At 40.7% G+C, this 144,179-nt stretch overlaps 1 protein-coding gene across 1 annotated transcript; it reads right to left on the bottom strand.

The window, feature by feature from the left end:
* Positions 1-132,478: 132,478 nt before the first annotated feature.
* Positions 132,479-134,463, bottom strand: LOC142169654 (uncharacterized). The gene is made up of 4 exons (XM_075231549.1): positions 134,045-134,463; positions 133,744-133,864; positions 133,282-133,686; positions 132,479-132,913 (listed from the first exon to the last, which is right to left on the bottom strand). Exons 1-4 carry the CDS (start codon positions 134,461-134,463, stop codon positions 132,479-132,481), a joined length of 1,380 nt encoding a protein of 459 aa, XP_075087650.1.
* Positions 134,464-144,179: the final 9,716 nt, after the last annotated feature.

The following is a 144,179-nucleotide window of genomic DNA, read 5'->3' as shown; positions in this document are numbered from 1 at the left end:
AAGTTTTTTCTTGTTCATGATTTAACTTTGATTGTGCTTACTCAAACACTTGTATGGCATTTTGATTCTTAATAATATACTAACATTTTTATTTTGTGTTTTAATTTTTTTAATCTCCAACACTCTTTTTATGGAATAAATTTATGCACCCTAAGATGTTTTATTAACTTGAAAAATAATTTTACTCATATGATGAATTTACAAAAATATTTGAATTGGATTCTACTGCTAATTAATTAATTAAAAGATTTAATTATTTAATTTAAACATAAAAAATAATTTATTTTATGTCGATTCAGATCTTAATATTAGTTCATCTCTTGTTTTGAATATTTAATCTTAATTATAATGTTATCCACCATAAATTTTATTTTCAATGAGTAAAAGATTGTTCTAACATTTCACTTTTAGATCTTTATGTTTGTAGAATCATTAGTGGTATTGACTCTTACCTATTGTTTTTCTTTCTCTTTCTCACACATTTATATTCGTAAATATTTTCTTAGTTGTTGTTTAATAATTGGGTATTTTTCAATATTCCGAAAAATTGATTAAAAATATTATTTGAGTAGGAAAACAGTTCAAATATAATATAAAAGTATATTATCATGGGGATATTTATTTCGTCAATTTCAATGCTTTATGCAGTCCATTTGATATTACTTTTATTTGTTCTTGGTATTGGATATTATGGTGTGGTAATGTATTTCCAATACGGAAGATTCTTATGAAATTAATTTTATTAAACCTACCTACATATTTTAATTTATATCTATTTCTATCTAATACATGAATATAATGTCGGTTTACAAAAATAATCATATAACATTAAACATAATAACTCACAATAAAAGGACATAACCGGTAGTTTTTTCGTACGTATGTCGGTTTACAAAAATAACTTTATAACATTAAGCATACATAACCGGTTGAAACTTAAATCTTCTGTTAACTATTTTCAAGTAAAACATAATACCCACAATGTTGAAACTTAATTGTGTCCTTGAAAAAGAGAGAAAAATGAAGCTTATTTCGCACTTTCTCAGTGAATATGAGTTAAATTCTTTTTCCTCTTAAAACCATTTTCCAGTAGGAATGGACCCTTTGAATAGCAAGAGAGGGTGAAAATGAAGAAGAAGATCTTTTTATGGGACTGAAAAACGACAACTAAACCATTAACGTACAACCTTAAGGAACTAATATAGAAACGCACCCCCATCTACCTATATATGAGGTCTGGAATGGGAAAGAAGCAAAGTTGTTTTCCACATGCATGCCACGGGCTAATTAACTTGCCTCGTTTTTGTTTATTTTATGTTTTTCGCCTCGTTAAAAACTATGTAATATATATGTGATTGAAGGAAAGCAAATATTATCTTTCGGTTTTTGGAGCCTAAGATTTTAGGTGCCATCATTCTGATACATTCATCCATATTCAAGTTAGCGTACTCTTTAGGGAAGATAAGCTCAGTTTTAGGAATCACGTAGGATTCCTGATGTGTAGTATTATGTCCTAAAATTAATTTGATTATAGGATTCCTGACGTATAGTATTATGTCCTAAAATTAATTTGATTATAAGGCTACTATTTATAATTCCGGTCATGTATTTTTATTGTGAGTTATTGTGCTTATTGTTATAACGTTATTTTTATAAACCGAAATTGTATTCATTATTTTATAATAACTAGTTTCTATGTACGTGCGTTGCACGTAAATCTCCATTAGCTTATTTTGTACATAGACCAACAAATTCAATTTGTCAAAAGATTACATACAAAAATAAAGAACTAATATAACACAATTTACGAGGATAAAATGCAATAATTTTTCAAATGCTATAAATCAATGTTATTTCATTGACATGTAATTGAATTCAAAATGATTGAATACCAGTTGAATCTACAAACCTGATCGATTTAGTTCAATCATATAGTATTTATATTTAAGCGTAGATATATGTGCAATGTTTTCATATAGGTATATTTTGTAAACGGTATTTTTAATGTGGGTTTTTTTGTTTCGTTTTAATTGATATGTAATGACCAGAACTTTTGTAGTCGACGTTGATATCCCTCTTGAAAGTATAACATATAGTTTCACATGAGAAAATAAGTTGTTAAAAATATAGCTCAACATTAGGGATTGGTGGGATCTTCTTATAATTATTGCAAAGCATATTGAAAATGTATCTTGACGAATTTAAAAGGATATCCTTCACTTTCTGAAGATAGAAGTTGAATTGTGAAAGCATCTGTTGAAAGTATATACCTATCATGAGTTATTCATGATCAACGTCTCATTCAGGTGTTTGATATATTTATTTATGCTAGCCTAAATAGCTCATTCCATCGTGTATTTTGCATAACTTGTATATTCATTTAACGATAAAAATATTTTCCTTTGTAAGCAATCTTCTTCCTAAGAATGACATCATCACTTGTATGATTTTTTTTCATTTTTAATACGAAGCAAGAAATCATTGAATGATTAATATATTCTTGATAATTTCATATTTTTTGTTAGCTTAATTATTTTCATTTGATGTCATAAGTATGATGTTATCAAACTTGCATTTACAGTCTTCAGTTCTGTCGATTTTAGAATGTGATGACCCGATAGGTCATTTATAGTTTCAACCTTCATTTCTGTATTTCGAATCTGAAACCTCGACTAGCTCCGTTTATCCTTTCCCGATTTGCGTGCGCATTCAGTGTCTTTTTCCGGAAGGTTTTATGTGAAAAATTGATGAAAATGTGAAATCGTGTCTTAAAACTCATTTGACTTGACTTCGGTCAGCGTTTTGAGCAAACGGACCTGGATCAGTATTTTCACGGTCCTGGTGGGTCTGTATCGTGATTTGGAACTTGGGCATATGCCCGAAATCGAATTCGGAAGTCCCTAGCTTGAATTATCGCCATTTATTGAAAACTAAAAGTTTGACCGTAGTTTGACTTTGTTGCTACCGGGTCCGGAGTCTGGTTCCAGAAGTTGGTACAAGTTCATTATAGTATTTATGACTTGTCTGCAAAATTTGGTGTAAACCGGAGTTGATTCTACGTGATTCGGACGTTCGGTTGAAAAGTTGCATGTTCTTATGTTTCATTAAAAATTTCATTCGTTTTGATGTCCGATTCGTAGTTCTAGGTGTTATTTTGGTGTTTTGATTGCTCGAGCGAGTTTATATGATGTTTTTGGACTTGTGTGCATGTTTGGTTTGGAGCCCCGAGGACTCGGGTGAGTTTCAGATAGGCTTCGGAGTGATTTTTGACTTAGAATCATAGCTGGTGCAAGTTTTCATCTCGTGCTAGACTGTAGATCTCGCATTTGCAAACTCTGACTCGCAAATGCGAGCCTCGCTTTTGCGAAGGACACTTCTCATTTGCGAGCATGTGATGGCTGGGCAGGACTCGCAATTGCGAGGAAAAGTTCGCATTTGCGGACTATATAGTGATCGCATTTGCGATCCAAAAGTCTCAATTGCGATTCGGCAGTGTTAGAGCATGCTTCGTATTTGCGAAGTAAAATTATGCAATTGCGGAGGCTGGGCATTCGCAATTGCAAACATATTTTTGCATTTGCGATGACAATAGGTGTAATGACCCGGCCGGTCGTTTTGAGAGTTATAGCCCCATCTCCCTCATTTTCTGCTTCTTTTGTGCTCTACAGTTGTTATATGTTTTACCGGGTTGGTTTGTTCGGGTCCAGAGTGATTTCAGAGTGAATTGAGACACTTAGTCTCTTAATTGGAAGTTTAGGTTGGAAAATTTGTCCGGATGTCGACTTATGTGTAAACAGCCTCGGATTTGAATTTTGATGGTTCTGTTAGCTCCGTTAGGTGATTTTAGATTTAGGAGCGCGTCCGGAATGTAATTTGAAAGTCTGTAGTAGAATTAGGCTTGAATTGGCGAAAGTTAAAATTTTGGCAATTTTGGCCAGCAATAAAAATTTTGATATCGGGGTCGGATTTGATTTTCAGGATTTGGAGTTGGTTCGTGGGATTATTTAGGACTTGTGTGCAAAATTTGAGGTCAATCGGACATGGATTCGTAGGTTTCGGTGTTGTTTGCGAAATTCAAAAGTTTAGAAGTTCTTCAGGCTTGAATCCGGGTGTAATCGGTGTTTTGATGTTGTTTTGAGTGATTCGAAAATTCGAGTAAGTTCGTATTGGGTTATATGACTTGTTGGCATGCTTGGTTAAGGTTCCGGGGGCCTCGGGTGGAATTTGAGAGGTTTCGGACTTGGTTTTGGATTTGAAAGGTGAAACTGAAGTGTTGTTGTTGCTGGTGTAATCGCACCTGTGGAATGGGAACCGCAGGCGTGAGCTCGCAGAAGCGAGGATGGGACCGCAGAAGCGGCCAAGGTTGAGTTGAGCAGAAGCCGTAGGTGCGAAGATTTTTCCGCACCTGCTATGGTCACAAAAGTGGGTAGCTGGGTGTAGATGCGAATTTTAGCCGCAGGTGCGATTGGTTTCCGCACCTGCGATAGGCGCAGATGCGGTCTTATAGCCGCAGGAGAGGAATCTGGAATTTTAAGTGGAATCCGCACCTGTGATTGATTTTTCGCAAGTGCGGCGTCGCAGACAGTGGGTCCGCAGATGCAAAAAGTCTGGGCAGAAGGTTTAAAAGCAAGGGTTCGCAATTTTAGTCTTATTGCACCATTTGAGACTCGGACTTAGGCGATTTTGGAGAAGTGTTTCGAGGGGATTATTGAGGTAAGCTTCTTGTACTTATTTTTTATCATAAATCTTGATTCCTCACTGATTTCCCACCTAATAAGCGACCTTTTGAAGTGAAATTTGGGAGTTTAGGGCTTGAGAATTAGAGAGTGGATTTTGGGGATTTGGAGGACCAAATGATGTCGGATTTTGATGAATTTAATATGGTTAGACTCGTGAGTGAGTGGGGTTTCGGGTTTTGTGACTTTTATCGGATTTCGAGACGTGGAATTTATCCCTTTAGCCTATATTGATTATCTCGTACTGTTTGTGGCTATATTCGGGGCATTTGGAGACTGATTCGGGGGGTAAAGGCATTTCGGAGTAGAATTTTGCGCAGTTGAGGTAAGTAACGCTTTCAAACTTGGTTCTGAAGGTTCGAAACCCCGAACTATGTGCTTTACGATTGGTATTGAGGTGACGCACATGCCAAGTGACGGGCGTGCGAGCGTGCACCATGAGAATTGTGGCCTGGATGATTCCATGGCACTGTATAGTGACTCTATTTTTTTTTGATATCCATGTTTTCATCTTGTGAGAAAGTAATTGAGCTTTCAATCATGCTAGATATCATGTTTAGGCTTTATGCCGGTAATGTTGGGACCCCTAGTTGTGATGACCCAAAAGGTCATCTTTAAATTTAATAAGTAATTCTGTGTTCTAAGACCTCGAAAAGTACTATTTATCATTCCTCAACTTGCGTGTGCAGTCTGTAAAATTTTTCGAAAAGTTTTTATGTGAAAAATAGATTAAAATGTGAAATAGAGCTTTAAAACTCAACTAAGTTGACTTTGGTCAATATTTTGAGCAAGCGGACTCGAATCAGTGTTTTGACAATTTCGATAGGTCCGTATCATGATTTGGGACTTGAGCGTATGCCCGGAATCGAATTCCGAGGTCCCTAGCCCGAGATATGAAATTTTGATGAAAAATTAAAACATTGAAAGCTTAATGATTTTTAAAAAATTACTGATGTTGGATTTATTGACCTCGGGTCCGTATTTTGGTTTAGGAGCCCGGTATAGGTCCACCATAATATTTATGACTTATATGCCGAATATGGAGAGAATCGGAATTGATTTGACGTGATTCGGACGTCCGGTTATGAAAATATAAGTTTTAAAGTTTTCTTGAAAACTTCCTTTGAGTTGGTGTCCGATTCGTAGTTCTAGGTGTTATTTTGGCGATTTGATCGCGCGAGCAAGTTCGTATGATGTTTTAGAACTTGGGTGCATGTTTGGTTTGGAGCCCCGAGGGCTCGGGTTGATTTCGGGTGGTTAACAGATCGTTGTTGGACTTGAGAAAACTGCAGAAATCTGCTTCTGGTTTCCTTCTTCGCGTTCGCGAGGGGAGTCTCGCATTCGCGAAGAGGAAATTTGGACTGGCACTTTTTGTGCTTCGTGTTCGTTACTAAGGGAACGCGTTCGCAAAGGGTCGGGGTGCAAAGCTTCGCGTTCGCGATCGAATCTCCGTATTCGCGAAGGAAAAGAGGCTGGCCAGGAAAATTAGCCTTCGCGTTCGCGAAGGGCATCTCGCATTCGCGTAGGCCAAGCCAGGCAAGTATCGCATTCGCGAGTCAACTCTCGCATTCGCGAAGAGTAAAAACTGGACAGCACAAATTTTTGCTTCGGGAATGCGAGGCACTGACCACGTTCGCGAAGGGTAAAAATCCTAGAAACAGAACTTAAGTTCTGGAAATGGGGTTTCGACCCATTTTCAACTCTTTTTCATTTTTGACCTCGGGTAAGGCAATTTTTTGGCAATTTTATTTCATAATTCTATATTGATTATATTTCATAATTCCATACTCATTTACATCATGAATCCGTGATTTAGGGAAGAAAAATCATATTTTTCGAAAATCTTTCAAAAATGAAAAATTTAGATTTGAAGGTCCATTTGACATCGAAATTGGATAATTTTTGTATGGTTGGACTAGTCTCAGAATGGGTGTTCGAATTTCGTAAGTTTTTCCTAGATTTGAGACGTGGGTCCCACTGCCGAATATTTTAATGAATTTCATATTTTTATCCGGAAAATTTGGAAATTCATATGGAATTAATTCCTATGATTCGTATTGAGTATATCGAATTGTTTGTGAATAGATTTGAAGCTTTAGGAGACAAATTTAAAAGAAAAAGTTGTGGTTGAGTAATTGATTGGAATTTACAAAGCGACGTAAGTGTCTTGATTAGCCTTGACTTCAGAGAATAGAACCCTTAAATTATTTGTTATGTGAATTGCATGTGAACGACATATAGGCGAGGTAACGAGTGTCTATACGTCGCCAAATTAATTGTTTGCCTGCTTACTTGAAAAATCATAAATTATTTTAAATCATGAATTAATTATTATAATAATTATTTCTCTCATATTCTTTGTCAAATATTAATTCTTGAATTCCTGCATTAATTGTTACATGCTATTTGAATTATGTACCTTAATTGTTATTTGACATTTAGCATATTAAATATTAAACTGCATATTTTCTCTCTGATTTCCATAATAATTTGTTATTTGCCTTTGTTTGTTTCATAATTAAATCATAATTATTGTATGCTTGTTGTCTTGTAATTATATATTAATTGTTGTGTTTATTGGGGAAATTTCTTCTATAAGAATTGGTAAATGAATATGTTGGAGGAGCGGGTTGCACGCCGTAACAGAATTGATTATAATGAATATATTGGAGGATCGGGTTGCACGCCGCAACAGAATTAATTATAATGAATATATTGGAGGATCGGGTTGCACGCCGCAACAGACTTATTAAAAAATCTATATTGGAGGATCGGGTTGCATGCCATAACAGACTTATTAAAAGTCCATATTGGAGAATGGGGTTGCACGCCACAGCAGACTTATTAAAAGTCCATTTTGGAGGATCGGGTTGCACGCCGCAACAGACTTGATTAAAATGAATATTTTTTAAGAGCGGGTTGTACGCTGCAACAGAATTGAATATGAATATAATGTGAGAGCGGGTTGCACGCTGCAACAGAATTGATGGAAATGATAATTAGTTATGACTGCTGAGTTGGCTTCAATTATTATAAATGAATTACCTGATTTATTTTTATTATTGTTGTTGTTACTAATATTGCGTACAGGTAATGTAAGTGACCCGCCTTAGCCTCGTCACTACTTCGTCGAGGTTAGGCTCAGCACTTACCAGTACATGAGGTCGGTTGTACTGATACTACACTCTGCACTTCTTGTGCAGATTTCGGAGTTGGTCCCAGCGGCGTACCATAGACTTGCTCGGATTTCAGCTACTCAGAGGAGACTTGAGGTATAACTGCACGGCGTTCGCAGTTCTGAAGTCCCCGTCTACTGTACCTTAGCTGTGTGTTTATTTCCAGACAGCTTTATTTTATTCAGACCTTTATTTTTATTATTCTAGAAGCTCGTGCACTTGTGACACCAATTCTGAGATGGTATTTAGACACCATTATTTTTATGGATTATTCACTATATTTTAGACTTTACTTCGGCATTTGTTCTTTGTTATTAACAAATTTAAAAATTATTTTAAAAATTGATCATATTATTCTAACGTTGGCTTGCCTAGCAAGTAAAATATTAGGCACCATCACGGTCCGAAGGTGGGAATTTGGGGTCGTGGCACTAGTGGTCATTTCTTGCTGTCATTTCACTGATTTCATTGATATTATGTACTCAGTCATGTTCATCATTTCATATCATATCTCAGTCTCAGTTGTTATTTACTGATACATCATATCATTGTTTCGGGCTAGTTTTCATGTTATTGTGAGCCCGTGAGTGAGACTGGAGAGATTGATGACTGAGTGAGGCTGAGAGCCTGATTATGAGTGACAGTTATGGGATCGGGCTGCACGCCATACCAGTTATACAGATTTTATGATAGCGCTTGGGTTGTAGGAGTCCCTCCGGAGTCTGTAACCCCCCCAGTGAGCGCGATTGATATTATTGAGGGATGGATCTTCCCTGGACATGGATCTTGTCTGAAGTACTTGATACCTGGAGATGGATCTTCTCTACAGGGCTGGATTGGCTTTCCTCGGTACTGGGTGACTTATAGTCAATGATGTATATGTTCAGGGATGGATCTTCCCTAGGCAGTGTGGGCCATATACAGTACCGAGTGGTTGAGATATTGAAAGTGTGAGCACTTGAGGCTGTCAACATTTAACATACCTTATACACCTTACTATCATGGTCATGTGGTACCTTGTATGACACTAGTCCATAAATACGGGGCATTATCCCAAATTGTCAAACTTAGACAAAATTCATTTTCTTTGATTCGCTCACCCTCTCACCTTCACGAATTTACTTATCTCTTTATTTGAACTAGCATAATACTTATAACCTCAAAATAATTTCATTCCCGAGCTTACGTCGAGTAGCTTATGACGAAAATTTAACGTATGGAAATGCGGGATGCAATATCTCATTTCCGAGCTTATAACAATTTACTTATGGCGTACTTCCACGTACGAAAACATGGGGTGTAATATCATTCACCCATTTGGAGCATTCGTCCTCGAGTGTTGATTGATGTATTTATCATTTTTATAACCTATGTCTTCTGAATACTTTAGTACTCTCCTTGCCATCTAGGCATTTGTTCTGTGAATAAATCCATAGGCCAAGGCATCCCCCCCACGGTCTGTGGTCAGATATTTTTCCAATCTCGTAACTCTTGCTACCTTCTGTCATGCAGCCTGTATGACTTTTTCCTTGTATGTGCGCCTATGCGACTCTTCTCTTCAGCTTTTAGCCAATCTCTAGGCCTCACTTTTGGGAACATATACAGAACTTGACAAGATGTCCCTCTGGGCATCTATAGGTGTACTAAAGTTCTTTGCTCAGTACTTTGTCGAACTTACGAATATTGCTTTATCTTATTTCATAGACCTGGCTATCCATCCGCATGATTTTACTGCATCTAGGTAGGTCATATGGTACCATAACTCTTACTTCTATTTATCGTTACTGAGGTCTGCTACCAAACTCCAGGTTATTCTCGTTGCTTATCCTATATGTATAAATCTAAGTCCTATAATGTTTCCTCATTACTGTTCATCTTAAGAATGACGGCCTAATCTCATCTCATACTTTGTGACTTTTGTCCATCCATTGTTTATTCCCCTCAATATTGATCTACAATTTACCACTGATAATTTGAAACTTCTTATGTAATCACTAGGGCCCACGTTGCATCGAGGAACATTTGAAATGATTTTCTTGATCCACCTGGGGCGATACCATACTTCCATAACCATATTTCATAGCATCCCAATGTGATTCACCTCATGTGGGTATTTTAATCTTGTGCCATCTGTGAAATCCCTCTTTTCTTTTCTTTTTTTCAAATCATTACTCTATCGAAGGCCCAAACGTCATCCTTTATCTATCACAATTTCACCCTTATTCTACTATCAGGGCAGCATTCCATCTTTTCTAAATGCTATTAGTCTTAGACTCCTTTGAGTTCATTCAGGCTATATTGAGCTTTCTATAACTTAGAGAAACCATCAGCTCTCTTGTTTTCACTGGATTAATCTCGAGGACTTATCCATTCTCGTGACCTTCTCACTTTCCCTTTCTATTCCATACTCCTGTCTTCCTAAAATCTTGTCGCTTTACCATACTTTAGCTTGCGACCTACACATATCTATTTATACTTCTCACAACTTTCCTTCAACTTGCTTGCATCATAGATTTCCTTGTGTTATTCTGGAACATCAAGCGAGACATCACATCGTCTCTAACTCTACTTTACCCTCTTACTTAGACTTCTCGATACCTAGAGGTGCCTATGTTAACCATAGGCTGGAAGATATGGCACTTACGACGCCACTATCATTCCTGGATACTGAATCTCAGCGCTTCTAGCCCTCTATCTAAAGTATAGATTATACACAACTTTATGCACCTGAGTATCTCATACGTTGTTCACCTTTACCTTACTTACCTTAAAATCTCGCATCACATCTTCTATCTCTTTCATGACCTCCCTTCCACATAGGTATGATTCACATCCACAACTTGAAGTTCTATTATAATACTCGCACCTCTGGCGCACACACAATCCGGAAGGAGATTCATACTAACTTCTTATGAGGCCGGTACTCTTCTAAATGGCTTTATCGTAGAGCCGTTATAGAATATGGTTGCTGTACTATCTCCCTTGTACCTCTGATATTAAGAGTGATTCTGCAATGTTCTCAATCACGATGTTTATAATTTTCTGGGTCTAATAATCATACTCCTGACTTACTTAGTTGATGTAACTCTTTAGTTTCCTCTTCCCTCTGATCAACCTTTATGTAGGCGTAAGCTATCTTCCGATCTGCGGCTCATGGTATTACTTTATCCTTTCATGGACGCTATGGAATATCAAGGATATAATCTTTTAACAATTCAATCCTTTGTCTATGACCTGGACTCAGTTCTTTCTTTTAAATTATACCGGAGTCTTCTATGGCTGTATGATTGGCAACATATATGCTGCATGGATAATACTCCAAAATCTTAAGTGTGTTCATATTGTAACTAACTCTGGATTATTGATCGAATAATTCCTTCCGTTCCTTCTCAGCTTTCTTTAAATGTAAGCAATTACTTTTCCTAGTTGTTCTACCGGTTATTACATGAATACTTGGCTTATCTTAGTGCCCACACATATTGGAATTCCGTACAACCCATATGATCTTGAATATTACCTTTTGATTTTTTTTCTTCCCGTTCATAGCCACGATAGGGGCCACTTTCTTATGGAGTACATACAATGTCGTTATGAGACTGTTGTTACAAGACCATTTCTTCTTCAAGTTACTATGCTTAGGTTGAAGCCTTCTTCCTTATTTCCATAGCTAGTCTTTCATTGTAGTACTTAGGGAGGACCTTCTGACTCTTGTAATGCCCCGAGCATATCACATCGCATTCCCGATAGAATTTTTGATGTCCTTCCTCGCCTATAATTATCTGTAGTTACTTACCTCCACGCCCTTGTGCTTGTAGGATTGCTTCTAAACTTGATATTTTGACAGTCTTCCCGATGGCATTCTCTTTTATTTCCGTAATACTCATACGGTACCTTTAACTACCCAAACTCCTATCTAAATATTTCTCAAGGATTCATGATGACATATCTACGAGACTGAATTCCCCATGTTGGGGTTCACTCTTGTTTATCTTGCACGATCTATTGATTTGTTTGTATCCTCTTATCTAGCCATAACTAGGCTCTTTCTGAATCAATTACTAACTAATCGTTGGCCCACTCTCATATCAATATTCCGCGTAATCTTTCTTGGGTTATTTCCTTTGTCTTAACTTACATCTCGTACCGGCTCCTTATTTATCAATAGCATCTCGGGCAGGAACCCTCACTTCCTCTCCTTGATGTTGTCTTTGCATAATGTTCTGGAATCGTAGCCTATCTGTAGGCTTTGAATAAGTGCAATCTCGTCCCTTTTTAATTTTTGTCGCATTCTTCCTTTATCATTCCATAATTACTAGAACCACCTAATTCTGACTTAGTCCCACATCACTCCATATTCCCCCCTTTTAGGAAGGTGCTAAGATTTAGTGCTATGATGATCTACGTATAGATGCTTTACCTTTTTATCTTTGGCTTCTTTTCACATCATCGATAACCCTTACTCTCCTTGCGGAAATCCTTCAATACCAAGGATAACGAAATTCCTTATTCACGAGGGGTGACTCCTAGTGTAACTGGCACATATAGTCACTTAAGCTTAACCTTACTCCCATTGCTTGCTTCAGAGAAGCTTCCTCCTGAATGACCTTTAAGGGTTATTCTTCTATTTTCCATTCTATTATTGTCAGAACGTAATCTCTGAAATTCTCATGATGCCGACCAATATTAAATAACTCAGTCCCTAATTCACGTTTAGCTTACCTTGTTCACCAGCCCATACTGATTTCTAGTACTTTGGGGTCTAACTTTTCCTTATGGTAGTCATGTTGGAGTCAAGAACTTATTTCTCGAAATGAGGATACAACTTTATGGCCTATACTCTTTTGTTGTCTCCTGGCCTGTCATCTCTCATCTTTTCCTTCCCTTGACTATAGACTATGTAATACTATCATTTCATTTTTTTCTACCGTTGTCATCTAGGTATCACATCTTACTCATAATGCTTCATTAACTCTCTTCTTATTTCCCGCTAACATTTATGTCTATCACTTTATTCTGAAAACTCGAACAAGATATTCTTTTGCTCTTAGCTCCCCTTGCTCCATCCATTGGCTCTTCGAGTTGCCTAACATTCTCTCTCTACTAGGGATTGGAGCCATACTAAGATAATATTTATCCCTTCCAGGCTTCCAGTGCCCATCTTTGTGGTACTCATATCTAGCTGTACTATTTTAGAGTGCACCATCTAGGTGTCTCAGAAGGAGATCTAGTAGCACATTTGCAATATCCTTCAGAAGTGTCAACTAACACAAACAATTCATCCACCATTTTGGGTCACTCTAACCCCAGCCAGATTCTGGTATCCGTCCTTCTCTTATACTACTTCTGTTAGCTTCCATAGGGCATAAATGAGATGGGTGTGACCAATTGTACATACCTCTGTTGCAATTGAAGGTAACTCAAAAAACTTATTTTTTTCTGCTTGAATTGTAAATACTGTTAATCTTCATTAACTGGGTACCCAGTACCCTTCTTCACCTTGCTTCTTTTACTTGCTGAAACTTGTGTCTACCTTCTGATTCTTTTATTCCTTTTTACCGTAAGAGTGGATAGGCATTATTGCCTTAGGGATCCTTATCAAGAGGCTTACATGTCTTATTACACACATGATCTACTGAAGACCTTACATTTACTCATCATAAACATCATGAAAAATTGAGTTCCTCTGACTCAACTCTTCCATAGCCACATTCAATCTCTTACCAACTGTAGGTATCGTCTTGTTACAAATGAAATAGAAGCTACAAGTTTGAATTCTTATAAGTGAGCTCTACCACACAATCTAGAGTAAGAAGAAATAGTGACAATCCTAAATGCCCTGTAGCCTCCTACTTATAAGTGTGGTGCACAACACACCCATAAACAAGACTCTAGTAGACACGGCTTGTAGACTCCCTAGGACAGAACTGCTCTAATACCACTTTTAACATACCTTATACACTTTACTATCATGGTCATGTGATACCTTGTATGGCATTAGTCCATAAATACGGGGTAGTATTACTCGGACCGTATTTTATCTCAAATTGTCAAACTTCGACAAAATTCATTTTCTTTGATTCACTTACCCTCTCACCTTCACGAATTTACTTATCATATGCTTGAAATAGTATAATACTTATAACCTCAAAATAATCTCATTCCCGAGCTTACGTCGATTAGCTTATGACGAAACCTTAACGTACGAAAATGCTGGATGTAACATCTCATTTCCGAGCTTATAACTATTTACTTATGGCATACTTCCACGTACAAAATATGGGGTGTAATACAACATGGTGCATTACATACAGTATGTGCATTGGCATGTAGAGATAACATAGTTATATTCATTACACTATTCAGATATGTTTTACTTTACTGTTTGAGTTGCCTATCTAATTTGAGAGCATGCCTACATTTCTGCACAATTATTTCCATTTTATCTGTACCAGTTGAGTTCGTCACTATCTTTCAGTCCAATGTTTGGTCTTGTTACTTACTGATTTGGATGTACTCACATTATTCCCTACACCTTGTGTGCAGGTCCAGGCATTCCTGGTCCCGGCGGCGGCTACCGATTGAGGCATATGAGTTCGGGAACTATCGAGGTAGTTGCATGGCATTCGCGGACCTTGATTTCCCTTCCTTATTCTATCTGCACTTTCAGTTTTATTCTCCACAAACTATTTTGGACTGTATACTAGTTTTAGACGCTCATGTACTCAGTCCCGTAGAGCGTAGGCCGATTGGCGCATCACCCTTTTACTTGGCAGCAGTTCTCCGTTCTCTTTCTGGAGAAGTTCACACTTCAGTCCCGCAGAGAGGAGTTGCACAGCAGTTCAAGCAGCATCGTCAGGGTGAAATATCTATGACGCAGTATGAGATGAGATTTTGAGAGTTAGCCCATCATGCTATCTGGTTGGTTCCCACAGACAGGGAGAGGATTAGGAGGTTCATAGATGGCTTCACTTTTCAGTTGCGATTTCTTATGACTAGGGAGAAAGTGTCTGGTGCTACTTTTGACGAGGTTGTCGACATTGCTCACCAGATTGAGATGGTTTGCAGCCAGGAGCAGGTTGAGAGGGAGGCCAAGAGGCATCGTGGCTAGGGTGGACTTGGCGGTGTTTCTTCTAGGGGTTAGTTCCAGCACGGTAGGGGTCGTCCATTCAGACATGCTCAGACATCTCGCCCAGTTCACTGTGGTGCATCATCTGGCCATGGGTCACACCGTTATAAGCAGGGCCAGTCATTATTCAGTGCACTACCAGCTCAAAGTTTGTCTCATGCACCATCAGCTCAGGGTTCATTGGTGTCAGGACCTTCTAGCAGCTATTCCGGTACTTGGGGTTCCCTTCAGTCCCCACTACCATTCGCAGTGAGAGGTTGCTTTGAGTGTGGAGATTTGGGTCATATCAAGAGGTATTGTCCCCGCCTTTTAGAAAGTTCATCTCAATAGAGGAGTCAGCCTTTGACTTCAGCACCAGTTGCTTCACCACCCGCCCAGCCAGCTAGGGGTGGATCCTAGTCAGCTAGGGGTCGTCCGAGAGGGGGAGGCCTGGCCCATTTCTATGCTCTTCCTGCCAGACCAGATTCCATTGCTTCGGATTCTTTTATTACAGGTATTGTCTCAGTTTTCCATAGAGATGCCTCTGTGTTATTTGACCCTGGATCCACTTATTCATATGTGTCCTCGTAGTTCATTTTCTGGATATGCCCTGTGAGTCTCTAGTTTCATCTGTTTATGTATCTACTCCAGTGGACGATACTATTATTGTGGACCATGTATATCGGTTATGTGTGGTGACTATTGGGGGTCTGGGAACAAGAGTAGATGATTTGCTGCTTAGTATGGTTGATTTTGATATGATATTGGGTATGGATTGGTTGTCTCCATGTCATTCTGTTTTAGACTATCACGCGAAGACCGAGACGTTAGCGATGCCAGGGTTGCTGAGAGTTGAGTGGAGCGGTTCTATAGACTATGTGTCCAGTAGAGTGATTTCATACTTGAAGGCTCAGCGGATGGTTGAGAAGGATTGTCTATCTTATCTGGCCTTTGTAAGGTAGATACCCCTGCTATTGATTCTGTTCTGGTGGTGCGAGATTTTCCGGATATGTTTCCTGCAGACCTGCCGGGCATACCGCCTGACAGGGATATTGATTTTGGTATTGACTTGGTGCCGGGCACTAAGCCCATATCTATTCCACTGTATCGTATGGCATCGGCAGAGTTGAAGGAATTGAAGGAGCAGCTTCAGGAACTCCTTGATAAGGGGTTTATTCGGCCTAGCGTGTCACCTTGGGGTGCACCAGTTCTATTTGTAAAGAAGAAGGATGGTACTATGAGGATATGCATTGATTACAGGTAGTTGAACAAGGTCACAATCAAGAACAAGTATCATTTGCCACATATTGATGATCTATTCGACCAGCTTCAGGGAGCGAGGGTGTTCTCCAAGATTGATTTGAGGTCAGGGTATCACCACTAAAGATTCGGAATTCGAATATTCTTAAGACAACTTTCAGGACCCGATATGGCCATTATGAGTTCCTTGTGATGTCTTTTGGACAGACCAACGCCCCAACAACATTCATGCATTTGATGAACAATGTGTTTTAGCCTTATGTTGACTCGTTCATTATTGTAATCATTGATGACATCCTGGTGTACTCTCATAGCCAGGAGGAGCATGCTCAGCCTTTGAGGATTATGTTACAGCGATTGAGGGAGGAGAAGCTTTATGCAAAGTTCTCCAAGTGTGAGTTTTGGCTCAGTTCAGTGGCGTTCTTGGGGCATGTGGTGTCTAGGGAGGGTATTCAGGTGGATCCGAAGAAGATAGAAGCGGTGCAGAGTTGGCCCAAACCGTCCTCAACCACGGAGATTCGGAGCTTTCTTAGGTTGGCGGGCTATTACCGTCATTTTGTGGAGGGTTTCTCATCTATTGCATAGCCCTTGACTAAATTGACCCAAAAGGGTGCTCCATTCAGGTGGTCGGATGAGTGCGAGTAGAGCTTTCGAAAGCTCAAGACCACGGCTCCAGTTCTAATTCTACCATCGGCTTCTGGTTCTTACACAGCGTATTGTGATGCCTCGCGGATCGGTATTGGGTGTGTTCTGATGTAGGAGGGTAGAGTGATTGCTTATGCTTCGCGCTAGTTGAAGACCCATGAGAAGAACTATCATGTCCATGATCTTGAGTTAGCAGCTATTGTTCACGCCTTGAAGATTTGGCGGCACTATTTGTACGGTGTTCATTGTTAGATTTACACTGATCACCGGAGTTTGCAACATCTGTTCAAGCAGAAGGATCTTAACTTGCATCAGCGGAGGTGGTTGGAGCTTCTTAAGGACTATGATATCACCATTCTATACAACCACGGGAAGGCCAATGTGGTGGCCGATGCCTTGATTTGCCGGGCAGAGAGTTTGGGGAGCTTAGCATATCTTCCTGCATCAGAGAGGCCATTGGCGTTGGATGTTCAGGCCTTACCTAGCCAGTTTGTTATATTGGATATTTCTGAGTCGAGCCGAGTATTGGCTTATATGATCTCTCGGTCTTCTCTTTATGATCGTATCAGGGAGCGTCAGTATGATGACCCCCATCTGCTCATCCTCCAGGATAGGGTTCAGGGAGGTGATGCCAGGGATGTGGCTATTGGTGATGATAGGGTGTTGCGGATGCAGGGCCGGATATGTGTGCCCAATGTAGATGGGCTACAGGAGTTGATTCTTGAGGAGCCCCACAGATCGCGATATTCCATCCATCCGGGTGCCGCGAAGATGTACCAGGATTTGAGACAGCACTATTGGTGGAGGAGGATGAACAAAGATATAGTTGGGTTTGTAGCTCGGTGTCTCAACTGTTAGCAGTTAAACTATGAGCATCAGAGACTGCGTAGCTAGCTCCAGAGGTTTGAGATCCTGAAGTGGAAGTGGGAGCGGATCACCATGGATTGCGTAGTTGGACTCCCACGGACTTCGAGGAAGTTCGATGCTATTTGGGTGATTGTGGACCGGCTGACCAAGTCTGCGCACTTCAGTCGAGTTGGTACTACTTATTCTTTAGAGCGGTTGGCTGATATTTACATCCGAGAGAATGTTCGCCTTCTTGGTGTTCCAATTTCCATCATTTCAGGCAGAGGCACGCAGTTTACATCGCAGTTTTGGAGAGCCGTGCAGTGAGAGTTGGGTACTTAGGTGGAGTTGAGCATAGCATTTCACCCTCAGATGGACGGACAGTCCGAGCGCACTATCCAGATATTGGAGGACATGCTACGCGCTTGTGTCATTGATTTTGGGGGTTCATGGGACAAGTTTCTGCCGCTCAAGGAGTCTGCATACAACAGTTATCAGTCGATCATTTAGATGGCTCCGTACGAGGCTTTGTACTGGAGGCAGTGTAGATCTCAGGTGGGATGGTTTGAGCCGGGTGAGGCTAGGCGTTTGAGTACAGACTTGGTCTAGGATGCATTAGACAAGGTGAAATTGATTCAAGAGCAGCTTCGCACGGCGCAGTCAAGGCAGAAGAGTTATGCTGACAGGAATGTTCGTGATGTGTCTTACATGGTCGGGGAGAAGGTTCTACTGAAGGTATCACCCATGAAGGGTGTTATGAGGTTTAGGAAGAGGGGCAAGTTGAGCCCTCGGTTCATTTGGCCTTTTGAGGTAATTTAGAGGATCGGGGAGGTGGCTTACAAGCTTGCCCTTCCACCTAGCTTGTCGAGTGTGCACCCAGTATTTCATGTTTCTATGCTACGTAAGTACGTCGGCGATCCATCTCATATTTTGGATTTCAGCACGGTTCAGTTAAATGGTGATGACTTATGATGTGGAGCCGGTGGCCATCTTAGAGCGGCGGGTTCGAAAGTTGAGGTCAAAGGACATCGCTTCAGTGAAGGTGCAGTGGAAAGGTCAGCCCGTGGAGGAGGCCACTTGGGAGACTAAGCGGGAGATGCGGAGAAGATATACACACCGATTTGAGTCTCCAGATATATTACTAGACCCTTTCGAGAATGAATGTTTGTTTAAGAGGGGGAGGATGTAACGACCCGGCTGGTCATTTTGAGAGTTATAGCCACGTTTCCCCCATTTTCTACTTCTTTTGTGCTCTATAGCTGTTATATTTTTTACCAGGTTGGTTGGTTCGGGTTCGAAGTGATTTCAGAGTGAATTGAGACACTTAGTCTCTTAATTGAAAGTTTAGGTTGGAAACGTTGACTGGATGTCGACTTATGTGTAAACATCCTCAAATTTGAATTTTGATGGTTCTGTTAGATCCGTTAGGTGATTTTGGACTTAGGAGAGCGTCCGGAATGTGATTTGGAAGTCTGTAGTAGAATTAGGCTTGAATTGGCGAAAGTTGGAATTTTGGCGATTTTGGTCGGCAGTGAAAAATTTGATATCGAGGTCAGATTTGATATACGGGAATTGGAGTAGGTTCGTGGGGTCATTTAGGACTTGTGTGCAAAATTTGAGGTCAATCGGACGTGGTTTGGTAGGTTTCGGTGTTGTTTGCAGAATTCAGAAGTTTAGAAGTTCTTTATAATTGAATCTGGGTGTAATCAGTGTTTTGATGTTGTTTTGAGTGATTCGAAGGTTCGACTAAGTTTGTATTGGGTAATATGACTTGTTGGCATGTTTGGTTGAGGTCCCAGGGGCCTCGGGTGGAATTCGGGAGGTTTTGACTTAGTTTTGGATTTGAAAGGGGCAGCTGAAGTGTTGCTATTACTGGTGTAATCGCACCTGCAGAGTGGGAACCGTAGGTGCGAGCTCGTAGAAGTGGGGATGGGAACGCGAAAGAAGCCAAGGTTGAGTTGAGCAAAAGCCGCAGGTGAGAAGATTTTTCCGCACCTGCGATGGTCGCAAAAGCGGGCAGCTGGGCGCAGGTGCGAGTTTTAGCCGCAGGTGCGATGGGTTTCCGCACCTGCGATAGGCGCATATGCGGTCTTGTAGCCGCAGGAGCGGAATCTGGGATTTTAAGTGGAATCCGCACCTGCGATAGATTTTCCATAGGTGCTGCAACGCAGATGCGAAAAGTCTGGGCAGAAGGGTTAAAAGCAATCGTTTGTGGTTTTAGTCTTATTACACCATTTGAGACTCGAACTTAGGCGATTTTGGATAATATTTTCGAGGGGATTATTGAGATAAGCTTCTTGTACTCGTTTTTTTTCATAAATCTTGATTCCCCACTGATTTCCCCACCTAATTAGCAAGATTTTGAAGTGAAATTTGGGATTTAGGTCTTGAAAAATGGAGAGTGGATTTTTGGGATTGGGAGGACCAAATGATGTCAGATTTTGATGAATTTAGTATTGTTAGACTCGTGAGTGAACGGACTTTCGGTTTTGTGACTTTTATCGAATTTCGAAACGTGGGCCGGGGGGCCGAGTTTGAGCCGATTTCGGATTTAGGTGATAATTTAGTAGTTTTCTGGTGGAATTGATTCCTTTAGCCTATATTGATTATCTCGTACAGTTTGTGGCTAGATTCGGGGTATTTGGAGACTGATTCGAGGGGCAAAGGTATTTCGGATTAGGATTTTGCGCAGTTGAGGTAAGTAACACTTTCAAACTTGGTTCTGAGGGATCGAAATCCCAAACTATGTGCTTTACGATGGGCATTGAGGTGAGGCACATGCCAAGTGATGGGCGTGCGAGCGTGCACCGTGAGAATTGTGGTCTAGATGATTCCATGGCACTGTATAGTGACTCTATTTTGTTGATATCCGTGTTTTCATCTTGCGATAAAGTAATTAAGCTGTCAATCATGCTAGATATCATGTTTAGGCTTTATGCTTGTACCGTGGGGGGCCCCTAGTGGTCGTTTCTTGCTGTCATCTCACTGATTTCATTGATATTATGTACTCAGTCATGTTCATGCATTTCATATCATATCTCAGTCTCGGTTGTTATTTACTGATACATCATATCATTGTTTCAGGCTAGTTTTCATGTTATTGTAAGCCCGTGAGTGAGACTGGAGAGACTGATGACTGAGTGAGGTTGACAGCCTGATTATGAGTGACAGTTATGGGATCGGGCTGCACGCCGCAGCGGTTATACTAATTTTATGATAGCGCTTGGGCTGTAAGAGCACCTCCGGAGTCTGTAAGACACCCCATAGTGGGCGCGAATGATATTATTGAGGGATAGATCTTCCATGGACATGGATCTTGTCCGAAGTACATGATACCTGGAGATGGATCTTCTCCACAGGGCTGGATTGGCCTTTTCTCGGTACTGGGTGACCTATGGTCAGTGTTGTATATGTTCTGGGATGGATCTTCCCTGGGCCGTGTGGACCATATACAGTACCGAGTGGTTTATATATTGAGAGTGTGAGCACTTGAGGCTGTCAGCATGGTGCATCACTTACAGTATGTGCATTGGCATATACAGAAATTAGAGTTATATTCATTACATTATTCGTATCTGCTTTACTTAACTATTTGAGTTGCCTATGTGATTTAAGAGCATGCCTACATTTCTACACAGTTATTTCTATTTTATTTGTACCAGTTGAGTTTGTCACTACCTTTTAGTCCAAAGTTTGGACTTGTTACTTACTGAGTTGGATGTACTCACGTTACTCCCTACACCTTGTGTGCAGATCCAGGCGTTCCTGGTCATGGCGGTGGCTGCCGATCAAGGCATCAGAGTTCGGGAACTATCGAGGTAGATGCATGGTGTTCGCGGGCCTTGATTTCCCTTCCTTATTCTATTTGCACTTTCAGTTTTATTCTCTAGATATTGTTGTGGACTGTATACTGGTTTTAGACACTCATGTACTCAGTGTCACTCCGGTTTTGGGATGGATTGTGCCGTATCTTGGTTAAATTCTGTTTTAAAATGGCTTTTCTTTAATATAAATTGTTCCGCTGTTATTTCTAAAAGAGTGTTTTACTCTGTTGAAATTATCGAGTTGTGGCTTGCCTAGTTCCACGATAGGCGCCATCACGACGGCCCTTTTTGGGTTGTGACAAGTTGGTATCAGAGCCTAGGTTACATAGGTCTCACGAGTCATGAGCAGGGTTAGCAGAGTCTTGCGGATCGGTACGGAGACGTCTCTACTTATCTTCGAGAGGCTGCAGAACCCTTAGGAAAACTTCACATTCTTGAATTCTAGTCGTGCTAGTCTATTGATTCTGGTGACTACATATCTGTTATTTCATTCTCTCACAGATGGTGAGGACTCGTACTATAAGGCAGGACAGATAGCTACCAGTACCACCAGCTAGGGCCGCGAGAGGCCGAGGTCGCGATAGAGGCCACGGTAGGGGCAGAGGTGCAGCCCGCACAACAGCTGAGGCAGTCAATACAGATCCACCAGTTGCCCCAGTTCAGGGGCAGGCTCCAGTTGTGGACGAGAAGAAAAACTTTTCTTTTACAAACGAAACTTACTACAATCTTAAAAGAAAAAAAATTATTATAGTTTATGGTCTATCCACAAGAATGATTGAGAAAAAATTAACGCCTTTCTAATAAACCTCATAGCACAATTTTGTGCAATCTTAACTGACCATTTAAGTAAAACTAGGCAAACATTTATAAAAGCACCATCGCCATATTAGCCTTAAGCTCTTATGAATTTTTTTTTAAGTCTTTCACTAAATAAACTAAATGATAATAATGATTTAGAAGCATATGCCCAAAAGGAAAATAACAGATTAAGGAAATTAAATACTAATAAAAGGAACCAAATCCTAATGCTCTGAATTTATTTAAAGATTATCTAAAAAATAATAGTGAAGAAGGATAGAATCAAAACCTTAGAAAAAGAGTTCCAGTAATACAAGAAAGAGAACCAGTACAACTCTAATCCAATGCCGAAACTCAGGCCGGACAAAGTAGTAACAATGTCGAACCCGAAGCCACGAATGGAAACTCGACCTCCTTATCACATGAGAATCTCTCAAACTTTTATCTAGAAAAACTCTCTTTCCTTTTGTTTTTGAATCTTCTTTGTTTTTTTTTCTTCACTTTTCCCGTTAATTTCTTCTTCAAAATCTCCCTTTAGTCTTGATTTGTGAAGTGCATTATATAGATGTGTATGTGTGCTACCTCTATTGCCTTCATGTTTTGGAAGTGTGGATATGGGGGAGGACTGTATGAGGGGAGACGTGAGAGAGAGTGGAAGTGAGTGTGTGCTAGTGTAAAGTGACGTGAGGGAGTTGGGGAAAATGGGGTAAAGTGAGTGCTAGTGTAAAGTGACGTGAGGGAGTTGGGGGAAAAGAGGTAAAGTGAGGTATTTGTGAGATGAGTGGGATATAATTTTCTTAAGTAACACCTATAAAATGTGAAATAAGAGCTAAAATATGTATATTAATTTTAAAATATATTTACATATTAAAAAGTGGTGAAAAATTCAAACATGATTAAAAATTAGGTGCTCACAGCATGCCCCTCTTTGCTTGGAAACATGAAGTGTTTTTAGGCAAGAAAAGATGAGTGATGTGACTAATTTTTGGTCATTCCATTATTCAAAAGGGAAGAGATAAGAGAAAAGAGTGCAACAGAGTCTTGGTTTTGGACAGCCTACATATCCCGGGTTATAAGGGAATCAAGTTGCGTGTAGTTCAAGGACGAAGAATGGAATGATAGAATGATGAGTTGAAGAGTTGAGTGAGGTTCCGTCGAGGCTCCGGTCCGTGGTCCTGTTATTACATCAAGATCAAAGAAACTAAACAAGCCTATCAACTATCAATTATAATATTCCTATCTATAAGTCTTCTAAAACGTGATCTTGAGTCTTGACTGGTTCTTCATGCAGACTCTGATCTGAACCTTGATGATATCTAGCTGCAGCTGCTAGTTCATTCTTCTACGGCTTCTTCTGATCAAAATGGGAAATGTGAATCTCGTAACTTCAGTCGTCGTGAGCTATCCATATCCTTTCCATCCGCTTCTGCATTGGGATTCACTTCTCTTCGTTTTTTCTTTTTTTTGGATTGAGACTTCTTCTTTTGGTCATCTCAAACCCTGTGCCTCGAGGTAAAACCTGCTCAGACACCAAACAAACAAACGAACAAAATTTTTCTGCCCCAATTTTCACTAGGAATATTTCATGAGTTATTGTAACAAAATTCTAAACTACTTCTTTATTGAAAGCAAATAAAAGATCGAGAATGGTATACTCTGAAAAGATCATGATAATTTTTTTTAATCTCAAAAAGATGTCTCAACTAAGGATTGGTGTACCTTATGTTGGAAAAATGTGGCCAGGTAATGGTCTACCCTATATTGGCATTAAGATTAAATCAACTAGGGAGTGGAGAATCCATATTGGAAAAGTAGACTAGGGAGTGGAGACCCTATGTCTAAAATAAAATCAACAAGGGAGTGAAGACCTTATGTCTAAAATAAAATCAACTAGGGAGTAGAGACCCTATGTCTAAAATAAAATCAACTAGGGAGTGGAGACCCTATGTTGAAAAAGAGACTAGGGAGTGGAGAACCTATGTCTCAAAATAAAAATCAACTAGGGAGTGGAGACCCTATGTTTGAAAAGAGACTAGGGAATTGAGACCCTATGTCTAAAATAACTTCAACTAGGGAGTGGAGACCCTATGTCTAAAATAAATTCAACTAGGGAGTGGAGACCGTATGTTGGAGAAGAGACTAGGGAGTAGAGACCCTATGTCTAAAAATAAAACTCAACTAGGGAGTGGAGACACTATGTTGGAAAAGAGATTAGGGAGTGGAGACCCTATGTATAAAATAACTTCAACTATGGAGTGGAGACCCCATGTTAGAAAAGAGACTAGGGAGTGGAGACCCTATGTCTAAAATAAAAACCAACTAAGGAGTGAAGACCCGATGTTGGAAAAGAGACTAGGGAGATGAGACCCTATGTCTAAAATAATATCAACTAGGGAGTGGAGACTCTATGTTGGAAAAGGAGACTAGGGAGTGGAGACCCTATGTCTAAAATAAAATCAACTAGGGAGTGGAGACCCTATGTTGAAAAAGGAGACTAGGGAGTGGAGACCCTATGTCTAAAATAAAATCAACTTGGGAGTGGAGACCCTATGTTGAAAAAGAAAACTAGGGAGTGGAGAGTCTATGCCAAAAATAAAATCAACTAGGAAGTGGAGACCTTATGTTGGAAAAGGAAAACTATGGAGTGAAGACCCTATGTCCAAAATAACATCAACTAGGGAGTGGAGACCCTGTGTTTGAAAATAGACTAGGGAGTGGAGACCCTATGTCTAAAATAACTTCAACTAGGGAGTAGAGACCATATGTTGGAAAAGAGACTAGGGAGTGGAAACCCTATGTCTAAAATAAGATCAACTAGGGAGCGGAGACCCTATGTTAGAAATGAGACTAGGTAGTGGAGACCCTATGTCTAAAATAACTTCAACTAGGGAGTGTAGACCCTATGATGGAAAAGAGACTAGGGAGTGGAGACCCTATGTCTAAAATAACTTCAACTAGGGAGTGGAAAACCTATGTTGGAAAGAGACTAGGGAGTGGAGACCCTGTCTAAAATAACTTCAACTAGGGAGTGGAGACCCTATGTTGGAAAAGAGACTAGGGAGTGGAGACCTTATGTCTAAAATAACTTCAACTAGGGAGTGGAGACCCTATGTTAGAAAAGAGACTAGGGAGTGGAGACCCTATGTCTAAAAATAAAAATCAACTAGGGAGTGGAGACACTATGTTGGAAAAGAGACTAGGGAGTTAAGACCCTATGTCTAAAATAACTTCAACTAGGGAGTGGAGACCCCAAGTTGAAAAAGAGATTAGGGAGTGGAGACCCTATAACGACCCGACCGGTCGTTTTGAGAGTAATATCCCTGATCCCCAATTAACTGCTTTCCCCAACTTTATTTCTGCTATTGTGACTTGCCGGGATGGTTGATTTTGAGTTTTGGAGTGTTTTGGGACACTTAGTCCCTAAATGAGAGCTTAAGCCTTAGGATTCGGACCGTAGTCGGAACTATGTGAAGACGACTCCGAAATGGAATTCCATCAGTTCTGTTAGCTTCGTTAGGTGATTTTGGGTTTAGGAGCATGTCCGGATTGTGTTTTGGAGGTTCGTAGCTCATTTAGGCTTGAAATGGCGAAAGTCGAATTTTTGGAGTTTTGGGCCGGTACTGAAATTTTTGATATCGGGGTCATTTTCCGATTCTAGAAGTTGGAGTAGGTCCATAATGTTGATTATGACTTCTGCACAAAATTTGAGGTCAATCAGACGTGATTTGATAGGTTTTGGCATCGGTTGTAGAATTTTGAAGTTTCAAGTTCTTTAATTTTGAATTGATGGGTGATTCATGATTTTAGCATTCTTTGATGTTATTTGAGAGCTCGACTAAGTTCGTATGGTGTTTTAGGATTGGTTGGTATGCTTGGTCAAGGTCCCGGGGGCCTCGGGTGTGTTTCGGATGCTCAACGAGTCATCTTAGGACTTGGAGAAGTGGCAGATTTCTGGTGTTTTATTGCAGATAAATCCTTCATCGCGTTCGCGAGAGGTGCCTCGCGATCGTGTAGAGCATCTGGGTAAGGCAGTGAAGTTGTTCTTCGCGTTCGCGAAGGTGTGGGACCTTAAGCCTACGCGTTCGCGATATGGTCCTCCCGTTCGCGTAGAGGAACGGGGCAGAGGAAGCTTCGGGCATTAAGCCTACGCGTTCGTGAAGAGGTTCCCGCGTTGGCGAAGGGTCCGTCAGTGAAAGGTATGCGTTCGTGAGAGTCCCCTCCCGTTTACGAAGGAGGAATTTTGGGCCAGTGGAAGATTGTTCATCGCATTCGCGATCGTGATGTCGCGTTCACGAAGAAGAACGCACCTGGGCAGAATTTAAGGTTCAAAAATGAGGGTTGAGTTCATAACGCAAAAATTTGATTGAGAGCTCGGTAAAAGGCGAAATTTGGAGAGATTTTCGGAGGAAGTTTTTGGGTAATGATTCCTAACTCCTTTATGGTTATATTCCACTAATCTATGATTGATTTCATCATTTAATTTCGGATTTGGGGTGAAAATTGAGAAACATTCTTAGGCCGAATTTTGGGGGTTTTGATCGAGATTTTGGTATCAGATTTGAGCAATTTTGGTACAGTTAAACTTGTGAGTGAATGGGTGTTCGTATTTTGTGACATTTACCCGATTCCAAGACGTGGGCCGGGGGTTACTTTTTGGGCTTTTTTCCTAATTTCATGCTTTAGCTTAGAATTAATTAGCTAAATTAGTTACTCGTAGTTATACTTATATTATGCAATTTATTTGAATATATTCGGGCCATCTAATGTCGGATACTCGTGGCAAGAACGTGTTATCGAGGCGATTTGAGCGGTTCGAGGTAAGTGGCTTGCCTAACCTTGTGTTGGGGACTTTCCCCTTAGGATGTCTTTATATTATTTGGTGTGTGGGCACCGTGTACTTGAGGTGACGAGTACGTACACGGGCTGTTATTGCAAAAATACTGTTTATCCTTTTTTAAATCATAAATTGCTTCCCTTATTAATTTGCACTAATATGCTTAATTGTTTAGTTTAGACTAGAAAAGCATGCTTACGTGTTTTAACTGCCTATTTGACATTCTGTGCGCCATGCTTAGTTAAATCCCTATTCCCTTATCTGTGTTCAGTATAAACTGTATAACTAGATGCCATACCTGCCATTTCATCTTGCGTTGCATATTTCAATTGGGACTACGGACGTATTCCGGGAGATCCCCCCTCTCTTGCATATTTACTTTGGGACTACGGACGTATTCTGGGAGATCCCCCTGTACTGCATATTCATTCGAAACTACGGAACGGTATCCCGGGAGATTTCCCACTGTGTTTACATTGTTTTGAGCCGAGGGCTCCCTTAACAGTTAAGTTTTCGAGAATTTCTTTAACTATGTTACTGTAAATAGTTTAATTTATTATATTTACTCCGGTAGGGCCTTGACCTGATCTCGTCACTACTCGACCAAAGTTAGGCTTGGCACTTACTGGGTACCATTGTGGTGTACTCATGCCCTTCCTGCACATATTTTCATGTGCAGATCCAGGTACGAGCTATCAGCCTTGGGGTTAGTGCGTGCTGCTGATTCTAGGAGACTTCAAGGTACTTCTGCTTGCGTCCACAGATCTTCGGAGTCCCCTACTCCCTCGCCTAGAGACTTTCTTTATTATCTTTAGACTTTTTTATAAAGCTACATAGATTATAGCAGCTTGTGACTTAGTGATATTCCGGGTCTTGGGAAATTATTTTGTATATGCCGAGTGGTACTACTCTTGGCTATTTATAATATGTTGTTTATCTTTAAAATGTTGTGTTTTCTTTATATTTTTTGCAATATTAGACTTACCTAGTCGTAAAGACTAGGTGACATCACGATGCTTTACGGAGGGTTAATTTGGGTCGTGACAAGTTGGTATCAGATCACTAGGTTCATAGGAGTCGCGAGTCACAAGCCAGTTTATTAGAGTCTCGCGGATCAGTGTGGAGACGTCCGTACTTATCTTTAGGAGGCTATGTAACTGTTAAGAACAATCATATTTCTTTGATTTCCTTGTTGTGCGAGTTATTGACATAAAAAATTCTAAGATTCTATTCTTTTCTTTCTCATAGATGGTGAGGACCCATACTGGGAGGACCGACGATCAGGCACCCGAGCCCCCTGTCAAAGTCGCCAGAGGCCGGGGTCGGGGTAGAGGACGACCACACGGTGCAGCCCGAGCACCTACGAGAGCTGCGTCAGAGGAGCCCCAGCAGCTCCAGTTGGATAGCCAGCACCGAAGATCCCTATTGCTACTCCAGCCTTCCAGAAGACTTTAGCTCAATTCTTGAGCATGTTCAGCACTCTGCCTCAGGCTGGACTATTTTCGATAGCTCCCGCTACATCTCAGGCTGGGGGAGGGGCACAGACTCCCGCAGCCCGCACTACTGAGCAGAGGGTCCAGGTTGATCAGGCCCCAGAGTATATTCCTATGCCCCCAATGGCTCCGGTTCAGCATGAGATCAGGGTAGCTGCTTCTGAGGCAGAGCAACTCAGACTTGAGAGGTACAAGAAGTACCACCCACCTACTTTCAGCGGACTAGCTTCAGATGATGCTCTAGGTTTTCTTGAGGAGTGTCATCGTATTCTCCACATTATGGGCATTATGGAGATGAGTGGGGTTTCTTTCACCGCTTTCCAGCTGAGGGGAGCAGCATATATGTGGTGGCATGCCTATGAGCTTAGTAGTCCGGACGAGGCAGCCTCACTCACTTGGACTCAGTTTTCACAATTATTCTTGTGTGAATATGTTCCTCAGAGCCTCAGGGATTCTTGGCGTGCAGAGTTTGAGCAGTTGCGTCTGGGTACTATGACTGTGTCGGAGTATGCAGTCCATTTCAGTAACTTAGCTCGCCATGCACCGGCTCTGGTTGCTACAGTCAGAGAGAGTGTTCGTCGCTTCATTGAGGGACTCCACCCCAGTATTCGGACCAGTATGGCCAGGGAGTTGGAGATGGACATCACTTATCAGCAGGCAGTGAGCATTGCCAGTAGAGTGGAGGGCATGTTTGCCCGGGACAGAGAGGAGATAGAGGCCAAGAGGTCTCGAGAGACTGGTCATTATTCAGGAGCTCGTGCACCAGCAACACGCTATGGTATGGGTTTTGTGAGTCGCCTTGTTCATTTAGCTCTTCCAGTAGCCAGCGGTGTTCCAGCTCCTCCTAGACCTCAGGAGCCCTATTATGCACTGCCAGCATCCAGTATACCTCCTAGATTAGGTGCTATTACCGGCTAGTCTAGCAGGCCAGGTCCGAGTCAGTCTCAGTCGTTGCTCCCTCCGGGAGGTTGTTTTGAGTGTGGTGATACTTGTTACCTAGTTAGAGATTGCCCCAGAGTCAAGAGGGGTGCACCTCCACAGACTTATCAGCCTCCACGTGCTCCACCGGGTCCTCTGGCCATTCTTCCAGCACCAGCTACCACCCCACCTCCTCAGCCAACTCGAGGTGGAGGTCGGGGAGGTTGATGTTGCCCTAGAGGGGGAGGCCAGGCCACGTACTATGCCCTTCCAGCCCGATCAGAGGTCGTTGATTCAGATTCAGTCATCACAGGTATCGTCCCCGTCTGTCATAGGGATGCATCGGTATTATTTAACCCAGGCTCTACGTACTCATATGTGTCTTCTTATTTTGCTCCACACTTGGGGATATCTCGGGATTCTTTGAGTTCCCCTGTTTATGTATCAACTCCCGTAGGAGATTCTTTCATTGTGGACCGCGTATATCGGTCTTGTTTGATTGCTCTTAGTGGTTTTGAGACCAGAGCCGATTTATTATTACTCAGTATGGTAGATTTTGATGTTATCTTGGGCATGGACTGGTTGTTGCCCCATTATGCTATTCTTGATTTTCATGCTAAGACCGTGACGCTAGCTATGCCAGGTTTGCCGAGATTAGAGTGGAGAGGTACCTTAGAATATACTCCCCGCAGGGTCATTTCATTTTTTAAGGCTCAACGAATGGTTGAGAAGAGGTGTGATGTGTATTTGGCCTATGTGAGAGATGTCAGTATTGATACCCCTACAGTCGAGTTAGTTCCAGTAGTGAGGGACTTTCCAGATGTGTTTCCAGCTGATCTTTCGGGTATGCTGCCCGATAGAGATATTGATTTTGGCTTTGATTTGTTGCCGGGCACTCAACTCATTTCTATTCCTCCCTATCGTATGGCTCCTCCTAAGTTGAAGGAGTTAAAGGAACAGTTGCAGGAGTTGCTTGATAAGGGCTTCATCAGGCCCAGTTTATCACCTTGGGGTGCTCCGGTCTTATTTGTGAAGAAGAAGGATGGTTCTATGCATATATGTATTGATTATCGGTAATTGAATAAGGTTACAGTGAAGAACATGTATCCTTTGCCTCGCACTGATGATTTATTTGATCAGTTACAGGGTTCCTGGGTATTTTCCAAGATTGACTTGTGTTCTGGCTATCATCAGTTGAAGATTCGGGAGCCAGATATCCCGAAGACTGCTTTCAGGACCAGATATGGTCACTATGAGTTTCTTCTCATGTCATTTGGGCTGACCAATGCCCCAACATCCTTTATGCATTTGATGTACAATGTATTCTGGTCTTATCTTGATTCATTCATCATTGTGTTTATTGACGACATCCTGGTATATTCCCGGTCTCGGGAAGATCATGAGCATCACCTGAGGACCGTGCTTCATACTTTGAGGGAACAGAGGTTGTATGCAAAATTTTCTAAGTGTGAATTCTGGCTTGATTCAGTGGCATTCATAGGCCACATAGTGTCTTGTGATGGGATCAAGGTAGATCCGAAGAAGGTGGAGGCAGTGCAGAGTTGGCCTAGACTGTCATCAGCTACGGAGATCCGTAGTTTCCTTGGTTTGGCGGGGTATTACCGTCACTTTATTGAGGGATTTTCATCCATTTCAGCACCTATGACCAGGCTGACCCAGAAGGGTGCTCCGTTCAGGTGGACCGAGGAGTGTGAGCAGAGCTTTCATAAGCTCAAGACAGCTTTGACTACAGCCCCAACATTAGTATTACCTACAGGTTTGGGGTCCTACACTGTCTATTGTGATTCCTCGAGGATTGGCCTTGGAGCGGTATTGATGCAGGACGGTAGAGTGATTGCCTACGCGTCTAGACAGTTGAAGGTTCATGAGAAGAATTATCCGGTTCATGATCTCGAGTAAGCAGCTATTGTTCACGCCCTGAAGATCTGCTGTCATTATTTGTACGGTGTTCCCTGTGAGATTTACACTGACCACCAGAGTTTGTAGTACTTGTCCAGGCAGAAGGACCTTAATTTGCATCAGTGGAGGTGGTTGGAGCTACTTAAAGACTATGATATCACTATATTGTACCACCCGGGGAATGCCAATGTAGTGGCCGACACCTTGAGTCGCCGGGCAAAAAATTTGGGGAGTTTGGCATATCTTCCGGCAGTTGAGAGACCCCTAGCCTTGGATGTTCAGGCCTTAGCCAGCCAGTTGGTGAGATTGGATATTTCAGAGCCTAGCTGGGTATTAGCTTGTGTGGTTGCTCGGTCTTCTCTTTATGACCGTATCAGTGAGCGCGAGTATGATGATCCTCATCTTCTAGTTCTTTAGGACAGGGTTCGGTGAGGTGATGCCAGAGATGTGACTATTGGTGATGATGGTGTGATGAGGATGCAGGGCCGGATCTGTGTGCCCAATGTAGATGGGCTTCGGGAGTTGATTCTCGAGGAGGCCCAAAGCTCGCGGTACTCCATTCATCCCGGTGCCGCGAAGATGTACCAGGATTTGAGACATCACTACTGGTGGAGGAGGATGAAGAAGGATATAGTTGGGTTTGTGGCCAAGTGTCTCAACTGTCAGCAGGTTAAATATGAGCACCAGAGGCCGGGTGGATTACTTCAGAGGTTAGAGATCCCAGAGTGGAAGTGGGAGCAGATCACCATGGACTTTGTAGTTGAACTTCCATGGACTTTGAGAAGGTTCGATGCTATTTGGGTGATCGTGGATCGACTGATCAAGTCAGCTCATTTTATTCCAGTGTTGACCACTTATTCTTCTAAGAGGTTGGCTGAGATTTATATCAGAGAGATTATCTGCCTTCATGGTATTCCAGTATCCATCATTTCAGACAGAGGTACACAGTTCACATCCCGATTTTGGAGAGCTGTACAGCAGGAGTTGGGTACTAGGGTGGAGTTGAGCACAACCTTTCACCCTTAGAAGGACGGGCAGTCCGAGCGCACGATTCAGATTCTTGAGGATATGCTCCGTGCCTGTGTGATGGAGTTCGGAGGGTCATGGGACCAATACTTGCCACTTGTAGAGTTCGCTTACAATAACAGTTATCAGTCCAGCATTCAAATGGCACCATATGAGGCTTTGTATGGTAGGCGGTGCCGGTCCTCAGTGGGATGGTTTGAGCCGGGCGAGGACCGATTGTTGGGTATAGATTTGGTCCAGGATGCCCTGGATAAGGTGAAGGTGATTCAGAAGAGACTTCGCATAGCCCAGTCCAGGCAGAAAAGTTATGCAGACCGAAAGGTTCGTGATTTGGCATTTATGGTTAGTGAGCGGGTCTTGCTTCGGGTATCGCCTATGAAGGGTGTCATGAGGTTCGGGAAGAAGGGCAAGCTGAGCCCGAGGTTCATTGGTCCTTTTGAGATATTGCGGCAAGTTGGGGAGGTTGCTTATGAGTTTGCCTTGCCTCCCAGCCTAGCAGGAGTTCACCTGGTATTCCACGTGTCTATGCTCCGGAAGTATCACGGTGATCTGACTCATGTATTGGATTTCAGCTCAGTCCAGCTGGACAAAGATCTATCTTATGTTGAGGAGCCAGTAGCCATTTTGGACAGGCAGATCAAGAAAGCTCCGGTCAAAGAATATTCCTTCAGTAACGGTCCAGTGGAGGGGTCAGCCGGTCGAGGAGGCGACTTGGGAGACCGAGAAGGATATGCACAAACAGTACCCTCATCTTTTCATAGTTTCATGTATGTCATTAAACTCGTTCGAGGATGAATGATTGTTTTAATAGGGGGAGGATGTAATGACCCGACTGGTCGTTTTGAGAGTAATAGCCCCGATCCCCTATTAATTGCTTTCCCCAACTCTATTTCTACTATTGTGACTTTCCGGGATGATTGGTTTTGAGTTTCGGAGTGTTTTGAGACACTTAGTCCCTAAATGAGAGCTTAAGCCTTAGGATTTGGACCGTAGTCGAAACTGTGTGAAGACGACTCCGGAATGGAATTCCGTCAGTTCTGTTAGCTCCGTTAGGTGACTTTGGGTTTAGGAGATTGTCCGGATTATATTTTGGAGGTTCGTAGCTCATTTAGGCTTGAAATGGTGAAAGTTGAATTTTTAGAGTTTTGGGCCGGTAGTGGAATTTTTGATATCGGGGTCATTTTCTGATTCCGAAAGTTGGAGTAGGTCTGTAATGTTGATTATGTCTTGTGCGTAAAATTTGAGGTCAATCGGACGTGATTTGATAGGTTTCGGCATCGGTTGTAGAAGTTTGAAGTTTGAAGTTCTTTAAGTTTGAATTGGAGGGTGATTCGTGATTTTAGCGTTGTTTGATGTGATTTGAGAGCTTGAATAAGTTCGTATGGTGTTTTAGGATTGGTTGGTATGTTTGGTCGAGGTCCCCGAGGCCTCGGGTGTGTTTCGGATGCTCAACTAGTCATCTTTGGACTTACAGAAATGGTAGATTTCTGGTGTTTTATTGCAGAAAAATCCTTCATCGCATTCACGAGAGGTGTGGGACCTTAAGCCTACGCATTCGCGATCTGGTCCTCGCGTTCGCGTAGAGGAACGGGGCAGAGGAAGCTTCGGGCATTAAGCCTACGCGTTCGCGAAGAGGTTCCCACATTCGCGAAGGGTCCGTCAGTGGAAGGTACGCGTTCGCGAGAGTCCCCTCGCGTTCACGAAGGAGGAATTTTGGGCCAGTGGAAGATTGTTCATCGTGTTCGCGATCGTGATGTCGCGTTCACGAAGATTAACGCACCTGTGCAGAATTTAGGGTTCAAAAATGAGGGTTGAGTTCATAATACAAAAATTTGATTGAGAGCTCGGTAGAAGGCAAAATTTGGAGAGATTTTCGGAGGAAGTTTTTGGGTAATGATTCCTAACTCCTTTATGGTTATATTCCACTAATCTATGGTTGATTTCATCATTTAATTTCGGATTTGGGGTGAAAAATTGAGAAAGATTCTTAGGCCGAATTTTAGGGTTTTGATCGAGATTTTGGTATCGGATTTGAGCAATTTTGGTACGAGTAAACTCGTTAGTGAATGGTTGTTTGTATTTTGTGACTTTTACCCGATTCCGAGACGTGGGCCCTGGGTGACTTTTTGGGCGTTTTCCCTAATTTCACACTTTAGCTTCGAATTAATTAACTAAATTAGTTACTCGTAGTTATACTTACATTATGCAATTTATTTGAATCTTTAAAATGTTGTGTTTTCTTTATATTCTTCGCAATATTAGGCTTACCTAGTCGTAAACACTAGGTGCTATCACGACACCTTACAGAGGGTTAATTTGGGCCGTGACAGACCCTATGTCTAAAATAAAAATCAACTAGGGAGTGAAGACCCTATGTTGGAAAAGAGACTAGGGAAAGGAGACCCTATGTCTAAAATAACATCAACTAGGGAGTGGAGACCCTATGTTGGAAAAGGAGACTAGGGAGTAGAGACCCTATGTCTAAAATAAAATCAACTAGGGAGTGGAGACCCTATGTTGAAAAAGGAGACTAGGGAGTGGAGACCCTATGTCTAAAATAAAATCAACTAGGGAGTGGAGACCCTATGTTGAAAAAGGAGACTAGGGAGTGGAGACCCTATGTCTAAAATAAAATAAACTAGGGAGTGGAGACCCTATGTGTAAAATAAAAACTAGGGAGTGGAGACCCTATGTCCAAAATAACATCAACTAGGGAGTGGAGACCCTATGTTGGAAAATAGACTAGGGAGTGGAGACCCTATGTCTAAAAAACTTCAACTAGGGAGTAGAGACCCTATGTTGGAAAAGAGACTAGGGAGTGGAGACCCTATGTCTAAAATAAGATCAACTAGGGAGTGGAGACCCTATGTTGGAAAAGAGACTAAGGAGTGGAGACCCTATGTCTAAAATAACTTCAACTAGGGAGTGGAGACCCTATATTGGAAAATAGACTAGGGAGTGGTGACCCTATGTCTAAAATAACTTCAACTAGGGAGTGGAAACCCTATGTTGGAAAAGAGACTAGGGAGTGGAGACCCTGTCTAAAATAACTTCAACTAGGGAGTGGAGACCGTATGTTGGAAAAGAGACTAGGGAGTGGAGACTCTATGTCTAAAATAACTTCAACTAGGGAGTAGAGACCCTATGTTGGAAAAGAGACTAAGGAGTGGAGACCCTATGTCTAAAATAAAATCAACTAGGGAGTGGAGACTCTATGTTGGAAAACGCAGCTAGGGATTGGAGACCCTATACTACCATGATTTTGGACTTTTTTTTTTAAGAGTATGAGTAAAATGCGGGAAAGAATTTGAAGAAGACTTCCCTTTTGAAGGTATTGCTACTGCGGAGCTATTTTAGTCTCCACGTGGTTTCTTTTTAGCTGCACCTGCTTCTTGTAAGGTTGCTTTTGATTGCACCTGTTTCCTGTTTCTTTTTTTCATACAAAGAATAATTTGTCAGTTTGAAATGGTGGTTGGTTTTGCGGCCTTGAGTGTTTCAGTCATTTGATCTTGGCCGGCTTCTTTGATGATAATTTAACTTGCAACTGGTTGTTTTCTGAGTACCGGTTGCACTTCTGGCCCAGAGAACGTTTGGCTTTTCCAAACTTTGCCATGACAGTTGGTCGCGTGGGACTTAACCTTTTTCAACTTTATTTTGCCTTTGTAAGGCTTTCATTTTTGACTTATTTTTTCCAATTTTAATTTTAGAGCATTGGGGAATCTTTGGCTTTTCAAACTTTGCCAAGACGGTTAACCACTTGGAACTTAACATTTTCAACTTAATTTTGCCTTTGTAGGCTTTTCACTTCAATTGATTTCCTCCTTTCAAGAGTTTTCGAACTCGAAGCATCGGCCGCCATGTCCAGTCAAGGTCGACTTGATGCCCCCTATCGAGGCTGGGTGCCTCTTGAATATCAGCTTGCAGCAAACGAAAGTCCTGTAAATTAGTCTTTCCATCTCTTCTTTGTCTCAGTTTTCGGAACCAAAATTAGACCGAAAGGGATTCAAAGAAAAACAAACAATGGAATGAAGAATGAGTTTAAAACAAAAGGTATCCCTTTCGGGGAAAGGAAAAGAAGGACTTATCTGAAGTACATGCAGACTTCAATGAACATGACATGCCTTTTGGACTGGATGCCTGATTTGTGCCAACTGTCCGACTCTCAGAAATCATCATAACTTCTTCCTTGAAACCGAGAAACCTTGCCTAGGAATGTGTCAATGCCAATGGCTGTGAAGATCCTCTTTTCGACCAGTGGCGCCATTTGCGGGTTTTCACCAACTTACCTCTCTCATTTCTCTTCTCACCATCGCCTTATAGTGCTCTTTGCGAGTTTTCACTAACAAGACTCTCATTTTGGTTTCTTTACTCACCGTTGCCTTGCAGTGCCCGTGAGGGTTTTCGCCAGTAAGACTCTCATTTTATTTCTCTCATTTTGTTGTATTAGATCCAAGTAACTGTATCCTCCAATTCTTAAACCATTCAAACATAGTTCAATGAATATGAACTTGTTTTAATTTTTGTTTTGTCTTTCTTTTCCTTTGTTTCTTTTTCTTTTTCATTTTTTTTTCATTTTTTTTCTTCTCCTTCTTTTTCCTTTGTTTTGTTTTTCTTTTCTTTTGCCTTTCTTTTTTTTTTAATAACATCTTCAGGTTCTAAATAGGGTAATCGAAGAAAGGTAACCGTCTCAAAAGGGATAGCAAAATGGTTAATAATGTTTGGATAGCGAGAATGAAAGCCTTCGTCAACCCGATAAGAGAACATTAATGCTACATAGAGGGTCATGTATGGACCTTTCCAATTTTGAACCCATTTTCCTTTAGCTTCTTCATGAGGTGGGATGATACGTCTCAGAATGAGTTGTCCCACTTCAAATTTCCTAGGCCGCACTTTCTTGTTGTAGGCACGGGCTATTCTTTGTTGGTACAACTGCCCGTGATAAACTGCAGCCAATCATTTTTCATCAATCAGTGTCAATTATTCCAATCAGTTCTTGACCCAATCTTTATGCTCAATCTCGGGTTCAATAATGATCCGAAGAGAGGGAATTTCAACTTCTTCCGATTTCATTCGGACTTGGCCTAGGCCTACTGTTCCAATTCTTTATTTATTTTCTCACAAGCCTTATCTGCAACACATTCTGCTTCTTGATTCATTATTTCGATGTCTGACAATGTTTTAGGATCTGAGCATGAAGTCTACGAGCATGTCATGTTATTAAAATCTGCATTAACAGAAATGAAAAAAGAATAAAAAAAGGTGACAAGATTAAGAAAAGAGACATTCCTTAACGATGAAATATTAATTTCATTTATTTGAAACTTTTTTTTGTTTTTTAAGATAGAAGGGTTAACATTAGAAAGCAAAGTCGTGAAGTAAAACATCCGGATTACGCATTAAAATAATCCGGACGGAGAAGAGATAGCAAGACCAACTACCGAGACTCCCATCTGACAGAGAACTTTTCAGGTTTGGCGCCGTTTTTAGGTTTCTCTTATGTCGCGACAATGGCTATTGTGGCTTTCAATGTTGGGTCATCAATTCTTCAACTTCCTTTTTTAGGGTCCAACAGTCCTCTGTATCATGCCCCACTACTCCAGAGTGGTATTCACATCTAGCATCAGCTTAGTGTGAGGGGGACTCGGGGTTTGGCCGGTTTGGGACCACTGGAAGGTGAATGTTGAAAGCTCAAAGCATGGCCTGGGCACGGTTGGTTGTGCCATGGTGAAAACCGGTGCTGCAGAGAACAACATTGATGGTGCTTTGGAGAACGGTGTCTGGGGGCGTGCCACATAAGGGATACCAATGAAGGATGATATAGAAGGGTACCCAAATGGGACAAATGGGTTAGTCATGGGGATGTTGGTGGTTCCAACTGTTCTCGGGACCAGCTCAGGGAACCCGTGAATTGTGTTTGGTGGTTCCCTACTATTGGACCAGGCGTCCCACATTTCCAACATTCGAAGACGCAACTTCTTGTTCTCTTTGGCAGTTGCCGATTCGGGTTGTGAAATAGGAAGCTCAGGGCTATCCTCTGTGCTAACAAGGCGGAGATTGCTTTCTGAAGCCATTGGGACTCTTCTTTTTGATCTTGTAAAGTAGGGGTGAAAAGCCAGATTACCGTCAAAACCAACCACCTGAACAGAACCTGGCTAATTTTCACAGACAATAACCTTGTTAGTTTTGAGACATTTAACATATAAGAAATCGCATGTTGGGATGCAATGCACCTAACAGTTAAACGCTTCTACCATGTATTTGAACGGTTGCGTGTTTCATCCTGGCCATTAAATGTCCCTTTTCACTCTGTACCTCTTTTCTTTCATTTCCACTATTTTTTTTAATCTCTCACATCTTGACTTTTTCTCTTTTTTTATTTTCGCTCTTTGTTTTTCTCTGTTATTTTTGTCACTCTTTTCTTTCTTTTTCACTCAATCTTTCTTTTCTTTCGGTTTATTTTTTCACTCAATTTGTTTATGGCTATGATCGAATCCAATGGGGATTGCCTACGTATCATGACGCCGCATGAATCAGATCATTACGTAGTTCAAGAAGATCGGGAAAAAAGTACATAAGCAAGCTCTCTTTTGTTTCTTTGGGTATTGATTGAATTTTGTTTTCTCTTTTTTATTTTTCGAATGAAAGACTTCGTAAAAGAAGGAAAATATTTTTGGATTTAATAACAATTATTTTTTTTGGATTTTCTATGAAAAGAATTCTAAGAAGGAAATAAGGAAAGGGAAAATATTTTGGATTTATTTTTTGAAAATTAGGGGCTGGAACCAATGAGGTTTGCCTACGTATCTCACATCCGGTGAGAATCAGACCCGCGTAGTTCGGTCAAAATAAATAAAAAATATTTTGAAAATTGTGATTTTACACAACAGAACCCTTCAAAACGTTTTTTTTTAAAAAAAATGGGAACTTTATTAAAACGTGGAGAAAAGTTTCTCTTTCTCTCTCCTCTGTTCAATCAATCTATCCTAAAGCCGGTCAACATTTAAGTAAAGCCTACCAAATAATGTTACATATAGCACAAAAAAATGAACATGTTGGTCTAAAAAATTGGTACCTGTCCTAGACGTGCCCGACCCCGGTGCCGAGTCCCGCTAAGTCCAATGCACATGATGCAAATAAAGCGTAGCCTTCTAGGGATATTCATTGCTTGCGGCTTGTTCTTCTAAGTTTTCAAATCCTAAAGGAGATGGTATCTAGACTTGGCTTATCCGGGCGGACAACCCGAGCCGATGAGCGTCAAGCGTCACTGGTAGTAGAACAGCACTGGCTAGCTAACGGCTCTCCCACCTAAACATGTGTGACTAAATCCTTCACCAAAAGCTAGTAGGCTAACTGGCTTTATCTCAAGATAGAAATTTTGTGATGCTGGTAGGCAAACACAACATAACTAACTATCAGAAGACTCAGAGGGGTGCGAGAGAGGATACAATTTATATCACATTTCAAATAAATATTAAAGCGGTAAATAAGCAACAAATAGAACATTAGGCTTCCAAACACAATAATATCCAAAACATGATAAAAGCCAAACAAGAATCAATATACAAAGCTCGAATTCTTATTAGTCATCCCCAGTAGAGTCGCCAGAGCTGTCACACCTCTTTTTTTCCACACAACCCTATTACGAGGTTGAGTTAGAAGAGTTTTTTTAATTAAAGTGACGTTTTGAGAATGGATTATTTATTACTTAGAGTCGCCACTTGGAATTGAGTTTTGGTGCTCCAAGCCACCTTTTATCTTGAATCCCCTATCAAAAGAAAGGTTTGACTCCTAATTTATGGTCTACGAAAATAGAAGACTGAGTAAGGAATTCTGTTGACCGAGGGGAAGGTGTAAGGCGTCCCTCGAGTCCCATGGTTCTAGCACGGTCACTTTTATTGACTAATGTAAGTCTTAAATCAATATTTTGGCTATTCTTTTATTTTATTGGTTATGATTTGCCTATTATCATTTAATTAATTATTGTATTTTATTAATTATATTGACCTAGATGCGGTACACATACAAGGTATTCCTTTGAAGGTAGATGTTAAACCAAGGTACGGAATGTACACATGGTTAAACATAATTAATTTAAATTGAAAGGTATCGAGACGCGGGAATGCGCACATGACCCTTTTATTACTTAAGGGTATGAACACATGGGCTAATATTTAAAGTACATCTAAAGTTTTTCTAGCGTTTTAAAGTATTTTAATTATTTTGTCTTATTTAGATTCGAGATATATATTTGTGTAATGACCCGACTTATCATTTTAAGAATTTATGCCCCGTTCAACGACTTAATATCCTGAGCAACTTCGTAATACGTATTATGACTTGCATGTGCGATCGAGTTTGATTTTTGGAAGGTTCAGAATTAAATTGGAAGAACAATCCTTATTTCTGAGGCTTAAATGAAAAGAGTTGACCGGAGTTGGACTTTTGAGTAAACGATCCCGGAATAGAGTTTTGATGATTCCAATAGCTTCGTATGGTGATTTTGGACTTAGAAGTGTGTCCGAAAAATTATTTGGAAGCCCGTAGTTAAATTAGGCTTGAAATGGCGAAAATAGGAAGTTTAAGTTGGAAGTTTGACCGAGCAGTTGACTTTTTGATATCGGGGTCGGAATCTAGTTCTGAAAATTTTTATAGGTCCGTTATGTCATTTATGACTTGTGTGCAAAATTTGAGATCAATCGGACTTCATTTTATAGGTTTCGGCTTCGAATGTAGAAGTTGAAATTTCTTAGTTTCATTAAGCTTGAATTGGGGTATGATTCATGGTTTTAGCTTTGTTTAATGTGATTTGAGGTTTTTACTAAGTCCATTATATGTTTCGAGACTTGTTGGTATGCTCGGACGGGGTCCCGAGTGGCTCGGGTGAGTTTTAAGGTGGTTTCGGACCATTTCTAGGCAATTTGTAGGTGCTGATTTTTGGCTACAGCAGTGTGCTATGCGATCGCGTGGAATTGGCCGCGATCACGAAGCACAAAATGGGGAAAAATGTCTAGTGAATGGCGATCGCGTAGAGGAAATTTTCTACTGCACCTACCCGACTTTGGAAGCTTATATCTCGCAATCTATAAGGATTATGGAGATGATCCAAAAACAAAAGTTGTAACTCTTTATGTCTAGTTTTTAGAAAATCAAACCAATTTTTATTTGGAGTTGTGTACCAAATGTTATGGTTGATAAATTACAAGCTGTCCGGTAAGAGTTTGGAAATCATGAAGAAGAAATTTGTGCTGCATAGGGTCGACTTTGGAAGCTTATATATCAAAATTTATAAGGAATTGGGAGATGACCAAAATATGAAAGTTGTTGTTCTTGCCTCTTGGTGTCTAGTTTTCAGAAAGCTAGACCATTCATTATTTGGAGTTTTGTACAAAAGGTAATGACCGTTATCCTAGAGGCTGTCCGGAAGAAGTTGGACAAGGCTGTTGGGGAATTTGTTCTTCGCGATCGCGGGAGAATGGCCGCGATCGCATAGATAAAAAAAGGCTGGCAAAATTTTGTGCTTCGCGATCGCGGGTGTTTTGCTGCGATCGCATAGAGGAAATGAATGGGCAGCAGATTTATGTTCTGTCCCATTTTCCATCTTTTGACGATTTGGAGCTCAGGGAGAAGTGATTTTTCGGAGATTTTCAAGGGAAACATCGGGATTTGAGCTGTCCGGAGAATTTATTCAAGCAAGACGGCTATTTTGGAATATCGGCATAACTTCAAAAAGGTAAGTATCTTGCCTATCCTTGAGTGGGAGAATTACCCCTTAGGCATTGAGTCTTATATAAAAATTATGTAGTTGAATATCATGTACGCGAGGGGACGAGTACGTACATGGTTTATATGTACAAATTATATCGGTTAAAATTGTAGATGTCCTTATGTATTAAATTAGAAATTGTTGGCACTTATTAAATCCTTTAAAAGTCATGCCTCGTTCCTTGTTTGTTGAAATTGTATCTTATATGATAATTTGATGTTATTGTCACTTGGATTTTTATGTGTGTTGGGATATTGTCTGGGCTGAGTGATAAGGGTGGCTATTATACGAAGCGATAAGGGTGGCTATAGGAGCGATAAGGGTGGCTATTGATATTGTCAGGGCGGAGGGATAAGGGAGACTATTATAGCAGTGATAAGGGTGGCTATAGGAGAGATAAGGGTGGCTATTATTAGGGATGATATGTGATGATGTGGGGTTATTGTGTTGGTAATTTTTATATGATGATGAGGGGTTATTACGTTGGTCGTTTTCATGTGATGTTGTGATTTTTCTTGTGTTTATTTTTATATCTTGTGCAATTTGTCTTGTTGTTGGTAAATTGATAATAGTCTGATCTATGTTGAAATTGGGAGCCTGTGGCTATTGACCGGCAGATTATGAAATGAAATGTGGGCACGAGGTACCGTGAGTAAATAATGATGATATTGGCACGTGAATTGTCCGTGCATTTGTGATATGAAATGTGGGCATGAGGTGCCGTGAGTAAATGATGATGATATTGGCACGTGAGTTGTCCGTGCGGTTGTGATAGAGAAATTGGCACAAGGTTCCGTGGAAATATGAAAGTGGGTTGAGACCCGTATTTTATGATTTTGAAATGAGGTGTCACTGGGTGACTTTTATTCGAAAGATATTTATTTGAAAAAAATATATTTGAAAGAGATTTATTTGAAAGAATTATATCTGAAAGATATTTATTTGAAGGAATTATATTTGAAAGAGATTTATTTGAAAGAATTATATTTGAAAGATATTTATTTGACGGGAGTATATTCGAAATATATTTATTGAAAAGTATTATATCCTGAAGTTTATTATTTGAAAAACATATAGGCGAAAGATTTATATTTGAAGTACTTGATTAATTGGTTGTACTTGTATTCATTATTTGTTGAGCAATATTTATGGTGTTCTTGTTGCCCTGTTGTGTATCTCACTAATTAATTATTGTTGCCATCATTGTTATTTATTTCCTATTATTTTTGTATACTATATTGCACAGGTTATTAGACTAGTGAGTATCTTGACTGTATCTCGTCACTACTCCACTGAGATTAGTCTTGATACTTACTGGGTACCGACTGTGGAGTACTCATACTATTCTTCTGTACATTTTTGTGCAGAGCTAGGTATTAGAGATATCATACTCGAACAGAGTTAGAGTGTGATCGCAAGGATTCAAGGTAGAGCTGCTTGGTCGTCGCAGTCCCTTGGAGTCTTTCTATTTTATTGTACTGTTAATTATTAATCAAACAGTATTGCGTATTCTATCCTTGAGATCATTTCATGTATTCAGTTAGAGTTCGTGACTCAGTATTACCAGTCTTGGGAGGTTGTTTGTAATTATTTCCGTTGTTGGTTTCGATTATCTATTTAAAAAAAACAATTTGGCTTGAATTGTAATTATAATCGGCTTACTTAGTCTTAGAGACTAAGTGCCATCACGACGCCTGTGGTGGGATTTTGGGTCGTGAAAAGTTGGTATCAGAGTTGTAGGTTCATAGGTTCTATGAGTCACGAACGAGTCTTGCAGATCGGTATGAATATGTCTATACTTATCTTCGAGAGGCTACAGAACTGTTAGGAAATTTCCACTTCTTTCATTCCTGTCGTGCGGATTTGTTGATTGTGGAATTTGAGCCTTTATATCTCTATTCTCTCACAGATGGTGAGGGAACGTGCTACCGGGTTAGCTGAGTAGGCATCCACATATACTGCTAGGGCTGCAAGAGGTCGGGGCTGTGGTAGTGGCCGAGGAAGGGCATGTGCCACGACTAGAGCACCTGTCATAGCAGTAGTTGAGGAGCCGCCAGTAGCTCCAGTTGGGAGACATGTACCAGAAGCACCTGTTGTTACCCCCAGACTTCAGGAAACTTTAGCACAGTTCTTGAATATGTTTTGTACATTAACTGAGGTGGGATTGATCTCTGTTGCACCAAATATTTCACAGATAGGGGGAGTAACTCAGACTCCTACCACCCATACTCTAGAGCAGCGAGTTCATATTGGTCAGGTTCCGGTTGTAGTACCGGTACAACCTGTTATTCCGGTTCAGCCTGAGGTCATGCCAGAGGAATCAGAAGATGAGCAAAAGTGACTTGATAGGTTTAAGAGGTATAGTACACCTACTTTCAATGGCACAGCTACAGAGGATGCCCAAGGATTTCTAGAAAAGTGTCACCGTATTCTCCGCACCATGGGTCTTATGGAAGTGAGCGGAGTTGCCTTTACTACATTTCAGCTATAAGGCGCAGCGTATCAGTGGTGGAAAATCTATGAAGTAGGTAGACCAGTCGATGCAACACCACCAACTTGGGCTCAATTTTCGGAAATATTTTTGAAAGAGTTTGTTCCCCAGACTCTACACGATGCGTGGCGCATAGAGTTTGAACGGTTGCGTCAGGGCACTATGACAGTGTCAGAATATGCTATCAGGTTTAGTGAGTTATCTCATCATGAACCTATCTTGATTCCGATAGTCAGAGAGCGGGTCCACAGATTCATTGTTGGGCTCGATTATGATCTTAAAATATGCATGGCTCGAGAGTTGCAAACTGCTTGTCACGACCCACACCGATGGGCCGCGATGGGCACCTGGTACCTTACTCAACCGAGTACCAACATAACGTATCTTTCTTATTACTTCATCATAGGTAAGTGGGCCAGAAGGGGCATCATGAGATAAACAGAGTAAACATGAGGGAATACCCGACATAGAACGACCCAACCTGATATAAAAACTTATACACGTGACATACGGGCCTATAAGGCCAACATGATCATTTATAAACTCAAAACATAGGCCGACAAGGCCATACAAGTATCCGTACACATGACATCTGTCTACAAGCCTCTAAGAATACATAATTGTCTTAAAGGTTGGGACAGAGCCCCGCCATACCAATCAATACGTGTCCTAATCATACTGACCAAATAGCAACTCCGGAGCAAATGGAGCACACCAACACCTTCCGCTGATCTAATAGCCTACTTGGAGGTCTCTCAACCTTTCTAACGGGACCTGCGGGCATGCAATGCAGTGTCCCCAAGCAAAAGGGATGTCAATACAAATAATGTACCGAGTATGTAAGAAAAAAATTAGTAAATAATAGATATGAGAGAAACATGGAGTAAAAGACTCGACATGTAAATCTGAATAGCTCTGTGAATCATTTAATATTTAAAATGTCATACATATGCGAATAAATGTCATTCCATGCATAGGTATATGCGTTCATAACATCATCAAGCCTCTGAGAGCATCCCACCATATCATCTCGGCCACTGTGGGCAAATTAACAACGTATACCAGCTGATCAGGTGGTGGTGCGTATATATAACCTTTTCCCATATCCCATATACATATAATATACACATATAAAACGCCATCTGGTCAAGGGTCAATGTACATATATAAATACATGAAATGCATAAGAAATACGTTAATAAGATTTCTCAGTATATCATAAGACCATTATGCCTTTCGGATAAACTTCATCAAACACGTATTTTTCTGAGACCCATGAACAGAAGATATAATAATAATACACATGGGGATTTAAGAATATAGATACCCCTAGTAATTCTATGAATAGAGTCATTTATAAAAGTTGCGTATTTTGCTCGTTTCATTTGTATCATTTGCATTATGCCAAAAGGAAAGAGGGATAACCTTAACATACCTAAGCCAGTTCTCTAGACAATCACTCTAACACACGACAATCGTGACAAAACACGTGATGGCAAGACCGGAGTAGGAAAAATTCATATGATATTCTTGACAAAGATTGCACTGTATTCCTTAAAATTGCAAAATCTCACGCTATATTGTGTTATGAAATTTCAAACGAAATATTTTGAGGCTCCATCGTTAGCAAGCTTAGCATAACGTTGCTGGTCTAATTCTAAGCATGCCATAACATTTCCTATTTTCTAAGTTACATTACCAAATAAGGAACCAAACCAAGGTAGTTATCCAAAGGACTCTTACGTGTAAACAAGGCAACTTGTGTCTTATAACTCATCATCCACATTGGTGACACTTTGGCTTGGCTTAATGCCATGTGGCAGCCCCAAAAAAGATCCTTATCCATTTAATCCTACCTAATACCACAATTATCCTAACAATTAAGAATTATCCCAAATTAGTTAAAATACTACTCACTTTTAACAAGCTTTATACACCTTATTATCATGGTCATGTGGTACCTTGTATGGTACTAGTCCATAAATATCGGGTATTATAGCGCGGACCGTATTTTATCTCAAAATGACAAACTTCGTCGAAACTCATTTTTTTTTATTCGTTTACCCCTTCACCTTCACAAATTTACTCATCATTTGTTTGAAATATCATAATACTTATAATCTCCAAATAATATTGTCCTTGAACTGATGTCAATTATCTTATGACAAATTCAACGTACCATACTACAGGGTGTAACATCATCATAATAAAATACTGCGGAGCGTAACATCATCGTAATATAATAATGTGAAGCGTAACATCATTCCACCCTTTGGAACATTCGTCCTCAAATATTGACTGATGCACTTATCATTTTCAAAACCTATGGTTCTTGCGAATACTTTAGTACTCTTCTCGCCATCTAGGCAACTGTTCTGTGAATAAATCCAAGGGCTAGGGCATTCCACCCTCTGCACCTATGCGACTCTTCTCTACTTTTTCCTATAGTTTTTAGCCAATCTGTAGGCCTCACTTTGTGAACATATATAGAATTATGACAAGTTGTCCCTCTGGGCGTCATTAGCTTTACTACATCTAAGTAGGCCATACTATACCATAACTCTTACTTCGATTTATCGTTACTGAGGTCTGCTACCAAACTTCAGGTTACTCTCGTTGCTTATCCTATATGCATAAAGCTAAGTCTTTTAACGCTTCTTTATTATTGTTCATCTTAAGACTGATGGCCTAATCTCATCTCATACTTTGTAACTTTTATCCATCCATTGATGATTTACAATCTACCACTGATAACTTCATAATTCTTACGTAATCACTAGGGCTCACGTTGCATCGAGGAACATTTGAAGTGTTTTTCCTGATCTACCTGGGGGCGATACGATACTATACTTCCATAATCGTATTTCATAGCATCCCAATATGATTTACCTTACGTGGTATTTTAATCCTGTACAATTCATGAAATCATTACTCAAATCGATTGCCCAAACATCATCCTTTTCACTTGCCCTTTCTTATCCTTACTCCTGTCTTCCTAAAACCTTGTTGCTTTACCATACTTTAGATTGCGACCTACACATATCTATTTATATTATTCGCGACCTTCCTTCAACTTGCTTGAACCATAGATTTCCTTGCGTTATTATGGAATATCAAGCGAGACATCACATTGTCTCTAGCTCTTCTTTACTCTCTTGATTAGACCTCTCGATACGTAGAAACCATAGGCTGGAAGATATGCCACTGACGATGCCGCTATCATTCTTGGATATTGAATCCTCACGCTTCTAGCCTTCTATCCGAAGTATGGACTATTCATAACCTTTTGCATTTGAGTATCTCATACGTTGTTCACCTTTACCTTACTTACCTTTAAGTCTCGCATCACATCTTCTATTTCTTTCATGACCTCCCTTCCATATAGGTATGATTCACATCCACAACTTGAAGCTCTATAATAATACTTGTACCTTTGGTGCATACACAATACGATGGGAGCTTCATATTGACTTCCTATGAGGCTGGTACTCTTTCTAATTGGCTCTATCATAGGGACATTATAGAATATGGTTGTTGTACTATCTCTCTTGTGCCTATGATATTAAGGATGATCCTCCAATGTTCTCAATCACCATTTCTATAATTGTCTGGGGCCAATAATCAGACTCCTGATTTACTTGGTTGACGTAACTCTTTAGTTTCCTCTTCCCTCTAATCAGCCTGTATGTAGGCTTAAGCTATCTTCCAATCTGTGGCTCGTGGTATTAGTTATTACTTTAGCCTTTCATGGGCATTATGGAATATCAATGATACAATCTTCTACTGATTCAATCCTTTGTCTATGACCTGGACTCAATTCTTTCTTTTAACTTATACCGGAGTCTTCTACATCTGTATGAATGTCAATATATATGCTGCATGGATAATATTCCGAAATCTTAAGTGCGTTCATAACGTAACTAACTTTGGATCATTGATCGAATAATTCCTTTCGTTCCTTATTAGCTTTCTTTAAATGTAAGCTATTACCTTTCCTGGTCTTTCTGCCTCCTTGTTGCGTGCATACTTAGCTTATCTTAGTTCCCACGCATGCCGGAGTTTTCGTGCAACTCATATGATCTCAAATATTACTTTTGAGTTTTCTTCCCGTTCACTAGCCACGATAATGTGCCACTTTCTCATGGAGTGCATACAATGTTGTAGTGAGACAGTTTTTACATGGCCATTTCTTCTTCAAGTTACTATGCTTAGGTTGAAGTCCTCTTCCTTATTTTCTCAACTAGTCTTTCGTTGTAGTACTTAGGGAAGATCCTCTAACTCTTGTAAAGCTGCGAGCTTATTACATCGTATACTCGACGGAATTTTTGATGTCCTTCCTCGCCTATAATTATCCGTAGTTACTTACCTCCGCACTCATGTGCTCGTACAGTTTCTTCTGAACTGAAATTTTGACTGTCTTCCCAGTGGCACTCTCCTTTATTTCTGTAACACTCATACGGTACCTTTAATTACCCTAACTCCTATCTAAATATTTCTCAAGGATCACGATGTCGTATCTGCGAGACTGAATTTCCCATGTTAGGGTTCACTATGTTTATCTCACACGATCTGTTGATTTGTTTGTATCCTCTTGTCTAGCCATAACTAGGCTCTTCCTGAATCAACTACTCATTGGCCCATTCACATATCAATATTTTGTGCAATATTTCTTGGGTTATTTCCTTTGTCTTAACTTACCCCTCGCACTGGTTCCTTATTTATCCATAATATCCCGGGAAGGAACCCTTACTTCCTTTCTTTGACGTCAAGCTTGCATAATGTTCTGGAATCATAGCATATCTGTAGGATTCAGATAAGTGCAATCTCATTCCTTTCTTATTTTTATCGCATTCTTCCTTTACCATTCCATAGTTACTAGAACCACTTAATTCTGTCTTAATGCCACATCACTCCATATTCCCCCTTTTAGGGGAGTACTAAGATTTAGTGCTATGATGATCTACGTATAGATGTTTTACCTCTTCATTTTTGGCATCTTTTCACAACATCGATGACCCTTACTCGCCTTGCGATAATCCTTCTATCGCGAGGGTGACACTTAGTATAACTGGCACATACGTCCCTTAAGCTTAACATTGCTCACATTGCTTCCTTTAGGGAAGCGTCTTCCTGAATGACCATTCTCTGAATTTCTCATGAATCTTTTTCTGTTGTCCATTCTATTATCACCGGAACGAAATATGAAATTCTCATGATGTTGACCATTATCAAATCACTCAGTCCCTGATTTATGTTTAGTTTATGTTTTCACCAGCCCGTACTGATTTCTATTACTCTGGGGTCTAACTTTTCCTTCTGGTAATCACGTTAGAGTCACGAACGTATTTCTCAAAATGAGGATACGACTTTATGGCCTATACGCTTTTGTTGTATCAAGGCATGTCACCTCTCGTCCCTTCCTTTACTTGACTATAGACTCTGTAATACTGTCATTTCATTTTTTTTTATCTCCTGTTGTCATCCATGTATCACATCTTACTCATAATGCTTCATTATCTCTCTTCTTATTTCCCTGCTAACATTTATGTCTATCACTTTATTCTGAAAACTTTAACAAGACATTCTTTTGCTTTTAGCTTCCCTTGCTCCATCTGCTGGCTCTTCGAGTTGGCTAATATTCTCTCTCTACTAGGGATAGGAGCCACACTAAGGCAATATTTATCCCTTCCAGGATTCCAGTACCTATCCTTGTAGTACTCATATCTAGCTGTATTATTTTAGAGTGCACCATCTATTAGCACGTTTGCAATATCCTTCAGAAATGTCAATTGACGCAAACAATCCATTCACTATTTTGGGTTACTCTAACCCCAGCCGGATCTTGATATCCCGTCCTTCTTCTTAAACTACACTTGTTAGCCCTCATAGGGTATAACTGAAATGGGTGTGACCAATTGTACATACCTCTGTTACTGTTGAAGGTAACTCAAAATGCTTATATCTCTCTTCTTGAATTGTAGATAATGTTCATCTTTACTAACTGGGTACCTTGTACCCTTCTCCACCTTGTTTCTTTTACTTGTTGAAACTTGTACCTTCTGATTCTCTCATTGTGGATAGATATTCTTGCCTTAAGGCTCCTTATCAAGAGGCTTACACGTATTAGTACACACATGATTTGCTGAAGACCTCACATTTACTCATCATAAGCATGATGCAAAATCCAGTTCCTCTAACTCAACTCTTCCACAGCCACATTGAATCTCTTACCAACTGTCTTTCTAAATGTAGGTATCGTTGTATTATGAATAAGATAGAGTTTAGGAAATTGAGTTCTTACAACTGAGCTCTACAACACGATCTAGAGTAAGAACCTGCTTATAAGTGTGGTGCACAGCACACCCATAAACAAGACTCTACTAGACATGGCTTGTAGACTCCGTAGGACAAAACTGCTCTGATACCACTTTTGTCACGACCCAAACCAATGGGCCGCGACGGGCACCCGGTACCTTACTCAACCGAGTACCAACATAATGTATCTTTCTTATTACATCATCATAGGTAAGTGGGCCAGAAGGGGCGTCATGAGATAAACAATGTAAACATGAGGGAATACCCGACATGGAACGATCCAACCTGATACAAAAACTTATACACGTGACATACGGGCCTATAAGGCCAACATGATCATTTATAAACTCAAAACAAAGGCCGACAAGGCCATACAAGTATCCGTACACATGACATCTGTCTACAAGCCTCTAAGAATACATAATTGTCATAAAGGTCGGGACAGAGCCCCGCCATACCAAACAATACACGTCTAAATCATACTGACCAAATAGCAACTCCGGAGCAAATAGAGCACACCAACACCTTTCACAGATCTAATATCCTACTTGGAGGACTCTCAACCTGTCTAACGGGATCTGCGGACATGAAATGTAGGTCCCCAAGCAAAAGGGATGTCGGTACAAATAATGTACCGAGTATGTAAGGAATGAAAATCAGTAAATAATAGACATCAGAGAAACATGGAGTAAAAGACTCGACATGTAAATCTGATTAGCTCTATGAATCATTTAATATTTAAAATGTCATACATATGCGTATGAATGTCATACCATGCATAGGTATATGCGTTCATAACATCATCAAGCCTCTGAGGGCATCCCATCATATCATCTCGTCCACTGTGGGCAAATCATCAACGTATACCAGCTGATCAGGTGGTAGTGCGTATATATCACCGTAACCTTTTCCCATATCCCATATACATATAATATACGTGTATATAATGCCATCTGGTCATGGACATGCATAAGAAATACGTTAATAAGATTTTTCAAAATGTCATAAGACCATTATGCCTTTCGGATAAACTTTATCAAATACATATTTTTCTGAGACCCATGAACAGAAGATATAATAATAATACACATAGGAAATCAAGAATATAGACACCCCTAGTAATTCTATGAATAGAGTCATTTATGAAAGTTGCGTATTTTTCTCGTTTCGTTTGTATAATTTGGATCATGCCAAAAGGAAAGAAAGGGTACCCTTAACATACCTGAGTCGGTTCTCTGGACAATCCCTCTAACACACGACAATCGCGACAAAATACGTGATGGCAAGACCGGAGTAGAAAAAAATTCGGATGATATTCTTCACAAAGATTGCACTGTATTCCTTAAAATTACAAAATCTCACGCTATATTGTGTTATGAAATTTCAAACGAAATATTTTGAGGCTCCATCGTTAGCAAGCTTAGCATAATGTTGCTGGTCTAATTCTAAGCATGCCATAACTTTTCCTATTTTCTAAGTTCCATTACCAAATAAGGAATCAAACCAAGGTAGTTATCCAAAGGAGTCTTACGTGTAAACAGGGCAACTTGTGTCTTATAACTCATCATCCACATTGGTGACACTTTGGCTTGGCTTCATTCCACGTGGCAACCCCAAAAAAGATCCTTATCCATTTAATCCCACCTAATACCACAATTATCCCCACAATTAAGAATTATCCCAAATTACTTAAAATACTACTCACTTTTAACACACTTTATACACCTTACTATCATGGTCATGTGGTACCTTGTATGGTACTAGTCCATAAATGTCGGGTATTATAGCTCGAACCGTATTTTATCTCAAAATGACAAACTTCGACGAAACTCATTTTCTTTGATTCGTTTACCTGTTCAACTTCACCAATTTACTCATCATTTGTTTGAAATAGCATAATACTTATAATCTCCAAATAATCTTTTCCTTGAACTGATGTCAATTATCTTACGACAAATTCAACGTACCATAGTACAGGGTGTAACATCGTCGTAATAAAATTTTGCAGAGCATAACATCATCATAATATAATACTATGGAGTGTAACACTGATATTCCATTTCAGCAAGTAGTGGAGATTATGAGGAGGATTGAGGGTGTTCTAGGTGAGGAAAGAGAGTCTAAGGAGGCCAAAAGGTCTCGAAGCTCTGGAGGGTTCAGTTGATTTTACTCTTCAGCTATGACCCATTATGGCGGAGGCTCGAGCAGTCGGCCAGCTCAGTTCGCACATCAGATTACTCGGGGTGCTCCAGTAAGTTCTTATAGTACACCACCGACACGAAATTCTTACAATGGTTATTCCGGTTATCCGGCACAGACTCAGTACCAGCAACCGCAACCTCAGAGTGGTTGTTATGAGTGTGGTGATACTAGGAACATCACGAAAGATTATCCCAGACTTGGGAGGGGTGGATTTTATCAGAACACTCAAGCTATGGACCCCAATGCAGCTACTACCCCACGTGCACAGCCAGTTAGGGGTGAAGGACAGGCGGGAAGAGGGCACGCTAGAGGGGGAGGCCCAGCCCATTGATATATTTGCTATGGTGTGGCTGAGGCCACTACACCAGATGGTGTCATTACAGGTACGATCCTGAATTGTTAGAAAAGGATATTTTTTCTTAATTTGATTCGGTCTTGAATATTGAGGCGACCTCCTATTATGCTCCGCTTATGGGTGAGCTTCCTAATTTTGTGACCCACGTATATGTTTATCCCTATTGGGAGATTCGATGATGTTAACCTGTGTCTATCATTTTTATTTTGTACACTATTGAGGACTATAAGTCCAGAAGTGACTTTTTATTACTCTCTACAGTGAGTTTTGATGTGATTTTGGAATAATTGATTTCAATATTACGAATTATATGCCCTATTGGTATGGGGGTTCATTATGTGTTGTGAAAATTATTTAGGAAATTTATTGAAAAGAAGAAAGAAAGGAAATTTAAAATTTCAGTTGGTACAATGTGAAAAATACTTGTGATTCGGAGTTGAGGACGAGATCCTCGCATTTTTATATGATGTGAAATATTTAAACTGGACTATAAGCCACAGTGGAAGTTATATAAGGACGAGGTCCTTGTGGTGAAAAATTTATGAGTTTAAATTCTCCCTCTGTGAAATTAAATTTGTACTATAGTATTAATAGGGAGTCATGCCTATTAGGCTTATTTGATAATTCTTTTATATGTTTCTATGCATATTTAGCCATATTCGTGCTATAAATATTGTGTTTTAGCCTATAAGGTGAGTGCCCAAGTGGAATTAAATCCGACTCGTTAATTCGGATAAATAATTATGAGGACTTCATGCCTCGCGTGTTGTTGTCAGTGTTGCGAAAAAATTTGATGTGAGATTTTGGTTAATATGAGATTAATTGAGGATGCTGAAATTAATTATAAACAGCTATTATGACCAGAGATGTGGTTATGGACATACGTATGATGTGTGCGTAGGCATGAGTTGCTACAGCCGGTTGAGATTAATACCGTGTGTTGATGTGAAAAATCAAGCATTTGAAATTGATTGGAGTGTAAAGAATTGGCTTTAAAGCTTATAAGTCTGGATAAAAGAAATAACCTACACTAAGATGGTGTTGTCGGCCCCCTGTTAAATTTACAGTGACGTAGAATCACCCGCGAGTATGTGTGTAAGAATACACTCAGTAATTTAATGTCCTCAGAATAATTCTTGGCACGTTCGAGGACGAACGTATATTTAAGAGGGGGAGAATGTAACGACCCGACTTGTCGTTTTAAGAATTTATGCCCCGTTCAGCGACTTAATATCCCGAGCAACTTCGTAATACGTATTATGAGTTGCATGTGCGATCGAGTTTGGTTTTGGAAGGTTCGAAATTAAATTGGAAGAACAATCCTTATTTCTGAGGCTTAAATGAAAAGAGTTGACCGGAGTTGGACTTTTGAATAAACGACCCCAGAATAGAGTTTTGATGATTCCAATAGCTTCGTATGGTGATTTCGGACGTAGGAGTGTGTCTGAAAAATTATTTGGAAGCCCGTAGTTAAATTAGGCTTGAAATGGTAAAAATAGGAAGTTTAAGTTGGAAGTTTGACTGGGGAAGTTGACTTTTTGATATCGGGGGCGGAATCCAGTTCTGAAAATTTTCATAGGTCCGTTATGTCATTTATGACGTATGTGCAAAATTAAGGTCAATCGGACTTGATTTGATAGGTTTCAGCGTCGAATATAGAAGTTGAAATTTCTTAATTTCATTAAGCTTGAATTGGGGTACGATTCGTGGGTTTAGCGTTGTTTGATGTGATTTGAGGTTTCGACTAAGTCCGTAATATGTTTTGAGACTTGTTGGTATGTTCGGACGGGGTCCCGAGTGGCTCAGGTGAGTTTCGGATCATTTCTAGGCCATTTGTAGCAGTTGGTTTTTGGCTACAGCAGTGTGCTATGCGATCACGTGGAATTGGCCGCGATCGCAAAGCACAAAATGGGGAAAAATGGCCAGTGAATCGCGATCGCGAAAGGTCTTTCGCGATCGCGTAGAGGAAATTTTCTGCTGCACTGACCCGACTTTGGAAGCTTATATATCGCAATCTATAAGGAATTTGAAGATGATCCAAAAATGAATGTTATACCCCTTTGTGTCTAGATTTTCAAAAGTAAACCAATTATTATTTGGAGTTGTGTACCAAAAGTTATGGTTGATATACTACAGGCTATCCGGGAAGAATTTGGTAATCGCGAAGAAGAAATCTTTGCTGTATAGCGCTTATTTTGGAAGCTTATATCTCGCGATCTATAAGGAATTGGAGATGACCAAAACATGAAAGTTGTAGCTCTTGGTGTCTAGTTTTCAGAAAGTTAAACCATTAATTATTTTGAGTTATGTACAAAAGGTTATGACCATTATACTAGAGGCTATGCAAAAGAAGTTGGACAAGGCTGTTGGGGAATTTGTTTTTCGTGATCACGGGAGAATGGCTACGATCGCATAGAGTAAAAAAGGGTTGGAAAAAAGGAAATGACTGGGCATCAGATTTAAGTTCTGATAATGGGACTCCATCTTTGACGATTTGGAGCTCGGGGAGGCGATTTTCGGGAGATTTTCAAGGGAAACATCGGGATTTGAGCTCTCCGGAGGATTTAATCAAGCAAGACGGCTATTTTGAAATATCGGCCTAACTTCAAAAAGGTAAGTATCTTGCCTAACCTTGAGTGGGGGAATTACCCCTTAGGTATTGAGTCTTATGTAAAAATTATGTAATTGAAACTATGTACGCGAGGTGACGAGTACGTACTTGGTTTATATATGCAAATTACATTGGTTGAAATTCATAGACGCGCTTATGTATTAAATTGGAAAATTATTGGCACTTATTAAATCCTTTAAAAATCACGCCTCATTCCTTGTTTGTCGAAATTGTATCTTATATGATAATTTGATGTTATTGTCACTTGAATTTTTATATGTGTTGGGATATTGTCTGGGCGAAGTAATAAGGGTGGCTATTATACGGAGCGATAAGGGTGGCTATAGGAGCGATAAGGGTGGCTATTGATTTTATCAGGGAGGAGGGATAAGGGACGCTATTATAGGAGTGATAAGGGTGGCTATAGGGGAGATAAATGTGGCTATTGTCAGGGATGATACGTGATGATGATGAGTTATTGTATTGTTAATTTTTATGTGATGATGTGGGGTTATTGCGTTGGTAATTTTCATGTGATGTTGTGATTTTCCTTGTGTTTATTTTTATATCCTGTGCAATGTGTCTTGTTGTTGGTAAATTAATAATAGTCTGATCTATGTTGAAATTGGGAGCCTGTGGCTATTGCCCGGCGGATTATGAAATAAAATGTGGGCACGAGGTACCGTGAGTAAATAATGATGATATTGGAACGTGAATTGTCCGTGCATTTGTGATATGAAATGTGGGCACGAGGTACCGTGAGTAAATGATGATAATATTGGCACGTGAGTTGTCCGTGCAGTTGTGATAGAGAAATTTGCACGAGGTACCGTGAAAATTTGAAAGTGGGTTGAGACCCGTATTTTATGATTTTGAAATGAGGTGTCACATGGTGACTTTTATTCAAAAGATATTTATTTGAAAGAAATATATTTGAATGAGATTTATTTGAAAGAATTATATTTAAAAGATATTTATTTGAAGGAATTATATTTGAAAGAGATTTATTTGAAAGAATTATATTTCAAAGGTATTTATTTGAAGGGAGTATATTCGAAATATATTTATTGGAAAGTATTATATCCTGAAGATTATTATTTGAAAAACATATAGGCGGAAGATTTATATTTGAAGGACTTGATTAATTGGTTGTACTTGTATTCATTATTTGTTGAGAAATATTTATGGTGTTCTTGTTGCCCTGCTGTGTATATCACTGGTTGATTATTGTTGCCATCATTGTTATTTGTTTCCTATTATTTTTGTATACTATATTGCACATGTTATTAGACTAGTGAGTATCTTGAGTGTACCTCGTCACTACTCCACTGAGATTAGTTTTAATACTTATTGGGTACCGACTGTGGTGTACTCATACTACACTTCTGCATATTTTTGTGCACAGCCAGGTATTGGAGATATCGGACTCGGACAAAGTTAGAGTGTGATCGCAAGGATTTAAGGTAGAGCTACTTGGTCGTCGCAGTCTCTTGGAGTCTTTCCATTTTATTGTATTGTTAATTATTAATCACACAGTATTGAGTATTCAATCCTTGAGATCATTTCATATATTTAGTTAGAGTTCGTAACTCAGTATTACAAGTCTTGAGAGATTGTTTGTAATTATTTCTGCTGTTGGTTTAGATTATCTATTTAAATTTTTTTTTTTGGCTTGAATTGTAATTATAATCGGCTAACTTAGTCTTAGAGACTAAGTGCCATCACGACGCCTGTGGTGAAATTTTGGGTCGTGACAATTTGTATATTTTTATTATTACTATTATTATTATAATTAATATTATTATTATTTTTTACTTATTGGAACGAGTCTTAAATTAGTTCATGGCTCATGTCGCTCCCTCACAATTATTCCTTTATTCTAATATTTTTTAATATAGCGAGTTTTGAATTAATTTGTAACTCATTTATCTATTAATAGGTCTTACAATGTGTCTAGGCCCAATTAGTTATATTTTCCCTTGAATCTATTTTCGGTAGGAATATTAAAGAAATATACTCCACAGTTTAATGTGAAACATCCGATTAATTTACAAAGGAAAATACTTATGATAATAAAACAAACAAAAACAAATTATTCAAATGAAATTCATAAAATGAAGATAAAACTCATGAAAATTCCAATTTACTCTTCAACAGTGAAACAAAGAAGAAGTTTATATCCATAGATTAACTTAAGATAGCTAATCATAATACTAAAATAACATACAGTGAGGTTAAAGGCATAGAGACATTAATACAATTAACAAGATTTTTTTATTTTTAAGGTATTCCTACTAATATTAATACCTGAATTCTTTTTTATAGTTTTTATGGCTAAGTAGTTAATAGTTGTAAACATATACTCAAAGAAGAAAAACTTTTCTTTTATAAAAGAAACTTACTACAATCTTATAAGAAAAAAAAATTATTATAGTTTATGGTCTATTCACAAGAATGATTGGAAAAAAATTAACTCATTTCTAATAAACCTCATAGCACAATTTTGTGCAATCTTAACTGACCATTTAAGTAAAACTAGGCAAACATTTAAAAAATCACCATCGCCATATTAGCCTTAAGCTCTTATGATTTTTTTAAGTCTTTCACTATATAAACTAAATGATAATAATGATTCAGAAGCATATGCCCAAAAGGAAAATAACAGATTAAGGAAATAAAGTACTAATAAAAGGAACCAAATCCTAATGCTCTGAATTTATTCAAAGAATATCTAAAAAATAATAGTGAAGAAGGATAAAATCAAAACCTTAGCAAAAGAGTTCCAGTAATACAAGAAAGAGAACCAGTACAACTCAAATCCAATGCCGAAACTCAGGCCGGACAAAGTAGCAACAACGTCAAACCCGAAGCCACGAACGAAAACTCGACCTCCTAATCACAAGAGAATCTCTCAAATTTTTATCTAGAAAACTCTCTTTCTATTTGTTTTTGAATCTTATTTGTTTTTTTTTTCACTTTTCACGTTACTTTCTTCTTCAAAATCACCCTTAGTCTTGATTTGTGAAGTATATTATATAGATGTGTATGTGTGTAACGTCTTTTGCCTTCATGTTCAGGAAGTGGGGATGTGGGGGAGGACTTTATGAGGGGAGACGTGAGGGAGAGTGGAAGTGAGTGTGCTCTAGTGTAAAGTGACGTGAGGGAGTTGAGGGAAAAGGGGTAAAGTGAGTGCTAGTGTAAAGTGACCAGAGATAGTTGGGGGAAAGGGGGTAAAGTGAGTGCTAGTATAAAGTGACGTGAGGGAGTTAGGAAAAAAGGGATAAAGTGAGGTATTTTTGAGATGAGTGGGATATAATTTTCTTAAGTAACACTTATAAAAGGTGAAATAAGAGATAAAATATATAGATTAAATTTAAAATATATTTACATACTAAAAGGTGGTAAAAAATTCAAACATGGTCAAAAATTAGGTGCTCACAGTAACTTTGTTCAACTAGCGGTAATCAATGCACATCCTCATAGTCCCATCTATCTTCTTCACGAATAACACTGGTGCACCCCAAGGCGACACACCGGTCTGACGAACCCCTTGGCTAGCAACTCCTCAAGCTGTTCTTTCAACTCCTTCAACTCCTTCAGAGCCATACTGTACGGTGGAATGGAGATAGGCTGGGTACCTGGATCCAAATCAATACAAAAATCGAAATCACGATCCGGTGGCATGTCTGGATGATCAGAAGAAAACACATCGGAGAACTCCCGGACCACGGGCACTGAATTAATTACCGGAGTCTCTGCAGTAATATCCCGAACATAAGCTAGATAAGCCAAATAACCCTTCTCGACAATGTGTCGAGACTTCAGAAAGGAGATAACATGACTAGATATACTGACAGGCGAACCCTTCCACTTCAATCTAGGAAGCTCTGGCATCTCCAAGTTAACAGTCTTGGCATGGCAATCAAGGATGGCGTGATATGGAAACAACCAATCCATGCCCAGAATGACCTCAAAGTCAGTCATATCAAGCAACAGAAGATCGACCTAGTCTCATAACCACAGAAAGTCACGATTCGGGACCGCTAGATCCGATCCACAACAACAAAATCGCCCACTGGTGTGGAAACAAATAAAGGAGTACCCAAGGACTCACGAGGAATACCCAGGAAATAAGCAAACAGAGATGAAACATATGAATATTTATACCCTGGATCAAATAGTACTGAAGCATCCCTACTGCACACAGAAATAATACCTGTGATCACGACACCTGGTCTGGCCAGAAAAGCATAGAACCTAGCTGGAGCGCCACCTGACTGGCCTCCATATCACTGGCCTCCACCTCCAGGACGGCCCCTAATCATCTGCTCTCCGCCTCTAGGCGGCTGGATGGTTGGTGTAGCAGCTGGTGCCGAAGTCATAGGCTGCTGACCCTGCTGCATTGCCTTGCCCCGAAGCCTGGGGCAGAACCTCCTCACATGGCCAAGATTCCCGCACTAGAAACAACCTCTTGGTACGGTGGACTACTTACCTGAAGTCTGACCCTGATGGCCTATTGGAGGAACCTTGAATAGCTAGTGGACGTTAGGAGCTCTCTGGAATGGCACTGAGATAAGGCCGCACTGGAGCACCCCGAGTAGGCGGCGGTGCTGGATATGTGGGCCTGCTAGACTTACCCCTCACAAACTGACCCCTGCCCCAGCCGGGGCACCACTGAACTCTCCAGAATATCGAAACCGCTTATCCCTCATCGCCTGCTCTCGGCTTCACTGACGGACTCCCTCGATCATCCAGACAATCTCCACAACTAGCTCGTAAGAAGTCCCCATATCAACCTCTCGGGCCATAGTGGCCTAGATATTAGAGTGCAAACCGGCAACAAACATCTGCACTCTCTCTGTATTGGTAGGAAGTATCATAAGTGCATGGCGAGATAACTCAGAGAATCTCGCCTCATAGTCGGTCACCGACATCTAGCCCTGCTGGAGTTGCTCGAACTAAAATCGCAACTCTTCCCTCTGAGAGGGTGGAATATATCTGTCCAAGAAGAGGCGTGTGAACTGGTCCCAAGTCATGGGAGGAGAACTTGCTGGTCTTCCATGAAGATAGGATTGCCACCATCTACGGGCCCTGCCCTCCAGCTGAAAGGTGGTAAAGTCCACCCTGTAGGACTCAAATATCCTCATGTTTTGCAGTCTGTCCCTGTACCGATCAATAAAGTCCTTGGGGTCCTCATGCCGCTCACCTCCAAAGACTGGAGGATGTAGCCTGGTCCATCTGTCTAATAGCTTCTGCGGCTCGCCGGCCGCAGCTGGTCTAGGCTCAGGTATGGCTGCTGCAACTGGATGGGCTCCACCCACGGGTAGTGCGCCCGGAGTTTGATATATGGCAGCTGCATGCCCTGGAGCCTGAGCGGTAGCGGTCTGTGCCCCCTTCCTGCCTGAGATATGGCTGGGTCTGCTGGAAATAAATGAGCCTGAGTCATAGAATCCATGAACCGCAGTATACGACCTATGACCTCCTGGAATCCCAGCGCGGACATGAAATGCACTGGGGCTGGCTCTGCTGCAGGCACTTCGCCCTGCTCCTCAATAATAGGATCCTCTACTGGATCCACTGGTGGCACAAACTGGGGCAACTTTAAGACGTCCTCGTCCTCTACCACGAGCTGGAGCCCTCCTTCGGCCTCTAGCAACAGGGGCAACAGCTCCTCCATGATCGGGTACATCTGCCGTGCGCGTTCTCACCATATGTAAGAGAATAAGAGAAACATACTTAGCACAACATTAACTGCATGATAGGAGATGAAGAAAGAGCAGTTTCCAAACACCCTATAGCCTCTCGAAGATAAGTACGAACGTCTCCGCACCGATCCGCAAGACTTTATCAAGCCTGCTCATAACTTGTGAGACCTACGTGAACCTAGTGCTCTGATACCACGTTGTCACAACCTAGCTTCTCCTATAGGCCGTGATGGCGCCTAACGTCGCCACTAGGCAAGCCAGCAGTGAACTAATCATGTAATTACTCTTTTTAATGAAATTTCCAAGTAGTTGAATTCCATTTATTAAGAAAATGAGGAGTAGAAAAATTTAATAAAGTAAAACGAAGGCTAATGAGTAAGCAAAAGTAGACAGAAAATATATGCAAAAGAGAAACTCTAGGTTCTGCAGAACGGCTCAGGAAGCAGCTCACCACTAGTTCTCGGAGTAACGGGGGTGCACACTAATATGATCGCCAGATGCACCTGCCTCAGATCCTGCACGATTAGTGCAGAAGTGTAGCGTGAGTACATAAATAACATGTACCCAGTAAGTATCTAGTCTAACCTCAAAGAAGTAGTGACGAGGTATCGACATCGACACTTACTATGGGCTAACAATAAAATACAGAAATTCTAAATAAGCATAGGTTATGTAAATAATAATAATAAGTAAACAACAAGCAGTGAATAAATAATTCTTTCACTAATAGTAAATCCCAAGTCAATTTCTGTCATTAAATAATTAAAACCTCTCAAGCCATAAAATAATATCAAGTATAATTAGGCTCCGAGTATTATCACGCATGATTTATGCCGAGGTCGTACGGCCCGATCCATAATAATGTGTACACTGTCGAGGGTTGAGCGACACAAACCATAGATGCATCCATTCAACTGCCGAGGTGTTCGGCCCGCTCCATAAGAAGAGATGATACTTTATGAACATCCGATTTAAAAGCTATTAAAAGGTTAATACACAATGAAGCACAATTTCTATTAATGGTCAAGTAACCCGCCAAAACTCGAGTAAGTGAAATTCGGTCTTTTACAATTCCTCTATCAAGTTCCAATATAATTTAGGCACTTTAATTAACAAGTAGGGTACAAACATTATAACTATTTTATGATTTGGGTCCTAAATTGTCCGTACATAAGCAAATTTAGTAGCTACGCACGGACTCTCGTCACCTCGTGCGTACGTAGGCCCCACAATTAGAAGAAAATAGTAATTTAAATCACCTATGCAGTAAATTCCCTCTTACAAGATTAGGCAAGAGACTTACCATGTCTCAAAGCTCACTTTTCGGCCCACAATTCGTTCTAAAGCCTCAACTCGGTGCCGAACAATCCGAAACTAGTCAAATATTATATAAATTAATCAATACATGTTCAAAAGTTCGTAATTTAGCTATTAGAGTAATTACCTAACCCAAATTGAGAGATTTCTAAAATTCACCCTCCGGGTCCACGTGCTCGGATTTCGAAAACTTTTGAAGATAAATGTTATCCATAACCTCACAAACTCAAATATATAGTTTTTACCAAATTTTATAATCATTTTAGTGCTTAAATCCCATTTTTATCAAAACCTAGGTTTTTTAACTAAACCCATAATTTTTATAATTTTTCATGTTAAACTCTACTCATAATCAATGTATTTAACTTACATTGGATAGAAATTACTTGCCTTCAATAGTTAGGTGAAAACCCCTCTCTAAGAAGCTCCAAAAATGGCCCAAGAAGTGAAATAAATGAGCCAAAATGGCCAAAGTCCCGTCTTAAATGAACCTCACTGCCCCAATGATTTTCGCTTCTATGGAACATCGGCCGCTTTTGCGGCTCCGCTTATGCGGACAAAGCCTCGCAGATGTGGACCATTCCCAGGTCTGCCATTCCCGCTTCTGCGGGCAAAGTCTCGCTTCTGCGAGCCCGCTCCTGTGGCACAAGCGCCGCACCTGCGCACCCTCCCACTTCTGCGATCAACTTCCTCGCATCTGCGCCCTCGCAAATGTGGTCCCTTCCTCGCTTCTGTGACCACTGGATAGTCCAATCGATTTCGCTTCTGCGGTCGTTGGCTCGCTTCTCCGAGCTCGTACCTGCGGCTAGTTCCTCGCAGGTGCAATTGCACCAGAAGCTCTGCTGCTTCATCTATTTTCTCCAAGTCCAAACGAGTTTCGTGCATCGTCCGAATGACATCCGGGGCCCCCGAGGCCTTGCCCAAACATATCAACAAGTTCGTAACCACAAGACGGACCTGCTCGACCTCTTGGAACACGGAAAACATTACAAAAACTAAGAATCACACTCCAAACCAATTCGAATCAACTTATGAACTTCAAGTTCTTCCAACTTACTACGAACGCGCCGAATCATACTTAAACTACTCGGAATGACATCAAATTTTACGTGGAAGTCTTAAATCACTATACGGAACTATTCCCCAGATCGAAATCCCAAACAGACTTCGAGAACATTAAAACCTTCAATGCGCTAACTTTTAACTTTAGGCACCGAAACGCTCTCGGGTCATCCAAAACCCGATCCGAATATGCGCCCAAGTCCACAATCATCATACGAACCTATTGGGATCATCAAATCTCGGTTACGAGGTCGTTTACTAAAAATGTTGACCCAAGTCAAATTTAACCCTTTTAAGCCAATATTAAGGAACCAACTGTTCCGATTTCAACCCGAACCCTTCCAAACCCGAACTAACCATCCCCGTAAGTCATAAAATAATAAAAGCACATACGGGGAGTCTTATTTAGGGGAACGGGGATCTAGAAAGTAAAACGACCGGTCGGGTCGTTATATTTTCAGTATTTTAATGATTGTTGTATTATTATACATAATATTTCCCTCATTAATTAAATTTTGTTGTTTCTTCGTATAAATAAATGCTTAAATTATCATGTGTCATTATTAACGTGCAACGCACGTTCATAGATATTAGTTATTATAAAAACACGAATGTTAAAACGCTAAATGTTGAACGGCAAAAATATCCCCGAAATATAGACATACTTTAATACCCTTTAAAAGATAAATTAGTTTAAAAAGAAATTGTAATTTTAGTAATGATGTCCTACTAATTTTACTTGGACAATAAAATCGGACAAAGAATTTGCGCGTCCTTCTAATTCTGACTAATTAGAAGAAAACGCACAAGCGATATAAACCTAATCAATCACAAAATCTATATGACATTCAATAACTGTTTCGTTATGTTCATTAGTACTCCAATGTTATTTATATTTTATTACATCTACCAAAGATGTGCTAAAAAGTAATTAAAAATTGATGGGATATGCAGATTCTAGAAATTAATTTTGTTGTTCACAAAAGAGCATAAGAAGTAAATCTACGTTTTTGAATTAAATTTTTTTATATATTGTTGGAATAACGATTTTTTTAAAGAAATATAAACAAAATAATCAATCCTTTACTATTACAAATATATGTTAGGTTTTGAAGTTATTATTAAATTCTGAATTAAAATTTGAAAGAGTATCAAGAAAAATAATCCAAGCCTCTGTAATTTTCACCGGAGGTTAAGAAAAATAGATTTATATAATCATTACCTCCGTAATTGCTATCTTTTAAGGCATTTAATATGCACATCAAAATTTTCATGCATCTTTTTAATTATGTAACTAACTCTTGAGAAGGTGAACAATATTATTTGAGATTATTGTTGAATCATGTCACGTGACCTTTTTTCATTGCTAAAATAGTGATAAATCATTGAACTTTTACTTACTATTAATGGAAAACGTTGGGAACATTTAAAAAAGCTGCAAAGAAAGAGTGTTATTAATACCGGATAATATCATTCGGAATATCTATGTGAGCCATTCCTCTTCAAAATGTTATCACTTTATTGAATTTTATTTGCTAATATTTTGGTGCATTGTAATTCGATTGATATTAGAAACCCATGGAAAACATATTATAAAGATGTGTCACGTAACTTTAGAAGAATATATGATAGTTCATAGAATATATGATAGTTCATATAATATATGATACACCTAAATGTGATTGGAGGCTATATGATAATTTTTTATTGTAATGCAGAGAATTTAGCGAAGAAAAGTTTATAAAAGTTCATGTATGCATTATAAAAGCTAACTCTTGAACAAGAACAAATTTTCAAGATTATATTCCAAAGAATCAATTCGTATAGAGAATTTAGCACATAGACTTGGAGGAACCTATAAAATATTTCTATATCGTGAATTACTTGCAAATGTAAAATAAAAAGGTATAATAGTATTAGCAATAACAACAAGTTGTGTAACAATAATAATTTTATCATTAGGTTAACTCACTCTAGATTTGATACACCTCTGCAAACTATTGAGATAACAGTGACAAATATGCCGAAGTAGAATAGTTAGTCTTTATCGATTAGAAAAAAATTGATAATCTGGAATAACACGCCTATGTCCAAGTTTCACCAATCAAAATAAACTGATTGACATGAACTTTAGAGATATAATGGATGTCGATGAACTATTTGATAGAAATGTAACTAATTTGGAAGGTGATTTCTATCAAGAACGACTAGAGTTTCTATGTCACGACCCGAAAATCCCATCATGGGGACTGTGATGGCGCCTAACATTTCACTTGTTAGGCAAGTCAACGTTAGAATAGTTTATCCATTTTTAACAGTTCAGATTCAATAATAATAAAGAAACTAAAATAACTGAAATAAATCTGAAGTAAAGTGCGAAAAGTCATAACAACTAAAATATCTAAATACAAACCCGAATCTGGTGTAACAAGTGCACGAGCTACTAGAATAATATAGATAAAGATCTGAATAAAAGTAAAGACGTCTGAAAAAAATACACAACTAAGATAAAGTAGAAAGGGAGTTCAGGGTTACGAACGCCGAGCAGCCGTACCTCAAGTCTCCATACCGATAGTCAACCCGAGCAATCTACTGACCGCCGCTGGGACCGACTCCAAAATCTGCATAAGAAATGCAGAGTGTAGTATGAGTACAACCGACCCTATGTACTCTGTATGTGGCGAGCGTAATGTCACGACCCAAAAATCACTAGTCGTGATGGCACCTAACTCGACCCGCTAGGTAAGCCAACTAACAGTCAATACATTCCAAATAAAATTATAGAAAAATAATAAAGAATTATCAGAACTTTTACAAAGTAACCTAAGAACCGGTAGTACAAATCATGAGCTTCTAAGACTTAGAATTTACAAAGCTAATACGAATAATTATACGATCTGTTCGAAAGCTACATAAACAGATTAACAAAATCTTAAGCTATCAAGGACAAGTGGCAGCTATATCCGGAATGCACGAACATCTTTAGGGTCAGCTCCCAACATCACAGTAGCTCCGCTCTAAAAGTCTGCACGCAAGGTGCAGAAGTGTAGTATAAGTACAACCGACCCTATGTACCAAGTAAGTATTTTGTCTAACCTCGTCGAAGTAGTTACGAGGCTTTTTAGTTAAAAGATGCTCACTGATAAAATTTGTAATGTAACTAACAATAGCACTATACTACAGTATAACAGAATAGAGCACACGAACGAATGTACAAGGCAATAATTGAGTACTAGAAGAGATCACAATCCAACAGTTTCCAATATCTCGACCAATCCTTTCCTTAGAGCGAAACCCAATGAACCACAATAATCACCTCAAAACTTTCATAGTGTGAGAGAAACACTCAAGACATCAAATTCAATGGCACGACAACACCCTTCGTGCCTTTATCTCATCCTCTCCAAATATGCATAAAAGAGTACTACCGAAGGGCAGAAATACCGATAAAAGAAATGACAAAGTAGGAAATACGCAAGTAGTAATACTGAACGAGAATGTACATAATGACATCAGTAAAAGACTAGGCAGAAAGCATAAAGGTAATGAAAACCATTAGGAAAAGGAATGTAACTTCAACTAACTAGCATGGTGGAGGCAGGAAGATAGATATAACAAATAAGAAAGGGGACACATGATCTTTATAAGTTAACAAGTAGAGACATGAATGACTAACATAGAAGAAGACTTGTACCTAAGTGCAACAAAACAGATATGACATGGATGCAATTATAACAGCAGGAAGTAGGCATGATATTTACAAGTTAAGCAAGTAGAAGGCATGGGCAACAAAACAACAATTAAGATAGAGAATAAAGACAAAACAGTGATGACAAGTAACACAAGAACCGTAAGTTCGACAGTAACAATTCAAGGTAAAGACATGAAGATATCTGCAAGAAAAGGATATCACAACATAATGCATGACCCTCGTCCTCACTTGCATGGAAACACCCTTCGTTCCATGAACTCGCAATAACACAAAAGCATGATAATATAAATGCAATGGTACGGCATCATCCTTCGTGCTTTTACTCACATAACATGGCACCACCCTTCGTGCTTTTACTCACATAACATGGCACGGCATCACCCTTCGTGCTTTTACTCACAAATGATATGGCACGGCATTACCCTTCGTGCTTTTACTCTCAATAATATGGCACGACATCACCCTTCGTGCTTTTACTCTCAATATTATGGCACGGCATCACCCTTCATGCTATTACTCTCAATAATATGGCACGACATCACCCTTCGTGCTTTTACTCTCAGATAATATAGAATGGCATCACCTTTCGTGCTTTACACTCTCCCTCACATGATAATGTATAAACAATGGCAGGACATCACCCTTCGTGCTTTACACTCTTCCTTACCAGGCATATGTATATCAATGACAAACAAGGCAGGAATCATAAATAACATCAAGGAGAGTGTTTAAACGAATATTACAATTGAATCCCAATCACAACTTTCCAAGCCAATAATAGTTCAATAAACCCGCAAGAACCTTATGATTCATGTATTTCAACAAATCTCACAAATGATCTACAACACAAGTATAGAATCTAGTATCTCAAGGATATCGGCCATAGCAATGTATTAATGAGTACGCATAGTAATAACCGAATTTGACACATCAATGTATTCTCAGAATCTCATCAAATTTGATCAAGTTATAATGAGCTAAGTCTTAGTTTCTAATGTCTAATACTACGTTCTTAGTATCTAAGAGTCAAGTAAGGCATGAAGCAAGAAGATCACGTGAATCTATAAGACACAATTTATAACATAATTTAGCCCTGAGCATGGTTAACCCTAGCACATGCATATATGCTCGTCACCTCATATATGTATCACCCGTGCATGTAGCAAATAATGTCAAATAGTAGGAAAAATTCCCTCAACAAAGTTAGGCAAGACACTTACCTCAATTCGGCTAACTCAATACTCAATTTAGCTTTTTCCTTTACAAATTCACCTCCGCTCGGCTCAATCTAGCCAAAGACGACTTAAATACATCACACAATGCAAGGGAAAATAATTTTAATTAAAAAAGCTGTGATTTTTATACAATTTCTAAAAAGTCAACAAAAGTCAACCCTCGGGCCCGCCTGGTCGAAACCTAGGTCCAAGGATAGGTCTTGACTACCCATAGCCTCACGAGTCCAAATACGTATTTCGTTTTCAAATCCGAGTTCTATTCAACTCTCAAATCCCAAATTTTCATTTTTCAAAGTTTTGACAAAATCCCCAAATTTTTCCCTAGATTCTCATGCATTTGATGTTAAATCTTATGTAAAATCATGAAATGTAGTTCAGAATTGATTAGAGGTACTTACCCAATAATTTGGTATGAAAATCCCTTCACAAAATCGCCTCCCATCGAAGCTAGGATTCAAAATATTACAAAAATGAAGCTAAGACTCGGAATTCTCAGCATTTAGCAGGCTGCAGATGTCGCATTTGCGACAGGGGGTTCGCAAATACGACCCCCGCAAATGCAAATAACATATCGCAAATGCAAACCAGAAGGTTTCCTATCAAGGTCGCATTTGCGACCATATACTTCGCAAATGCGAAAACCAACATTTCGCCAAGCGGCAGGGTCCATCGCAAATGCGAATAACCCCACATCGCAAATGCGAATCCTCCCCAGCAGCCCAATTTTCGCAAATGCGATGGCTGCTTCGCAATTGCAACTGTCACATTTGCGACAAAAACATCGCAAATGCGATGATACCAGTACCAGCACTCAAATATTATGGAAAATCATTCCGAAACCAAGCCGAAACTTCAAAACATCAAAATAACCTCTGGAATCACGAATCGGATACCAAAACGCATGAAGATCAAAGGAAACTTCAAGAACTTCTAGAATCACAACCAAGCATCCGAACCATATCAAATCGACTCCAAATGGCGCCAAATTTTGCATACAAGTTCCATATGACGAAACAGACCTACTCGAAGCTTCGAATCATGCATGGAAACCTCGAAATGATGAATCGCACCTCAAGTCAAAATCAATGAACTTTGAAATTTCAACTTCTACAACCGATGCCAAAACCTATCAAATCACGTCTAATTGACCTCGAATTTTGCACACAAGTCACACTTGGCATTACGGACCTACTCCATCTTCCGGAATCAAAATATGACCCTGATATCAAAAAGTCCACTCCCAGTAAAACTTTCCAAAAATTCAACTTTTGCCATTTCAAGACTAATTCGACTACGGACCTCCAAATTACAACTCGGATGCACTTCTAAGTCCAAAATCACCCAACGCAGCTAACGGAACTGACGAAACCCCATTCTGAGGCCTCAAACTACCGAGCAAAGTGCAGATGATTAAAACGACCAGTCGGGTCGTTATACCTAACCTCGACGAAGTAGTGACGAGGCTAAGGTGGGTCACTTACAATAACTTGTACGCAGTATAAAATAATGATAGGAAAGGAAAATATGAAAACGGAATAAGGCAGTTAACTCATGAAAATAACTCAATCCCCAAAGAAAACTAGTATATACAAGATATACCAATCCTTAGAGTCTCGTACGAAAGTACCGACGCCAACACAATACAATAAGGAATAGAAAACACATAAACTGTTGCGGCGCGCAACCCGATCCCACCGTACAACACTATCCTCCCTTATTCCACCATATAAATATCAATAATAATAAGTAAATATATGTTGCGGTGTGCAACCTGATCCCACCATATAATCAGAGTCAATTTTATAATTTACCCTTATTTCACCATATCAATCCACCCTTATTTCACTTGTCGCGGCGTGCAACCCGATCCCACCGTATCAATATAAATCCTCCCTTATTTCACCTTATCAATCCACCCTTATTACATCTGTTGCGGCGCGCTACCCGATCCCACCGTACCAATATAAGTAAATCAATAAGTGCAATCAATTTAATCATTGTTTTAAAAGGCATGGGTGTAAGGCGAGGAGTTTTACATATGCCTCAGCGAGGTGTAAGCCCCGGGGTACGGGGCGTAAGCCCCATAGGTATTTAATTTTTAATATTTTATAAAATAATATAATTACTATAAATATTTATAAACATATAAAATTGCATAAAGTAACTAGTCAAAACAATCTATTATACGCAATTTATAGAAGCACAAGTAACTTGAGTCGAAAAGAATAAAGTTTTCTATATGGAGGAACAAAAATAATGACTAACCTGCAATTTGAACTTTGAACTTGCTGCTATGAAGGAGAATGGAGTTCTATTTGTATTTGTAAAAAAAATGAATATTTGTTGCTTTTGGGAGATATTAGCAGTCTAGCGGACAAGATAAAAAATTGGGAAAGACTATGAATTAGGGCTTCAATCAATAAAAAGGTCTTGACTTTTAAATTTTATATATTTTGGTTCCTTTTTAAAACTTTTGAGTAATTACCGAGATGACTTTGGAGAATTTGGATATTATATGAAAGACTTATTCAACAAATTTTATTTAAATTTGAAAAAGTCTCTAGGGCTTATGCCTCACTAAAAAAATACCCCTCAAATGCCCGGGCGTACGCCCCGAACGCCCGGGCATACGCCCCGAACGACCAGACGTACGCCCCGGATTTTTGGGCGTACGCCTCTTGAGACTTTCGCCCACACCATCGCCTCAGGGCTTTTTTGGTGCGCCTTGCCCTAGGGCTCGCCCCGAAAACGCCTTATAAAATACTGAATTTAACAACTCGAATCACAAGAATCTGTACGATTAACGAGTACAAGAGCTGCAAATCAAGAAGGAATCTCGTACCAAATCATGAAAGGCTACAATTAATACTGAGCAACAAGGCAAGTCAAATATATGATAGTTAATGGGTACAAGTAAGACAATTAAGGAAAGTATCAATTAAGCATTGGAGCATGGAAGAATCAACATTTATAATGCGAGAATAATAGATGACAAGTAGCAAGTTAAGGCATGGGACGCAATTAAGGCAAGTAACAATCAAGACATGGAATGCTTATTTAATGAAATACGGGTAGACATGGAAACAAGTAATTGATGGTGTATAGACACTCGTCACCTCGCATATACGCCGCTACTCATGAAATTCACATAGCACATAGCTCAAGGGTTCCTAATTCCTTCAAATCAAGGTTTGACCCAACACTTACCTCACTCTGCAATCAATTCAAAATTCAACCACCGTCTTGCCTTTCAGAAAGCCTCCAAACCAAAAAAATTTAGCAAATTATTGACCAAACGATTCAAAATAAGCTTTAGAAACTACTCCCAAATGAAAGAGGTTAAATTTAGATCATTATTGAAAAAGTTAACGAAAGTCAACCCCATGCTCGCTTGGTAAAAACCCGAGGTTCGAACCAAAATCCGATCACCCATTCACCCCCGAGCCCGGTTATGCAATTCAATTCGAAATCTGACCTCAATTTGAGATCTAAATCCCAATTTTACAAAAATCCCTAATTATACCCAAATTCCTAATTTCTACAATGGAAATCCTAGATTTGATGTTGAAATTTATGAAATATAATGGGTAATTGAAAGAAAGTAGATTATAGTCACTTACCAATGAATTTAGGAAGAAAAGCTCTTGGAAAAATCGCCTCTATGGTTTTTAGGGTGTAGAATTTGAAAGAAATGAGCTAATTCCCGTTTTCCCCTTCTTTTACCGAGTTGCAGTTATCGCAATTGCGACACATAATTCGCAATTGCAATCAACCCTTCGCAAATGAGAAGAAGTCACAGAGCCTGTTGTCGTCGCAAATGCGACAATATGTTCGCAATTGTGAACACCCAGCCTCTGCAATTGCGCTCTTTTACTTCGCAAATGCGAAGCCTGGTCTAACACTGCCGAGTTGCAATTGCGACTCTTGGATCGAAAATGCAAACTTTTCCTTGCAATTGCGAGTCCTGCCCAGCCATCCCATGTTCGCAAATGCAAAGTGTCATTCACAAAAGCGAGGCTTGCATTTGCCAGCCAGACCTTGCAAATACGAGATCTGCAGTCCAGCACCAGATGAAAACTTGCACAAACTATGATTCTAAGTCAAAAATCACCCTGAAGCTTATCTGAAACTCACCTGATCCCTTGGGGCTCCAAAAAAAACATGCACCTAAGTCCAAAAATATCATACGAACTTGTTCGCTCGATCAAAATGCCAAAATAATACCTAGAGCTACGAATGAGTTACCAAAACGAATGAAAGTTTCAATGAAACTTAAGAAGATGCAACTTTTCAACCGGACGTCCGAATCACGTCAAATCGACTCCGTTTTGTACCAAATTTTGAAGACAAGTCATAAATACTATAATGAACTTATACCAAGTTCTGGAATCAAAATCCGGATCTGGTAGCATTAAAGTCAAACTACGGTCAAACTTGGAATTTCTTTAAACCTTTAAACTTCTAGTTATCAACAAATGGCGATAATTCAAGCTAGGAACTTCTGAATTCGATTCCGGTTATACGCCCAAGTCCCAAATCATGATAAGGACCCATCGGACCGTCAAAACACGGATCCGAGTCCGTTTGCTCAAAACATTGACCGAAGTCAACTCAAATATATTTTAAGGCAAGATTTAACATTTTCGTTAATATTTCACATAAAACCTTCCAGAAAAAGACACGGATTGTGCACATTAATCGAGGAAGGCTAAATAGAGCTAGTCGAGGTTTCGGAACACAGAAATAAAGGCTAAAACTATAAATGACCTATCGGATCATCACATTCTCCACCTCTAAAAGAAACGTTCGTCCTCGAACGGACATAGAAAAGTACCTGGACTAGTGAAAAGGTGTGGATATCTACTCCGCATGTCCGACTCGAACTCCCAAGTGGCTGCCTCGATTGGTTGACCTCTCCACTGCACTCGAACTGAAGGATAACTCTTAGGCCTTAATTATCGGACCTGCTGAGCTAGAATAGCCATCGGCTCCTCCTCATAAGTCAAATCCTTGTCCATCAGGACTGAGCTGAAATCTAACACATGGGACGGATCACCGTGATACTTCCGGAGCATGGACACATAGAACACTGAATGAACTACTGATAAACTGGGTGGCAATGCGAGCTTGTAGGCCACCTCACCCACTTACCTCAAAGGGTCAGCTATACCTAGGGCGGCTCAACTTGCCCTTCTTTCCGAACCTCATCACACCCTTCATGGGTGAAACTTGGAGTAATACCCTCTCTCCGACCATGAATGCAACATCACGAACTCTACGGTCGGCATAACTCTTCTCCCTAGATTGAGCGGTGCGAAGTCCATCCTGAATAATCTTGACCTTATCCAAGGCATCATGTACCAAATCTGTACCCAACAACTGAGCCTCCCCCAGCTCGAACCATCTAACTGGCGAACGACACCACCTCCCGTATAATGCCTCATAGGGAGCCATTTGAATGCTCGACTGGTAGCTGCTGTTGTAGGCAAACTCCGCAGGTGGCAATAACTGATCCCAAGAACCCCCGAAATCCATAACACAAGCGTGAATCATATCCTCCAATATCTGAATAGTGCGTTCGGACTGTCCGTCTATTTGGGGATGAAAAGTGCGAGGTGAACTGCGTACCTCAATCAGTAATGATAGACACGGGCACAACGTGAAGACGGGCGAACTCGCGGATTTAGATCTCAGCTAACCGCTCTGAAGCATATGTAACTGCCACTGGAATGAAATGTGCTGACTTGGTCAAGCTGCCCACAATGAACCATACCGCGTCGAACTTCTTCTGAGTCCGTGGGAGTCCAACAACAAAATCTATAGTGATACGCTCCCACTTCCACTCAGGAATCTCTAACTTCTGAAGCAAACCACCCGGCCTCTAATGCTCGTACTTAACTTGCTGACAATTTAGACACCGAGATACATATGCAACTATATCCTTCAACATCCTCCTCCACCAATAATGCTGCCGAAAGTCCTAATACATCTTGGCGGCACCTGCTGAATAGAATATCGGGAACTGTGGTCCTCCTCAAGGATCAACTCACGAAGCCCATCCACATTGGGCACACAAATACGGCCCTGCATCCTCGAAACCCCATCATCTCCAACAGTAACCTGATTGGAACCACTATGCCGCACCGTGTCCCTAAGGACAAGCAAATGGGGATCATCATACTGACGCTCTCTGATGTGCTGATACAAGGAAGATCGAGCGACTGTGCAAGCTAAAACACGACTGTGCTATGAAACATCTAACCTCATGAACTGATTAGCCAACGCCTGAACATCTGTAGCAAGCGGCCTCTCACCAACTGGAACATATGCAAGGCTGTCCATACTTACAGCCTTTCTACTCAAGGCATCAGCCACCACATTGGCCTTCCCGGTATGATAAAAAATGGTGATATCATAGTCTTTCAATAGCTCCAACCACCTCCTCTGCCTCGGATTGAGATCCTTCTGTTTGAACAAATACTGTAGACTCCGATGATCCGTGAATACCTCGCATGACACGCTGTAAGGATAATGCCTCCAAATCTTCAGTGCATGAACATTGGCTGCCAACTCTAAGTCATGAACAGGGTAATTCTTCTCATGAAACTTCAACTGCCGCGATACGTATGCAATCACCCTGCCATCCTGCATCAATACTGCACCGATCCCAATATGACATTCATCACAATACACCGTGTAAGACCCTGAACCAGTGGGAAACACCAACAATGGTACCGTAGTTAAAGCTGTCTCGAGCTTCTGAAAGCTCAACTCACACTTATCTGACCATCTGAACGGGGCACCCTTCTGTGTCAATCTAGTTAATGGGGCTGCTATAGACGAAAACCCCCCTATGAACCGGCGATAATAACCCACCAAACCCAGAAAACTCCGGATCTCTGTAGCTGAAGTAGGTCTAGTCCAGTTTTGAACTACCACAATCTTCTTAGGATCCACCTTTATGCCCTCTGCCGATACAATATGTCCCAAAAGGTGACTGAGTCTAACCAAAACTCATATTTTGAAAACCTTGCATATAACTAGCTATCTCTCAGAGTCTGAAGTACAATCCGAAGATGCTGCTCATGTTCCTCTCGACTGTGGGAGTAGATCAAGATATCATCAATGAATACAATTACAAAAGAATCCAAGTAGGGGTTGAACACCCGGTTCATCAAATCCATAAATACTGCTGGGGCATTTGTCAACCCAAATGACATCACTAGGAACTCATAATGCCCATACCGAGTCTGAAAAGCCATATTACGGACATCAGATGCCCTAATACTGAACTGATGGTAGCCAGGCATCAAATCAATCTTCGAAAACACTTTGGCACCCTGTAGCTGATCAAATAAGTCATCAATCGACGACAACGAATACTTGTTCTTGATAGTGACTTTATTCAACTGCCGATAGTCTATATCCATCCTCATCGATCCATCCTTCTTCTTCACGAACAACACGGGCGCACCCCAGGGCGAGACACTAGGCCTAATAAAGCCCTTATCAAGCTAATCTTGCAACTGTTCCTTCAACTCCTTTAACTCCGACGGGGCCATACGATATGGTAGAATAGAAATGGGCTGAGTGACGGAGCCAAATCAATACAAAAATCAATATCTTTATGGGTGGCATCACCGGAAGATCTGCAAGAAACACCTCTGGAAACTCACGAATAACTGGCACTGAATCCATGAAAGGAACCTCCGGACTAGAATCGTGGACATAGGCCAAATAAGCTAGACACCCCTTATCGACCATGCGTCGAGCCTTCACATAGGAGATAACTCTGCAGGTAAAGTAGACAAGAGTCCCCCTCCACTCTAATCGAGCTAAACCCGGCATAACTAAGGTCACCGTCTTGGCGTGATAGTCCAATATAGCATGATAAGGTGACATCCAATCCATACCCAAGATAACATCAAAATCTACTATATCAAGAAATAAAAGAGCTACACTAGTCTCAAGACTCCCAATAGTAACCACACATGAGCGATAGACATGATCTTCAACAATAGAATCTCCCACAGGTGTGGACACACACACAGGAGCACTTAAAGAATCACGAGGCACAACCAGATATGAAGCAAACTATGATGACACGTAGGATTAAGTAGATCCAGGATCAAATAGAACTGAGGCATCTCTATGGAAAACAGGAACAATACCTGTGATAACGACGTCAGCTGACTCGGCCTCAGGCCTACCTGGGAAAGCATAGCATTGGGGCAGGGCCCCACCACTCTGAACTATATCTCTGGGATGGCCTCTAGCTGGCTGGCCTCCACCTCTAACAGCCAGGCCTCCACCTCTAACGGCCTGACCCCCACCTCTAGCTACCTGGACCCTACTCCTAGCTGGCTGAGCGGGCGATGAAGCAACCAGTGCCGGAACTATGGCATGAGAACTCTACTGTGACATGCCGCCTAATAATCTTGGACAGGACTTCCTTATGTGCCCAATACCACCACACTCAAAACACCCATCCTGGTGTTGTGGCTGCTGAAACTAAAGCTGACCCGAACGAGCCGGATAACCACAGTGATAGCTCTGAAACAGAGGCGCACTAATAGGAGCTGATGGTGCAATGTAAGCTGGCTGCCCAAAGTAAGGCACAAAAGGACCACGACTATTTGAAGCACTGTGAGATGCCTGAAGTGCTGAATGAATGGCCTCTACCAAAAGCACCCCTCATTCCAGATGAGGCACCACTGAAACTACCAAAATGACGGGGCCTCTTATCTGACACCAGCCCCCACTCCTGAGCACGAACTAACTTGATACGTCTGGCAATATCAACGGCCGTCTAGAAAGAAATATCACTCCTTGTCTCCATTTCCATCTAAAGCTTGATAGTGTAAGTGAGCCCATCAATAAATCTCCTCACTCGCTCCTTCTCAATATGAAGCAAGATAGTAGCATGGAGAGCCTTCCACAAATCGTGTCTCGTACTGGGTGACAGTCATGCCACCCTGCTAAAGTCGCTCAAACTGCCTGCGGTACTTCTCTCTTAGGGTGACAGGGATGAACTTCTCTAGAAATAACTGTGAGAACTTATCCCAAGTAAGTGTAGGGGACCCAGCTGGTCTAGTCAACATATAATCTCTCTACCATCTCAACTATACCCATGTTGCGCAACACCTCGCGGCAACGGTCCAAAAAATCATGTGGGTCCTCAGAAGATGCACTACTGAAATGAACAGGAAAGAGCTTAGTGGACTTATCCAACCTCAACATAGCCTCAGGGGACCCAGCTTAGGGTGTAGAATTTGAAAGAAATGAGCTAATTCCCAATTTCTCCTTCTTTTACCGAGTTGCATTTATCGCAATTGCGACACATAATTCGCAATTGCAATCAACCCTTCGCAAATGCGAAGAAGTCAACGAGCCTATTGTCGTCGCAAATGTGACAATATGTTCGCAATTGCGAACACCCAGCCTCTACAATTGCGCTCTTTTACTTCGCAAATGCGAAGCCTGCTCTAACACTGCCGAGTCGCAATTGCGACTCTTGGATCGAAAATGCAAACTTTTCCTCGCAATTACGAGTCCTGCCCAGCTATCCCATTTTCGCAAATACAAAGTGTCATTCGCAAAAGCGAGGCTTGCATTTGCCAGCCAGACCTCGCAAATGCGAGATCTGCAGTCCAGCACGAGATGAAAACTTGCACCAACTATGATTCTAAGTCAAAAACCACTCTGAAGCCTATCTGAAACTCACCCGAGCCCTTGGGGCTCCAAACCAAACATGCACCCAAGTCCAAAAATATCACACGAACTCGTTCGCCCGATCAAAATGCCAAAATATTACCTAGAGCTATGAATCAGTTACCAAAACGAATGAAAGTTTCAATGAAACTTAAGAAGATGCAACTTTTCAACCGGACGTCCGAATCATGTCAAATCGACTCCGTTTTGCACCAAATTTTGAAGACAAGTCATAAATACTATAATGAACTTATACCAAGTTCCGGAATTAGAATCCAGATCTGGTAGCATTAAAGTCAAACTATGGTCAAACTTGGAATTTCTTTAAACCTTTAAACTTCTAGTTATCAACAAATGGCGATAATTCAAGCTAGGGACTTCCGAATTCGATTTCGGTTATACGCCCAAGTCCCAAATAACGATAAGGACCCATCGGGACCGTCAAAACACGGATCCGAGTCCGTTTGCTCAAAACATTGACCGTAGTCAACTCAAATGCGTTTTAAGGCAAGATTTCACATTTTCGTTAATATTTCACATAAAACCTTCCAGAAAAAGACACGGATTGTGCACATAAATCGAGGAAGGCTAAATGGAGCTAGTCAAGGTTTCGGAACACAAAAATAAAGGTTAAAACTATAAATGACCTAACGGATCATCACATTCTCCACCTCTAAAGGAAACGTTGGTCCTCGAACGGACATAGAAAAGTACCTGGACTAGTGAAAAGGTGTGGATATCTACTCCGCATGTCCGACTCGAACTCCCAAGTGGCTGCCTCGATTGGTTGACCTCTCCACTACACTCGAACTGAAGGATAACTCTTAGGCCTTAAATATCGGACCTGCCGAGCTAGAATAGCCATCGGCTCCTCCTCATAAGTCAAATCCTTGTCCATCAGGACTGAGCTGAAATCTAACACATGGGACGGATCACCGTGATACTTCCGGAGCATGGACACATAGAACACTGAATGAACTACTGATAAACTGGGTGGCAATGCGAGCTTGTAGGCCACCTCACCCACTTACCTCAAAGGGTCAGCTATACCTAGGGCTCAACTTGCCCTTCTTTCCGAACCTCATCACACCCTTCATGGGTGAAACCTGGAGTAATACCCTCTCTCCAACCATGAATGCAACATCACAAACTCTACGGTCGGCATAACTCTTCTGCCTAGATTGAGCGGTGCGAAGTCCATCCTGAATAATCTTGACCTTATCCAATGCATCATGTACCAAATCTGTACCCAACAACTGAGCCTCCCCTGGCTAGTACCATCTAACTGGCGAACGACACCGCCTCCCGTATAATGCCTCATAGGGAGCCATTTGAATGCTCGACTGGTAGCTGCTGTTGTAGGCAAACTCCGCAGGTGGCAAGAACTGATCCCAAGAACCCTCGAAATCCATAACACAAGCGTGAATCATATCCTCCAATATCTGAATAGTGCGCTCGGACTGTCCGTCTGTTTGGGGATGAAAAGTGCGAGGTGAACTGCGTACCTCGATCAGTAATGATAGACGCGGGCACAACGTGAAGACGGGCGATCTCGCGGATTTAGATCTCAGCAAACCGCTCTGAAGAATATGTAACTGCCACTGGAATGAAATGTGCCGACTTGGTCAAGCTGTCCATAATGAACCATACTGCGTCGAACTTCTTTTGAGTCCGTGGGAGTCCAACAACAAAATCTATAGTGATACGCTCCCACTTCCACTCAGGAATCTCTAACTTTTGAAGCAAACCACCCGGCCTCTAATGCTCGTACTTAACTTGCTGACAATTTAGACACCGAGATACATATGCAACTATATCCTTCATCATCCTCCTCCACCAATAATGCTGCCGCAAGTCCTAATATATCTTGGCGGCACATGGTGAATAGAATACCGGGAACTGTGGTCCTCCTCAAGGATCAACTCACGAAGCCCATCCACATTGGGCACCCAAATACGGCCCTGCATCCTCGAAACCCCATCATCTCCAACAGTAACCTGATTGGAACCACCATGCCGCACCATGTCCCTAAGGACAAGCAAATAGGGATCATCATACTGACGCTCTCTGATGTGCTCATACAAGGAAGATCGAGCGACTGTGCAAGCTAAAACACGACTGGGCTATGAAACATCTAACCTCATGAACTGATTAGCCAACGCCTGAACATCTGTAGCAAGCGGCCTCTCACCAACTGGAACATACGCAAGGCTGCCCATACTTATAGCCTTTCTACTCAAGGCATCAGCCACCACATTGGCCTTCCCGGTATGATAAAAAATGGTGATATCATAGTCTTTCAATAGCTCCAACCACCTCCTCTGCCTCGAATTGAGATCCTTCTGTTTGAACAAATACTGTAGACTCTGATGATCTATGAATATCTCGCATGACACGCCGTAAGGATAATGCCTCCAAATCTTCAGTGCATGAACATTGGCTGCCAACTCTAAGTCATGAACAGGGTAATTCTTCTCATGAAACTTCAACTGCCACGATACGTATGCAATCACCCTGCCATCCTGCATCAATACTGCACCGATCCCAATACGACATGCATCACAATACACCGTGTAAGATCCTGAACGAGTGGGAAACACCAACAATGGTACCGTCGTTAAAGCAGTCTTCTGAAAGCTCAACTCACACTTATCCGACCATCTGAACGGGGCACCCTTCTGGGTCAATCTAGTTAATGGGGCTGCTATAGATGAAAAACCCTCCACGAACGGGCGATAATAACCCACCAAACCTAGGAAACTCCAGATCTCTGTAGCTGAAGTAGGTCTAGGCCAGTTCTGAACTACCACAATCTTCTAAAGTACAATCCGAAGATGCTGCGCATGTTCCTCTCGACTGTGGGAGTAGATCAAGATATCATCAATGAATACAATTACAAAAGAATCCAAGTAGCGGTTGAACACCCGGTTCATCAAATCCATAAATACTGCTGGGGCATTTGTCAACCCAAATGACATCACTAGGAACTCATAATGCCCATACCGAGTCTGAAAATCCGTATTACGGACATTAGATGCTCAAATACTCAACTGATGGTAGCCAGACCTCAAATCAATCTTCGAAAACACTTTGGCACCCTGTAGCTGATCAAATAAGTCATCAGTCGACGACAACAAATACTTGTTCTTGATAGTGACTTTGTTCAACTCTCGATTGTCTATATCCATCCTCATCGATCCATCCTTCTTCTTCACGAACAACACGGGCACACCCCAGGGCGAGACACTAGGTCTAATGAAGCCCTTATCAAGCTAATCTTGCAACTGTTCCTTCAACTCCTTTAACTCCGACAGGGCCATACGGTATGGTAGAATAGAAATGGGCTGAGTGCCGGAGCCAAATCAATACAGAAATCAATATCCTTGTGGGTGCCATCACCGGAAGATCTGCAAGAAACACCTCTAGAAACTCACGAATAACTGGCACTGAATCCATGAAAGGAACCTCCGGACTAGAATCGTGGACATAGGCCAAATGAGCTAGACACCCCTTCTCGACCATGCATAGAGCCTTCACATAGGAGATAACCCTGCTGGTAGAATAGATAGGATTCCCCCTTCACTTTAATCGAGGCAATCCTGGCACAACTACGGTCACCGTCTTGGCGTGACAGTCCAATATAGCATGATAAGGTGACATCCAATCCATACCCAAGATAACATCAAAATCTACTATATCAAGAAATAAAAGAGCTACACTAGTCTCAAGACTCCCAATAGTAACCACACATGAGCGATAGACATGATCTTCAACAATAGAATCTCCCACAGGTGTGGACACACACACAGGAGCACTTAAAGAATCACGAGGCACAACCAGATATGAACCAAAATATGATGACACGTAGGAATAAGTAGATCCCGGATCAAATAGAACTGAGGCATCTCTATGGAAAACAGGAACAATACCTGTGATAACGACGTCAGATGACTGAGCCTCAGGCCTACCTAGGAAAGCATAGCATTGGGGCAGGGCCCCACCACTCTGAACTACATCTCTAGGATGGCCTCTAGCTGGCTGGCCTCCACCTCTAACAGCCAGGCCTCCACCTCTAATGGCCTAAACCCCACCTCTGGCTACCTGACCCCTACTCCTAGCTGGCAGAGCGGGCGATGGAGCAACCAGTGCCGGAACTATGGCATGAGAACTGTACTGTGGCATGCCGCCCAATAATCTCGGACAAGACCTCCTGATGTGCCCAATACCACCACACTCAAAACACCCATCCTGGTGTTGTGGCTGCTGAAACTGAAGCTGACCCAAATGGGCCGGATAACCACGATGATAGCTCTGAATCGGAGGCGCACTGATAGGAGCTGATGGTGCAATGTAAGCTAGCTGCCCAAAGTAAGGCACAAAAGGACCACGACTCCTTGAAGCACTGTGAGATGCCTGAAGCACTGAATGAATGGCCTCTACCAAAAGCACCCCTCATTCCAGATGAGACACCACTGAAACTACCGAAATGACGGGGCCTTTTATCTGACACCGGCCCCCACTCCTGAGCACGAACTAACTCAATATATATGGCAATATCAACGGCCGTCTGGAAGGAAATATCACTCATTGTCTCCTTTTCCATCTAAAGCTTGATAGTGTAAGTGAGCCCATCAATAAATCTCCTCACTCGCTCCTTCTCAATATGAAGCAAGATAGTAGCATGGAGAGACTTTCACAAATCAAGTCTCATACTGGGTGACAGTCATACCACCCTGCTGAAGTCGCTCAAACTACCTGCGGTACTTCTCTCTTAGGGTGACAGGGATGAACTTCTATAGAAATAACTATGAGAACTGATCCCAAGTAAGTGCAGGGGACCCAGCTGGTCTAGTCAACATATAATCTCTCTACCATCTCAACTATACCCATGTTGCGCAACACCTCGCGGCAACGGTCCAAAAAATCATGTGGGTCCTCCGAAGATGCACTACTGAAATGAGCAGGAAAGAGCTTAGTGAACTTATCCAACCTCAACATAGCCTCAGAAGACAAAGCTGACTGATCACCGACCTGTGCCGCAATAACCGGCTGAACTACCCCAACTGGCAGGGCTATTGGAATCTGAAACTGGGGAGCCACGTGCTTTGGGGTGTGAGTAGCGGAAATATGTGCTCCTTCCTCAACCCGAGAGACGGCTGGTGCCACCAGAAAGGTACCGGTATGGGCCACACTCTCCATAAGGCCCACCAAATGGACTAGAGCATCCTGAAGTACTGGAGTGGCTATGAACCCCTCCGAGACTTGAGCTGGTCCAACAAGTACAGTCTGAGCTGGGACCTCCTCATTAAAATCTATTTGAGGCTTCACTGCTAGTGCAACTGCTCAAGCTCTAGGCTGAGCTCTACCTCTGCCTCGGCCTTTGGCACGTCCTCGGCCTCGACCTCTGCCCCTAGTTATAGCTACCACAGGGGGCTCCGACTCCTGTCCGGTGGTAGATGCAGTGCATGTTCTCGCCACCTGCGAGAGAACAAGAGTAGAAGGGTTCAATCATAATTGATAGAATAAATTCGCACGATAGAGTAAGAAAGAAGTGACATTTTTTTCCCTAACTCCATAGCCTCTGGAAGATAAGTATAGATATCTCTGTACCGATCCTCCAAACTCTACTAAGCTTGTTCGTGACTCGTGAGACCTAGGCAACCTAGTGCTCTGATACCTACTTGTCACGACCCAGAAATCCCACCCCGGGGGACCGTGATGGCGCCTAACATTTTACTTGCCAGGCAAGCCAACATTAGAATAGTTTATCAATTTTTAACAGTTCAGATTAAATAATAATAAACAAACCAATATAACCAAAATAAATCTGAAGTAAAGTGCGAAAGCCATAACAACTGAAATATCTAAATACAACCCCGAATCTGGTGTCACAAATACACGAGCTACTAGAATAATACAGATAAAAATCTGAATGAAAGTAAAGTTGTTTAAAAGAAAATACACGACTAAGATAAAGTAGAAGGGGACTTCATGGCTGCGAACGTCGAGTAGATGTACCTCAAGTCTTCATACTAATAGTCAACCCGAGCAATCTACTGACCGTCGGTGGTATCGACTCCAAAATATGCACAAGAATTGCAGAGTGTAGTATGACTACAGCCGACCCCATGTACTCTGTAAGTGCCGATCCTAACCTCGACAAAGTATTAACGATGTTAAGGTGGGTCACTTACAATAACCTGTACGCAGTATAAATAATGAGAGGAAAGGAAAATACAGAAACGGAATAAGGCTGTTAACTCATGAAAATAACTCAATCCCCAAAGAAAACTAGTAAATACCAGATATACCAATCCTTAGAGTTTCATACGAAAGTACCAAAGCCAACACAATACAATAATGAATAGAAGATACATAAACTATTGCGGCGTGCAACCCGATCCCACCGTACAACACTATCCTCCCTTATTCTACCATATAAATATCAATAATAATAAGTAAATATAAGTTGCGGTATGCAACCCGATCCCACCATATAATCAGAGTCAATTTCATAATTCACCCTTATTTCACTATATCAATCCATCTTTATTTTACCTGTTGCGATGCGCAACCCGATCCCACCGTATTAATATAAATCCTCCCTTATTTCACCTTATCAATCCACCCTCATTTCACCTGCTGCGGCGCGCAACCAAATCCCAAGAATCTCTATGATTAGCGAATACGAGAGCTGCATATCAAGAGGAACCTCGTACCAAATCATGAAAGGCTACAATTAATACTAAGCATCAAGAGGAACCTCGTACCAAATCATGACAGTTAAAGGGTACAAGTAGAATAATTAAGGCAAGTATCAATTAAGCATGGGGGCATGGAAGAATTAACATTTATAATGCGAGAATAATAAATGACGAGTAGCAAGGTAAGGCATAGGAAGCAATTAAGGCAAGTAACAATCAAGACATGGAATGCTATAATTAATGAAATACGGGTATACATGGAAACAAGTAATTGACGGCGTATAGACACTCGTCACCTCGCATATACACCGCTACTCATGAAATCCACATAATGCACAGCTCAAGGGTTCCTAATTCCCTCAAATCAAGGTTAGACCCAACACTTACCTCACTCCGCAATCAACTCAAAATTCAACCTCGACCTTGCCTTTCGAATAAGCCTCCAAACCAACCAAATCTAGCAAATTATTGACCAAACGATTCAAAATAAGCTTTAGAAACTACTCCCGAATGAAAGAGGTTCAATTAGATCATTATTGAAAAAGTCAACAAAATCCTGGGCTCGCTTGGTCAAAACCCGAGTTTAGGACCAAAACCCGATCACTCATTTACCCCCGAGCCCAGTTATGAAATTCAATTTGAAATCCGACCTCAATTCGATGTCTAAACCCCAATTTTACAAAAACTCCTAATTCTACCCAAATCCCTAATTTCTACCATGGAAATCCTAGATTTGATGTTGAAATCTTATGAAATGTAACGGGTAATTGAAAGAAAGTAGATTATAGCCACTTACCAATGAATTTAGGAAGAAACGCTCTTGGGAAAATCGCCTTTAAGGTGTTTAGGGTTGAGAATTTGAAAGAAATGAGCTAATTCCCGTTTTCCCTTCTTTTGCCCAGCTGCAGTTATCGCAATTGCGACACATAGTTTTCAATTGCGATGATCGCAATTGCAAACAACCCATCGCAAATGCGAAGAAGTCACTGAACCTGTTGTCACGACCCAAAAATGACCGTCGTGATGGCGCCTATCGTGGAACTAGGCAAGCCACAACTCGACAATTTCAACACAGTAAAACACTCTTTTAGAAATAACTGCGAAACAATTTATATTAAAGAAAAGCCATTTTAAAATAGAATTTAACCAAGATACGGTACAATCCATCCCAAAACTGGGGTGTCACTGAGTATATAAGAATCTAAAACCATTATACAGTCCACAACAGTATCTATTGAATAAAACTGAAAGTGCAGATAGAATAAGGAAGGAAAATCAAGGCCCGCGAACGTCATGCAGCAACCTCGATAGTTCCCGAACTCTGATGCCTCAATCGGCAGCCGCCGCCGTGACCAGGAATGCCTAGATCTGCATACAAGGTGCACGGAGTAACGTGAGTATATCCAACTCAGTAAGTAACAAGTCCAAACTTTGGACTGAAAGGTAGTGACGAACTCAACTGGTACAGATAAAATGGAAATAATTATGCAGAAATGTAGGCATGCTCTCAAATCACATAGGCAACTCAAACTGTAAAGTAAAGCAGATCCGAACAGTGTAATGAAGATAACTCTGTTATCTCTACATGCCAATGCATATACTGTAATTGATGCACCACGCTGACAGCCTCAAGTGCTCACGCTCTAGATATCTCAACCACTCGGTACTATATATGGCCCACACGGCCCAGGGATGATCCATCACAGAACATATACAACACTGACCATAGGTCACCCAGCACCGAGGAAAGGCCAATCCAGCCTTGTAGAGAAGATCCATCTCTAGGTATCAAGTACTTCGGACAAGATCCATGTCCAGGAAAGATCCATCCCTCAATAATATCAACCGCGCTCACTGGGGTGTGTTACAGACTCCGGAGGGGCTCCTGCAGCCCATGCACTATCATAAAATCAGTATATCTGCTGCGGCGTGCAGCCCGATCCCATAACTGTCACTCATAATTAGGCTCTCATCCTCACTCAGTCATCAATCTCTCCAGTCTCACTCACGGGCTCACAATAACATGAAAACTAGCCCGAAACAATGATATGATGTATCAGTAAATAACAACTGAGACTGAGATATGATATGAAATGATGAACATGACTGAGTACATAATATCAATGAAATCAGTGAAATGACATCAAGAAATGACCACTACGGGTCCTAACAGTACCGGCATAAAGCCTAAACATGATATCTAGTATGATTGACAGCTCAATTACTTTATCACAAGATGAAAACACGGATATCAACAAAATAGAGTCACTATACAGTGCTATGGAATCAACCAAGCCACAATTCCCATGGTGCACGCTCGCACGCTCATCACTTGGCATGTGCGTCACCTCAATACCAATCGTAAAGCACATAGTTCAGGGTTTCAAACCCTCAAAACCAAGTTTGAAAGCGTTACTTACCTCAACTACGCAAAATCCTACTCCGAAATGCCTTTGCCCCTCGAATCAGTATCCAAATGCCCCGAATCTAGCCACAAACAGTACGAGATAATCAATATAGGCTAATGGGATCAATTCCACCAGAAAACTACTAAATTATAATCCAAATCCAAAATCGGCTCAAACCCGGCCCCCGAGCCCACATTTCGAAATTCAATAAAAGTCACAAAACCGAAAAGTCCATTCACTCACAAGTCTAACCATACTAAATTCATCATAATCCGACTTTATTTGGTCCTCCAAATCCCCAAAATCCACTATCCAATTCTCAAGCCCTAAACTCCTAAATTTCACTTCAAAATCTCGCTAATAAAGTGGGAAAATCAGTGGGGAATCAAGATTTATAATCAAAAACGAGTACAAGAAGCTTACCTCAATAATCCCCTCTAAAATCTTCTCCAAAATCGCCTATGTCCGCGTCTCAAATAGTGCAATAAGACTAAAATCGCGAACCCTTGATTTTAGACCTTCTGCCCAGACTTTTCGCATATGCGGACCCGCTGTCGCATCTGCGATGCCGCACCTACAGAAAATCCATCGCAGGTGCGGATTTCACTTAAAATCCCAGATTCCGCTCCTACGGCTACAAGACTGCATCTGCGCCTATCGCAGGTGCGGAAACCCATCGCACATGCGGCTAAAACTCGCACCTGTGCCTAGCTGCCCGCTTTTGCGACCATCGCAGGTGCGAGAAAATCTTCGCACCTACAACTTCTGCTCAACTCATCCTTGGCCTCTTCTGCGGTCCCTTCCCCACTTCTGCGAGCTTGAACCTGCGATTACCACTCCGCAGGTGCGATTACACCAGCAACAACAACACTTCAACTGCCCCTTTCAAATCGAAAACCAAGTCCGAAACCTCCCGAATTCCACCCGAGGCCCCTGGGACCTCAACCAAACATGGCAACAAATCATATAACCCAATACGAACTTAGTCAACCTTTGAATCAATCAAAACAACATCAAAACACCGATTACACCCGAATTCAAGCCTAAAGAACTTCTAAACTTCCGAATACCGCAAATGACACCGAAACCTACCAAACCACGTCCGATTGAACTCAAATTTTTCACACAAGTGCTAAATGACCCCATAAACCTACTCCAATTCTCGAAAATCAAATCTGACCAAGATATAAAATTTTCCACTGTCGGCCAAAATCGCCAAAATTCCAACTTTTGCCAATTCCAGCCTAATTCTACTACAGACTTCCAAATCACATTCTGGACGCTCTACTAAGTCCAAAATCACCTAACGGAGCTAACAGAACTATCAAAATTCAAATCCGAGCCCGTTTACACATAAGTCGACATCCGATCAACTTTTCCAACCTAAACATCCAATTAAGAGACTAAGTATCTCAATTCACTCCCAAATCACTCCGGACCCGAACCAACCAACCCGGTAAAACATATAACAGTTGTAGAGCACAAAAGAAGTGGAAAATGGGGGAAAAAGGGATATAACTCTCGAAACGACCGGCCGAGTCGTTATATCCTCCCCCTCTTAAACAAACATTCGTCCTCGAACGGGTCTAGTAACATACTTGGAGATTCAAATAGGTGTGGATATCTGCTCTGCATCTCCCGCTCGATCTCCCAAGTGGCCTCCTCCATGGGCTGCTGACCTCTCTACTGCACCTTCACTGAAGCGATGTCCTTTGAGTGCAACTTTCGAACCTGCCGCTCCAAGATGGCCACCGACTCCACATCAAAAGTCATATTACCATCCAACTGAACCGTGCTGAAATCCAAAACATGAGACGGATCGCCGACGTACTTACGGAGCATAGAAACATGAAATACTGGATGCACACTTGACAAACTAGGTGGCAAGGTAAGCTTGTAAGACACCTCCCCGATCCTTTGAAATACCTCAAAAGGCCCAATGAACCAAGGGCTCAAGTTGCCCCTCTTCCCAAACCTCATAACACCCTTCATAGGTGATACCTTCAGCAGAACCGTCTCCCCGACCATGTAAGACACATCACGAACTTTCCTATCAGCATAACTCTTTTGCCTAAACTGCTCCATGCGAAGCCACTCCTGAATTAATTTCACTTTGTCTAATGCATCCTGGACCAAGTCTGTACCCAAAAGCCTAGCCTCACCCGGCTCAAACCATCCCGCCGGAGATCTACACCGCCTCCCGTACAAAGCCTCATACGGAGCTATCTGAATGCTCGATTGATAACTGTTGTTGTATGCAGACTCCGCGAGCGGCAGAAACTGGTCCCTTGAACCCCCAAAATCAATGACACAAGCGCGTAACATGTCCTCCAATATCTGGATAGTGCGCTCGGACTGTCCGTCCGTCTGAGGGTGAAATGTTGTGCTTAACTCCACCTGAGTATCCAACTCTCATTGCACGACTCTCTAAAACTGCGATGTAAAATGCGTGCCTCTGTCTGAAATGATCAAAACTTGGACACCATGAAGGCGAACGATCTCTCGGATGTATGTCTAAGCCAACAGCTCTGAAGAATAAGTAGTACCAACTGGAATGAAGTGCGCGGACTTGGTCAGCCGATCCACAATCACCTAAATAGCATCAAACTTCCTCGAAGTCTGTGGGAGTCCAACTATAAAATCCATAGTGATACGCTCCCACTTCCACTCCGGGATCTCTAACCTCTGGAGCAAGCCACCCAGTCTCTAATGCTCATACTTTACCTGCTGACAGTTGAGATACCGAGCTACAAACCAAACTATATCTTTCTTCATCCTCCTTCAACAATAGTGCTGTCTCAAATCCTGGTACATCTTCACGGCAGCCGGATGGATAGAATACCACGACATGTGGGCCGTCTCAAGAATCAACTCCCGTAGCCCATCTACATTGGGCACACATATCTAGCCCTACATCCTCTATACCCCGTCATCACCAATAGCCACATCCCTGGCATCATCTCGCTAAATTCTGTCCTTGAGTACGAGCAGATGGGGGTCATCATACTAATGCTCCCTGACACGATCATAAAGTGAAGACTGAGAGATCACACAAGCCAATACTCGACTCGGCTTGAAAATATCCAATCTGACAAACTCGCTAGCTAAGGCCTGAACATCCAATGCCAATGGCCTCTCTGCTGCCGGAAGATATTCTAAGCTCCCCAAACTCTCCGCCTAGTGACTCAAGGCATCGTCCACCACATTGGCCTTCCCGAGGTGGTACAAAATGGTGATATCATAGTCCTTAAGAAGATCAAACGACCTCCGCTGACGCAAGTTAAGATCCTTCTGCTTGAACAGATGCTACAAACTCCGGTGATCAGTGTAAATCTCACAATGAACATCGTACAAATAGTGCTGCCAAATCTTCAAGGTGTGAACAATAGCTGCTAACTCAAGATCATGGACATGATAATTCTTCTCATGGGTCTTCAACTAGTGCGAAGAATAAGCAATCACTCTACCCTCCTGCATCAGAACACACCCAATACCGATCCGCGAGGCATCACAATATGCTGTGTAAGAACCAAAAGCTGATGGCAAAACTAAAACTGGAGTCGTGGCCAAAGAAGTCTTAAGCTTCTGAAAGCTCTCCTCACACTCATCCGACCACCTGAATGGAGCACCCTTTTGGGTTAATTTGGTCAAGCGCAATGCAATAGATGAGAAACCCTCCAAAAAATGATGGTAATAGCCCGCTAACCCAAGAAAGCTCCGAATCTCCGTGGCTGAGGACGGTCTGGGCCAATTCTGCACCGCCTCTATCTTCTTCGGATCCACTTGAATACCCTCCATGGACACCACGTGCCCCAAGAACGCCACTGAACTGAGCCAAAACTCACACTTGGAGAACTTTGCATAAAGCTTCTCCTCTCTCAATCGCTGTAACATAATCCTCAGATGCTGAGCATGCTCCTCCTGGCTACGAGAGTACACCAGGATGTCATCAATGAATACGATAACGAACGAGTCAAGATAAGGCCGGAACACAATGTTCATCAAATGCATGAACGATGATGGAGCATTAACCAGCCCAAAAGACATCACAAGGAACTCATAATGGCCATATCGTATCCTGAAAGGTGTCTTAAGAATATCCGAATTCCAAATCTTTAGCTGGTGATACCCTGACCTCAAATCAATCTTAGAGAACACCCTCGCTCCCTGAAGCTAGTCGAATAGATCATCAATATGTGGCAAATGATACTTGTTCTTTACTGTGACCTTGTTAACTGCCTGTAATCAATGCACATCCTCATAGTACCATCCTTCTTCTTTACAAATAGAACCTGTGCACCCTAAGGTGACATGCTAGGCCGAATAAACCCCTTATCAAAGAATTCCTGAAGCTGCTCCTTCAATTTATTCAACTCCGCTGGTGCCATATGATACGGTGGAATAGATACGGGCTGAGTGCCCGACACCAAATAATTACCAAAATCAATATCCCTGTCAGGCGGCATGCCCGGCAGGTCTGCAGGAAACACATCCGGGAAATCTCATACCACCAGAACAGAATCAATAGCAGGGGTCTCTGCACTAACATCCCTCACAAAGGCCAGATAAGATAGACAACCCTTCTCAACCATCCGCTGAGCCTTCAAGTATGAAATCACACTACTGGGACCATAGTCTATAGAACCGCTCCACTCAACTCTCGGCAACCCGACATCGCTAAGGTCACGGTCTTAGCATGACAATTGAAAACAGCATGACATAGAGACAACCAATCCATACCGAATATCACATCAAAATCGACTATACTAAGCTGCAAAAGATCTACTCTGGTCCCCAGACCCCCAATAGTCACTACACATGACCGATATACACGGTCCACAATAATAGTATCGCCCACCAGAGTAGATACATGAACATATGAAACTAGAGACACACGGGGCATATCCAGAAAATGAGTGAAATACGAGGACACATATGAATAAGTGGATGCAGGGTCAAATAATACAGAGGCATCTCTATTGCAAATTGAGACAATACTTATAATCATACCATTCGAAGCAATGGCATCTGGTCTGGCAGGAAGAGCATAGAAACAGGCCTGGCCGTCCCCTGATTGACCTCCCCCTCTCGGGCGACCCTTAGCTAACTAAGCTCCGCCCCTAGCTGGCTGGGTGGGTGGTGAAGTAATTGGTGCTGAAGTCGAAGGCTGACTCCTCAGCTGAGATGAACCTCCTGAAAGGCGGGGACATTACCTCATGATATGACCCAAATCTCCACACTCAAAGCAACCTCTCTCTGCGAATGGTTGTGGGGACTAAAGGGACCCCGAGAACCGGAATAACTTCTAGATAGTCCTGACAGTGATGCACCCTGAGCTGATGGTGCATGAGATGAACTCTAAGCTGGTAGTGCCCTGAATGATGATTGGACCTGCTGATTACGGTGTGACCCATGGCCAGATGATGCACCACGGTAAACTGGGCGAGCCGTCTAAGCATGTCTGAATGGACGACCCCTACCGTGCTGGAACTGACCCCCAGAAGGAACACTGCCAAATCCACCCTGGCCACATGGCCTCTTGGCCTCCCTCTCAACCCGCTCCTCGCTGCGAACCATCCCAATCTGACAAGCAATGTCGACAACCTCATCGAAAGTAGCACCAGACACTCATTATCTCTTCATAAGCAATCACAGCTGAAAAGTGAGACCATCTATGAACCTCCTGATCCTTTCCCTGTCTGTGGGAACCAACTAGATAGCATGACGGGCCAACTCTGAAAATCTCATCTCATACTGCATCATGGACATATCACCCTGACGAAGCTGCTCGAACTGCCAGCGCAGCTCCTCTTTGCGGGACTAACGTACGAACTTCTCCAGAAAGAGAACGGAGAACAGCTGCCAGGTAAGGGGTCTTGTGCCGACTGGCCTACGCCTCTCGTAAGCCTCCCACCAATTGAAGTGAGCCCCAGAGAACTGAAAAGTAGTGAACGAGACCCCACTGATCTCTAGAATACCGGATGTACGGAGTATCCTCTGACACGTGTCCAAGAAAACCTGTGCATCCTCTCTATATGCACCATTGAAAGATGGAGGCTGGAGCCTCCCAAACCTCTCCAATCTATGGTGCTCATCCTCAGGCATAGCAGGAACAACATAATCCTAAGCAGCAGCAACCGGCTGGGCTGGTGGTGCCCCCGGTGTCTAGAGTCCTAGTATCACCTGCTCTGGTGTATGGGCGGCGGGAGTCTGAGTGCCTCCCCCCGCCTGAGAAGTGGCTACTGCCGTCAAAACTATATGTTAAAACTGTTAACTACTTAGCCATAAAAACTATAAAAAAAAAAATCAGGTGTTAATATTAGTAGGAATACCTTAAAAATAAAAAAATCTTGTTAATTGTATTAATTTCTCTATGCCTTTAACCTCACTGTAAGTTATTTTAGTATTATGATTAGCTATCTTAAATTAGTCTATGGATATAAACTTCTTCTTTGTTTCATTGTTGAAGAGTAAATTGGAATTTTCATGAGTTTTATCTTTATTTTATGAATTTCATTTGAATAATTTATTTTTGTTTGTTTTATTATCATAATTATTTTCCTTTGTAAAGTAATCGGATGTTTCATATTAAACTGTGGAGTATATTTCTTTAACATTCCCACCGAGAATAGATTCAAGGGAAAATATAACTAATTGGGTCTAGACACATTGTAAGGCCTATTAATAGATAAATGCGAGTTGCAAATTAATTCAAAACTCGCTATATTAAAAAGAATATTAGAATAAAGGAATAATTGTGAGGGAGCGACATGAGCCATGAACAAATTCAAGACTCGTTCCAATAAGTAAAAAATTATAATAATGTTGGTTATTATAATAATAGTAATAATAAAAATATACAAATTATATATCTCGAATCTAAAAGAGATAAAATAATTGAAATTCTCTAAAACGCTAGAAAAACTTTAGATGTACTTTAAATATTAGCCCATGTGTTCATACCGAACCTTGGATTGATATGCTTAAGTAATAAAAGGGTCATGTGCGCATTCCCGTGTCTCGATACCTTTAAATTTAAATTAATTGTGTTTAACCATGTGTACATTCCGTACCTTGGTTTAACATCTACCTTCAAAGAAATACCTTGTATGCGTACCACATCTAGGTCAATATAATTAATAAAATACAATAATAAATTAGGTAGTAATAGGCAAATCATAACTAATAAAATACAAGAATAGCAAAAAAATTAATTTAAGCCTTACATTAGTCAATAAAAGTGACCATTCTAGAATCACGGGACTCGAGGGGTGCCTTACACCTTCCCCTCGATCAATAAAATTCCTTTCTCAGTCTTCTATTTTCGTAGACCATAAATTAGGAGTCAAACCTTCATTTTGATAAGGGATTCAAGATAAAAGGTGGCTTGGAATACTAAAACTCAATTCTAAGTGGCGACTCTAAGTAATAAATAATCCCTTCTCAAAATGTCACTTTAATTGGAAAAACTCTTCTAACTCAAACTCGTAATAGGGTTGTGTGAAAAAAAGGAGGTGTTATAGTTACCATTAAGAACAAGTACCTGTTGCCGTGTATTGATGATTTGTTTGACCAGTTGCAGGGTTCCGGGGTGTTCTCTAAGATTGACTTGAGATCAGAGTACCATCAATTGAAGATTCGCGATTCGGATGTTCCGAAGACGGCTTTCAGGACTAGATGTGGCCACTATGATTTTCTAGTGATGTCCTTCCGTTTCACTAATGACCCGGCGGCATTTATGGATTTGATGAATTGGGTGTTCGGGCCATATATTGACTCGTTTGTCATTATCTTCATTGATGATATTTTGATCTACTCGCGTAGCATGGAGGAGCACGAGCAGCATTTGAGAGTGGTGCTTCAGACCTTGCGAGAACAGAAGTTATATGCTAAGTTCTCCAAGTATGAGTTTTGGTTAGATTATATAGCATTCTTGGGTCATGTTGTATCAGGCGAGGGTATTAAGGTAGATAGCAAGAAGATCGAGGCAGTTCAGAGTTGGCCTTTTTCCTACCACAGCAACTGAGATCAGGAGCTTCTTGGGGTTAGCAGGTTATTATCGTCGGTTTGTGGAGGGCTTCTCATCTATTGCATCACCTTTGACTAGATTGACCTAGAAGGGTGCATCGTTCTAATGGTCCGATGATTGTTAGGAGAGCTTTCAGAAGCTCAAGACCGCCTTGACTTCAGCACCGGTGTTAGTGTTGCCTTCCGGTTCATGGATGTAGATTATGTATTGTGACTCTTCATGCGTTGTCCTGGGTTGTGTATTGATGCAGGAGGGGCGAGTGATAAGTGGGGATTTTGACTACTTATTTGCGCCTTTTAACTTTTGTTTTAGTTCAAAAATGTTTAAAGGTATTCCCAAAAACTGATGAAATATGCTTACTTGCAGGAGTATTGAAAAATGAGCTATTACGATGAAATCAAACTTAAGAGGAGTGCTTTTGAACAAGGACAAAAATCAAGCACAAAAAGCTAAAGTGCGGACCGCAGAATTCTATGTGCGGCCACAGAACATGAAGAAGAATTAACAGAGCTGCAATGTAAGGTGCGGATCGCACAATAATTGTGTAGCCGCAGAAGTCAACGTTCAGAGAGTTCCAACTCCAAGCCCAGCAAGAACTGCGGACCGCACTATAATTGTGCGGCCGTAGAAATCAAATGTGCGGCCGTACCCAGAATTGTGCGGTCCGCAGAACTCAAGGGACGCGGCCGCAGATCCAACTCCTGTCAAGAGCTGAAGCAAAGTGCAGACGGCACACAGAATTGTGCGGCCGCAGATCCAACTCCTGTCAAGAGCTGAAGCAAAGTGCAGACGGCACACAGAATTGTGCGGCCGCAGAACCTCTGGAAGGGCAATTTTGTCCGAAAATTTTAGCTGTGTATAAATAGACTTTTTGACGAAACTAGGTTAAGTTTTGAATACCAGAAAGTCTGTAGCCGTTTTTCTTTACTCTTTTTAGGCACCTTTAGTTTATATTGTTGATTTTACATTGGATTTTCATCTATTAATCATTCAATATGAGTTTTATCATCTTTTCTTCTTTATTTTCTTCAATATCCACTATGAGTAGCTAAATTTCTAGCTAGGGTTGTGACCCAACCCTAGTGTGAGAACCTAATGGGTGTTTGATTTAGGGATTGTTTATGGTTGGGTGTGTATTATTTAGCCTAGTTCTTGCTATAATTGTAGAATTAATGGTTGCAGACATTGGTTCAAGCCTATTTGACTTGGTCTCTACTTGAGAAAGAGAGACTTAGTCTACTTGGCTAACAAGAGTTTGGGATGAAATCAAGAGATTGATAGTCCCAATTAAAGGGTTGAACCTAGAGATAGTAAAACCTGACTTGAGCTATTTGTCAATTGTTTAGTTCAATACCCATTTGGACTTGAGAAAGGCAAATTGGGCAAAACCACTCTCTTACCGAGAGGTATTGAGTGGGTATTTGAGTGTTGATTGCTATAATACACCCTGACCAACAAAACTTGCTCTAAACCCCACAACCCGTTAGGCAAACACCTAGGTGGAAGTCACATTCCTAGAACTTTTACATATTTTAAAAACAACAACAAAAACATTCTTTTCTAGTTTCATATTTTTCAGTTGCAATCCTTAGTATAATTTTAGAAGAAAAATCAAAACAAAGTTTGTGGAAGTGCAACTGACTCCTAGTTGGGTATTATTATTGCAATCGACCCCTTCACAACCCCAAGTTGAGGTGTGACTTGGGCGAGACCAATTTTTGGCGTCGTTGCCGGGTAGCATAAAAACGGATTTAGCTATATATTTGGTTTTGTGTGTGAATTGTCTTCTTTTCCTTCCATGTTACTAATCTTTTTGGTGAAACAATTGTAGGTGAAACAATGGCTCTCAACAACAATGATCCTCTCGGAAACATACCTTTGGGGGATGTGGACGTGGAAGATGACCAAGTTGAAGAGGTTCCTCTGAACCTCAAGCAAATAGACGAGGTCGACCACCTCAAGACAACGTTCCTATTCCACCCCCACCTCCACCAAGAGTGGCTCCACACCGGGTGTTGCCAAACGAAGGATATGCAAGTGCCATAGTCCCGCCCTGCATTAGGCCGGGCAACTTTCAAATCACAAATATTATGCTCACATTACTAGAGCAACGAGGATTCTTCACCGGGGCTCCGAATCAAAATGCGTACAAACACTTTAAAGGGTTTGTGGACACTTGATGGGGGAGTAAACAGACAAACGTCTCCGAGGATGCTTTAAGGTTGAGGCTATTTTCTTTCTCTCTATGGGGGAAAGCCTTGGGTTGGTTAAAAAGGTTGCCAAACATTCCATCCATACATGGGATGAATTGGCGGAGAATTATTTCCAATTTCTTTTCTCCCGGGCATATGGCTACTCTTAGAGACGAGATTCTAGCATTCAAATAAGAACCAAATGAGCCTTTTCATGAGATATGGGAGAGGTACCGAACTATGGTGAAAGAGTGCCCAAACAATGACATGATGGAGGCTATGATTCAACAAACTTTCTATAGTGGGATCAATGCTACCAATCTATGTGTGGTCAACCAACTTGTCGGTGGAAATTTCATTACAACACCATATACCGAAGCTTTTGATATCTTAGATGAGATGGCGGATACTTCATCGGCATGGCAAAGTAAAGAAAATGTTCCTCAAGGTGATCCAAATGTGATTCACCTACATAAAGAATTACATGATCATGGGCAAGCAATTGCTGAGTTGACCACTACAATGAATCAATTAGCTCAATCTCAACTTCAACAAGTTCAAGGTCCTAAGCAAGTAAATGCAATGGAGGGTGTCAATATGATGGTAAACAAGAGAAGGCAAAAGGGTCAACAAGTGCAAAACTGTGCGGAACAATATGTGCAAGAAGATAGTGTGTTTGACCAAGATGAATCTTACAATGAACAAGAGGAGGAAGTACAATATGTGAACAACTTCCAAGGGCAAAAAAACAACTCTCAAGTCTCGAATCAACAACAATGGCAATCTCAAGGTAATCAAGGGAATTGGAACTCAAACAACCAAGGCAATTGGAGTGGTGGTAACAACCAAGGTAATTTGAACAATCAAAATAATCAAGGAAATTGGAATGGTCAAAATAACAAAAGAAATTGGGGTGGCAATAGTCAAGGATATTGGGGAGGCAACAACCAAGGGGGAAAGAACAATAACCAAGGGAATCGGGGGTCGGGCTTTCAAAGGCCCCCGATGTATCAACAACCAAGCAACCCGCCTCCTTATCCTTCCCATGGTCCTAGCTCTTCCAACAATGAGATAGGGTGAATTGACAACATGTTCAAACAAATGATGGAGAAGAATGCCGACTCCAATGCTCAACTAGCCTCTCACAACACTTCAATTCGCAATTTGGAAGTTCAATTGGGGCAAATCTCGCAAGCTTTGAACACTCGTCCTAAGGGGGCACTACCAAGTAACACGATGGTGAACCCAAAGGGGGGGAATAACACGGGACATGCCATGGCCGTGACTACAAGCTGTGGAAAAGGTGGGGATACAACCACCTCAAGTCAAAGAAAAATTGTGGATGATAAACAAGTGATTCAAGAAGATGAGATTCCAAACAATTTGGTGCAAGCCAATGATTGAAGTAAGAATTGATATTGATGACAATGTGGAGGAGACTCAAGAGGAAGTGAACCTGTCTAGGAAGCACATTGTAGACATACCGGAACTGGTAGTGCTAAAGGCTAAGGCACCAATACCAAGGTTTCCTCCTCCATACCCTTAAAGGCTTGCCAAGCAAAATGGCGAGAACCAATTCAAAAAGTTCATTAACATGATGAAAATCATATATATTAATGTGCCATTGGTTGAGGCTTTGGAGCAAATGCCCGGTTATGCAAAGTTCATGAAGGATTTGGTGACAAAGAAGAGGTCGGTGAATTGTGAGGCTATAAAATCAAGTGAGTGCAATTGTGCACTAAATGGCTCCTAAATTGGAAGATCCCGACGCTTTCACAATCCCCTGTACTATTGGAAGCGCCGACTTTGCAAAAGCTCTTTGTGATCTTGGGGCAAGTATCAATTTGATGCCCTATTCGGTTTTCAAGACTTTGGGAATTGGGCAACCAAGACCCACATCTATGAGGTTACAAATGACGGATCGTACTATGCAGAGACCATTGGGTATTATTGATGATGTGTTGGTTCGTGTTGATAAATGCATCCTCCCGACGGACTTTGTGATTCTTGATTGTGAAGTAGACTATGAGGTACCTATTATTCTAGGGAGACCTTTCCTTGCTACGGGGAAGGCTCTTGTTGATATGGAAGCCGCTGAGCTTACTTTCCTGGTGGGTGATGAAAAGGTGATTTTCTATGTGTGCAAATCTATGAGGCAATCGAATAGCAATGAAGTTTTTTCATTTGTGGACTTGGTCACCGATGTGATTATTGATGATACTAGTGCCATGATGAATGTGGATGATACTTTGGAGGCCGTTTTGCTCAACCTTGATGATAATGAGAAGGATGGCTATGTGAAATGTGTGAATGCATTGCAAGGAATGGGGTCTTACACTTATGAATCCCACAAATTATCCTTGGATCTTGAAAATCGGAAGACTCCTCCAACAAAGCCCTCAATCGAGGAGCCTCCCACTTTGGAGTTAAAGCTATTGCCTCCACATCTCAGGTGTGAATTCCTTGGCCCTTGTTCTACTTTACCGGTTATTCTTTCCTCTTGTTTGACTAACATGCAGGTAGACTCCATATTGGCGGTGCTGCAAAAGAGGAAGAAAGCTATCGGATGGACATTGGCGGATCTTCGGGGTATAAGCCCCGCCTTTTGCATGCACAAGATTATTTTGTAGGAGGATGCCAAACCCTCCGTTGAACATCAAGGAAGACTAAATGAAGCAATGCAAGAGGTGGTCAAAAAGGAGATCATAAAGTGGTTGGATGTCGGGATTGTTTACCCCATTTTCGATAGTTCGTGGACCTCTCCAATGTAATGTGTCCCAAAGAAAGGGGGCATGACGGTGGTCACCAATGACAAGAACGAGTCGATTCCTACAACAACGGTGATCGGGTGGAGAGTGTGTCTGGACCATCGCAAGCTAAACAAAGTCACAAGGAAGGATCATTTCCCACTTCCCTTCCTTGATCAAATGCTTGATAGGTTGGCCGGCTGTGCTTTCTATTGTTTCCTTAATGGGTATTCCGGCTACAATCAAATTCTTACTACTCCGGAGGATCAAGAGAAGACTATTTTCACATGTCCTTATGGTACTTTCGCATTCTCATGGATGCCATTTGGTTTATGCAATGCACCGGCAACCTTTCAACGGTGTATGATGGATATCTTCACAGATATGGTGGAGGATTTCCTTGAGGTCTTCATGGATGACTTTTCAGTGGTCGGGAATTCTTTTGATGTTCGCTTAAAAAAATTGGATAAGGTCTTGGCAAGATGTGAAGAGACGAACTCGGTACTCAATTGGGAGAAATGTCACTTCATGGTCGAGGAAGGCATTGTCCTTGGCCACAAAATTTCAAAGAATGGTATTGAGGTCGACAAGGCCAAAATAGAGGTGATTTCTAAACTTTCACCCCAACATCCATGAAGGGAGTGAGGAGTTTCTTGGGTCATGCGGGGTTCTACCGCCGTTTCATCAAGGATTTTTCCAAAGTGGTGACCCCCCTGTGTAAGCTATTGGAGAAAGATGCCAAATTCCATTTCAACGAGGATTGCATGAAGGCATTTGAATTGCTCAAGTTCAAATTGACAACTACTCCCATTATCATCGCACCGGATTGGAGCTTGCCTTTTGAGCTCATGTGAGACGCAAGTGATGTGGCGGTCGGAGCAAGTTTGGGAAAATGTATCAACAAAATCATCCATCCGGTCTACTATGCTAGTAATACCATGAACGATGCCCAAGTCAATTACACGGTGACCCAAAAAGATCTCCTTTCTATTGTTTTTGCTCTGGAGAAGTTCCTCCCGTACTTGATGGGTACAAAGGTGATTGTCTAAATGGATCATGCGGCGCTTCGGTACCTAATGAGCAAGAAAGATTCAAAGGCGCGATTAATGAGATGGGTGCTTTTATTGCAAGAGTTCGATCTAGAAATCCAAGACCGCAAAGGCAGTGAAAACCAAGTGGCGGACCACTTGTATCGCTTGGAGGAGGAGGGGAGGCCACATGACAGCCTTGAAATCAATGACTCCTTTCCTGACGAGCAACTTCTAGCCATTTCAATGACCAAGATGCCATGGTTCGCCGACTTAGCAAATTATCTTGTGAGTGGTATTGTACCGAATGAGTTCTCTTCAAACCAAAGGAAAAAACTCAAACGGGATTGCCTTGACTACGATTGGGATGAACTGTACCTCTTTCGGATTTGTACCGATGGTGTGATTCAAAGATGTGTGCCGGAGGAGGAACAAGTGGAAATTCTTGGTGCTTGCCACTCTTCACCATATGGTGGTCACCATGGTGGAGCAAGAACGGCGGCGAAAGTGTTGAGTTGTGGATTCTATTGGCCTACTCTCTACAAGGACGCAAGTGATCTAGTCAAGCATTGTGATGAATGTCAAAGGGCCGGTGGGATTTCTAAGAAAAATGAGATGCCCCTCACCACTATCTTGGAAATTGATATTTTTGATGTGTGGGGCATTGATTTCATGGTACCATTCGTAAGCTCTTGTGGGAACACCTATATTTTGGTAACTGTGGACTATGTGTCAGAGTGGGTTGAGGCCGTTGCTCTACCCAACAATGAAGCTTGAAGTGTGGTGGCATTTTTGAAAAAGAGCATCTTTACAAGATTTGGTACTCCAAGGGCCATTATAAGTGATGGGGGATTGCACTTTTGCAACAAAGCTTTTGATACCTTACTCACCAAGTATGGTGTCACTCACAAAGTAACGATCCCCCATCACCCTCAAGAAAAAGGACAAGTGGAAGTCTCCAACCGGGAGATCAAGAGAATTTTGTCAAAAACAGTGAATGCCAATCAGACTGATTGTTCAAAGAAATTTGATGATGATTTATGGGCTTATAGGACTGCTTACAAAACACCGATTGGGATGTCTCCATACCTGTTAGTGTTCGGGAAAGCTTGTCACCTTCTGGTGGAACTTGAGCACAAGGCTATGTGGGTATTGAAGAAGATAAATCTTAAGTGGGATGTCACCGCCAACTTAAGGGTGGCACAATTGAATGAGCTTGATGAATTCCAGTACCATGCATATACAAGTTCTTCCTTATACAAGGAGAAGATGAAGTTCCTCCATGATAAGTACATTTGGAGCAAGGAGTTCAAAGAAGGTGATCTTGTGTTATTGTTCAATTCTCTTTTACGGATGTTTCCGGGAAAGTTGAAGTCTAAATGGAGTGGCCCATTTGAGGTTGTAAGTGTGACACCCTTTGGTGCATTAGACTTGAAGAATAAAAATGATGAAGTGTTTAGAGTCAATGGTCACCGGGTGAAGCATTATTTGGGAAAGGTTGATGATGACCATGTTGTGGCATTGATTCATTTCAAGTGATTGATGGTAATCTGCATCGTGCCGTGACGTTAAATCAGGCGCTTCTTGGGAGGCAACCCATGTTTCTTTTTATTTTTATTTTCTTCTTTTTTTTAGATAGTTCTTGTTTTGTGCTAACTAGTTTTGAAGTATGTTACAGAAATGAGTGTGCTTCGCAGGAACTATGCTCAGGAAAAATGCTAAGTGTGGAAAAAAGTGCAGACCGCACAATCTTGATGGACACAGCAGAAAGGAGTCTGCGGCTGCACAATTCATTGTGCGACCGCACAACTGGAGATCACAAAATTGCAAACTCTCTGAAGTTTGAATTGCAGAGAAATGGACGATCTGCGGCCACACAAAAAATCTACGGTCGCACAAGGAATTGTGCGGACCGCAGATTGACAAAGAGGGAAGCAGGTGACAGGTAAAGAGTGCGGTCGCACTCAGCTGCTAATCCTTGCACTAAAATTGGCCAACTATAAATAGTGACCCTCTACACTATTCAAAACTTTACACACTCTGACTAGTTGACACCAAAGCAACCACAGTGCACTCAAATTGATTCAATCATCTCGCATTCACTTCATCGCCCTAGATTCTTCCTTGCATCATTCATTACTGGTATGTTCAATTCATGTTTAGATTCTTTCACATTTCTTAATTTTTGTTATTCATTAGTTTAGCTATTTTTAGGCTTAAATGTCAAAATTAATCATCATGTGTGTTTAAAATAGTGTGGGTAACTTCATACGTGTTAATTGGGGGATGGGTAAACTGTGCATCATGTTTAATTTGCCAATACCATGTCTAAATTGTGCAAAAATTGAATAACAACCCTAAGTTCAGTGCCGTCTAATTTTTAATTATGCGGTCCACAGATCCTTAGGCGAGGGCAAAGTCTATGCATTGATTATGCAAACCGCACTCAAAATTGTGCGGTCCGCAGAAACTAAACTGCGGCCGCAAAAAAATGTATGCAGCCGCAAATCAAAACATCAGAGAATTGGTATTTCTGGGCCTTGAATTGTGCGGCAGCACTCAGAATTGTGTGGACCGCACCTCTATTGTGCGGCTGCATTTCCAAAATTGTGCGGTCCGCACAAGCCATTATCGCACTCAGAATTGTGCGGACCGCACTTCCCCCTCTTGCCCATTGTTTTGTCTGCAACTGTTTTATTGTCGGTGTTTGAACTTTAACTGACACATATTGCTATGTATTGCAAAAAATGGTTAGATCAAGAGCACGTGGTGATACTTCCAAAGGGAGGGGTGAACCCTCCCGAGGACGAGGTAGGGGTACCCTACCACCTCCATGCAAAGAGTGTTATCTAAAAAAGCAACTGCAGGGTGAGGTAAAGCTGCAGAGCCCTCTGAGTCAAGTTCATATGCCCCTTCTAGGGAAACATCTGAGGGCAACTCAGTGCAAAGGCAGCTTGTTGTACAATTGCAGCCACAGGTGCCCCAGGATAGATACCGACTGAATGAGCCTACCTCTTCTGAGAGTACTTCTGAGGGGCCGGAAGCGAACAGTCAGGCTTTGGAGCCATCATCTACTCATGCCCCTACCGCACCAGTCACAGTTGTTGATGATGATGATAATCCGGATAACGGACCGGGAGGGTGATACTAGAGTTGCAGGCCTGGAGAGGTGAAAGAAGAAGGAAGTTTGGGAAGATAGGTTTGTGAGCCTGACTGCATTCAACAGGTTCTGAGAGTGGTGGCCCCAGAGATCGCTCATACTTGAGCGTCAGTTCCTGTTGAAAGAATTGGATAGGCATAATCCAAATGTGTTAAGATAATTTTGGGAAAGAAAAGGGTGGAAGTAGTTCATGAAAAGCATATTGGATGCCAAGGAGCACTTAGTCCGGGAGTTCTACGCTAATGTGGCGCGCATCAAGAAGGGGACTAAGATGAATAAGGTACGGAACTTGAAACTACGATTTGATCAGAGCACCCTGAACACTTATTTGAGGCTCGAGGATATGGAGTCGGTGCAGTATTTAGAGAAGTTCGCATTACAAACATTTGTATGCAGTCGCATAGACCCAAGTTGGAATGAAAACAATCTCCCATCCTTCGGGCAGTCCTAGTTGCTTCCATTATGGCCGGGTACCCAATCAATGTGGGTTCCATCATGTCGGCCAACATGTCTCTGGTTGTCAAGCAGGGTGAAAGCTCTTATCCGTATCCCAACACTATCACGGAGTATCTAACGGATGCGGGGGTGGAGCCCAAGAGCTTTGATACGAAGGTTAGGGCTAAGCAACCCTTCTCCTGGTACTCTCTGAAGGACCCAAAAAATCCGAAGAACAAGGGTAAGTCGACTACTACCTTAAGCCAATCTGATGAGCCGTCGGTGGTAGTTGCAGATTCTGCTGCTATGCATTCTACAGCTTCCATGCCTTCCACAACAGCTGGGCCTTCCACCGAGACAGCTGCCATTCTACCACCTCCATCTTCAGGGCCATCAGCATCAGTATCAGTGCTTTCCTCCTCCACTTATCTACTCACTGCGCTGCAAGTCTCCCAACACTAGTGAGTCTTAACAACTAGATACAGACAGCTACTACAAAGCTGTCCGACCTATCTAGTGTTGTTGCAGCACAGTCTTCTGCCCCGGTACCCCAGGTTCCTCCGTCAGTGGAGGAAACATTGAAGAAGATATTGGATAATCAGAAAACCATCATGGATACCTTGGTGGCACATGGGGGAGCAATTGAGGAGCTAGGTAAACAGGTGAAGAAGATGAGAAAATCCCAGGCCTCGAGAAAATCAGTGGACAAGTTGAGATGTGAAGTGACCAAGATAGCAGCAGTTGGTGATCTTCCCTTTGACTTACTAATGGAGACAGATCCATCAGTACCAGCAGACCCAGCAGCACCATCAGTATCAGTGGCACCAGCTGGCCAGTCTGAGGAGCCAGACCTTATTGTCCACACGGCTAAGGCGGTGCTACAGATGTTCACCAACCCAGCTACTCCCCGAGCAGAGGATGATGAGATCCAGTTGGAGGAGCCTGAGGGAGATGCTGCTGCTATGGACACTGAGACCACAAAGGGAGTCCTCTCTACTCTTTCCCTTCCTTATTTTTATTTTTGTTAAGCATTGTCTACATTGAGAAAAATGCTTATTCTTATTCAGGGGGGTAGTCTATTTTGATTTGATATGACATTTGACACTAGCCTGTAATAACTGATAACATTCTCTTTTTTATTTTTACTTTTATTATGTACATATTCTTCTCTGTATTGATGTATATATTCTCTTTCCCTTTCTCAGTTTGTATATTCATTTATGCTTTCAGCAGTTTACTTCATAGCTTCTTTATTTTATTTTCTCAGTAGTCAATGTTTAGTCTAATAGATTCTTATTTACTTTAATAGCTTCTTTTTAATTTAGTAGTTTCTTTTCATGTTTAAGTGATCAATAAGCCTTTGATTTTCTTAATGCCACGGTTCTTTTCAAAGGTGGTTTTTGTATAAACCGGGTGACTCTTCCCAACGATGGATGGCGTGACAACTTTCGTAAGGGATTGAGCCATTTTTTTATGTTTAGGTAAGAACATAATGAATAAGAGGACCTAATTGAGTCAAACTAGAAGAGTCAAGAATGCTTCACTTGGTACCAACACACTTAACTACATGCTTATGATTAAAAACAAGTTCTTGGAAAGAAATAGCTCTAGTTAGTGACCTTGTGACTCTTGCGTTGACTTAGGCAATCATCGAGTGGTTTAGTTGAACCATTAGTGATTTTCAATCTTGAATACGGTTGTTGTGGGCCCTCGACTCTATCCTCTTTAACAATCCGGCTGTGTGAGATGTGAGATATTTTGTTGCAAGTCCAAGTACCCATGTGAATGGTCTAGAACTTGCCCCGAATGTGTTTCTAGGTTAAATTTTAAGTTTTGATTGGCTTGAGAAGTGATTGTAGGCTCTCTTCGACCCGTTTTGAAATTTTCATGGCCCACCAATGATTTTTATCCCTAGTCAACCTTTTTGAGCCTAAACCCTTTCTCATTTGATAACCATGTTACAAGCCTGTACCCATTTTGTAGTGACCCTCTCTTGGAACCCGAGCTTTCCTTAACACTAATGAGAAGCAATTGGCAAAAACATAAGTTTGGGGGAGATACGAGGAGTTTGAAAGTGGTAACAAGGTACAAAAATAGGAAAGAAATGAATAAAAGTCAAGGCAAAGAAAAAGAAAGAAAGAACAAAAGAAAACTACAAAAAGAAAGTGAATAAATTGAAGAGTTGAAGGGATTCAAAGAAAAGTAAAAGTGCAAAGCATGGAGGAAACAAAGAAGGAAAAAATGAATATCATGACCAAGAAAGAGTGATGTCAAGTCTCTCTATTTCCCCTAAGGAAAAAGAAAATGACTCAAAGAGTCGGCAAAGCATGAGCCAAAAAGAGAAAATGGAGTGCTTAAGGAAAGATGAACTCGTTCTACTCTAACATTTCCTACCTTAGTCCAAAAGCCTTCATTACATGCCGAAAAACTCCCTACGTGATTTCAAGCCGAGTGAGCTTACATTAGTGGTGATTTACATGAGGGGCAAGCATATGGTACTTAGAGCAGCACTTGTGACATTCTTTTGAGAGATATGAGCAAACTTTTCACAAATCCTTGAATTGAGTGCTTTATTCTTAAGTGAGATAAGCTAACTGAGAGTAGAGGAGGAGGAGTTTGGGATCCACAGTGACCTACATGAAAGAGCGAACTTCCTTGATGCGTAAGTCAACTCTTGATACTCAAGTGTCACATTAGAACTATTTGTACTAAAAACATCAAATCATTGCCTTGTTGATAATTCATAAGAGTTGTGGGTAATTGTTGGTCCCAATTGATGTGTGTTTGCTTCACCTAGATTAGCTGGAATAGCTCTTTTCTTGTGGAGGTGGGAATTACCTTATTTGCTTGAGTATAAGCAAAAGCTTAAGTTTGGGGGAGTTGACAAGTGGGGATCTTGACTACTTATTTGTGCCTTTTGACTTTTGTTTTAGTTAAAAAATGTTTAAAGGTATTCCCAAAAACTGATGAAATATGCTTACTTGCAGGAGTATTGGAAAATGAGCCATTACGATGAAATCAAACTCAAGAGGAGTGCTTTTGAACAAGGACAAAAATCAAGCACAAAAAGCTAAAGTGCAGACTGCAGAATTCTATATGCGGCCGCAGAACATGAAGAAGAATTAAAAGAGCTGCAATGTAAGGTGCAGACTGCACAATAATTGTGCGGATGCAGAAGTCAAGGTTCAGAGAGTTCCAACTCCAATCCCAGCAAGAACTTCGGACCGCACTATAATTGTGCGGCCGTAGAAATCAAATGTGCAGCCGCACCTAGAATTATGCGGTCCGCAGAACTCAAGAGACGCGGCCGTAATGCCGAATTGTGCGGCCGCAGATCTAACTCCTGTCAAGAGCTAAAGAAAAGTGCGGACTGCACACAGAATTGTGCGGCCGCAGAACCTCTGAAAGGGTAATTTTTGTCCAAAAATTTTAGTTGTGTATAAATAGACTTTTTTGACGAAATTAGGTTAAGTCTTTAATACCAGAAAGTATGTAGCCATTTTTCTTTACTCTTTTAGGGAAATTTAGTTTATATTGTTGATTTTACATTGGATTTTCATCTATTAATCATTCAATATGAGTTTTATCATCTTTTCTTCTTTATTTTCTTCAATATCCACTATGAGTAGCTAAATTTCTAGCTAGGGTTATGACCCAACCCTAGTGTGGAAACCTAATGGGTGTTTGATTTAGGGTTTGTTTATGGTTGGGTGTGTATTATTTAGCCTAGTTCTTGCTATAATTGTAGAATTAATGGTTGCAAACATTGGTCCAAGCCTATTTGACCTTGTCTCTACTTGAGAAAGAGAGACTTAGTCTACTTGGCTAACAAGAGTTTGGGATGAAATCAAGAGATTGATAGTCCTAATTAAAGGGTTGAACCTAGAGATAGTAAAACCCGACTTGAGAAATTTGTCAAATGTTTAGACCCATTTGGACTTGAGAAAGGCAAATTGGGAAAAACCAGTCTCTTACCGAGAGGTATTGAGTGGGTATTTGAGTGTTGATTACTATAATACACCTCGACTAACGAAACTCGCTCTAAAGCCCACAACCCATTAGGAAAACACCTAGGTGGAAGTCACAGCCCTAGAACTTTTACATATTTGAAAAACAACAACAAAAACATTCTTCTCTAGTTTCATATTTTTCAATTGCAATCCTTAGTATAATTTTAGAAGTAAAATCAAAACAAAGTTTGTGGAAGTGTAACTTAGACAACTCACGTGCTTAGACCGAATACATACCACTAATCCCATCTACGCTCCCTGTGGATTCGATCCCGACTCCTAATTGGGTATTATTATTGCAATTTGCCGCTTCACAACCCCAATTTGAGGTGTGACTTGGGTGAGACCAGTGACTTGTAGCATATGCTTCACGTCAACTGAAGCCCCATGATAAAAATTACCCCGTACATGATTTGGAGTTTGCCGAGATTGTTCATGCTCTTAAGATCTGGAGGCATTATCTTTATGGGGTGTTTTGTGAGGTCTACACCGATCATCGCAACTTGCAGCATTTGTTCAAGCAGAGGGATCTCAATTTGAGGCAGCGCATATGGCTTGAGTTACTGAAAGATTATGATATTACCATCCTTTATCATCCGGGCAAGGAGAATGTGGTTACGGATGTCTTGAGTAGAAGGAGAGTATGGGTAGTTTGGCATTCATTTTAGCAGAGGAGAGGTCACTAGCTTTGGACATTTAGTTATTGGCTAACAGACTTGGGAGGGTGGATATTGCCCAGCCGAGTTCTTGCATGCGTCGTCGCCCAGTCTTCACTATTTGAGTAGATCAAGGCTCGCCAATATGATGATCCTCACTTATTGGTTCTCAAAGAGACAATACTACTGGGTGGTGCCAAGGAGGTTATTATCGGCGAAGGACGGTGTTCTGTGACTCCAGGGTGGTTTATGTGTCCCTAATGTCGATGGGTTGATGGAGAAGATTCTAGAGGAGGCACACAGTTCTCGGTATTCTATTCATCCAGGTGCTACGAAGATATGTCGCGACCTGAGGCAGCATTATTGGTAGCGGCGGATGAATAAGGACATAATTGAGTATGTAGCGAGGTGCCTAAATTGCCAGCGGGTTAAATATGAGCATCAGAGGCCAGGTGGCCTACTCCAGCAGATGGCTACACCTGAGTGGAAATGGGAGCGCATCATTATAGACTTTGTAGTTGGGTTGCCTCGGACCTTGAGGAAGTTTGATGCAGTTTGGGTCATTGTTGACAGGTTGACCAAGTCAGCACACTTTATTCCGATTTTGACCACGAATTCTTCAGAGAGATTGGCCCAGATTTACATTCAGTAGATTGTTCGGTTTCATGTTTTGCCTGTTTCCATCATATCAGATAGAGGCCCTCAGTTTACTTCGCATTTCTGGAGGGTAGTACAGAGTGAGTTGGGGACCCGAGTATAGCTCAGCATAGCCTTACATTCACAGACAGATGGGCAGTCGGAGCGGACGGTTCAAATCATGGAGGATATGCTCAGAGCATGTGTGATTGACTTCAAAGGGTGGTGGGATCGATTCTTGCCTTTGGCCAATTTTGTTTACATCAACAGTTATCAGTCTAGCATCGAGATAGTTCTATTTGAGGCTTTATATTGTCAGCGATGTCGTTCGCCCATCGGATGGTTTGAGCCCGGCGAGGCTAAGTTGTATGGTACTGATTTGGTAAAGGATGCCTTGGAAAAGATAAAGTTGATTCAGGAGCGACTTCGCACAGCACAGTCCAGACAGAAGAGTTATGCGAATCTGAAGGCGCGTGATTTATCAATTATGGTGGGCGAGAAGGTTCTTTTGAAAGTCTCGCCGATGAAGGGAATCATGAGTTTGGGGAAGAAGGGCAAGTTGAGCCCAAGGTTTATAGGTCCATTTGAGGTGTTGAGAAGAGTTGGGAGGTTGCTTATGAGCTTCCTTTGCCTTCCAGTCTATCGGGAGTTCATCCAGTCTTCCACTTTCTATGCTTTGGAAGTATCATGCCGATAGGTCGCATGTGTTAGACTACAGCACGGTTCAGTTATATGAGAGCCTGGGTTATGAGGAGGAGCCAGTTGCTATTGTTGACAGGCAGGTTCGCCAGTTGAGGTCCAAGAAGATTTATGCGGTAAAATTTTAGTGGAGAGTCCAACCAGTCAAGGAGGCGACTTGGGAGGCCGAGGACGACATGCGGAGCAGATATCCATACTTATTCAGCACTCCAGGTATGATTCTAGACCTTTTCGAGGACGAACGTTTGTTTAAGTGGTGGAGAATGTAACGACCCAACCGGTCGTTTTTCTTTCTAGATCTGCATTCCCCTAAATAAGACTCCCTGTATGTGCTTTTACTATTTTATGACTTGCGGGGATGGTTAGTTCGGGTTTGGAAGGGTTCGGGTTGAAATCGGAACACTTAGTTCCTTAATATTGAATAAAAAGGGTTAAGTTTGACTTGGGTCAACATTTTTAATAAATGACCTCAGAATCGGGATTTGACGGTTCCAATAGGTTCGTATGATGATTTTGGACTTGGGCCGTATACGGATCGGGTTTTGGATGACCCGGGAGCATTTCAGCACCTAAAGTTGAACGTTAGCACACTGAAGGTTTTAAAGTTCTTCAAATTTGGTTTGAAATAGGTTTTGGCATTATCGAGGTCCGTTTGGGAATTCCGAGTAGTTTAAGTATGATTTAGCGCGTTCGGAGTAAGTTGAAAGAACTTGAAGTTCATAAGTTGATTCAATTTGGTTTGGAGTGTGATTCTTAGTTTCGGTGTTGTTTTTCGTGTTTCGAGAGGTCGAGAAGGTCCGTCTTGTGGTTACAAACTTGTTGGTATGTTTGGGCGAGGCCTCGGGGGACCCGGATGCCATTTGGACGATGCGCGAAACTCATTTGGACTTGGAGAACATAGCTGAAGCAGCAGAACTTCTGGTGCAATCGCACCTGCGAGGAACTAGCTGTAGGTGCGAGCTCGCGGAAGCGAGCCAACGACCGCAGAAGTGAAATGGAGTGGACTTCCCAGTGGTCGCAGAAGCGAGGAAGGACTGCATCTGCGAAGGCGCAAATGCGAGGAAGTTGATCGCAGAAGTGGGAGGGTACGCAGGTGCAGAGCTTGTGCCGCAGGAGCGGGCTCGTAGAAGCGAGACTTCGCCCGTAGAAGTGGGAAGGGCAGTCCTGGGCATGGTCCGCATCTACGAGGCTTTGTTCGCCGCAAATGCGGGCTCGCAGAAGCAGATATCGCTGGAGGCAGAAGGGTCAATTTAATACAGGACTTAGGCCATTTTGGCTCATTTATTTCACTTCTTGGGTGATTTTTGGAGCTTCTTAGAGAGAGGTTTTCACCTAGGTATAGAAGGTATGTAATTTCTATCCAATGTAAGTTAATTACATAGATTATGGGTAGAGTTTAACATGAAAAATTGTAAAAATTATGGGTTTAGTTGAAAAATCTAGGTTTTGATAAAAATGGGATTTAACCAAGAAAATGATTATGGAATTTGGTGAAAATTATATATTTGAGTTCGTGAGGTTATGGGTAACATTTATCTTTGAAAATTTCCGGAATTCGGGCACGTGTGCCCGGGGGTGAATTTTAGGAATCTTCTAATTTGGGATGGGCAAGTACTCTAATAGTTAAATTACGAACTTTTGAACATGTATTGATTAATTTATATAACATTTGACTAGTTTCGGATTGTTCGGCACCGATTTGATACTTTAGAACGAATTGTGGGCCGGAAAGTGAGCTTTGAGATAAGGTAAGTCTCTTGCCTAACCTTGTAAGAGGAAATTTACCCAATAGGTGATTTAAATTACTATTTGCTTCTAATTGTAGGGGCTACGTACGTACGAGGTGACGAGAGTCCGTACGTAGATACTAATTATGCTTCTGTCCGGGTAGTTTAGGACCCAAATCATGAAATATTTATAATGTTTGCACCCTACTTGTTAATTAAAGTGCCTAAATTATATTGGAACTTGATAGAGGAATTGTAAAAGACCGAATTTCACTTACTTGAGTTTTGGCGGGTTACTTGACCGTTAATATAAATTGTGCTTCTTTGTGTATTAGCCTTGTAATAGCTTTTAAATCGGATGTTCATAAAATATCCTCTCTTCTTGTGGAGCGGGCCGAACACCTTGGCAGTAGAATAGATGCATTTATGATTCGTGCCGCTCGACCCTCGGCAGTGTACACATTATTCTAGATCGGGTCGTACGACCTCGGTATAAATCGTACGTGTTAATAGTCGGAGCCTAATTATACTTGATATTATTTTGTGGATTGAGAGGTTATAATTATTTAATAACAGAAATTGACTTGGAATTTACTATTAGTGAAAGAATTATTTATTCACTGCTTGTTATTGAGTTATTATTATTATTATTTACATAACTCATGCTTATTTAGAATTTCTGAATTTTATTGTTAGCCCATAGTAAGTTTCGATGTCGGCCCCTCGTCACTACTTCTTCGAGGTTAGACTAGATACTTACTAGGTACATGTTATTTATGTACTAACGCTACACTTCTGTACTAGTCGTGCAGGATCTGAGGCAGGTGCATCTGGCGGTCATATCGGTGCGCACCTCCGTTATCCCGAGACCTAGTGGTGAGCTGCTTCCTGAGCCGTTCTGTAGCACCTAGAGTCTCTCTTTTGCATCTATTTTCTGTCTACTTTTATTTCAGACAGTAGTTAGAGTTTTGTATATTCTACTAGTTGCTCATACACTTGTGAGACCAGGTCTTGGAACACATACTAGTAGACTTTATGGTTTTGGAGTATTTATGTCACTGTATTTGCTCACTCATTAGCCTTTATTTTACATTATTAAATTTTTCTACTCCTCATTTTTTTTAGTAAATGGAATTCAACTACTTGGAAATTTCATTAAAAAGAGTAATTACATGATTAGTTCACCGTTGGCTTGCCTATCGGCGACGTTGGGCGCCACACGGCCTATAGGAGAAACTGGGTTGTGACAGAAAAAAAATATTATTACATTAGAATAATAAGTGAATTCAAAATAAAGGAACATCATCAGAACTTACACAAATGATCAATTTAGTCATATTAGTTAGATAATTATGTATTGTAATTTAAAAGTATTTAATGTGATGGTATTTTACCGAATATTTTTTTGTAGACAATGTTTTTTTTTATATGTTTCCTTCTAATGTTTTGGTTACTTTGCCATAACCAGAACTATTGTTGTCGATATTGATATCCTTCTTGAAAGTGCAACATATAGTTGTTCATGCAAGAAAATATATTGTGATAAATATAGTCCAATATTTAGGATATTTATCCGTGTGCTTTATTTATTATAAATGTAAATGTACTGAAATTATTTCACACAAATTTAAAAGGATATTCTTTAGTTTCGGAAGACAAAAGTTGAATTCGGGGATAAACACATACTTAAAAGTACATTAACCAGTATCATAATCTCTGCATGTATATATAACGTTATTGTCAAAACTCTCTATATACCATCTGTGTGCTATTAACTATTCGGCGGATCTAAGTTTTTCAGTAGCATGAAGGGCATATTTTTCTTCAAAATCAACCTATATGCAATAAAATATCAATTTTAACTTAGTCTATTTTATATACGGTGACACTAATATACGTAAAAAAAAATAATGAACTCGATAACATCTATCATTTGGTATTAAAATATTTAAGTATTTTTCTTGATAGTAATTATTGGTATCATCTTCTGTTGAGTCAAAAATGAAAAAATATTTTATTTTTACCATAAAACTTTGCAATTAACCTTTTTATGTAGTGGATCGACATATTCATTAATGCTAGCTAAGATAGCTCTTTAATTTCTATAATATAATTTGCACAAACTGCATTTTAATCTAATGTTGGAAATATTTTCCTTATTAAATGCACTACTTATGAGCTTAGAGTTACTTATTATTTATGCCCTCTTTGCGTCTTTGTTTTGGCTGATTCGATAGAGATTTGGTCGAATTTGGGTCTAATATGTTGTCTTTCAGTGCAGGTGATGCGGAGGGGATCAATGGACGAATAGTGCACTTAGTGTTAAGAAAAAGAGTTGAGCGGGAGGAAAACCCAGGTGCGCGACCGCGCACGAACGACCCCCACAGCGCACTTGAGCGCGCAAGTGACACAGAATTCTGTCAGAGGTGCGCGGCCATGAGCGCGGTCAAACTTCCATGTACGCGACCGCGCATGTCCGCCTTCAAGAATTTGACCCAGGCCTATTTTTAAAAATTTGGAGGCGGCCCTTTTTGACCTATATGAAGCCTTGCTCGTCTCAAAACAAGGCATCTCGGATTTTGGAGCAACTTTTGGAGAGAAGAAGGCAGGGAAACAACGGAGACTCTAAATACTTCATCCAATTCATTCAATACGGATATTTGTTTGATTTTGGGAATTGAAATGTCTTCTTGCTCTTCTAATACTCTTGTGATAAACAATTTCTCCACTATGGAGTAATCTTTCTTAGGGTTATTGACGGATATTATGATTTGACTATTGTTTTGGGATTTACTTTCAGTTAGTTGCATGAACTCGTTGAGTGAGTTATTAATTGAATGGCAAGGCCAATTGTGGTTTTACTTTAATTGAAAGAGAAGTGTTGCTGCAATTCACATTGTGTTATCTTGTTTGGGTTGATTTTACGCCTCTCATAGGTAATCGAAAGAGCTTGGAGAGTTATCAATTGACCCAATTTAGAGGAATAGTCGAGAGACGTTCTTCGTAAGATCATTCATTCAATGTATTTTTGCATATGTTCATAAAACTTGTCATTAGGTTGGTTAACGGACTCTCGTTCATTCGGAAGAAGAATTTGAATCCTTAAGATAGCTTAATCATCTATTGAAATCGAAAGAGTCAATAGACGTTAAGAGTGAACTTAGCACAGAGTTACCCAAAATACTAGTTGATAACATATCTTGTCACAACCCTTACCTCTCACCTTGATATTCAATCGTTGCTACTTAGTCACTAAATTTCCATTATTTTCTCACAATCGATAATCTTAGTGTTTACTATTAGTCAGTAATAACTTAAATCAAAGGTTTATTTTCCTAGAGAGTGTTAAGTTGAAGATTTATTAGAACATTATTTAAATCAATCCATGTGGAGACGATTTAATACTATACTATCTTTGACTAGCGAGCCAAAGTTTTATACATTGGTTTTGCACTCGTCAAATTTTGGCGACGTTGCTAGGGATTGGCGATTAATATTGTTTGAAATAATTTTCGGTGCAAATTCAGGAACTATTTTATTTTATTTTCCTCTTTTACGCCCATCTTATTTCTGTGCAGGAAACAAGTTAAGTTTAGTGGTGTGTGACTCAATCCTCTTTCAAGGAATTGGTGCCATACAATCCAGAAGTAGACAAGCACCTGCAGCAGTTGAGAAGGGAGAAAGAATCAAGCGGATCATTATTGGGTCCGACTTCGAATCAAAATAAAATGGTGAACAATGAAAAGGAAGTGAACCTAGCTGCAAGAGAGGCAGCTCAACAACAGGCTGCACGGTTAGCAGCTGAAGTAGCCCTTAGAGTTGCTGATGAAATAGTCGACAAGGATCGAAGGTTCAATCTCAACCGAACCATGGTCGAAGATGAATTTGAAAATGTAGCTCCCAGGCCTGGGAGGTCTCTAGGAGATTGTGCCAGATCGGTGTACAACCAGCAGCAATCTAGTGTGAGGCCCCCACCCATTGATGCCAACAATTTTGAACTCAAGCAGGGAGTCATCCAAACCATTAAAAACAACTGCATATTTAGAGGCAAAACCAATAAAGATCCCAACAACCATCTGATGGACTTCGACGAAATTATGAACACCTTCCGCTATAATGGAGCATCACTGGATGTAATCTACCTCAGAGCATTCCCTTTCACACTTAAGGATGATGCAAAGCAGTGGTTGAGAAGTCTACCCACAAGGTCAATCCATACGTGGGAGGAGATGACTACCAAGTTCTTAGAAAAATATTTCTCTGCTGCTAAGACTGGACGGATGAGGAAGGAGATTCATAATTTCAGCCAAGGTGAAGGGGAGACAATGTTCGAGGCATGGGAAAGATTTAAGGAGCTATTGTGGAGGTGCCCTCATAACGGAATGGAGCAATGGACCTCCTAGCACTAGAATCAACAAAGGCAACCATACCAGCCTCCATAGCCCAATAACTAAAGTTTAGATCTAATGAAGGCATTCATAAATAAATTAGATGAAAAACTTGAGACTCAAGGAACAGCTATCCGGGAGCAAGGCACAGCCATCCGGAATCTAGAAAGACAAATGGGGCAGCTCGCGTCATTGTTATCAGAAAGGGCTCTGGGGACTTTGCCGGTAGACACTAAGAAGATTCCAAAAGAGACGATCAAGGCCATGTCTCCCAGGAGTGGGAAAATATTAGCAGAGCCCATTGCAAAACCAGGGGCTGAGAAGGAGATCAACTCAACCAAGATAGCAGAAGAACATAAAATTGGTGAATATCTGCTTAAGGAGAATATTAGCAACAAGGAGGTTGATAAGCAGAAATTAAGCAGAGGAGTTGAGGAAAGCAAGCACATGCCAGTGTTACCCTTTCCTCAAAAGATGAAGCGGGAGAAACTAGATAAATGCTTTGGGAAATTCTTGGAGATGCTAAAACAGCTGTATGTGAACATCCCATTCACCGAGATGCTCACCCAGATGACAGCCTATGCAAAGTTCCTGAAGGAAATCCTGTCAAGTAAAAGGAAGCTCGAGGAAACGAAAGTAGTCAAACTCAATGCATACTGTAGTGCCATTCTACAAAACAAAATTCCTCAAAGGTGTGGGGGATCCTGGAAGTTTCACTATACCCTGCTCATTGGAGAGCGAAAATTTTGACAAGGCCTTGTGTGACTCAGGCATCCATTAACTTGATGCCATTATCGGTATTCAAGAAATTGGAAGGAAAACTAGGAATGATCAAGTCTGTGCTGGTATCTTTGCAACTGGATGATTAGACCATGATCATATCAGAGGGCATAATCGAGGACATTCTGGTGAGGGTGTACAAATTTGACTTCCCATTAGACTTCATTGTAGTAGACATGGAAGTGAATAAGGAGGTACCTCTAATCCTGGGGAGACCATTCCTTTGCACTTGCCGGGTTATTCTTGATATATGTGAGGGACAACTCATGCTACAAGTGGGAAATGAAAAAGTGGTGTTTCAAATGAAGAGAATGATGAAATACCCATGTGGTGAGGCATCTGCCTATGTTTTTTTCAAATTAGATGTGGTGGGAGAGTTAGCTTAACAACACAACCTGGACAAGCTGGTAGGCGATTCATTAGAAAGATGCATTAGTCAATCAAGTACAACAGAGGATGAAGATCCTGAAATCAAGAAGGAAGTTGAGGCATTGGAAGATGAAGACCATGTGGTAGACGAAGAAGAATGGGAGAAAGAAAAGATCAAGCCGAAGCTGGAATTGAAAGTACTCCCGACACATTTGAAATATGCTTTTTTGGACTAACAATTTTCCTGTGATTGTTGCTGCTGATTTGACAAGTTAAAAAGAACACATGCTCGTGGAGTTACTGCGGAAGTATAAAAATGCAATCAGTTGGAGCATAGCCGATATTCCCAGAATCAGCCCCGTAATCTACATGCACAATATCCTGTTGGAAGAAGGGAGCAAATCAGTAGTGCAGCCTCAGCGCAAATTGAATTAAAACCTTGAGGAGGTGGTGCAGAAAGAGATACTCAAATTGCTGGATGTAGGTATAATATTTCCCATCTCTGACAGCCAATGGATTAGCCCCGTACAGGTTATGCCAAAAAAGGGGGCATGACGGTGGTGAAAAATGAGGACAACGAGCTAATCCCTACCAGAACAGTTATTGGTTGGAGGATGTGCATAGACTACCGAAGGCTAAATGATGCAACAAGGAAGGATCACTTCCCTCTTCCTTTCATTGATCAGATGTTGGAGAAGGTGTCAGGGCGTGGATGTTACTGCTTCTTAGATGGATATTAAGGGTACAATCAAATACCCATTTCTCCCGAAGATATTGAGAAAACCACCTTTACCTGCCCTTCTGGAATCTTTGCATACTGGAGAATGCCTTTCAGACTATTCAATGCACTAGCTACATTTCAGAGAAGCATGATGTCTGTTATGCCCCGCAGTATTACATCAATGTTACGCTCTGTAGTATTATATTACGACGATGTTACGCCCTATGTTTTCGTACGTGAAAGTACGCCATAAGTAAATTGATGGAAGCTCAGAAATGAGATGTTACATCCCGCATTTTTGTATGTTAAAGTTTCGTCGTAAGTTAATCGAAGTAAGTTCGGGAATGAGATTATTTTGAGATTATAAGCATTATGCTATTTCAAATAAGTGATGAGTAAATTCATGAAGGTGAGAGGGTAAGCAAATCGAAGAAAATGAATTTCGTTGAAGTTTGACATTTTGAGATAAAATACGGTCCAAGCTACAATACCCTGTATTTATGGACTAGTTCCATACAAGGTACCACATGACCATGATAGTAAGGTGTATAAAGTGTGTTAAAAGTGAGTAGTATTTTAAGTAATCTGAAATAATTCTTAATTATATGGGTAATTGGTTAATTATTGGATTAGTGGGGGATTAATGAGTTGATTAAGTAAAGGGGGTGAATATTTGGATAAGTCTTAGGGAGACTCAACGTGGCAGCCAAGAGCAAGGTAAATGTGACTCTTAAATTAGGTTGAAAGGTGGCATAATTTGGACATTCTTTGGCCAAGTCATACTTATCAAGGTGGGGCCCAAACCACCAAGAATTAAAGACTTCTCTACAATCACAAAGAAAGCTTCAGCAAACTCATTCAAAATAATAGCAACGTGATTTGCAACAAAAATTCCTTAGCATCTTAGCAACGTGACATTTTTGCAATTCTAAGGAAGCCCGGTATAATCTTTCTCAAGAATATCATACGGATTTTCCCTAATCTGATCTTGTTGTTACATGTTTTCGCAAAAGACATGTGTTAGAGGGATTGTCGAGAGAATCGGTTCAGGTATGTTAAGGCTATCCCTTCTTTCTTTTTGGCATGATCCAAATGATACAAATGAACGAGCAAAATACACAACTTTCATAAATGGCTCTATTCATAGAAATACTAGGGGTTTCTATATTCTTGATTCCCCATATGTCTTATTATTCTATCATCTGTTCATGGATCTTAGAAAATACGTAAGTTGATAAAGTTTATTTCATGATACTAATCAAAGGCATAATGGTCTTATGACATTCCGAGAGATTTTATTGACGTACTTCTCATGCATTACATTCATTTACATTGACCCATGACCATATGGCGTTATATATGCGTATATATGTATATGGAATATGGGAAAAGGTTATGGCGTTATATACGCACCACCACCTGATCAGCTGGTATGCGTTGATGATTTGCCCACAGTGGCCGAGATGATGTGATGGGATGCCCTCAGAGACTTGATGATGTTATGAACGCATATACCTATGCATGGTATGACATTTATATTCATATGTATGACATTATAAATATTAATTATTCCCAGAGCTATTCAGACTTACATGTTGAGTCTTTTACTCCATGTTTCTGTCATGTCTATTTTTACTGATTTTTATTCCTTACATACTCTGTACATTATTTGTACTGACATCCCTTTGCCTGGGGACGCTACGTTTCATGCCGTAGGTCCCGTTAGATAGTTTGAGAGTCCTCCAAGTAGGCTATAAGCTCAGTATGATTAGGACATGTATTGATTCGTATGGCGGGGCACTGTCCTGACCTTTATGACAATTATGTATTCTTAGAGGCTTGTAGAGAGATGTCATGTATATGAAAGATTGTATGGCCTTATCGGCCTATGTTCAGCGTACGAGTGATCATTTTGGTCTTATAGGCCGTATGTCCTATGTATAAGTTGGTATTACATGTTTTATTCTAATTATCTCACGGCAGTCTTTCCGTCTCATTTTCCTATGATAGTATGATACGAAAAGATATGTTATGTTGGTACTCGGTTGAGTAAGGTACCGGGTGCCCGTCGCGGCCCATCGGTTTGGGTCTTGTTTATGGGTGTGTTGTGTACCACACTTATAATCAGGAGGCTACAGGGCATTTAGGACTGTCACTCTTTCTTCTTACTCTAGATCGTGTGAGAAAGAGGCCAAAAGGGGGGAATGCCCTGGCCTTCGGATTTATTCCCAGAACAGTTGCCTAGATGGCAAGGAGAGTACTAAAGTTTTTGGAAGACATAAGTTATGAAAATGATAAGTGCATCAGTCAACATTTGAGGACGAATGTTTCGAAGGGGGAATTATGTTACGACCCATAGTATTATGTCGATGTGATGCTCCGCAGTATTATATTACGATGATGTTACACCCCATGTTTTCATACGTGAAAGTACGCCATAAGTAAATTGATGGAAGATCGGAAATGAGATGTTACATCCCGCATTTTCGTATGTTAAAGTTTCGTCGTAAGTTAATCGACGTAAGTTCGGGAATGAGATTATTTTGAGATTATAAGTATTATGCTATTTCAAACAAGTGATGAGTAAATTCGTGAAGGTGAGAGGGTAAGCAAATTGAAGAAAATGAATTTCATCGAAGTTTGACATTTTGAAATAAAATACGGTCCAAGTTACAATATCCTGTATTTATGGACTAGTGCCATACAAGGTACCACATGACCATGATAGTAAGGTGTATAAAGTGTGTTAAAAGTGAGTAGTATTTTGAGTAATTTGAGATAATTTTTAATTATTACCTTAGTGTGGCTCTCGTGCCTAGTAGAGAAAGAATGTTAGGCAACCCGAAGAGCCAGTAGATGGAGCAAGGAGAGCTAAAAGCAAAAGAATGTCTTGTTCGAGTTTTCAGAATAAAGTGATAGACAAAAATGTTAGCAGGGAAATAAGAATAGAGTTAAGGAAGCATTATGAGTAAGATGTGATACATGGATGACAACGGTAAATCAAAAAAAAAGGATGACAGTATTATAGAGTCCATAGTTAAGTGAAGGAAAATACGAGAGGTGACAGGCCTTGAGACCGTATAGGCCATACAGTCATATCCTCATTTCGAGAAATAAGTTCGTGACTCCAACGCGACTACCAGAAGGAAAAGTTAGACCGAGAGTAATAAAAATCAATATGGACTGATGAACAAGATAAACTAAACATGAATTAGGGGCTGAGTGACTTGATAATAGTCGGCATCATGAGAATTTCAGAGATTGCGTTCCGGCGATAATAGAATGGATGACAGAATAATAACCTTTAAAGGTCATTCAGGAGGATGCTTTCCTAAAGCAAGCAATGTGAGAAAAGTTAAACTTAAGGGACTATATATGCCAGTATACTTAGTGTCACCTTCGCAAGTAAGGAAATTTGTTATCCTTGGTATAGAAGGGTTACCGCAAGGCGAGTTAGGATCATCGATGATGTGAAAAGATGCCTAAGAGGAAAACATACAACATCTATAGGTAGCTCGTCGTAACACTAAATCTTAGTACTCCCCTAAAGGGGGGGAATATGGAGTGATGTGGCATTAAGACGGAATTAAGTGGTTCTAGTAACTATGGAATGGTAAAGGAAGAATGCGATAAAAATAAGAAAGGAATGAGATTGCACTTATCCGAATCCTACAGATATGCTATGATTCTAGAACATTATGCAAGCATAACGTCAAAGAAAGGAAGTAAGGGTTCCTGCCCGGGATGTTATGGATAAATAAGGAGCCAGTGTGAGAGGTAAGTTAAGACAAAGGAAATAACCCAAGAAAGATTACGCAAAATAATGATATGAGAACGGGCCAACGAGTAGTTAGTAGTTGATTCAGAAAGAGCATAGTTATGGCTAGACAAGAGGATACAGACAAATTTGCATATCGTGCAAGATAAACATAGTGAACCCCAACATAGTGAATCCAGCCTCGCAGTTATGACATTATAATCCTTGAGAAATATTCAGATAGGAGTTGGCATAGTTAAAGGTATTGTTTTAGTGTTACGGAAATAAAAGAGAGCGCCACTGGGAAGACAGTTAAAATATCAGTTCAGAAGCAACCGTACAAGCACATGAGTAGGGAGGTAAGTAACTAAGGATAATGATAGGCGAGTACGAACATCAAGAATTCCATCGGGTATACGATGTAATAAGCTCGCAGCTTTACAAGAGTCAAAGGGTCTTCCCTAAGTACTACAACGAAAGACTAGCTGAGGAAATAAGGAAGAAGGCTTCAACCTAAGCACAGTGACCTAAAGAGGAAATGGTCTTGTAACAATAGTCTCACTACAACATTGTATGCACTCTATATAAAAGTGGCACCTACTGTGGCTAATGAATGGGAAGTAAAATCAAAAGTAATATTCGAGATCAAATGAGTTGCACGAAAACTCCGGCATGCGTGGGAACTAAGATAAGCTAAGTATGCACGCAACAAGGGGGCAAAAAGACCAGGAAAAGTAATAGCTTACGTTTAAAGAAAGTTGAGAAGGAACTAAAGAAATTATTCGATCGATGATCCAGAGTGAGTTACGTTATGAATGCACTCAAGATTTTGGAGTATTATCCATGCAGCATATATGTTGACATTCGTACAGCCGTAGAAGACTTTGGTATAAGTTAAAAGAAAGAATTGAGTCCAGGTCATAGACAAGGGATTGAATTGTTAAATGATAGTATCACGGATATTCCATAGCATCTATGAAAAGCTAAAGTAATAACTAATACCATGAGCCATAGATCGGAAGATAGCTTAAGCCTACATAAAGGCTGATCAGAAGGAAGAGGAAACTAAAGAGTTACATCAACGAAGTAAATCAGGAGTCTGATTATTGGACCTTGAAAATTATAGATATCATGATTGAGAACATTGCAGAATCACTCTTAATATCAAAGGTACAAGCCTTATAAGAAGTCAATATGAAGCTCCCATCGGATTGTGTATGCACCAGAGGTGCAAGTGTTATAATAGAGCTTCAAGTCGTGGATATGAATTATACTATGTGGAAGGGAGGTCATGAAAGTGATAGAAGATATGATGTGAGATTTTAAGGTAAGTAAGGTAAAGGTGAACAGCGTACGAGATACTCAAATACAGAAGATCGTGTATAGTCCATACTTTGGATAGAAGGCTAGAAGCGCTAGGATTCAGTATCCAGGAATGATAGCGGCGTCGTCAATGGCATATCTTCCAGCCTATGATTTCTAGGTACCAAGAGGCCTAGTTAAGAGAGTAAAGAAGAGTTTGAGACGATGTGATGTCTCCCTTGATGTTTCAGAATAACATAAGGAAATCTATAGTGCAAGCAAGTTGAAGGAAGGTTGCGAGTAGTATTAATAGATATGTGTAGGTCATACGTATGGTAGAGCGACAAAGTTTTAGGAAGACAGGAGTAAGGATGAGAAAAGGCGAGTGAGAAGGTGACCAGAATGGATAAATCCTCGGGATTAAGCTTATGAAAATAAGAGAGCTGATGGTTTCTCTAAGTTATAGAAAGCTCAGTATAGCCTGAACGAACTCAAAGGATTCTACGACTAGTAGCATTTAGAAGAGATAGAATGCTGCCCTGGTAGTAGAATGAAGGTGTAATTGTGATAGATGAAGGATGATGTTTGAGCCTTCGATTGAGTAATAATTTCATGAATTGTACAGGATTAAAATACCTACGTAAGGTAAATCACATTGGGATGATATGAAATACGATTATGGAAGTATTGTATCGTATTGCCCCCAGGTGGATCAGAAAAATCACTTCAAATTTTCCGAGATACAGCGGAGCCCTAGTGATTATGTAAGAGGTTTCAAGTTATCAGTGGTAGATTATAGATCAATATTGAGGTGAATCAACAATGGATGGACAAAAGTCACAAAGTATGAGATCAGGATAGGCCGTCATTCCTAAGATGAACAATAATGAGGAAGCATTAAAGAACTTAGACTTATACATATGTGATAAGCAGCAAAAGATAACCTGGAGTTTAGTAGCAGACCTCAGTAACGATATATCGAAGTAAGAGTTATGGTATAGTATGACCTACCTTGATGCAGTAAAGTCATATGGATGGATAACCGGGTCTATGAAATAAGGTATAGCAATATTCGTAAGTTCGACAAAGTACCAAGAGAAGAACTTCAGTATACCTATAGATGCCCATAGGGACATCTTGTCAAGCTCTGTATATGTTTACAAAGTGAGGCCTAGATATTTGCTAAAAACTGAAGGAAAGAAGGAGAGAAGAATCGCATAGGCGCACTTACGAGGTCAGAGTCGTAAAGGCTGCATAATAAAAGGTAGCAAGAGTTATATGATTGGAAGGATTCCGACCACAGGCCATGGTGTGAGAAAGAGGCCAAAAGGGGGGAATGCCCTGGCCTTCGGAATTATTCACATAACTGTTGCCTAGATGGCAACGAGAGTACTAAAGTATTCGGAAGACATAAGTTACACTCTGCGGTATTATATTATGACGATGTTACACCCCATATATTTGCACGTGAAAGTACACCATAAGTAAATTGATGGAAGCTCGGAAATGAGATGTTACATCCCGCATTTTCGTATATTAAAATTTTGTCGTAAGTTAATCGACGTAAGTTCGGGAATGAGATTATTTTGAAATTATAAACATTATGCTATTTCAAATAAGTGATGAGTAAATTCGTGAAGGTGAGAGGGTAGAAAAATCGAAGAAAATGAATTTCGTCGAAGTTTGACATTTTGAGATAAAATACGGTCCAAGCTATAATACCCCGTATTTATGGACTAGTGCCATACAATGTACCACATGACCATGATAGTAAGGTGTATAAAGTGTGTTAAAAGTGAGTAGTATTTTAAGTAATTTGAGATAATTCTTAATTATGTGGGTAATTGGTTAATTATTGGATTAGTGGGGGATTAATGAGTTGATTAAGGAAAAGGGGTGAATATTTGGATAAGTCTTAGGAAGGCTCAACGCGGCAGCCAAGAGTAAGGTAAATGTGACTCTTAAATTAGGTTGAAAGGTGGCATAATTTGGACGTTTGTTGGTCAAGTCATACTTATCAAGGTGGGGCCCACACCACCAAGAATTAAATATTCTCGACAATCACAAAGAAAGTTTCAGCAAACTCATTCAAAACAATAGCAACGTGATTTGCAACAAAAATTCCTTAGCATCTTAGCAACGTGACATTTTTGCAATTCTAAGGAAGCCCGGTATAATCTTTCTCAAGAATATCATACGGATTTTCCCTAATCTGATCTTGCCATTACATATTTTCGCAATAGACATGTGTTAGAGGGATTGTCGATAGAATCGATTCAGGTATGTTAAGGCTATCCCTTCTTTCTTTTTGGCATGGTGCAAATGATACAAATGAACGAGCAAAATACACAACTTTCATAAATGACTCTATTCATAGAAATACTAGGGGTTTCTATATTCTTGATTCCCCATATGTCTTATTATTCTATCATCTGTTCATGGGTCTTAGAAAATACATAAGTTGATAAAGTTTATTTCATGATACTAATCAAAGGCATAATGGTCTTATGATATTCCGAGAGATTTTATTGACGTACTTCTCATGCATTACATTCATTTACACTGACCCATGACCATATGGCATTATATATGCGTATATATATATATATATATGGAATATGGGAAAAGGTTATGGTGTTATATACGCACCACCACCTGATCAGCTGGTATACATTGATGATTTGCCCACAGTGGCCGAGATGATGTGATGGGATGCCCTCAGCGGCTTGATGATGTTATGAACGCATATACCTATGCATGGTATGACATTTATATGCATATGCATGACATTATAAATATTAATGATTCCCAAAGCTATTCAGACTTACATGTTGAGTCTTTTACTCCATGTTTCTATCATGTCTATTTTTACTGATTTATATTCCTTACATACTCGATACATTATTTGTACTGACATCCCTTTGCCTGGTGTTTTACCAAAAAATAAGATTCTCGATCAAAGCCTATTTTTAGAAGAACTTAGTTTACTGATAACCAAGAAATTCCGTACTTTCTCAATTATATGAAAGGAAATAAACGTGACAAGAAATATGAAAATAATTGATCGAAAATAAAAGAAAGTAATTGTATTCCACTAAGAATCAGAACGTGTCTTTACAAGTGAAATTAGTTTCCCTTATATAGGGGTTTACAAATATAACGTTTCATTCCTTTTATGTCTGAGTCATTATGAGCATTAATGACATTAAATGAACCGTTATAATTGGCAATCGTAACTGTCCATGAAGACTCTGTAACAGTTTCGATTCTTCTTTCTCATTAATTGGAGGTTCGTGAATCTTCCCTTTTTATTGTCTTGATTCATTTCATCCGCGTCTCTTCATTAAACAATTTAGGCTTGAGCAACTGCGTCCTTTCATCTCGTGAGTGATTTGTTCGTACCTCTTGTAACTCGTACATCTTTTAATTATTACACTCCAGTTGTTATCTTCTTAATGATCCACGTATCATGCCATGTCATCCGCATATAATTCCACGTGTATTATTTATTTTCTACCAATACAGATAGTCCCCCCACTTGCCGAATATTCTGCAATTGAATATTTGGGAAGTGGTACGTATTTATGGCGGGAATTATTTGCCTCTGTTTCCCATGTATCATTGCGTCTTCTTCAAAACCAACGCACTTCCATTTAATGTATGTGCCACGTGGCCTTCGTCAATTGGGTCTACGACTCTACAGTGGTTTTTAGGGCTTTCTTGCGGCTGCGTCAGTCACGAAGTGACTGTTTTGTTATGACGTTTCCATCATGACTCACTTTACATGACGGTTTCTTTTTCTTATAAATACCTCATGTGCTTTTAGTTCCACGAAACCTCCAATCTACAGTGTTCTTCTTCTTCAATCATTCTTGTTCTTCAGCACGCATTATTTTCTTGTATAACCATATCTTCATCAAACCCCGATCCTCACAGAGTAGTAATTGAAGATGAACTTCCCCCTTTAACTACTCCTGTTAGGAGTAGAAGAGGTGGTAGATTACGTAGTTTAGGATCTATATCTATTCGTGGTTCTACTTCCCAAACCAATATTATTACTCCTTCTTCTTCTAGGACTAGGGCTTCTTCAACCCATAGATCTTCTACCAGAAATAAGGAATCAAGTGAACCCCATTCGAGAACCAACGGTTGATGAAATCGTTCCTCAAGAATTTTCTTTCTCTACTGATCGTGAATCGATTAGGAACCAAGTTACTTCTATGACTTCCCATGATCGTGCCGATGTCTATCCTTCCCAGATTACTAATGGCTTGATTTCTCTTGTGCGAAGAGAATGCCACTAGAAATCTGAATTTCCAGTTTTAGTTCTGGCTCAAACAAAAGGATAACTTCGGACCAGGCTGGTTATTCTTTTGTTTACACATATCCTTTTACCTTAGTTTTCAGACCACCTATTGACCCAGCAATCATAGAACTTTGTCGTTTCTTTAACGTTTGCTTCGGATAGATTGGTCCTATTGTATGGAGAGTTGTTACATGTCTACGATGCCTATCTAATTTGGCTTCCTTACCCTTTACCTTTCAACACTTGCTTTATCTTTATTCCCCTAAGTTGTTTCGTTCAGGGGTCTTTACTCTCGTGGCCAGAAGCAAAAGGGTTTTGGTTAGCCCTAAAGATGATAGAGATCGTGGCTGGTACGCCCGTTTCATTGCTGCTCCCACAAATGGTTTGGTAGGTAAGGAGAACATGCCTTTTCCAGAAAAGTGGAATTTTGCACGTAAGTATTTTTTTAAGTATCTCTCTTCTTCTTTTGTGAGGGAAGAAGAGACTTACGATATCATAGTTTTTTTCTTTTCTTTTTAGCAACCATGGAAGTTTTTGAAGAAATACCAAACTTCCGTGCTTGAGTAGAGAAATTGTTGTCGGTTGCTCCTATGGAAGGAAGGTCTTGGAAATACCTTTCTCATGGGTTTGGTTGGAAAGTCAAGACTCATGGTATCCTTCTCTTTAATTTTCCTCCTTTCTTTTGTATTTACTTAGAGGTTACTAACTTTTTCCTCTGCTAGGGTTTCCCATTCGAGTTGTCAGTGCCGCATCTATTACTTCATCAAGACTCTCTTTGTCCCTTGCTCAAGAGATGTTTTTAAATTCTTCATCAAAGAGAAAAGCGTAGGGAGCTCGTGGCTCGGAGGGTGAAGAGAAACAAGAAGAGAGTCCTTTAGTGCGCAGGCCTCGAGCTAGGAGGCGTGTTATTTCGGATGATGAAACCACCCCTCCTCCAAGTTCAGTTCCTGTGAATGAGCCTGAAAGTGCTACTTTAGGGACTTCTGATGAAGAGATAAATGTTGCCCCTCGTGACTCTACCGATCAATTGTTTTCCCGTGATTTTGATAGTGAAGATTTTGGTCTTGTTTCCGAAGAAGTACTCATTGCCTCTTTTCCAGTATCAGATTGATTCTCAGATTTTCGCTCCTGTTGTTGCTGCTACTGCTCCTCCCGTGGTTGTTTTCACTTCCTCAACTGTCCCTATTGCTACCACTTATCATGTTGAAGTTGGTACTTCCAGTAGCAATAGGATGATGAAAAAGGTTACCATAGAAGTCCCCGAGGATGGTAATATTTTGAAAAAATCTGGTCAAGCCGACGTATGGCTAAAACCTCTACTTGGCCCAGTTGAGAAGTCGAAGTTGGAAAGCCACAGTTCCTTGACATAGATGAATAAAATTGTTCATTCATCTTTGAAGGTATAAGTCTTATCTCTTTTCTTTATTTTCCTTGTGATTTTTTATCTTTGTTTGATAATCACTTCTTCTTTTTTCTTTTGTAGATCAACTTGATAGGCATGGAGCTTATGAAGAGAATTTCCCACACTGAACACCTAGTCAATGATTATCGTACGGAGGCAGACAACTGGAAGGAATAATACGAGGGTCTTCAGTTGGAGAAAGATGTTTTAGATGAGGAGAAGTGTGCTTTGGAACAACAAGTAAGAGTGATGGCGGCAGAATTGGCAATTGAAAAAGCCTCTTCCAGTCAAGTTGGAAAAGATAAAGACATCCTTGAGTCTTCATTTGCAGAGAAACTTTCTAAAGCTACCGAAGAGATTAAGGTTTTGAAAGAACTCCTTAATCAGAAGGAGACCTATGCCGGGGAGCTTGTTCAAACACTCACTCAGGCTCAAGAAGACCTCCGTGACTTTACTGATAAGGTCCAATACTTGGAGAGATCCCTCACCCCTTTGAAGGCTTCTTATGATACCTCATTTACTGAAAGAGAAGAGTTGAAGGCTGAAATTGAGCAATGGTAGAAGGACTATGAGGCTTTCAAAGATAAATCAAATCTTGACGTAAGTTGGGCTTTTTTGAACACTCGCCTCGAGACTTTGATGGAGGCTAGCCAGGAAGGCTTTGACTTGAATGCTGAGATTGCAAATGCTAAGGAAACTATTGAAAAAACTCAGCAAAGTCAGAACGTTTCCTCACCTGAGGTTGGAGTTCCCGAAGGTGATGAACATACTCCTGCTGAAGTTGGTGTTCAAGCCTCTTCTACTCAAGTCGAATCTTCTCCCGCTGCTGGTGATGCCATATTGGATTCTGCCTCTCCCGCTGCTGATAGTGTTGCTTTGGATTCTTCCCCATAGTGTTCTTAGTTTGTTTCTTGAACTTTTGATGGGAAGTTTGTTTTGTTTGTTTTTGTTTTTTATTTTTGGAATGATTGGCTAGTTTTTACCCCTTGGTCCGTTTTAGGGTTTGTAATCAAACTAATACCTTGGTTTTAACTAAGTTTATACTTAGTTTTAGCCAGGTTTATTATATAATATTTCATTTGAGTTTATGTTTGACATGCATTTTAAAAATGCTTAAGTATTTCGTGATTTTGGTATAGACATGAATTTTATAAAAGAGGGACCTTTTATAAATGACACTAATGAAGAAGACGTCTCAACTTCATATTGGTGTAAATATATAATAGAAGTAGGAAAATACGTGTTTCGAAGAGATTTCTTGAATAATTTGAGGAAGTTTCATATTTTGAACTTTCAAATTATACAACACTTTACATGTATTCAAGTAACTTTTTGTACAACATCTACAACTCTTTCATAATTGTTTTCCTTATAACAGATTTCATAAAATTCTAGGGTATATTTTGCCACCCATGACTAATCATTGCCCTTAGTCTAAGTACTCGTAGGATCTTGTAATTTACATCTGTGAGTTTACACTTTATCAAAGCTTATTACAAAGGTTTTTGAATCAGTCTTGTTTTTTGGCTCTTGATTAGCTCTTGATTTTTGATTTTTGGGTTGATCCAGGCTTGACTTGAATTCTGACTCTTTTAGTCTTTTTTAGTCTTCTTTGACTTTCAGTCTTCTTTGTCTTCCATAGTCCCCCAAGTGTTAGATTTTGAAGTATGTAATCTCGAGCACTTGATTATTCCTTCCATGTGGTCCATCTCCTAAAAAGGAAAATACATACCAGACTCGGAGGTATATTTTTAGATGATGACTGCTTAACCCTTTTTATTTCCATCAGAAAGGTTGTAACTCAGACCGGAAATAATTTTGTATCCCGCGTGTCTTTCAGGTCTAATATCATCATTTGGTATGGGCTAGCTTTTTGCCTATCATCTAAAATTATTAGTATAATTTAACTGAACAAAACAAAATTGTAGTTAAGTGATACCTGATCGTGGGTATTTCCCTTGCTTAAAAATAATATTTCTTCAAATGAACAGCATTCCAATTCAAAGGTAACACCTTGTCGTCCATGGTTTCTAATTCATAAGCACCTTTCCCAGCGATACCTCGCACTTTATAAGGACCTTCCCAATTTAGGTTAAACTTTCCTGCTCCAGCTGTTTTTGTTGATTGAAAATCCTTTTTCAGAACAAAGTCCCCAATCTTGAAGTATCTGAGATGAGCCTTCCTGTTGTAGTATCGTTCAATGGTTTGCTTCTGTGCTGCCATCCTTATTAGATTTGCTTCACTTCTTTGCTCGAGTAAATCCAAGTTCGTTCTTAACTCTTCATCATTTGATTCTTCTATTGCTTGTGTGAATCTCATACTTGGCTCTCCTATTTCAACTAGGATTAAGGCTTCTGAACCATAAACAAGTGAAAATGGTGTTTCTCCCGTGCCTGTCTATGTTGTTGTTCGATAAGCCCATAATACTCCTGGTAACACCTCGGGCCAATTTCCTTTTGATTCTTCTAATCTTTTCTTTAAAAATTATTAATAATAATCTTGTTTGTTGACTCAACCTATCCATTTGCCATGGGATGATAAGGTGAGGAAGTTATTCGTTTGATTTGCCAACTTTGAAAAAATTTTGTGACTTTCGAGCCTATAAATTGTGGGCCATTATCACATACGATTTCTTTTGTCACTCTGAATCGGCATATAACATTCTGCCAAATAAAATCCATTACTTCCTTTTCTCGCACCTGTTTGAAAGCTCCTGCCTCTACCCATTTGGAAAAATAATTTGTTAATACTAACAAAAATCGTACCTTTCCTTTAGCTTGTGGCAAAGGACCCACTATATCCATTCCCCACTTCATGAATGGCCACGGGGAAATAACTGTGTGTAATAATTCTGTTGGGCGATGCATATTATTGCCATATCGTTGGCATCTATCACACTTTGCAACAAAACTTTCTGCATCTTCCTCCATTTTAGGCCAGTAGTATCCTGCTCTAATTAGAGTTTTTACCAAAGATCTACCTCCTGCGTGATTTCCACAATGCCCCTCATGCACTTCTTTCATCACATATTCTATTTGAGCAGGTCCAAGGCATCTTGCTAAAGGTCCACTGAATATTTTTCGATATAGATTTCCTCGAATTAAACAGTAACAAGCAGCTTTTCGTCGAAGCGACTGAGACTCTTTTTTGCCTTCAGGTACGGTTCCATACTGTAAAAAATTAACAAGCTCGTTTCTCCAATCCCAAGTCAGATTATTGAAACTTACCTCGTTTTTATCCTGGTCCAGTGCTGAAAGAAATAAATGTATTACGATAGCATTTTCCGCACTTGTTATTTCCGCAACTGATGCAAGATTAGCTAGTGCATATGCTTCTACATTTTCTTCCCTGGGTATTTGCACAATCTTTCATGATTGGAATTGCCTTATCAATTCTCGTGCCTTTTCCAAATATTGTTGCATCTGTGCCTCTCTAGCTATGTAAGTCCCCTGCATCTGATTGACTACCAGTTGAGAATCACTTTTAATCACGATTTGCTCTATGGAGAGTTCACGTGCCAGTTCTAACCCTGCAATTACAGCTTCGTACTCTGCTTCATTGTTAGTAATAGGGTAACATTTAATTGTTTGTCTTATACTTTCTCCTGAAGGTGGAATTAAAACAATACCCAAACCTGCTCCTTTAATATTTGAGGAGCCATCAGTAAATAGAGTCCACGTACCTGGATTAGATCCGATGAATATTTGTAATTCCTTTTCTACTTCAGGAACTATTTTTGTGCTAAAATCTGCTACAAAATCTGCTAAAACTTGTGATTTTATTGCAGTTCTAGGTTGGTACATGATATTATACTCACTGAGTTCTATTGCCCACTTGGCTAATCTACCTGACAATTCTTGTTTATGCAAAATATTCCTTAAAGGATAAGCAGTTATTACGGAAATAGGGTGACATTGAAAGTAAGGTCTCAACTTTCTAGATGCCATAACTAATGCTAAGGCAAGTTTTTCTAAATAAGGATATCTAGTCTCAGTATCTAACAAAGATTTACTGACATAATAAATTGTAGATTATTCACCTTTGTCTTCTCATATCAAAACTGCACTTACAGCCATTTCTGAAGCTATGAGGTAAACGAACAACCTCTCACCATTTTTAGGTTTAGCCAGCAAAGGAGGATTTGATAAGTATGCCTTCAAATTTTTGAGGGCTTGTTGGCATTCTTCAGTCCACTCGAACTGATTTTGTTTTTTTAGCACTGAAAAGAATTTGAAACTTTTCTCCGAAGACTTAGAAATAAATCTTCCCAGAGCTGCTATCCTTCATGTCAATCTTTGTACCTCTTTTTTGCTCGTGAGTATATCAGAAATTTCTTCAATAACTTTGATTTGTGCAGGGTTTACTTCAATACCTCTATTAGATACAAGAAAACCTAAGAACTTACCTGAAGCTATGGCACACTTTTCTTGGTTCAATTTCATATTATAGCTGCGGAGGATCTCGAAGGTATTTGAAAGATTTTGAAAATGATCTTCCGCTCGTGCAGATTTGACTAGCATATCATCAATATATACTTCCATAGTCTTTCCCATGTGTTCTTGAAATATCTTGGTCACCAACCTTTGATATGTGGCTCCAGCGTTTTTCAAACCAACAGGCATGACTTTATAACAATAAGTCCCCATGTACATAATAAATGAAGTTTTTTCTTCATCTAAAGGGTCCATTTTTATTTGATTATAACCTGAATACGCATCTAAAAAACTCAATAGCTCATGACATGCGGTAGAATTAATCAATTGATCTAAATGCGGTAAAGGGAATGAATCTTTTGGACAAGCTTTATTTAGATCAGTATAATCTACGCAAACTCGCCATTTACCGTTCTTTTTTGGAACTACCACAGTATTAGCTAACCAATTAGGATATTTTACCTCACGTATTGAACGATCTTTAATAGTTTTTGTACCTCATCATGAATCACTTGATTTTTGAATGATCCTTGCTTCCTCTTCTTTTGCTTGACAGGTACGTAGGATGGATCTTCATTCAATTTATGAGTCATCACTCCGAAGGTATACCTGTCATATCCGAATGCGACCAAGCAAAACAATCTGCGTTAGCTTTTAAAAATTCAACTAACTTACCTCTCATTCCTGGGCTCAGCTTTACTCCGATATAAACTTTTCGATCTGGCCACTGTTCGAATAGCACAACAGCTTCGAGCTCCTCAATTGTTGTTTTGATGTTTTCATTCTCATCTGGTTCTTGAATTACATCCGGTCTAGAATCCATATCAGTTGGCTTTGATACATTTTCAGATAAGATTTGATTTACCACGTCTTCCACGAAATCCTCATTTGTATCAATGCTTTCCTTGTGTGACTGCACCACTGAATTGATATTCTTAGAAGTTTGTTGATCTTCTCGAATTTGTTGAATTCCCCATTTTGAAGGAAACTTAATAACTTGATGTAACGTAGACAACAAAGCATCCATGTCATGAATCTATGGCCTCCCAAGAATCACATTATAGGTCATGTCCGTATCTATTACTTGAAATTTCGTCTCTTTGATGACTCCTTCCGCGAATGTAGTTAACATTATCTCACCCTTCATAATAACCGTTGAATTTTTGAATTCAGACAAGGAACGTGATGTTGGTATCATCTGGTTACCAATTTGTATTTCGTTCACCACTCGCAATAAGATAATATTCACGGAGCTACCTGGATCAATCAAAACTCGTTTTACATTAGTATCATGTATAAGTAAAGATATCATTAGTGCATCATTAAGCCATCCGCATCTACATCATCAAATGTTATGCTATCTTCTTCCCAGGTTTGTCAAACTCACTTTTCGTGGGTTACTGTGAATTTCGCCGTCTTTTTTGCAGCTGTGTACCTTACACCGTTGACTTCTTCTCCCCCGCTTATCACGTTCACTGTTCTCTTTGGGGATGGAGGTTTTGGAGGTTCTTGTCTATTTTTCATGTAAGACTGTTTACCTTTCTCGCTGAACAAGTCTGTCAAGTATCCCTTCTTCAACAAATGTTCTACCTCACTTTGTAACAGTCTGCAATCTGATGTTCTATGGCCGAGATCATTATGAAACTCACACCAAAAATCTGGATTTCTTCTGTTTGGGTTTGATCTCATTTCCTTTGGCCATCTCACCTTATCTCCCATACTCCTTAAAAGAGCTACCAACTCAGAAGTACTAATATTGAAACTATATTCTCCAATCCTTGCATTTGCGTTGGTATCCATATCACGCACATCTTGATCTTTTCTAAACCTAAATGATGATGAACCTAAATCTCTATTCCTCAATGTATGGTCAGATCGTACCTTTTCTGGCTTGGAACGTGCGTCTCGCCCTGAGGGTCCCATATAAGGCTCGTACCTGTTTTTACCGAACCTCTTTTCAGATTCCAACCGCCTCGATCATGTTCTCTCATTAACCTTTGATTGAGCAACGATGTCTTCTTCAATCCGCAGCTTCGTACTATACCTGTTACATACGTCATTCCATGTTGTGGCAGGTAATTCTCGTAAGCTTTCTTTGAGCCTCCTCGTGGCTTCTGAACTTTTTTTGTTTAGATTACTCGCGAATGCCATGGCTACCCAATTATCAGGTACTCTTGGTAAAAGATAATACCATGTTAACGCCCCTTTCGTGAGTGTTTCTCCAAACTTTTTGACCAACACTGACTCAATTTCTTGCTTGGTTAAATCATTGCCTTTTACTCCTATGGTGAATGCAGGGACATGGTCATGTGGATCGGTTGTTCCATCATATTTTGGGATGTCAGGCATTTTGAACTTCTTGGGAATGGGCAATGGAGCCGAGCTTGGTTTCCAGGGTTGTTGCGAATATTTGTCGATATCCACTCCCTTAATCACATGTGGTATGTCAGGTATTTGCTCGATGCGGTCGTTTTGTTCTTTCACCTATTTCTGCAAAGTTAGTAGTAAAGTTTGTAAATCAGAATTATTTGGTGTACCTGGTCTCCCATCATGTGACTCATTGGGAGTTCCCCGCTTCCTGAATTAGCAAGCCCTGAGTGTGGAATTTCCACAGTTGAAGTATTATTTGAGGGAGGAATTTGTGGTACAGTTGACAGTCCCCTCACGAAAGCTTGGAGAGCATTATTCACGTATTCAGCGATCACCTGTTTCACATCATCCTGCTCAATGGTCTTCTCATCTCCATGTTGTTCATTCGTGTGAGTAGCAGTTCTTTCAGGTGTTCCTTCTCGAGAAGTGCGTGGAGATCCCTGAGGTGATGGAACAGGAGTTCCTTTTACCTGTTGGTTGTTGTCATTGACAGTTGATATGATTTGGTTGTGAGAGAGAAAGAATTGGAAAGTAAAAAGATTATCAGATTCCCGTTAACGGAACCAATTTGTTTAGCCAAAAATTAAGATTCTCAGTCAAAGCCTATTTTTAGAAGAACTCGGGTTACTGATAACCAATAAATTCTATACTTTCTCAATTATATAAAAGGAAATAAACGTGACAAGCAATATGGAAATAATTGATTGAAAACAAAAGAAAGTAATTGTATTCCAGTAAGAATCAGAACGTGTCTTTACAAGTGAAATTATCTTCCCTTATATAGGAATTTACAAATATAATGTTTCATTCATTTTATGTCTGAGTCATTATGAGCATTAATGATATTAAATGAACTGTTATAATTGGCGATCATAACTGGACATGAAGATTCTGTAACGATTCTGATTCTTCTTCCTCATTAATTGGAGGTTTGTGAATCTTCCCTTTTAATTGTCTTGATTCATTTCATCCGTGTCTCTTCATTGAACAATTTAGGCTCGAGCAACTGTGTCCTTTCATCTCGTGAGTGATTTGTTCGTACCTCTTGTAACTCGTACATCTTTTAATGATTACACTCCAGTTGTCATCTTCTTAGTGATCCATGTATCATGCCCTGTCAGCCATATATAATTCCACGTGTATTATTTATTTTCTACCAATACACCTAGGGACGCTGCGTTTCATGCCGCAGGTCCCGTTAGACAGGTTGAGAGTCCTCCAAGTAGGCTATCAGCTCTGTGGAAGGTGTTGATGCACTCAATTTGCTCCAGAGTGACTATTTGGTCAGTATGATTAGGACATGTATTGATTGGTATGGTGGGGCACTGTCCTGACCTTTATGACAATTATGTATTTTTAGAGGCTTGTAGACAGATGTCATGTATATGAAAGATTGTATGGCCTTATCGGCCTATGTTCAGTGTACGAGTGATCATTTTGGTCTTATAGGTCGTATGTCTTATGTATAAGTTGGTATTACATGTTTTATTCTAATTATCTCATGGCAGCCTTTCCGTCTCATTTTCCTATGATAGTATGATACGAAAAGATACGTTATGTTGGTACTCGGTTGATTAAGGTACGGGGTGCCCGACGCGGCCCATCGGTTTGGGTCGTGACAATGTAAATCTTTTTAGATTTGAATGGGAAGTGTCTGGAGGTGTTCATGGATGACTTTACTCTCTTTGGAGATGATTTCAAGGATTGCTTGAGGAATCTCGAACTTGTTCTGAAACGATGTGAGGACACTCACCTAGTACTCAACTGGTAAAAGTTTCACTTCATGGTTAAGGAGGGGATAGTCTTGGGCCATAAAGTCACAGCTGAAGGTATTGAGGTCGTAGAGCTAAAGTAGATGTGATAGCTAAGCTCCCACCACCGACTTCAGTGAAGGGCATCAGAAGTTTTTTGGGGCATGCAGGGTTTTATAGAAGGTTCATCCAGAATTTCTTCAGCATTACCAAGCCCTTAATAGCATCACATGCCAAGGATGTGAAATTTGTGTTCGATGTAGAGTGCCTCAGAGCATTCGAACTGATCAAATAAAAGCTAGTGAGTGCTCCCATAATGGTGACTCCTGACTGGAGTGAACCCTTTGAGATCATGTGCGATGCTACTAATGTGGCAGTGGGAGCACTGATGGGGAAGAGGAGAGATAAAATGTCCAGACCCATTTACTATGCAAGTCGGACCTTGAACGATGCTCAGGTGAACTATGGTACCACAGAGAAGGAGTTCTTTGCAGTGGTCTTCGCTTTTGACAAGTTCAGATCCTATTTAGTGGGAAGCAAGGTAATAGTGCATACTAATCACTCAGCACTGAAGTATTTGCTGAGTAAGAAAGAGTCCAAACCACGTCTGATGCGATGGGTATTGTTGCTGCAAGAATTTGATCTAGAAATCAAAGATAGGAATGGCACAGAAAATCAAGTGGCTGACCACCTATCGCGCTTGGAGAAACCACATGTTGAAGCGGTAGACATTCGGGAAGAGTTCCCAGATGAGCAGATTTTTTTCCATTGCAGCGGTCTCTGGTAGACTGCCATGGTTCGCCGACATAACTAACTTTTTGGCTAGTGGATGGCTACCACACGACTTGACCTCCGACAAGAAAAGGAAGCTGCAAAGTGAGGTAAAAAGTTACTTCTAGAATGACCCCTTTTTGTTTAAATTATGTGATGGTGTAATTCGGAGATGCGTACTTGAAGGGGAAATGGGAAGTATATTATCCCATTGTCATGATGGAGCAGTTGGAGGACACTATGGAGGAAATAGGATAGCAGCGAAGGTCATGGAGGCCGGTTTTTACTGGCCATCTCTGTTACAAGGATGCAAGATCTTACGTGGCTACATGTGACAAGTGCCAACAGACATGTAACATTAGTAAAAAGGACGAGATGCCCCTGAATTCCATTTATGTATGCGAAATCTTCGATGTCTGGGGCATCGACTTCATGGGGCCCTTCCCATTGTCCCATTCCTATGAGTACATCCTAGTGGCCGTTGACTATGTCTCCAAGTGGGTTGAGACAATCCCCACTAGGACCAATGATGCTCGGGTAGTATGTGAATTTCTTCGAAAGAATATTTTCACCCGCTTTGGAACTCCCCAAGTCATCATCAGTGACAATGGGTCATATTTTGTAAATACACAGTTTGCCACTCTGCTGTCTAAATATAGGGTAACTCATAAAACAGGAACCCCATATCATGCTCAAATTAGTGGGTAGGTAGAAGTAGCTAACCGTGAACTCAAAAGAATTTTAGAAAAAATGGTTAGTGCTTCCAGAAAGGATTGGTCAGTCAAGTTGGATGAAGCTCTATGGGCGTATAGAACAGCGTTCAAAACAACCATAGGGACTTCACCCTTCAAGTTGCTATATGGAAAATCATGTCAATTTTCATGTCACTTACCTGTAGAGATAGAGCATAAGGCTTATTAGGCAATTAAATTGCTTAATCTTGATCGGAAACAGTGATCGTAATCGTGGTTTGAAGATGATGATTTGAAGATTCATTCGACCGGCTTGGGCCCTCTTAATATGCTGTAACCTCTATTGATTAGACTCGAAGTGGCTCAGATCGGCCGAGACTAAACGAGCAAAAAGCCACGAAGGTAGGAATTCATATTGGACGCGTATGAGAATGCGCAAATTTTCAAGGAAAAGACGAAAAAATGGCATGACTGTCTGATTAAACCGAACGAATTTCATGAAGGGAAAAAGGTCTTATTGTACAATAGTAGACTCACCTTGTTCCCCAGAAAATTTAAGTCTAGATGGACGGGACCGTATGTGGTGAAACATGTATCACCATATGGGGCGATTGAGATCTAGAACATGGACGGAATGGAAAGTTTCAAAGTGAATAGGCACAGGCTAAAACCATTTTTTGCTGAGGATTTGCTCAGCAATCCTCGAAGCATCATAATCAGTTGAGGATGCCCGATTGAGTCAAGATGATGACTAAAACTCAGAACTACCTCTAACTCTTCTACTAGCTTAAATTTTCCCTCTTGTTTCTTCCTTACTTGTAGCGTAGATTAGGTAAAGGTTAGTGTATATTATGACTTGGTGGGTGCAGGAAGGTATATGTTGCGGAAGGTTGGAATTGAGGCTTTTAAAAGGCTCCTTGTGAGTGTACACGTGCGCGACTACGCACCTGGAAGGGTACACCGCGCATGTGGTTGCACAAACTATGTCGTCAGACTATGCTGGGACGTGCGCGACTGCACACCTAAAGGGTAGCCCGCACACATGACCGTGCATGTGCACCAGTGTACTGCCATATGTGCGCGGCAGTGCATGGGATGACCCGACCGCGCACAGGTAAGTACCCTCCCCTTTTAATTTCCGCCCCAACCCTTAACCCCCTTTCCAATCTTTCCCCCTTTTCTCTCCTCTTTCACTAACACAACCCCTAATCCGCCCCAACCTTTCCCAATCACTCTCTATAACCGATCACACACCATCCCTCCCTCATGTGTGCTTCTTCCAATTTCTCTTTCAGGTATGTAACTTTATTTTGTCCATGTTTTTCTTCTTCTTCTTTCTTTTGTAGTTTTTTCTTTTTCTTTCTCGCTCTTTTTCTTTTTCTTGTGGGGTGAAGATTGAGTTTCACCATGTGTACTGATAACATGATTGCTAGGTAGTGAAATTGGTATGTATGTAGTCCACCTAGGGCTAAAATTAGCTTTGTGGGGGAATAGGAACAACTTTGCATGTTAAGTGTTTGTGTAAATGCCACAATGAGGTTAAGAGTGTAATTTTGTGACCAAGTGTGCGGGTGAAGTCTGAGTAGCCTTTCTTGGTCCGCCAAGTGATTTATTTGCTGATATTTGGCGGGTTGTTTCAGGTGCAATGGCTCCCTCCAAGAAAAGAAAAACGGCAAGTGCCTCCACCGGTAGTCAAGCGGGAACGTCCAAGTCGCGAGCTTCTACATCCGTTTGTCCATATGATCAGAATTAGTTTGTCTTATGGGAAGCCCAACAACTATTTAATAGCAAAGTAGGCAAAAACACCATACCGGAAAGGGGAATCAATATTGGGTCTCTCCAAAATGACTGTCACAAAGTGTATGAGGAATTGGTCAGGCAAAGAATGGGGGTGTTCTTCGAAGAACCGATGAGGCAAATTTAATGGTTGTTCGGGAGTTCTACGCGAATTGCCTAGAAAATGAGGACTACGTGTGCACGGTCCGGAAGAAGAAAGTGGACTTCTCCAAGGATACCATTCAAAGGGCCTATCACTTACCGGAGTACGTGGAAGACCCTGATGCAGACGACTACTAATTAGCGTAAAATCATATCCATGGCTCACGTTCTTTATGACCATTTGTATGCCCCGGAAGGAGGTGGTGTGGTTGATCCAAGGCCACAAATTTCACTCTGCTTCACTCACTTTTAAGGGGAAGTGCTGGCTTTACATAATTAATAATCACCTGATGCCTTCCAGCAACACAACTGAGGTAAATGGTCCCCGAGCTACTCTGATTTGGTGTTTTGTCACTGAACAAGACTTTGATGTGGCTAAGTGTCACGCCCCAAAACCTAGGAGCGCGACCGGCGCTCAACCGAGAGAACCCGGCCGAGCAAGCCTGTTAGATTTCCTTCTACCCAAACTCATCCATGAATAAAGAAGAGATGTACTCCATTAATCAATTACCAAAAAGATTTTATTAACAACTTCCTTTACATTCCCATTAGCATCTTCATTCATAATTTCCAAAATGTTACGAGTTTATAGAATTTATGAAAAACATGATTTCCAAATACCAACATTTCTAGTTCAGTTCCACAACATCAACCACAACCCACCACGGGTCTACGGAGCCTCTAAGTAGAATAGAAGAGTAATTTGAAAATGCCGGCAACAAGACCCCGGCTATACCTCAAACAGAATACACAAAGAACAAAAGATACATGACCCCGGGATGAAGTGGGGCTCGCCAAGTCAGCTGGGAAGAACGTGTACTGCTATCACTGACCAACATATCCTGCTGTAGAACCACCTGCATCCATTTAAAGATGCAGCGCCCCCGGCAAAAGGGACGTTAGTACCTTCGAATAGTACTACTATGAAAACTAAACACCAATCTAAGAATTCAGAAATACAAGATGAATATAATGAACCAGGGCGGCAATAGAATAATATAGATAACCGTTTAAAACATACCAAGCTTATTAAAAGCTATTAATAACATTTATAGGATTTAATATGAGATCTTCTGTAACAATCTTCACACAAAGAGGCCCCGCCGCCTCACCCTATGTATGTAGGTGGGGGTGTACGTACAATACCACAACTCTAATCAAGCGGCCCTACCGCCTCACCCCAATGTATGCGGGTGGATGTATAACCACACTACCAAGAACCTACACAAAGTGGCTATGCCGCCTCACCCCAATGTATGCGGGTGGTGGTGCCAAAACAATACCAAAACTATACACAAAGCGGTCATACCGCCTCACCCCAATATAAGCGATTGGAGGTGCAGTCCCACAATACCATAATCCCTACACAAAGCGGTCATGCCGCCTCACCCTAATATATATGTGGGTGGAGGTGTAGTCCCATAATACCATAATCCCTACACAAAGCGGTAATGCCGCCTCACCCCAATATATGCGGGTGGAGGTGTATCACAATCACAATCTCTATACCATAATCCCCACACAAAGCGGTCATGCAGCCTAACCCCAATATATATACGGGTGGAGGTGTATCACAATCACAATCTCTATACCATAATCCCCACACAAAGCGGTCATGCCGCCTCACCCCAATGTATGCGGGTGGAGGTATATCACAATCACAATCTCTACACAACTTGGCATAATAACTTTCACGCCGCCTCACCCT

The sequence above is a fragment of the Nicotiana tabacum genome, chromosome 15 (assembly GCF_000715075.1).
Source record: "Nicotiana tabacum cultivar K326 chromosome 15, ASM71507v2, whole genome shotgun sequence".
Lineage (NCBI taxonomy): Eukaryota > Viridiplantae > Streptophyta > Magnoliopsida > Solanales > Solanaceae > Nicotiana > Nicotiana tabacum.
This window is presented reverse-complemented; position numbering and strand designations above follow the sequence as displayed.

Bases quoted from the DNA above. Each gene is read 5' to 3' on its own strand.
- LOC142169654 (XM_075231549.1), bottom strand. From the start codon at position 134,463: ATGGCATCTAGAAAGTTGAGACCTTACTTTCAATGTCACCCTATTTCC. The intron at 133,687-133,743 runs GTAAGTTTCAAT...AATTTTTTACAG, and splicing joins TGGACCAGGATAAAAACGAG to TATGGAACCGTACCTGAAGG. The intron at 132,914-133,281 runs GTACGATTTTTG...ACAACAACATAG, and splicing joins TGCCACAAGCTAAAGGAAAG to ACAGGCACGGGAGAAACACC.